General features: G+C 33.5%; 4 protein-coding genes and 2 long non-coding RNA genes across 7 annotated transcripts; 1 reads left to right on the top strand and 5 right to left on the bottom strand.

Moving 5' to 3' along the window:
• Positions 1–36,262: 36,262 nt before the first annotated feature.
• LOC127723060 (tRNA-splicing endonuclease subunit Sen2-like) lies at positions 36,263–63,136 on the bottom strand. Its single transcript, XM_052229498.1, has 10 exons — positions 63,055–63,136; positions 60,771–60,978; positions 52,728–52,849; positions 52,185–52,303; positions 50,460–51,274; positions 49,778–49,831; positions 41,224–41,362; positions 38,496–38,656; positions 37,328–37,417; positions 36,263–36,387 (listed from the first exon to the last, which is right to left on the bottom strand). Exons 2-10 carry the CDS (start codon positions 60,954–60,956, stop codon positions 36,322–36,324), a joined length of 1,752 nt encoding a protein of 583 aa, XP_052085458.1. The 5' UTR covers positions 60,957–60,978; positions 63,055–63,136; the 3' UTR covers positions 36,263–36,321.
• On the bottom strand, positions 46,904–49,255 carry LOC127723071 (uncharacterized). Its single transcript, XM_052229513.1, has 2 exons — positions 48,474–49,255; positions 46,904–47,896 (listed from the first exon to the last, which is right to left on the bottom strand). Exons 1-2 carry the CDS (start codon positions 48,556–48,558, stop codon positions 47,382–47,384), a joined length of 600 nt encoding a protein of 199 aa, XP_052085473.1. The 5' UTR covers positions 48,559–49,255; the 3' UTR covers positions 46,904–47,381.
• Positions 63,137–63,167: 31 nt separating the features above from the next.
• LOC127723058 (smoothened homolog) lies at positions 63,168–113,403 on the top strand. The gene is made up of 12 exons (XM_052229496.1): positions 63,168–63,196; positions 68,056–68,927; positions 75,007–75,219; positions 86,879–87,051; positions 88,436–88,655; positions 105,818–105,941; positions 107,552–107,644; positions 108,907–109,015; positions 109,541–109,729; positions 110,583–110,719; positions 111,365–111,502; positions 112,223–113,403. The coding sequence occupies exons 2-12, from the start codon at positions 68,493–68,495 to the stop codon at positions 113,230–113,232; spliced, it is 2,841 nt and encodes a 946-aa protein (XP_052085456.1). The 5' UTR covers positions 63,168–63,196; positions 68,056–68,492; the 3' UTR covers positions 113,233–113,403.
• On the bottom strand, positions 76,712–77,689 carry LOC127723081 (uncharacterized). The gene is made up of 2 exons (XR_007991849.1): positions 77,374–77,689; positions 76,712–76,989 (listed from the first exon to the last, which is right to left on the bottom strand). It is a non-coding gene; the product is annotated as an uncharacterized LOC127723081 (long non-coding RNA).
• On the bottom strand, positions 93,086–94,945 carry LOC127723073 (uncharacterized). Its single transcript, XR_007991839.1, has 3 exons — positions 94,204–94,945; positions 93,823–93,991; positions 93,086–93,441 (listed from the first exon to the last, which is right to left on the bottom strand). It is a non-coding gene; the product is annotated as an uncharacterized LOC127723073 (long non-coding RNA).
• A 10,082-nt stretch (positions 113,404–123,485) lies between the features above and the next one.
• On the bottom strand, positions 123,486–141,305 carry LOC127723055 (zinc finger Y-chromosomal protein 1-like). 2 transcript variants are annotated; one of them, XM_052229490.1, is made up of 8 exons: positions 141,283–141,305; positions 135,290–137,626; positions 133,890–134,102; positions 132,538–132,662; positions 130,644–130,732; positions 128,628–128,711; positions 125,662–125,744; positions 123,486–124,268 (listed from the first exon to the last, which is right to left on the bottom strand). In XM_052229490.1, exons 2-8 carry the CDS (start codon positions 137,588–137,590, stop codon positions 123,993–123,995), a joined length of 3,171 nt encoding a protein of 1,056 aa, XP_052085450.1. In that variant the 5' UTR covers positions 137,591–137,626; positions 141,283–141,305; the 3' UTR covers positions 123,486–123,992. The 2 variants fall into 2 exon arrangements, with proteins under 2 accessions (XP_052085450.1, XP_052085449.1); XM_052229489.1 differs by lacking the exon at positions 141,283–141,305 and adding an exon at positions 141,162–141,266.
• Positions 141,306–144,179: the final 2,874 nt, after the last annotated feature.

The following is a 144,179-nucleotide window of genomic DNA, read 5'->3' as shown; positions in this document are numbered from 1 at the left end:
ACCGTTGATTAGCTGGGGCCGTAAACCTGTCATAAATATGTCGCCAGGTAAAATTCTAGATTTATAGAAATTGATCAGAAAAACTTCAAAATTGGTAACCAACAATTTTTTTCGGGTAGATTTTGTGAAAATCGGGATTTTGACTTGTTTTACGATCCCGATATCGGGATTCAGGTTGAGGTATAAGTCAGAATGATACCGCTAAAATCGGGATAGTTGGCAGGTCTGCTGTAGCAATATGATAAAATATCAGTGATATATATAGCTTAATTTATTTTTTTTTATTTCTTAAAATTTTCTGTGATCAGATGAAGTGCACACCATGGCGTGTTAGCGCATATGGAGCTACACCCCTGGAAGCATTTCTATTGTCGCCAAAATTTATGAAATATCATAAAGCAATGCTAATCAATCATTTATTTTTGTGTCCGTCGACTTGCAAATGCATGTCAAATATTTTTTTTCTTTATTTGCATATACAAAACTTCGACATATAATTTTCTTTAAAATTCTCACATGTATTCAGTGTCGGTAGTTTCTGTTTTTTAGTAAACAAACACATCTCTCCCTTCACAGTGTAACACGATGTTACACTGGAAAATTTGCCCAAATCCCTCTTACCTATGCATGTTACACTGTGTTTGGAGAGATGTTGCTATCCAAATAAACAAAATGCAGGATATTATTTACGCTTTATTCGGAGAGCCCTCTCAATTTCCCCCAAGAATTTAGGGAGGGATATACGAGTTTCCTGGAGTGACACAGAGAATTATCGTGCTGTTTGGAGTATGGAAACCCATTCGTTTTAATTTTACTGTATGAAAAAAGCAGTCTTCACCCTCAACAGTAGGCCCACCAGCCTTGGCTTATAAAATTACAATTTGGCAGTAAGAATATCTAGTACAGGCCATTAGAATCTATACAAAATTTTCCAAAAAGTAAGCATAATTTTGGCTTGTTGTTGCAAAATGGTATCGTGAAGACTGAAAAAGCCGGTAAAGTAGGATTGCCGGGTAAAGAATGAAGATGTTCACATAGATATACAAAAACCTTTAATGTATCAACTGACAAACACATCCTTTTGTGTTCTGACATTCTGTTCCGTTATTCAGTTTTCACCAACAAGAGCTGTTGTGGCCTTCTTCCTTAAAAACCCTTCCCATCCGAGTATGTTTTTTCCAGGGGAATATAAGTAAAGAGGTAGGAAAGCAATGTTATATGACCAAGGTTGGACACCATGATGGCTTAAAATAGGGTCCATCACTTTCCCCCAAAATTGAATCGAGTGGCAGGGACGACACCATTTTTCCCTTTTCTTCATTGAAATTTAGTACTTCGGCGGTAAAGCCGAAGTTCACCCTGGGGAAGGCCTCCCTCCACAGTTTGGCTTCCTGCCTCCCACCAGAAAATCAATGAAGGTGAATCTTCTGCCTAGGGCTCACCTTCTCATGAACAGTGGCAAAGCATTGCCGGTGAGCCTCTTGACCATACTGGTCGTTTGGGGCTCCACTTACATGGAGGATAAGGAGAACCTCGGGCCTTACTCTAAATAAGGTGAGGACCCACTTGAGAGTGCCGAGCTGTCTGGAGAGGGGGATCCTTCTGGCTCATGTCCACCCAAACCTCTTCTATGGCAATCAAGCCTGGCATCCTGACCCACATCTCCAGTTGGCCAAAGGTGCTGTCATCCAGTTGCCTAGGCTTTTTGGGGATGAATGCCCACAGCGGTCACCCAGTGGCTCCCACTTGCTAAACGTCCCGCCTCAGCCATGAGAATGGACTTCTGCCTTTTTCTACTCTCTTTCCTCTGTTGCGTCGTCTCCTTGGGCCTAGCCCCCTGTTGTCCCCTGCCTAGTAGAGACGCGCTGTCGGCACTACGACCAGATGGAGTGTCTACAGGAGTGCCCCTTGCCATCGGGACGGCTCATGAGGTGCCCCTGGAAACGGGACCGCGGCCTCTTCCACCACTACGGTCCATATCTAACCCTGGGCTCCCTGGACCTAGGGGGCCAACCCACTGCTCCTAACAACTTCTCTCTGTCTTTCTGAGACCCGGGGGGGGGGGGGGGGTATGGGAGGACTGGAGTTCCTTTTGGTGGGTAATTCCCCCTCCTGAAATTTAGCATCATCCTCAGGGGAAAGCAACCCAAGAACAAAAGAGGCCATTCTACGGTGTCATCCCCTTGGGGGGTACTCACCTCTTTCGGCCTCCTCTGCCCAGTCTCTTTTCGGGCTGGCGTCTCCCTCCTCACTGTCTTGCCCAGGGCTGTCCTGTCTTCCCCCTTCACCTACGGGTACACCACTGGGCAGCCCTGTTTCCTCCACTCTGTGATCGTCCTCTCCACGGCCAAGGCTGCCCTGTTCTTTTCCACCATCTGGTGAACCACTGGGCAGGTTGTGGCCCTCGTCCCCATCACCTGTTGAATCCCTGGGCAGCCCCTCCTCTTGGCCGTCAGTGCTGGGGCTGCCCTCTTCTGTTTTAGGCGCTAATATATTTCTTTCACTGGACATATCTGCAAAACATAGAATTCCGTTAAGAATTAGCTCCAGAAATGTAGCATTCAACCAAAGAACTACTAAGATAAAACACATCTTGTTCCCTGAAGGAGTTCCCTCCCACGTGGAACCCCTAAATTCCTTAACTGTATACTAGTATCCCCCTCCCCCAGACAATTTACTCTATTGGACCCTTTTTTCAGGCTGACCTCCTAAGTGGCACAGGAGCTAGGTTATTTGTCTTTCCCTTACAGCCTGTACAAATGTACTCCTGGTTCTCCCACTCTTCAGCCTCCTGCGGAGAGATTCCCTAACAGCGACCATGAAACCATTCCCTGCACCTGTCACAGGAAATAATAAACTCCCCAGTGTAGGGCCCCGACAAACATGCACAGTATTACACCTCAGTTCCATCACTTAATAAATCTGCCTCTACCCCAACATGTACACATGGGAAGGCGTCTTGGCCATGGTTACTTATTAGGACAGAAACCTCTGCCTCTGATGCATGAACTGGGGCTTGCTGTTCCCCCTGGAGTTCATCCAGGGTACGTGTCACCCATGGTTGTAGTTTCCTGTCTGTACATTGCATATAGACTACACCCCCAACCTTGTACTGACGAGCAACTACCCTAAGGTCATAGGCCTGCTTTGCTCTGAGCTGGGACGTTTTGAGATTTGCCCATGCAATGTCAATGGTAGACATCATGGCCTCTTCCAAGTCGCCTACATACCCTGCAAGTTTTGGGGCCTAAACATTAGTTCTGCAGGGAGATTAACCTCCCTGCCCAACATAAGGCGATTTGGGGTAAACCCAGTAGATCTATTCACTGATGCCCTGATTGCCCCCGCTAATTGAGGAATGTGTCCCAAGCCCAGAGTTCACGAAAATGGTCGGTCCTGTCGGTCAAAATGAGGCTCGGACCAGTATTTTGAAGGCTAGTGCCGGTCCCGATGACCGATGTAAAAACGGCCGTTGTAGTGCATATTTCGGCACTTTTTTACATCGGTTATTAGATGTACCGCAACTGTTTCCAATAGGTGTTTACATCGGTTATCAGATGTACCCGCTGCCAATTTCCGGTACTGGTTTACGGATTTATTATAAACAAACCAAAGCGGCGATCTACACGTGGCCTACTAAATTTGTTCATAGAGCCATCCCTGGCAAACAATCGGCAATTGAACCCTACAATGGAGCAAACAAATACTGTAACAGCCGAGAAAGTGATTCAGATGATGAAATGGATAGTGAAGATGACTTTAAATAAGAACAATCAGAAGACCTGAACTGGTCCTTCATTGTTAATTTGCCTGTGGGTGCGAAGAATAAAACTAATATTAATAAAGTTATTTTTCGATAAAATATGTTAATAATTTTATTTCAGGATAAAATTGACAGATTTTGTAGGACTGGCTAAAGTTTTGTAGGACTGACAAATAATCATGCTTTGTCGGTCCCATGACCGACGGGTCAAAATAAGTTTTCGCGAACTCTGCTGAAGCCTTTTGATTTGTACCCACAATACACCTGATCGAATCCAGGATGGTGCGATTGAATCTCTCCACCTGCCCATTCGCAGAGGGGCGATATGGGGGTAGTACGGGCTTTGTGTATGTGGAGCAGTTCACAAACTGATTGGAAGAGCAGACTTTCGAAATTACGGCCTTCGTCTGTAAATATTTCATAGGGATATCCAAATCTACAGAATAGAATTGAGAATGGAAATGGGGAATGTGTCATAGAAGCAACAACCCGACCATAGAGCAGACAACAGCCGAAGGCCACCAATCGGTCTTCAATGCAGCGAAAAACTCCCGCACCCGAAGGCGTCCTAAGAGCATCCCGCAGCTTGTCAAATGCCTCCTGCTGTGCTTCTCCCCATGTGAACGACCTTTTGCTTGTAACGTCCTAGAGGGGCGCTGTGATATTAGAATACTTTCTATGAAAGACCGGTGATAATTGGCAAACCCCAGAAAACGCTCGACTGTTTTCTTGTTGTTTGAGGTTGGCCATTTCTTGACATCTTCTATGTAGCCTGGGCCGATATTCATACCCTCCCTACTTACTACTCTGTTTAGGAATTCCACCTGTTGTTGAAACAATTCACATTTTTATGGGCTTTAGCTTCAGGCCGTATTCCCTAAAGTAGGACAGCCCTCAGGTTGGCCAAATGACAAGCTACATCCTTCCCAAGGACTAAAATATCATCTAGAAAAGCCAATATTATATCTCAAGTTAAGCCCCTCATAACTAGGTTTATAACCCTCGCATAAGTGGCTGGAGCATTACAGAGCCCAAATGCTATCCTGGCAAACTCAAAAAGGCCATATTTGAAAATAAATGCGGTTTTTGACCTATCCTCCTTATTGATTTTCACCTGCCAATACGCTGAGTTAGCGTCTAGCTTCGAGTACCACTGATTCCCTGACAGGGTGTCGTGGCACTCCTCCACTAAAGGCAAGGGGGAAACATCTTTGACACATGCTGAGTTAAATCAATAAGGAGGATAGGTCAAAACCTGACTCCCCCGTCCCTTTTCCTCACCAACACTGAAGCAGAACACCACTCAGAAAATGTAGGCTGGGTGACCCCTGCCTGCAACATTTTCTTTAAGTGGGCCTCTTCCTCCTGAGCAAACCCGATAGAGGTTTTTCTCATTCGTTGCTTTATGAGAGGGTGTCCCCTGTGTCAATCTGATGCTCAATTGCAGAAAAAATCCACAAATCAAACTCACTGGCTGCAAAAACATCCCCATACTTCCTGAGCAGAGACGCCAAGTTATCTTGCTCTTGGGTTCCAAGTAGTACCTTGGAGCGATCAAAGAGTTCCCTGAGGTGCTATAGGACTCCCTGGTCTGACTCCCGTGGGCCTGTACCATCCCCAGTGCCCACTACTCGTACTCTAGCTGGAACTTCTATTTTGTCAACCTCTACTGCCTGGGCAATTAATTCCTCTTGTCGCACTTGTACATGCCTATCTGAGGTGTTTATTAGGCACACTACTGGATGGCTCCCCCCTGCATGTAACGTGCGGGGAACCAGTAGATCAGAGTAGGTGCCTGCCTCTACAATGTAACTCGGTAGATCACAATTAACATGGCAGCTGATCTTCATCACTGAATTAGGCGGGACTCTGACTTTCTCACGAAGAGTAACATTGGTAACTCTCGGGGCCTGCCCAACTTTGTCCATAGTAATCGATATGACCTCTTCCCCCACCCGCAGCTGTCCCTCAGACATCTGCAAGTCGATGCAATGAGCTCTCAATAGATCGAACCCAAGAAGTATGTTGTCCACTATCGGGGCCACGTACAGATTGGACTGTATCAGCTTGGACCCAAGTTCACTGGCCCGACAACATACTCATTCATTTGCATCCCCTTCCCTGTGGTATTCATCATTACCTCTCTCAGGACGGGTGGGCTGATTTTATGGACAGGTACACCTCTTCCGATATTAAGGTCACCTCTGCTGCAGTGTCCACTACTATGGCAAGCTGTTCTCGTCAAAACTATGTTTAAACAATTTTTCAAAAAATTTACACACTGAGAATTAAAAAAAAACACACTGAGATTAAAAAACCAAAAACACACACTGAGAATTAAAAATTACACACTGAGATTTCATAAAAACGCATTGAGATTACAAATAATAAAAAAACACACTGATAATTGAAAATTACACAATGAGATTTCAAAAAGACACACTGAGATGAAATAAACTGAAAAACACACACTGAGAATTTGAAATTACACACTGAGAATTTATAATTACACACTGAGATTTGTGCGCACTTTTTATGCGCACATATCTAATTAACATACTTAATCTGAATCTATTACAAGCTTGAAACAACTAGGAGACAGAGCTCGTTAGTCCTTCAATTTGGCGCTAAAATTTTTATAATAAAACATTAAAAATACAACGTATAGAAAAAGTACGTTATCAAAGACCAAATGAACAACAAAAATACCCACTTACTTTCATCACAAAATATAAACAAATGGCGAAAAACTTTATTAAAATTATAAGAAAACATTGGAACAATCTGCAAAATTTACAAACAATGCAGGGATTTTTTTTCCCAAGTGCCTATTATAGCATATATACGTAACAAAAATATAAAAGAATACCTTGCGAATTCAGTAACAGTTGAAAGACTTTTGAAAAGGTACCATGCTTAAACAGTTTTAAGCAAAAAATCCCGATATACTGTTAGTAATATTATCTGAATTATAGGCAAAAAACTTATGAATATGAGTTCGCAAAAAAAGTTGTTAATTCTTGAAATTTATTACGAATGTTGGTTGTAGGAACCGCATTTCATTATAATGACAAGAGTTCGGGAGACCAAGATATTAATCTGTTGAATTATTCATCTCATGAATATTCATTAGTAATTTGCATATTAATCTCAGTGTGTATTTTGGAAATCTCATTGTGTGTTTTTCAATTTATTTCATCTCAGTGTGTCTTTTTAAAATCTCAGTGTGTAATTTTAAATTCTCAGTGTGTGCTTTTCATTTTTTTAAATCTCAGTGTGTAATTTTAAAATCTCAGTGTGTAATTTTAAAATCTCAGTGTGTAATTTCGATTTCTCAGTGTGTCATTTTAGGTTCTTAATTCTCAGTGTGTAATTCTTTCGAAAAAATGGTTGAAACATAGTTTTGACGAGAACGGCTTGCCATACACTACAGCAAACAAACTATGCCCATGGACTTTTACCGGTACCCTAAACACAGTCCCAGACTGGAGCTGACATACTGTGACTATTTCACACTCATTGCCCATCATGCTGTCCCCTTAGCCTCTAATGGGCACTCAGGCACTAAGTAACTGACAAAGTCCCATGTCTTGGGTAACCTTTCCTTCTGAATCTGATGATAATGCCTCTTCCCCCCATCCTCTTGTGGATTCATGGACACTACCTCCTTCACCAGGCATCCTGAATTCCCAAAATGATGCCCTAAGGTCACTTCCTCAACGTTTGGTTCCGTATATAGCACCTCCGATGAAAGGCCTAACTCTATTTTCGGGTGCTCGCTCTGGCCTCTGGAGCTGCCCCGATGGAGTTCTGGTCAGCAAAAGTGACGGTCTTCTCCCTTAACCGCAGATCTGGACAAGAAGATGTCCCGGCTTATAAAAGAGGGACGAAAGATACCAGAGGGACAGTCAAACTCATAGATCGAAAACAAACTGACAACGCCATGGCCAAAAATAAAAAGACAAACAGACAAATAATAGTACAGATGACACAACATAGAAAACTAAAGACTAAGCAACACGAACCCCACAAAAAAATGGTGCTCCGGAAGGGTAAGCAGATCCTGCTCCACATGTGGCACCCGTCGTGTTGCTTATGTTATTACAAATCCGGTAAATATTATAACAGTGGTAACATAGTCCTTCCCGCCCAGACCCCCTATAGAGGGAGGGGCTTCTTGATTGGGACCTCCCCTAAACTTTGGACATTCTCTTTTGAAATGACCCCTCTCCCCACAGTGGTAGCAATCTCCTGCTCATGCCCGTCCGCCCGGTGAGGGTCTTCTTGCAACAGGGCGGGTGAGGAGTTTCTTGAGTTGGTCCATTATGCCGTCGAGATTTTCATGGACCTGACCCAGTTTTTGGTCAAACTTCCTATCCGTTTTTTTCCAGCTCTGTCTTCCATGCACTGGCTGGGGCCCTCTCAGGGGCCATGGTAGCTCTTACACGAGGCACCGGATACTCTTTGTAGGCCTCAGGGTGGTCCTCATACCGCACACTCATTACTTGCCTAACCTCGCGCCTATTTCGCTTTCCATATATTGCCTGGGTGTTATGCTGAAATAACCTTATTTTGTCTACTGCCTCCTCTATACTGCGGGGTTGGAAATTAGAGGCTAGCACCCCAAACTCTTTGTTCTCAATGCCCTGGCACAGCCGTGTTACGGCTTGCTCATATATATACTCATCAGGGATGTTCCTAAAGGCCCTGGATGCCAAGGACAACACACGATCAGCCCAATCCTCAAGGGACTCCTCAGGGCCTGTGGTCTGCCTTTTGTCCTCTCCCCTATTGTCTTGTCACTTGCCATACCTACTACGGGGTGTCTCATATTGCCCTCCACATGTGTTCACCGGTTGGTTACCAGGTGACGACCCCTGACTTGTATAATTGTTAGCGTGAACCATGGGATGACCCCTGGGATAAGTAGGTGTGCCCCCTTGGGTCGGGCCACTCTTGTCCAAAGCACTTTCCCCGCTTGGCCAATATGGTTTGTACCCAATACTACTACTACCTCCGGAGTGAGGGGTGTTACCTAGGATTGGCCCCACTCCTTTTGCGGCAACTGTTCCCCGTATCCCCCGCCCCAATTTGCGTGGGTCTTAGGCCTAGCTCCGGCGTCCCCGGGATATGGACAATACTCAAGGAAGGCAGAGTCCATCTGGCTGGGCCCTCCCCAAGCCCCAGGACTTTGCCCCTGGTGCAATCCTTCTTGCTTAAATACAGACTGGCCATGCACTTGGGATGGCGTGCACTGTGGGGCAATGAGTCCCCCGTCTATTAGATTGTTAACTCTGCTTAACATCTCTTCATGCCTGCCTTGGGCCTCAGGTGGTGGCCCGATATTTTGGCCACCCCCATTGGTGCTGAAGTCCAGCCTATATATTAGGACCATAGTGACTCTAAGGTGGGATATAGTGGCTAAATCAGCCTCAGTTACAAAGCCCTTGCCCTCCCTTATGTCCATTATTTGCTCCCAAGTTTTGATACCTATACCTGGGAGCTGGAGCAACTCTTGAAAACTTCAGGTGTTTATGTTTACAATCGACATGTCTGATGTATTTATAAACTATAACGCCATCACGAGTTGGTTGACCGTTATGGAATAACCGTTTCACTAATGAAATCGGATATGTTCCTTATGTCGTAACTACAATACCCTTCCCTTTTCACGAATGTGACCTACCGAATTAGACTATTTACCGGATTTGTAATAACATAAGCAAAACGACGGGTGCCACATGTGGAGCAGGATTTGCTTACCCTTCCGGAGCACCTGAGATCACCCCCAATTTTTGGTGGGGTTCGTGTTGCTGAGTCTTTAGTTTTCTATGTTGTGTCATCTGTACTATTATTTGTCTGTTTGTCTTTTTATTTTTGGCCATGGCGTTGTCAGTTTGTTTTCGATCTATGAGTTTGACTGTCCCTCTGGTATCTTTCGTCCCTCTTTTATAAGAGGGTCTTGGTGGAGGTTCTTCGTTTCTGTATTCTTTTATATTTTAGACCATTTTTCTCTATTCTTTATAAAATTTGCCTGTTATTCTCTTTTCTTTATATTAAGCACTCCGCTATTCTCTTTTCTTTATTTTTTTTTTACTATATTTCTCTATTCTTTACTTTTTGTCCTTTATTCTGAACATTTTGTCCATTATTCTCTATATTTTGTAAACCCAATCCACACCCTCTTACAATCAGCATGACTTCATCAGATGACTAAAATCAAGGCAAAATAAGGCGTAGGTACTTTTATTCAGGCACGGACCCGCGATGTCGCGGGTGTGTTCTAATACTTCTTTAAGTTTCTAGCGATCCCTCATTTATTGGAGATTATTAGCCGGGCGTCGATTATAAATTCGATTCGAATTATTCAAATTACAATAACTTTTTTTTATTTTCGATTGGGTTTTCTTCATGTGTGATGTTTATTAAATTTAGAGATCAATATTTTATTAGAAATCAAATATTTTTAATAAAAAAAACAAATGTTTGATGCCAAAACTCGGACCTAAATGGAGAAATGAAAATACCTGAATGGACCTGAAATTCTACGGCAAGACTTATTCAAAAGTTAATTACTTTTTTATTAATTGATGGATTTCCCTCACGTTTAGATTTTGTGAAATAAAAAGTTCAATTTATTATTAAGATTTTACGAAAGCCTATCATCGCGTAATTACGAGATAAGATTTTTATCTCGTAATTACGAGATAATTATCGCGTAATTACGAGAAAACTATCGTATAATTACGAGATAAGAAGTTGTTGATCTAGTAATTTAGAGATAATTAACTCGTAATTACGAGATAACTATCGCGTAATTAAGAGATAATTATCGCGTAATTGCGAGAAAACTATCGCGTAATTACGAGATAAGAAGTTTTTGATCTCGTAATTACGAGATAACAATTGCGTAATTACGAGATAATTATCGCGTAATTACGAGATAACTATCGCGTAATTACGAGATAAATATCGCGTAATTACGAGAAAACTATCTCGTTATTACGAGATAAAAATTCATTTGGCCAAGTAGATTAAGATTTTTGTATAAAAAAATTTACTTAATTGACAAAATGACTTTAAAGGGCAATAACTCCTTAAGGGGTCAATTGACAATTTTGGTCATTTGACTTATTTGTAGATCTTACCTGGCTAAAATTTTTGCTCCTGAAGTTGATAACCAAAAACTAAAAAATAATCATTAAAATGACTAATTCAGGGGCAGCATCCCAACAACGGGAATACTGATTCGTCTGAAAATTTTTACCCTGTCATATTTGCTCTAAATGCTTTAGTTTCAGAGATATAAACCATAAACTACATTTTACCCACCCCCCCCCCCCCCCCCCCCCCCATGTTCGATTTTTAGCCATGGTGGCTATCTTGGTTGGTGGGCGGGGTCTTTGGATACATTTTTTTAAACTAGAAACCCTAAGGATGATTAAGGCCAAGTTTGGTTCAATTTGGCCAAGTGGTTTCAGAGGAGAAGATTTTTGTAAAAGTTGACGGACGACGGACGCCATGTGATGGGAAAAGATCACTTGACCCTTTGGGTCAGTTGAGTTAATAAAAACGGGCGTTTTATCACGTGCCCCGGAAGGGTAATCATGATCTGTATATCTATATATATATATATATATACAAGTCTAAATTGAAAACAACGTTCAAACCTATGATTGCGTTGGATAAAAACCGCAATTTTTATACGTGTGCATGCAAAACAAATTTGGAGTAGGGCCACGAAGGGTTAAAACCGGCCCTGTCTCAGAAATTGACGAAATTACTGCAGAAGGATTACTAACTAGTGTAGTTCATAAAACGATAACCATTAGACTTGTAACTGTGTTTGTCTAGTTTTCCAGAGCGTCAGAAAAGACCAAGGTACAATGGTATTTTAGCCTTTTGCGCGTAACGTTAAAATTGTTTTCATTAACGTTCTAGTAACTTTATAATCATTTTACCACAAGAATTTTTTTACAAAATATTTCTTCAATCTCGTCCATATATCTTGTTTTTTTTAACTCTATTAACAGAAACTTACTAATATTAAGGTTTAAGCTACACATAAGCGCTTCAATTAAATTTTGTATAGGTGACCCGAATACTCGTGTTCTGTATTGATATTCACCAAATAGAAATTGCAGAGACTATGTAAACAAACATAATTCCATAGCATAGATTAAATTGAAAGTCATAAAGGATTTTAAAACATATGCAATGAATGTCTTCTATTGAGCAGAATGAATTTAGATTGAAAGCTGTAAAATATCTTGGCGAGCGAAGTACAGTCGTAAAAAAGTATGAGGATAGTTGATCACACCACATCATCTTATTTGTATATGGAAAGAAAACCGTGATTCACTTAAACACAGAAAAGTTTATTTTCTAGTAACGAAGTAAAAGATGAAAACACAGTTACAGATAAACATTGTGTATAGACAGTACATAGCATTACATGTACTTCAATAATCATAGAACACATTATAACTGTACAAAAGTCATCAGACACCATAACCACACGTGCACTCATAAACATCATTCTCATTCCGGAGGATTACATGCTTACTCTCAAAGCAACATTCAGAATTAAACACTTGAATGAACAACAGTTTCATATTAATGTCACACATTATTTTTGTACTTAATTTTATATTTCAAACTGTCTAATTATGTTGATTTCTATAACAGTTTATTAACGTGTTCATTTCGTATGCACCAGGCATATTTAATTTATTCAATAGTAATGATCTCGAAATTCATAATGAATTTAAATGTCCGAAATATTTGTTTACACCTGAAACATGTTAGATTATAAATTTATATTTGTCAATACTTATGGTCAAGATTGAACTGAAATCTTACGGTTATTCAATATTTCTATTTGATCAATTATGTTTAATTCAATACACAAGCGTGTAAATAATTTCTCTTTGATAAACGGAATCAATCTGTTATCTAATTTCTGTTGACAAAATGACCGTTACTAACTTTGTTGTTAGCAACGCTATTTGGTATTTAAAGAAAGATAAATTTTTATTAAGGGACTCCGTTTGGATATGCCAACGAGAGCACATGAACTGCGTTCGGATTTTCCATCGCAATCATATATATTGTTTTTGGCTTAAAATAACTAATTTGTAACACTGATATTTTATATTTGGACTTTATTAAATGAATTTGGACTTTACCAATGTGTTTATGTTTATTGTATTGAACTGCCGACTTGTGTGTGAATAAAGAGCTAGTACCCCGCATTGTGAATCGTTCCCATAGACGGAATCCCACTCAAAGCCATTCCGGCAATATTTATTTGGAAACGTATCAAAATACTTTCTCATATTAATACTGCCATTCATACGTCACTGACCACATTACATATTACTGCTATCTCTAATTGTACCTAAAGCGCATTAAATATGTAGTCATCTGTAAAAATTGAAATATAATTCTTTTAAATGGTTCAATGAATCCTATTTATATTTTCCCAGAACTTTTTTACTAGACAAAGTAATAGTTTAAAGGCAGTGGCTATTTTGCCGGCGCCGCCAAAATTGAAAATATTCTATTTTGCCAACTCTCGGTAAGCGGAAGCCAGCATGTCAGTAAAAAAATATTTGATTACAGATATGCAATTCAAAACTGACTATTATTTCAAAACTAAATTTAATTGAAACATTTTTTTATTTTGAAGCTATGTGATTGATTTTTTTAGACTGTATAGCGTTTTTATCAAATCGATATGCTATGAGATTTTGTCTTTCATTTTTTTTACAGCATAGTTCAAAAATTTGAGATTTTATTCTTATGCATACATGTAGCATTAGACTGATTTTAGAAGTAATTTCAACTACATGTTTTGATATGATTTCATTGCAAATGGATGCTCAATAGTTTTTATTTTACTTCCTTTTTACAAATTCTTATATTCACTTGGACTCATAAATATTTTAAACGATTATATGTATCTTAAATATTGTGACATTTATAATATTCAACTATATGACGAATAATAATTTGATTCTTTTATGTTGACAATGCACATTTTCGTAGTCTTTTTCACAGGTAAATATTAAAATTCAGTCTCTACAAAGAACCGGCAAAATAACAAATTCACTATACTGCCGGCGCCGGCAAAATAGTCATTGCTATCGAAATATGCTATTTTGCTTGTTTTAATTAAGATATTTTAATCAAAGACGACAAAATAGCATATTTTCTATTTTGCCGGCGGCGGCAAAATAGCCACTGCCTAGTTTAAAAACCTCAAAAATTTGACAGAATACTCATTCTCAGTTGTCCATTGTGGACGATTTCATTTAGCGATTTAGCTACTAGTATATTCAATTAAATATATCCGACTTTTGCATGTTTCTATCAATTACGTTTTAAAAAAACAAATACTGTTATTATTTTATGATTCGTGTTCTCGTTAAAAGGGCATTAGCTACGAGATATAGAAAAAAAAAGATTTTTTTTTTGTTCAATCATTAATGAAAGTGAAATAGTGAAATAATAATTCGCTTTTAACAGCCAGTTTGGTTGAGTTTTGTCAAAATAAGCAAAGAAACATCGCTAATGAATTATTCACTTGCAAGTAGATAATTCGACCTCATTAAATCTGTATTCATGTGAAGTTCAATTTAACCCCTTAGCTAGAGATGGGTTACGCATGAACTAGGCGGGCGTGTTCAGGTATTAAAAGAAAAAGAATGTCAACAATGGAAGTGAAACAAGTGTAAACCATTTGGTTGACTGATTCGATATACAAAAACCCATTCTTATACACTTCAGGTAAAAACGATTATTAACATATTGATTTAACCTATAATATCAAATCAAACAGACCTAGAAAAATCCAATTGCACGAGTTTGCTATCTATTTATATATTTGTTTATGTTTATATCGGGTAAGATGACCGTCGGCAGTCTTCAGAACGTCGCATCGATGGTTGATTAGATGGCGTCTAGACTAAAATACACACGAAATGCTGATACATACTATCGAGTCTATGCATCATAAATTGTTTATTTTATATTTTTTTTAATTTGGATATACGTTGTAGTATGTTATAAGTCGAATATGAGAATTTGAGTCAAATCGGTAAACACGAATTTGACAGCTAATGTCCCTTTAAGTTTTAAACTGAAATTTTTTTTTAAGGTTTTCACAATTGTCAATTTATTCTTAATTAGCTTTTATCTAGTAATCGTAACTAGTCTTGCTCGTGGTTAAAGTGTTCCGGTATTCTGCATACAACTATCATTCTTATCTCGAAAAAAGCTCGAGTGTACTTTGTTATTATTTTTATTATCATTTGGTCAAATCAAACAGATTCATACCTCAATCCGTATGAAAAAAAGAAGATGTGATATTATTGCAAAGAAGACAACTTTCAACCAGATACTGAATGACGTGCATGGATTCATTTTAAAACTAATAGAAATCCGTGAATATCAGTTTTTTTTTATTTGGCGTTGATTGTAACGCTATAAGTGTATGTAAGCTGCGTCCATTCAAGTAATGTATTATCTATAACTATAATTAACATACAAGATCAATTATTTTCGTCTATATATAATAAGAGATGTGGTATGATTGCCAATGAGACAACTCTCCACAATGTTTGCTTTCTTTAAAGTGAAATGAAATGTGAACTATTTCTCATGGATATGTTATATTAACCTGTGAAAATGTTTTAAGAGTTTTCAAAAAGTTTGCTTAGTTGCAAAAAGTACGATATAAACATATAGGTTTCAAAACGATGAGCAAGAGAAATACTGCAATAAACGTCAATGTGACAGCTACCTAACAATGATGAAATTAGTATTATATTCTTCAACTACACTCTGCTCACTGTCACTTTCGTCCATGGCATGTGGGATAAATGCTGCATCTTCAAGAGAAGCTCCTCAATTCTGGACTCCATGTGTGATGTCCAGATAATGTCTTGTATACCCTAGATACCAGAGTCTATAGGCAATGTGCGCAAATTAACATGTTTTCGTCCGGAATATGCATCTAACTTGCCGCTGGACATTAAACAGTCATCCATCATCATGAGACAAACAACTCGTGTAGTAAAATGTTGTGTTTCTTTGATATTCAATATTCTTTTTTTTTCTTTTTTCCCAAAAAGTGAAATAATAGACGTGTAAATATCTTCTCAAAAGATTTTAATATCTTTGATCATTTATTTGATTATGTTTAAAGTCATTATTGTACTGTAACTTTGGAGCGATATGATTGATAGTTGTTTGACGAACGTCCAGTGGCATATACTTCATGCATTTTTATGACGGAGAGCAATTTAGAGAATCTATTTCAAACAGGAATCAAGAAATTGCATGTGTTGTCATTGAACATAAGAGAAAATTCTCCATAAAGGGGAGGGGGGGGGGGGGGGGGATAAAGAATCATAAGACCAATAAAATCATACAATACCATGAACATATAGAGGCGACAAAAAAAAACCCAGCAATAAAAAAATATAAAAACAGGTAACTACAGATTGAACTTCGGGCTACCACAAGAAACGACAATCAGAAATATAAATATATCTCATAGATAATTTATTCATAGTAAGCAGCCATTTTTGTTGGTCGCTTGTTACATAGTCTCACTTAAATTTAAAAGAGACCACCAAAAAGGGACCAAATAAACAATTGCTCCTTGTATGCATTCTGATCAATTATGCACGCTATCCCGCGTGAATATCAGATATTTATTTGAATGTACCCAAGCTATATGATTGTGTCGGATAGTTTTGTTTCATCTTTATTTCAGTTTTCATTGAAAACAAATATTTTTTCTGGTTGAATGTCACGGACAGTATACACCATGCCCTCTCATGGCGTCGTAATTTTTATTTTAATTAAAGAAATAATAAAGAGCTTATTTAACCACTGTGCAATATGATATCAAAATTCTCACGTGGTTTCTTCTTATGTCCTACGATTTTCTATGTATGTTATTGTTCATAGTTCTGTTACCTATTTACACCATCCGTAGCAATTATTTAAAATGTTAACTTGGCATGCCATATACATGATAGAAAATGCGGACGTGAAAGAAAGCACTTCATCAAAGCGTCAACATGAGATTACATTCCGTATAGGTTACATTTCGACGATTTCGTCTTTAAAAAACAAAATACGTGTATCTAAAAGGAAATTTGTATTAAATTTTTATGTTGACACCTATATCGATCTGCTGGATGTAGAATTTTACGGAAAAAAACTACGGCTCTAATTTGAAACTGTCATAATTTTGTTTGCATAGCACAGACCGGGCGACCGGGCTAATTATTACAAAATAACGTGGAAATGAACTTTAAAATAATTTGCAAATTATTAATTTTTATTTCCAAAAAATTGTCTTGTTTTCTAATAAAAAAACAGTAATGAGGGCGTATCTATCCGTGTTTAAAAACCTCGCCGGATCGGCGGTTAACGATGCTTCGCTAAAAACAAATTTAATGTTTCTTCTTTTTTGTTTTTCATAAATAAGAAATTAATAAATCATAGAAATTATTCTATTTATAGCAACTGTACAAGTTCTTGGTACAGTTATTTCGTCACAGAATCTATCGTACCTCGGAAATGGCGGCGTTGAATCAGGATTTGCTTCTTAGCAAAAGTTAAATTTTCGATGTGGCCACAGGCCTCGACCACGCTAAATATTGTTGCAAACTGAGTCAAAGTGTCAAACAATAAAAATAAGAGTAAAATTACTTTGGTCGAGGCCTGTGGCCAATGCGAAATTTAACCAGGAAGTGTGAAATTCTTTAAGAATTTGGACATTTTGAGCGTTCCGGTTTGATTTCGGGTATTACGTCACATTAATGACGTCACAAAAATATGATTTTATACTATGATAACAAATAACGATATACGTAGATATGTTTTAGCTATAAAGGATCCACCTTATTTCTCTTTCATTTTTTGTCACCCCACAGGGCCAATATCGGCACTTCGTGGCCATACTCCTTTCTTGTTAGAGGGGTCTAAATACAGCACAAACAACATTTTCCAAAAGACCAAAAAAGTGAAAAAGTATATTTTAACAAAACGCATTTGACTAACAGGTCGAACAACAAATGTTCTTAAACCCTGCTGACTGCCATTGGCGATTGCCAAATAAACGGATCACCGATGTAATAAATGGATCTTAATTTTAAATTTAAAACTAAACAGAAAACAATAAACTTGCGGAAAAGATGATATACCGCAAACAAAAGGTACAAAGGTTTTTGTACACCATATCCGGATTTCGACAATTAATGTCTCTTCAGTGATGTTAGGAATCGAAACAGTATTTGGAAAGCCATACAATTTACCTCAATTTAGGATAGACTCATGAATTTTCAGGAGTCAAAATAGAATGAACGGATCATATAAACCCGAAGGCAAATATAATACAAGCCCAAACGAAAAAATATAAACAAGTCTAAATTGAAAACAACGTTCAAACCTATGATTGCGTTGGATAAAAACCGCAATTTTTATACGTGTGCATGCAAAACAAATTTCTTGTTAGAGGGGTCATATATATATATATGTAATTTTATCTCGTAATTACGAGATAGTTTTCTCGTAATTACGCGATAATGATCTCGTAATTACGCGATAGTTTTCTCGTAATTACGAGATAAATATTTTTTTTTTGGGACCCTAATAGGGTTTCGTAAGATTTAATAAGAAATTATGAAAAATATTTTTGGGGCGTCAATACTCGGACCTGAGCAGGTAATCAAACTACTTGCATTGATTCAAGTGCTATAACTTTTTTAGTTTGCAATCAATCTTTTTAATCTTTTATCATAGAAACAGTATAATATTTTATTAAACATGTTAAAATGAGAAAGAATTGTATGAAAACTATTGTTTTTATTCCACTAAAAATCGGACCTGAAGGGGGAAATAAACAGACCTGAAAATATGGGTAGATTTATTTAAACTGACAAAATTATTTTAAATTTTTCAATTGATTTTATTCAGAATTACTTTATATTGAAGAGAAAGACAAGGGCAAAATAAACATTTCATTTTTTATCTTTTAATTGAGGCCATTTAATTAATAAAGGCTTACCTTAACTCGCCCCAAAAAAAATAGAAGTCATACACCACTGAATTAAGACTTGCCAAATCATCCAACGTGCACTAGATTAGAGGAGTTTAATTCCGCTGTATTTACCAACTCGTCCGGCTATTGAAAATAAGTCACATTCCTTTGAATTTAGACCTGCTAACTGACCCCATTAATACTTGTATCAACACTTGGGACGTAAGCGGCCCGGTCAAAGTTCATAGGGGAAAACCCGCTTATCTGTATCTGTATCTGTAATTAATCTTCACCTCCAATATAGGAGATCGAGGAAATACTCATCAATACTGTACATCTAACTTTAAAATATTAACAGTTAAACATAGATGTTGAAATTCATCAGTGTTTCTAGTCCAGTGAAAATTTTGATAAGGACCAGACAGGAGACAGTATTTCAAACTTTACACGACAGAATAGGATGCATAGGACACAAGGACTGACAAACACATGATACATCTCATCGTCTCTGTTTAGATGGGAAAGAGAAAAAATAAAAATAAAAAAAAAACGGTGAAAGAGGAAAATAGGAAAAATGCACCAATTTAAACATGTTAAAGTTAAAACCAGAGTTTTAACCTTATATCATTAAGCATGGCATAATAAACATCGATCGCCAGAATCACTAATTGAGATGAAAATGACTTAAATCATGCCAATAAAATTATTTTAAATAGTTATATATCCATTATGTTAGTAAAATGCAAAATCTTAGCTAGTATATCCTTCAGAGGTACAATACCATACTTTTTTCGTACACAAAATCCTTTGCGGCTGAGGGTCTCATGTATTCAGGTTCATCAAAAGGAATTGAAAAATATGGCCGTGTTTACGCCACAAAATCTACTATGAGTACAGACAAACTGATGCATGATGAGTGTTTTAAGGCATGGCAGGACCTAGATATATAAAAGTTATATGTAGTCTATCTTTCAGAAAATTAAAAACTAACCTGGATTTTGATGTGCATTTTTTTCCAGTCTGCAGAAGATAGCAAAATACACTAACACATGCGTTTCATGTGATACGGTCCACTTAGTAACACAGTTTAAATCACCAATCGTTTGCAGATGTCTATTATCCATCTATTATTTTTCATATGAGGGGAGCTTCTCAAACCTCTTTCCCAACTTAATTTATTTTGACACCTTCTGCAGGAGTGGAAAAAAATGAATACTAGTAGCAAATCCAGTTAAGTTGTTAATATTCTGAAACTTAAACTGATGCATTTAAATTTTATATATCTAGGTCCAGCCATACTCCAAAACTATTCCAGGTGCACAGGTTTGTCTGTACTCAGAACGAAATTTGTGGTGTAAATACGGCCATATTTGCTAAAAGGTTGTGAACCTTAACTGAAACCTTTTAAAAGAGGGACGAAAGATACCAGAGGGACAGTCAAACTCATAGATCACAAACAAACTGACAACGCCATGGCCAAAAATAAAAAGACAAACAGACAAATAATAGTACAGATGACACAACATAGAAAACTAAAACTAAGCAACACGAACCCCACCAAAAACTGGGGGTGATCTCAGGTGCCCCGGAAGGGTAAGCAGATCCTGCTCCACATGTGGCACCCGTCGTGTTGCTTATGTTATTACAAATCCGGTAAATATTCTAATTCGGTAGGTCTAATTTAACTTCTGTGACTTACTTTCGTGTTTATAACATCAGTGAGCCAGGATCCCAGGCTATGAGTCACGCGTTACCAACTGAGAAAGATAGCATAAATTTCTGGGGAAATCTCATTCGGAATTTTCAGATTTTTACCATAGCTTTTAATCATATAAATAGGTATCATTACTAACCAGCAATCTCAGAAAATGAAACTACCCTCTAAAGTACAACGAAAAAAAGATATCAATTTAAGTGTTTATTATAAGTGGTCAACCATCTCGCAAAAATGTCTGTTTTGTCAGATAGAAAAGGTATTTCCTGTTCAGATGTTACTTATGTGTACCAAGTCATAGATATGACAGTTATATTCCTGCATCAACTCAAAAGAAATTCACGCTGATAATAAGTATATAAGTAATGGTTCAAGGCTCGGTACCTTCAAACAACTGTCATAATGCTGACATGGTACAGGCAAATACGTGTCATAAATCTAATTGGAAACAGTTACTGACAAATAAATGTGAATTTTGTTCTTTGTACAGGCAAATAACTGTTTAACTTAACTTGGTACAGATCAGAGTTACTGCAATCATTTACCCGTCATTTTGCTTTTTAATGGTGCTGAATACTGTATCAATGCAAACCAAAACTGAATCAGGACCCCAGGCTAGCCATCATTGTAATTGTTTGTAATGGATAAAGTTATTTCCCTTTCATTTCCAAATTTGACAAAAATGGCTCAAACACTCAAATAACCGGGTCGCAATACCTGTGACCATTCTGCTGAAAAAAATGACTAAGTTTAAAAGTCTGGAAAAATGAGAAAAACAATCTTCAAACGATTCCATAATACCAGGTGCACAAATTCAAGATATGTGCAATCTTCCTGCGAAGTATTAGGGATCTGGGTTGAAAACTGTAGAAGAAGTTGATTACACAAATATGGTACCCACTTTTTCCCCCGCCACTCCGCCTGACATCACCAATTGTATAAGCTGGTCAAAGATACAAAAGTGGCCTTAAACGGCTGCATCTTGTAGAATCTTCCAAGTGTATTACCAAGCATCTCTCTAAAATTCTTATATTCCATGATTCCTCCTAGTAGCAGAAACCAAAAAGCAATCCCAAAATCAGTGTCAAACTTACCCCAAAAGTAACATGCATCAACATCAGAAAACAAAGAATATATATGTGCTGATCGGGTTGTAACAACGTCAACATGATGAAAAGAAGAATTATGTATGCCATTGTTTCAACCGTATTTGTGCACGTTTGTTATAACAATAGGTTGCATCATTAAATTCAACAGCTGTCCGAGTATGTCAGTGTCGATGTTTACTATCGGCGCTTCTATTAAAGAGAACCAAAGTTAGATTATAAAGTAAAAACAAACATGCACGAATAAACACAAATACCGAGGTCAAAGTGAATATGTCTGTAAACATCGACAACGAATAATCAACAGAATCAACAAGCTAAACACCAGGAAAATAACTGTCAGATCTCAGGCTTGATGCAGGCAAATAACTGTCATATTTCTGGCGTGGCACAAGCAAATTACTGTTATATCTATGACTTCGAACAGCAAAATACCACTTCTTTTGGTTGCTCTTACTCGACCGAGTACCAGGATATTCTACCACAGAGTAGGTAATCTGTCGAAACATTTTATAATCCCGAGTCAAAAGTCGGTATTATAAAATAGTCTATTCTCTCAGTTTTTGTTTGTTACCATGATTTGTCTCTAATTTGTGCGATATTTGAATATTGGTAAACTAATGTCGCCTTATTTTATTTGCGTTCATCATATTTAAGTGCTTTTTTAGTTTTAATAACTGTTTAGAAAATTTGTCTCTGCCGTTTTTGATTTTAGCTAAACACTAATAACTTTTAAATATAGTGTCGCCACCAAATCAAGAAGCGCGTTCTGGCCTCAATTCTGTTGTTTGAGATTTTTCTCCCCTGCTAACTTGTTGCTGAACATACCAAATATTGAGACAATTCAGTCTGAAGTCTTCGAAGTTATCTTTATATTAATTCTTCGATATTGTTTTTATAGCTGATAGGTACTTTTTACTTATGTTTGTTATTTTTACAACTGTCTTGTCTCTCTATTGTAACGCCATGCTAATTTCTGATTTCTTCGGAGTTTTTGGGAAACGATTCTTTTTTCTGCCGCCAGAACGGAGCGAATGAAAAAACTGATGCACTGATCAATATGAAGCACATACTATACGTTTTATACGTTGTGAACGATATGATTTTTTTTATATTATTTTCTTTCAGATGTTAAAAAACCCATATTAAAGGAACCCATGCGATTTTGTTCTCTTAATTGTTTTTATGATTCTGTGAAATTACTCGATGAATTTCTTTTTAGAACATGTAGAATGAATGAGAAATGTATGACATTGTAGTGCGACACACCAACAAAGAAGGTAGAATCAATTTTCTCGAAAATAGTTTCTTTTTTCATAAATAATGTAGAATAAAACCAAAAAGAGTAAAAGGTTTTTTTGTTGTTGGAAATGGCATGGTAAAAACATGATACAATATTTCAGAAACACTTTACTCTTATATAAATAAATCCAAAATAAAAAAAAGATATATGTTAATTCAAGCTTATGCTATGACTTGGATGGAGAGTTGTCTCATTGGCACTCCTACCACATCTTATTTATACTAGCTTCATTGGTAGACAGGGCGATTAAGTGTTATTTATGGAGGCATGGGTAAGTAATATGAACAAACAGAAAATAACTTTTGTGTCGTACTTTATCTTAAATGTCCATGTTGTATTGATCAAAGGCGCATACAATTTCGTTTATGTACAAGCCGCTAGAAAAGTCACTGCGAAAGAATTCATTCATCGTTGCCTTGACTGACTTTACAAGATGTGTTTCCCTCAGTTTAAGTTTGTAACCCGGATTTGTTTTTTTTCTCAATCGATTTATGAATTTCGAACAGCGGTATACTACTGTTGCCTTTATCTAAACCATTCGATAAAAGTGTTCAGGCGTTCATTCAAAGTTAAACAGGAGACGTAAAATACAATTACCAGAGATACTATTAGTTATTTTGGTGTAATCCGGTGTATATGTAATTTTAGCCCGGTGTTGAAAATTCATACACCCTGAGGCGCAGCCCAAGGGTTATGCTTTTTCGGCACCGATTGTAAATTCCGTACACCCCTGATACACCAAGTGTTCCTTTACCCATTTTCATACCGGGATGTAAAATTGAAAAATTCTTAAGAACAACTTCCACTACACATTTTGGCAACACCGATGTTGCTGGGCATTGCCAAATATTACCTTTTTATATATTTTTATTAAATGTTTTGAGACTATGAAAAATTATTTTGGGAAACAATTATTTTTAATTTTGTCAAAATTTTATCCACGGAGGATATGAGGTGGGTGTTATTCACACTAGCATAATTGGGTAATTAAGAGTCTTGCTTCATAAGAAATATGTATAAATTGGTATTAGTTAAGCAAAGAAGTACAATTATTGTTATCAAGGTAAATTATTAGAATATACGTACCAGGAACGAAACTATTAAAGTCCAATAAATCTTACTCTAAAATGGCTACACCTAGAAAGGACGCGGAACAATTTGATGATTTATTGACGTGTACCATTTGTTTAGAGTCTTTTAAGTTGCGAAGTATCTACCATGTCTTCACACCTTCTGTGAAACATGTATGAACACTTACATTGTGTCGTCGACGGAAAAGCAAAATACTTCCGAGGGATTTAGATGTCCAGTATGTCGATTGTTTTTGTCATTCGAAGGAACAAAGGAAAAACCAGAGGCTTGGGTTTCAAAGCTTCCACGAAACCGTTTTGTTACGTCGATGTTGGATAAACGAGCGATCCAAAGATCTGTAAAATGTGTAATTCATGTCAGGTGAAAAATAAGACTAGGGAAGCCATTTCTTGGGGTACCACGTGCGAGGAGGTGTTTTGTGTGGACAGTGCGAAGAATACCATAAATCATTCAAGATTACAAACATACAGTAATTGCCGTTCAAGAAATTCAATCAAACCTTTCTGGCTTTCAGGCATCTGAGACATTGAGTTGCGAAGAACATACGGAAAAGATCGTTGAAGTTTTCTGTGTGAATCATATAAAGCCGTGCTGTACCTTGTGCTCTACTCTTATACATCGGAAATGTGAAAACGTAATATCGATTCAAAAAGCTGCAAGTGATATTGAAAAGTCCAAACAAACCAACGAATTGGTTTTGAAGCTTAATGAAAATGGTAAGGGGATCAATGTAATAGTTAAAAATCGAAAACAGACCTTGGACAATATTCAAACAGAGTTTGAAAATATTTTCCAAGAAATATCAAAATTAAAAAATCAAGCCATTGACCATCTAAATAAAATAGAAGATCAGATAAATTCTCAGATGTCTTCATCAAAAGAGCAAGTCGATATGAAACTGAATGGTGAAATTACGAAATTCTCTACTTATAAAAGTGCGGTAGATAATTGGGAAAGAATGCTTATTGGCACTATGAAACATGGATCAGACCAACAATGTCTGATGGAAGTCAATAAAATCTGTCCAAAATTAACCGCACTGGAAGAAGAAATTAAAGAAGTTGTCAAAAGCATAAACAATGTTTCAATTCGATTCGTACCTTCTGATCATGGGAAAAGATTTTCAACCAGTACAGAGCCATTAGGAAGTTTTGAAATAAACGGAAATTGTTTTGACAGAAAATGTAGTACGTTAGTGAATGAACTGTCAATTTTCGTACTGGGGTTGTTAAAGTACTACGAACCATTGCTGACAAATTAGGACAGGCTAGCGCAATATTCGTTCGTAATTATGTTGTTCCAACAAGCGGAAATAAGAGGGCAGTTGAAAAATATAGTATCGATGGAAAGTTTCTCGCCTCGCTACTAGTCGGGTATCTACCAACTGATGTTACTCAAGTTGATCAGAGTCAAGTTGCTATTTCATTAAATTCAAGTAATAAAGTCCTGATAGTCGACAGCGTAGACTTGAAGTTATTACGGAAACTTGAATTGCAGGATATATCTGTTTTGGGATTATATCATGTTCAGAATGATGATTTCATCGTATCTTATTCCTCAACATTGACTTGGATAAACTCATCATCGGGACAGAAACTTAAAGAAAGGAAAACCCGTGGCTCTTCGTTTTTTGTATCTACATCAGACAAAAAAGACTATATTTGTGGTGATGGGGAAAATTCAGTGTCACGTGAAGTAGGTAATACAACTAGTTTTACATACACAAGTACGCGGTTATCTGATCCAAGAGGAATTGGAATAGACTTTGAGGGCACTATATACATAGCTGGATATGACTCTAAGAATATCCATCAAATTACAAACGATGGAAAATTAATACGAATGATTCCAAGTGACATTTTGTGAGTTCAATCTCCTTGAAAATACGTTTTGCTCAAAACGGCAATACATTCCTTGTCACATGTAATATGTTTGGAAAAGTTTTACTGTGAAATCGATTAACAGAAATAACGTATTGTCCAGTTTGAATACTAAAACAAGGGCTACTAAGTGTACACGTATCGTTCAGGAACCTTTCTAATGTACCATCGTAATTTGACTGTCACTCCAATGTGTGATCTGTGAAACGTTTATATATGACTTTCAATGTTTCAATAATCTACTCCAAATCACTGCTGCCATGAACTCAAGTTTCGGAATTGTAATGTGTTTCAATGGGGCAACTCTGTTTCTAGACAAAATAAGCGAAGACTGTTTCCCGAACACTACGTTTGCACATGCTCCATACGCCTTTAAACTAGCATCTGTGAATATGTGTAGTTTAATATCTTCGGTTGATCTCGTATTTTTGAAATACGGTCTTGAAATTTCTGTCTAAATGCATTCATATGTATTTATTTTTTCCATTCTATTAAAGTTTCTGGCGATAATTGTTCATCCCAATCCAGTTTTTTTCTCCCAAAGAGTCTGCATGAACATTTCACTCCTGACTGATATCGGACTTATAAATCCTAGAGGATCGTTATTCTTTGAATATTGTCTAAGAATTTCAAGTTCGTAATCGAAGAATCCTCTATTTCACATTGGTGTCAATATTATGGAATTCAATGCGACTGTCAAACAAGTGAGAGGTTTAGCTAGCTATAAAACCAGGTTTAATCCACCATCTTCTACATAAGGAAATGCCTGTACCAAGTTATGACCGTAGTTTTCTATTCGTTTGATATGTTTGAGCTTTTGATTTTGCCATTTGATAAAGGACTTTCCGTTTTGAATTTTCCTTGGTGTTCGGTATTCTTGCTATTTTACTTTTTTTTCATTGTATTCCTGTTTTGCAAAAGTTAGCGTGTCCTTGTCGGTATTCCATCTAAGCTTTAATAATTTGATAAGGTTATCGTTATCAATTACGTTTTCTGACGTTCCGCGATCTTGTAAAGGTTTCGTATTTGATGCCCAAGAGCGTACTAGTATATTGAATCCCGCTTTTGCAAATAAAGTCAGAGAACTGTAATAATTGTTTCTCGGTTGGAAACTTGATATTATGTTATCAACGTAAAAATCTTCCGTATAGCATCAGTCTTTTTACATGCATTTTAACTCAGGTGCTTTTGAACAACTGCATTTAAAATAAATGGGGAACAAGTAGCTCCAAATAAACGGATTGTAATCTGTTAACTGAAAGAGGACTTGTAGAGTCTGTTGGATTGGAAAACCAAAATACTTTAGTTACATCATGGTCTTTTCTCTTTTAATTCAACATTCAAAAACGCCTTTTCTTAACCTGTTGAAACTGTAAATTGATTTAATCGAAATCTGTTAAATCGTTTAGATCTGGTGGTGTGTTCATTAAACAGTCGTTTGCACTTTGGGTTTTTGGTCTTGATTTGCAACTACAGTCAAAAACAATCCGAATAGGTGAAGTTGACGGTGTTTTTTCCACGGGATGATGCGGTATATAGTGTACCCTGCCACTAATCACTGTATCTTCACTTATTTTTTCTATAAATTTTCTTCTTTCTTGTTCGACTATAATTTCCCCTTAACTCTGTAATAATTGCGGCTCCCTTTTAAAATTAGTCGTTTAATAACGTTTTCTGTTCTACGATGTGCATGCAATCTCTTTGTTTATTGGTAATGGTGGATGATCTTCCTTCAAAGGGGAATGAAGCAAAATATCTGTTGTCATGGTAACTTATACATTTCTTCTCATATAATTAATTAACCTTTTTTTTGCCATTATAAATCTTGTTGTTATTTATTATATTCATAGTTAGGTAAAATTGATAGCAACTGTAAAAAGGCACTACGAGTTATATTTACTTGGCCATAGCCTGAAAATGTGTAAGTGGTATCTATCGTCTATAAGTTGAACATCATGACCGTAAGTTAAGACGATCGTACTTTACAGATGTTACAAGTTCGTAAATCGAGTAGGGAGAGAAAAGCAAGGTAACAAACAAAATTGAGGAAATCTCATAAACTTCAAAAGTAGCGAGACCAGGTGCGTCGACAGGGTAAATAAGTGTCTCTTGTTATGAATGTATCACCCGTAATGTGAATTCACACTCAGTAAAAATGCCACAATCGAAAAAATTAAAGATTAGACGATTAAACTGGTATCTTAAGATCTAAGACCTCGAAAACATGTCGCTAGTGAGTTTAGACACTGAGACATCGTATCTGTCAACTTCGCGATGGTGACCGTAAAACTTATATTTTCGATTTCTGTCGTTCTTTTTCATTACTCTGTGTGAGCAGTTTTTGTGTAAGGAGCATAACCCTGTTAACTAAGTCCGTATAGTCTGGGGAATGTTAACGCTATACGATGTAGCATCAGGTACGTTAATGCTGAGAAATGAGAAGTTGACAATTGGAAAGAAACAAAATCGTAATGCCTGATGACTTGATATATCTTATTAACGTATTTTATAGGGGTAACACGACGGGTATCACTTTTGGAGCAGGATCTGCTAACCCTTCCGGAACACCTGAGATCACCCCAGTGTTTGGTGCATAGGGTTTGTGTTGCTCAGTCTTTAGTTTTCTATGTTGTGTTTTGCGTACTGTTGTTGCTTTTTCTTGTTAACCATGGCGTTGTCAGTCTGATTTCGACTTAAGAGTTTGAATGTCCCTTTGGTATCTGTCGCATCTCTTTTATCTGTATCAATATCGAGAAAAGGATCAAGATATGAAGCAGAACATCTACATTCGGTAGTATCCATAATTTTAAGTTCACTGGGATATATGAGAAGTACGACACCCCACCAACAGAAAATCTTTTTCGATACATGCATCACATACAATGTTTCAGAGAACCCCTAGTAGTCATATATAGATTAATCCGTATTCAATAATAACAAATGTTAATCATAGAATAGATGGACTCTTGGTTAACTTGATAACCAGTATAATTATCAAACAGAACTAACGTTTTTGCCCTGCTAGTAAATCACGAGAATATCCCAAGTGCAAGGGAACCTTGGTTGACTTTAATATTTCATGGTTCTGGTTCTGCCTGGAATTAAATGTACATGACATATATAAAATGAAGAAATATATGTAGCTCCATCATGATAACATCTATATGAACTTTTATTATTTCATTTCAATGTAAAAATGTTTCTCTGTTACAAATCACAATGTATTGTTTTGTTTGTATACATGTCATGCTGCCCATCAAGGGCCCTTGATTGGAATAATAAATATTCTTATTCTTATTGTAAAATGTTGATTCAATAAAACTACTCAGGGGTTTAAACACAGTATAATTCAATAACCAGAGAGGACGGATGGACATGAGAAGCACGAAGTTGCTGCATCGTTACGTGACGTCATTGCCTAATATTTTTGAGTGTTACGTCCTGTACGCGATCTAGGAAAATATGAGGCAGTAAGATCAAAGGGAAAATTTACAAATTGCCGATAATTATATTTCTCTAATTCTTTGGCAATTTAACCTTTTCTGAAACTATTGTATAAAAAAATTTAATCAATGCGTGGTTGCATATGATCTCACAATATGATTGGTTGAGTTTAAGGGTCATAACCTTTATCAGCTCACTGGATGAATCGGAATGTGCTAACAGGTGTTAAAGAAATTGACAACTTTGTGGAATGTGGAAGGTAACCAAAGGGGATTTTCGTTTATCAAAATTGAAAATTTATTTGATAATCATTAGAAAAACAGATAAGTACATAGTTACTCGTGGATTATTGGATTTATCCAATCTCGACAGTTAAATTATCAGTTTTAAAGTTCTCATCGAGGTTCGGACTTAAAATTTTGTTAAAAAACTAATCTAAGTTAATATTATTGCCTGCATAGGAATGTAATGCAAAGTTTCGCTTATCAACGACGATGAATACAAGAAACAGAAAAAAGGAATACATTACCGCAAGTTAAAGAAATCAATCGTGTGTCAGACTCTCACTTAGTTCGTAATGATCGTTTGTTTTTTAGAAACTGACGTAGTCTCTTGAAATTAAATAAATGTAGTTGCTAGATATAATCATATGTTTGTTAAATACGTTGTCAGACAGTTTGTAATTGTGTTATATAAATTTGAACATAAACGGCCCTTTCCTGCACTGAATTGATTGAAAAAGGGGGAGTTATAAATAAATGCAATTTTACTAAAAGAACAACAATACGCAAATAAACTTAAAATTGAGCGACACGAACCTTGCAGAAAAACCGGAAAAGGCGGGGGGTGTGTTCCGATGAACAACAAAAGAATTTGAATTGCTTTCACGCTAGTTATATCTTCGTGTTTGCTCATTGATTATATTTTATAGTGTTGTATTTGAAATAAAATCGAATGCGGTGCACCCGATATGATTGAATTTTTTTCTGCAATGTGAATCTGTCTTCAGCTTCATGTGTTTTTCAATTTTGTTTTTATCATTCGCCTAATGAGAAATAAAACCCCAGAAGGAATAATGAATAATAGGAGAGGACTACATTTAAAAATATATAAAACTGTCATTATTAACTAAAAATAAAGTACAGTTGAAGGTAATCTGACAGTTATAGCTATATGTACACGAAAACACAGTGTATGTGTATCATGCTATTTGCGTGCGCTAGACTACATTATTTATTTTTCATGAATTCCTTCACATGTATTTGGTGTCTAAAAATGGATAAAGATGATGAAAGTATATCCTTAATGCAAAATTCTTTCCGACAAGAAGATAGCGATGTCGAATATAATGATTGTGTTGTTTCAATCTTTGGATTAAAATCAAATCTGTGTTCATATATATATATGTTCGATTGCAGTGCGGACAACGAGTCCGCACTGCAATCGAACTTAAGGTGTGTATTTGTTTACTTTTTAAAGTAAGATATAAGCCTCTAGTAATCCATTCTGTAAAATATTTTACAGAATGGACTGTAACCGGCTTATATCCTTTATGGAATAACACAGCTCAAAAGTGAATATGTCTGTCAACACCGACAATAAATGTTCACCATAATCAACAAGAAGAACAACTGACAAATAAATGTCATATTTCTGATTTGACACACAGGCGCTTGGATACATGAATAGTTTTTCCATTGTTTGCACTGAATATTAAATTTCCTATTTTATACCACATATTGAACACTATTTAAAAGCTTGTCTTATCTTGTTTTGAATGAATTATCCACTATGATAAAATCCCTTATTTTACTATTCTTACTAAAAGTGTGTTGTTTAGTATTGATAGTAAAATAAGGTAAATCAAGCTAAGTAGTGTTAAGTAAGTTGCATAAAATGGAAATTTAATATTCAGTACAAACAATGAAAAAAATCCTACATCATGTACCCAAGCACATTTGTTTGGTATGTAGATGTCATATATCTGTTCACATAACTTATAGAAGATAAACTGAATTTTGTTGTAGGGTGCCCTCATTATGATTCACCTAGGACTAATATATTATAGTGTAATAGTGCCAGAGTTCACCAAGATAGGAATTCTAAGCAAATATATTTCAAAAGCTTCTGAACCCAATTAATTATAATTTCGAAAATATTTTTATCTGGATCATGAGAAATTAGGATTTAGATTTTGATATAGAATTTGCTCTATATCTAAACAGCAAAAATTCTAGATGAGACAGAAACAAATGTTAATGTGAACAAATGGAGTTCCCTCCTTGTACTGGTTCCCTCCTCCTTTCTGTAGTTCTTCTTAATCACGTTTCTATATTTGTAAGTCACTTTTGATTATTAAATAATCAGCATGTATGTTAGATTGCATGTGATAGATGTTTATATATTGTATGAACTTTGTGGTTTGTATTGATTAATATGCCCTTAATTGGACCTTCAATTAGGAATAAAGAATCTTGATTTTATTTGATTGATATCTTTGAATTTGTGCATGCAAATATCTGTCACATCTCTAACTTGGCATAGGCAAATAAATGTCATATCTCTGACTTGGAGCAGGCAAATAACTATTAGATCTCCGACTTGGTACAGGCAAATAATTTATATATCTCTGACTTGCTACAAGAAATATCTTTGGCTGGGTACAGGCAAATAGATGTTATACTTCTGACTGGATACAAACAAATTGATTTCATATTTTAGACCTGGAACAGGCAAATAAAAAGTAAAATAACAAAAATGCCTGAGGAAAATTCAAAACGGAAAGTCCATAATCGAATGGCAAAATCAAAAGCTCAAACACATCAAACGAATGGATAACAACTGTCATATTCCTGGCTTAGTACAGGCACACCACTGACTTAATTTTGAAGTGGTACAGGCATATCTATGACTTGGATTTTTAAGACATCAAAAGAACTTCTGGAAAATTTAAAATATCGGTAATTTTCTGCAATAAATTCTATCTAAACCTTTTCACCTTTTACACCACTATAACACATGAATCATTAAAAATCATTCTTAAAGGAATAATCAACAATACTTACCGCCATAAAAATGGTACCATACGCTACAAAGTTATTGTTTTGGGATATATTTCTACATATTTTGTTAAAAATGAGCCCGAAAATAAAACATGCTACACGGAAGAACAAGTTATCAGTATGTGGAGTTTCTCATTGACAACATATATGTTGAATTTTGGAGGTAAAATTTAAAGCAGGATGTCGGCATTCATATGGGAACTAACTGTGCACCACTCCTGGTCGAACTTTTTTTTTCTTCATAAGAGTCGGAGTTCCTACGGACACTTGTAAAAAACAAGAAAATCAAAGGACCTAGATCATTTGATTTCATATATAGGTATATTGATGGTGTTCTTTCCATTAACAATCCAAACTTTTCGGATTGGGTCCTACTAATATATCCTCCTGAACTAGAGACTAAAGAAACCACAGATACAGCTTCCTCCGCATCACTTCTAGACATGTACCTCGAATTTGACAAAAGCGGTCAACTCAGTATCATAATCTATGACAAAAGAGACGATTTCAATTTTTGTAATTATAAATTTTCCTCTCCTTAGCACCAATATACCAGCTACAATCAAGTCAAATTGTGCTGATATAGTTAGTAGACAGTCACTCTTTATAGGAGTGATTACCCGTAAATGAAGAACTTTTTTTAACCTCTTTTGTATTTTGAGCAAAACCTAGAGAAGACAGAGAGAAACTAAACACACAAAACGATCAGCAATACAAGATCTACAAAAAAGAGATGTTTGTCATGAATTTTATTCTTGTCTACAATGTTGGAGAGTGTCCTTTGTTGATTATGCAAATAGATGTCAGAACGACACAGGCTCTTTAGAGCCTCTAGTTCGCTGGCATCTTTGTTAGATTAATTTGTATTTTTGTTTAAACTTTTTATTCAGTTGAATTGTATATGTCTATGTATGTTTACATAGTTTTGGCTGCTGGATCTCAATTATTGTCACATTAACCAATTATGTTTGGGTTGCTTTCCCAATGTTGTCCATTGAGAGGAACAAGAAATAAGAAGATGTGGTATGAGTGCCAATGAGACAACTCTCCATCCAAGTCACAATGTGTAAAAAGTAAACCATTATAGGTAAATGTACACGGAACCTTAGCTCACAACGAACAGCAAGATATAAAGGGCCCCAAAATGACTAGTGTAAATCAATTCAAACAGGAAAACCGACGGTCTAATCTATAAAAAAAACGAGAAACGAGAAACACTTATGAACCACATCAACAAACGACAACCACTGAACAATAGGTTCCTGACTTAGGACAAGTGCAAATAAATGGCATACAAGTGGGAGTTTTAGCTAGCACTAAAACCAGGTTTGAACAGCGGTATACTACTGTTGCCTTTATTTAACCCACCATTTTCTTGGAAAATGCCTTTTCCAAGTCAGGAGTATGGTAGTTGATTTTCACTTGTTCCCGTTGATTGATAGTATTTGATTTTGTCAATTTTTTTGGACTTCCCCTTTTTTGAAATTGCCTTATGAGTTTGGTATTTTTGTTTTATTTTTTATGGTACATGCATACAACTGTCATTATTCTGACATTTAATAGGCAAGTAATTAAGTGGTATAATTCTGAATTGAATCTAACAAAATACTAGTTCTGTTCTTGGTACAAGCAAATAACTGTTGAACTTAACTTGGTACAAGTCAGAGCTTCTGCAATCACTTGTCAGTCATTTTGAGTTTTGATAGTGTTAATACTGCAAATAGCAATACCAATGCAAACCAAAACTGGATCAGGATCACAGGCTAACCATTATTGTAATTGTTTGTAACGGATTCAGTTATCTCCCTTCCATTTCCAATTAAAAAAGGACTCAAAGCCTCAAATGGCCAGGTTGCAATATTTTTACTGTTTTGTTTCAAGGAACTGGGTCAAAAAATGTAGGAGGATTTGATTACACAATTGCCTGCCATCACCATAATATTAGTCAGTTTTGAACTACTTTAATCCAGGTAATAAATACAAAAGCTTTCTTAAAAACAGCTGCATATTATGGAAATTTCCAAGTGTATCACCAAGCTTCTTTCTGAAATACCATGGCAAAAAACAAAACTACAAACAATAGTCTACAAAACACAACATAGAAAACTAAAGACTGAGCAACAACAATCCCACCAAAAACTGGGGGTAATCTCAGACACATTTGTCAAAGGAACATGACAGTTTTGCATAGCAATTCATGGTCCCCTACCAGCTCAAATTTCATTGTACTGGAAGAAAATTCTAAGTTAATTGGTAATTTGTAATATATTTTATATTAAAAAAAGTCCAAATATCTCCTGATGCAAATATTGAAATATTGAATACTTAATTTGTTTATACTAAAATATATCAAAAGTGTTCTTGTGAATAAAGTTTCACTAAAGGAGTTGCATCAACAAGATTTCAATAGACAGATCAACAGACAGTGTGATATCTATTTATTTAAAGGGTTTTTTATGCAAAACATTAAAATATTTATAACTTGTCATGGTAAAAGTATATTCCAAATACCAGATCAATGTCTTTAAGCATGACAAAAAAGTGCAGAAAACTGATTACTTGCGTGAATTTTCTAAGTCTAAGGACCATGACTTTGCACAAAATCATCAGACCAGAACAAAATTTAAACTTGATCTGTAACTGGTCATGATAAAACTATATATCAAATATCAAATCAATATATATTGTAGCATAAAGAAAAATGTGTTGAAAACTGATTTCCTGAACTGAAGGAAAGACAGACGGATTGCAAAACTAAAGTCTCCTTCAGCTTTGCCTGTAGGGGACTAATAAGCTATCTTAACATGCTGGTAGCAAGGAGTTATTTGAATTGATGAAGCTTTGACTTAAATAGTCAAATCTCAACTTCAACAATCTTAACTATTTTTTGTTTGTTAATGTGTTATCTGTATCGAATTAATTGTTTCACAATAAAATACAAAACATCAACACAATTTCCACATGGAAGGCAACAAGTGACCAGAAAACTATCACTTTCATGTAAGAAGGCCAGGGAATATCAAACAAACAAAATCATCATACCATTGTATACTAATAATAAGTGAAAAATCTACCAAGGATAAGCTCTATTTTTCAGTAAATTGTAATAGCTGAGTGAAAAGTATATCAACCATTGCAATTCACATAAATGTTCTGGAACTACGTATGATACAATTGTAAACCAACTATTAGCTCATTATCTGTTATGAGGGCTGACTTTTTGAAAAGATTTGTCATGTTGGTTTTCCATTAGGAACATCAGACCTAAGTATGGAACAGTAATTATCACTGCTGATAAATTTCGTGAAAGATTTATTTTTAAAAGTTTATAGACCTACACAAATGGTGACAGATAATGGAGCCAAATGATAAAAACATGTAACAGTGATCAAATGACCAGATTAAAAGCATTTGGACTACTAGATTTCATAGTTAACTAGATGTGTCAAAACAACACAAATGGCCCTGCTAGCAAAATAAACTTGAAGCCATTTTTTTTGGAGTGGATATTTGAGAATAAAAGTCTGTATAACTGTTATTTTCACAAAATTTTCAAAGTTCAAAGCCTGTATTTCAGCAAAAACCAGCGGAGCAGAACCAAAACCTAAACTCGATCTGTAACTGATCATAGTAGACTCACATACTAGAATTCAGCTCAATATGTGAAGGCGTTTAGAAAAAAAAGTCTGTATAAAAGTGTTCGTTCAGAATGACGGATGACAGATGAGGGGACATTATATTGCCCCGACCACTTAGTGGCTGGACCATAATAACAAAAAAAATCAATTAAAAAAGCCCTTTCTACCTTTGACTTTGAAAGAAATTTACCATACAATGTTTGTTTACTAAAAATTTATTATCTCAGAATAAATGAAATGTTGATAAATGTTTTCTGGTCAAGGTATTTCTTCAGAATGTTTCTCTCTTTCCTGTGATGACACCCATCTTGATAATACCATTTCCTATGAAACAAATATAGTATTTTTACTGTACATATAGAATAATGGCATTTTTGTTTTTGATTTTGACATTATCAGCAACATTATTTAGCTAGGGCAAGCTCATATTTCAGATGATGAATTCAGTATCAAGAAATTAAATAGCATTATTCCTTTTATTGGCAAATTGTATAAACGATTTACTTTTAAAAATATGAAATTACACTAATTTTACGCGTTCAGAGTGTTGTGATTGTTGTTCCTTGTGTGAATGACCTTGCATTCATTTAATTGATAATGATGCAGAATGACCTGAAAATGTGAAGTTGCTGTATTGTTATGTGACGAAAAATGTACAAACTGCAGATACAATATAAATATCAGACAATATCTGCATCTATAAAATCGAAATATGAAGAAGTATACTATTTAACATGTAGGTGTCATTAGTGGAATTAAGAAAATAAACTGACAACACACTGGCTAAAACAGAAAAAGGACCAACAAACACCTGTCGTGTTGCTCCTGTTAGTACTAACCCGCTCATAACTCTTCACAAGCACCTGAATCATTCATGTTTTTTGTTAAGATTCAATTTAATCAACAGTTTCTTTTTAGCATTTTGAGGATGATTGTTTGCCTATTCATCTTTAAGCATAGCGTTGTCTGTTTCTTTGACTTATGATTTTTTTCTCCTTCCCTTTTTTCACATACAGTATAGATACTTGTCTTACATTAAAGAACTTTTCTTGACCTCTCAATGTCTTTTCAATAAAATAAAGGGTATTGAGACTTTTCCAACTTTAAAATTAAGTCTTCATCTTATAATAATTTCTTTCTGTTAGTAAGAAATAATTCCTTGAATTTGTTTTCAATTACATTTTGAATTTGTATTCTCTACATATCTAAATAACTTATAAACACAATATTTAATTTTCATGTCATTATCAATATCAGTACAAACCTTAACTTTGAATTGTGGGATACATTTAGGTGACAATAGATCTTCTTCTGTTAAACTGTTAGGTCTAATCACATGACATATCAAGACTTCCTGTTGAACAAAGATAAATATACAAATGAGAAGGCTTGCTTAATTATTCTGCGGAAAAAAACAAAAAATAGCTATTTTCCTGTTTATCAAGCATAATCCTCAAAAAACAAAAGAGTAAATCATTCAAGCTAAATATAAATCTGCCTTTTGTGGTCACTTACAACATTTTGAATTTTAAGACTATTCTATGCAGGCCTGCTAAAGGTCTTGTCACTTATCAATAGGCATAACACTGGAAAGAAAAAAATGGCATAGGACAAACTTGAACTATATCTGTGTTCAGTGGTCTCAAACAACATTTTCAGTTTCAAATTTGGAGGAGGCATACTGGAGTAATTATGCAGAAACCGAAAATTTTGCTATTTTCCTATATTTTTTTATAAATTATGGGACATGCGTACATTGTAATTCTTAAACCTTAAATCTGTGTTAAGGGGTCTGTAACAACTAACAACATTTTCCAATTTACATACCTACAAACAAGAACAAAACTATATGCTTTTGTGTAATAATAATACCTTTGTTGCCTTTCCCTGGGGTATTAAAAAAACGATGTTTCAATAATTATTTAACTTCTTTGTTCAGTAAGTCTATTGAGTCCTGTCTGATTGGTCCACATAAGGTCTCGTCTGTGGTACTAAAGGCCTATCAACCTTAACCATTTGTTCAGTCATATTATTGAGTCCTACTGAACTGGTCCATATAATGTTTCTATTGTGATAACAGAGGGCTACTTACTTTAGCTACTTGTTCATTAAGTCTGTTTTGCCCTGCATGATTGGGTTCATGTAATGTGTCCCCTAGGTATATAAGGGCTACTTACTTTAGCAATTTGTTCAGTAAGTCTGGTAAGTGATGCCAGATTAGTCCATGTCAGGTCTCTAGTGTGGTATTAAAGGACTACATACCTTAGCTACTTGTTCAGTAAGTCTGTTAAGTCCTGCCAGATTAGTCCATGTCAGGTCTCTAGTGTGGTATTAAAGGACTACATACCTTAGCTACTTGTTCAGTAAGTCTGTTAAGTCCTGCCAGATTAGTCCATGTCAGGTCTCTAGTGTGGTATTAAAGGACTACATACCTTAGCTACTTGTTCAGTAAGTCTGTTAAGTCCTGCCAGATTAGTCCATGTCAGGTCTCTAGTGTGGTATTTAGGGTCTTCCTCTAAAGAATCTTCCAACACCATCTTAACTATCACTGAGTAACTACCATGATAAAAAGCTGGTCCTTCTTTGTATATTACTGAAAAAGATATGCTTCATGATGAAAACTAACTTTTCCTTGTGTCATATCTGATATTACTTCATACCAAAAAAAAAGATTTGCCCTGATTGTTTGTATCATCAAACATGACAATAGTATTACAGTACGATTTAAATGATATTAAATTTATCCCCCTTTTTGATATTTTGATAAGGTGTACTGATGGTACTCCTACATATATAGAAGATACTGGTGGTACTCCTACATATATAGAAGATACTGGTGGTACTCCTACATATATAGAACTACAGATATGGAGAAGCAGGAAACATCAGGAAAAGGCTATCAGAACTAAAATTACAACCCTTACAAGAATAAAGGAAGCAACAATGCCTTGTCATGTTTTACAAGGTGGTTGTGTGACTGATGCCAGCACATCACAGAGCAACTACACAACAGCAATATGAGACAGATCAAAGCAACAACTTTGATGTCAGAAAAAGTAAAACATTGTCAAAAGACAAGAAACAAAATACACAGGATTAATTAACTTCATGTATTCAGTGCTTCACTGAAACAATAATTCTTTGTAAGAACTATAATAGATTTGAATCACATGCATGACATGGAGGATGATACAACATGCATAAAGACTTGGGTTGCTCATTAATGAAGGCTGTACTGTGACCTATAGTTGTTTACTTTTATGTCATTGGTCTCTGATGAAGAGTTGTCTCATTGGAAATTATACCACATCTTCTTATTTTTATATTTAGTTGCAATCACCAAAAGTATATAGTCTTGCTGCTCTCCTTCAAGAGTGAAGAAAACAGTGAACAGTTCCTGCACTGTGTAATCATACAGATATAAAAATGAATCACTTTAAATAAAACCATGACTGTTAAATGCCCTGTCAGTATTTTTTATCAAATAAAAGTTAAAAGTGAAATAAATAACAATGACTTGATTCTTGATTAGAGATAGGAGTAAGTTTGGTTACGGCCATATTTGAACCCAATTATCAAGGTCATTGTCTCAAGAGAAAAAATATTCCATGTAGACGAAAATTCACTTATTAAGTAAGAGAAAATGATCTGTTTCTGTCAAGATTTTCTAACAACACGTTGATATCTACATTCAAAATAGTCCAAAAGTAGAGATTTTGTGACATTTGACCAAATCCTCTGAATTTCAACCAAATTTAGGCGTAGGAAACATAGTGCATAGCCTTCAACAAACTAGATATTCATTATTTTTTTGTCAACTTATGCGCTCTGTGTTTCCAGTCCAAAAAATTAATGGTAATTGACTTGTTTTCATTGATTTTTAGTGGAAAATCTAAATGTGTTCTATTTGTGGCGTCATCAAAAAAGCACTAATGTGTAAATTTTCATCAAAAAGACCTATATCCTATCTAGTCATTGCTTTAGCTATGATTCATTGTGATATTGGTCAATAAAATCTTATTTTATATTTTAGCTAGAAATAGGGGCTTTATAGAACCTACTCCTTCCTTTTTACATAATCATGAACAAATCAGTAAATAAAGGCAATATAGTAAGGATACCGCTGTTCAATAGTCATAAATCGATTTAACTGAAACAAATCCGGGTCACAAACCGAAACTGAGGGAAACACATCAGCTTAAGAGGAAAAAAAAAACAAAAAATCAAAAAAACGGAACAACAGAAACACTGAACTGCAGTAAAATTTTCCTATATTCTAAATTTCAGACATTCCTCTGTCAAGTATGTAAACAGTGGCAGTATGCAGTTATACAAATATCACAATAAGAATTTTTTTCTCAACTGAAATTAGGTCATACTTTTTGTTATTTTACTCATCGTGAATGTGATAAAAGGAAAGGGTTGAGTACTTACAAAACTCATTTTAATCTGGCTGATATTGATGTCTGCCTGTCAGGTACATCATCAGTGGTTGTCACTTATCAACATATCTTTTGTACATCAACTATGATGATAGATCTTTAGTTGACTCTTTTTTCGTTTTCATTTACAACTTAAGTCTTGAATTATGGCAATAAGAAATAAACAACTTTCGAGTTCAATGCATTTCCATCAAAAACTTTGGTTTTAATGAACATCATTCGTGCATTTAGGGGCATCGTCACTCCCGTTCCCATGTTGAGCGAGTAGTTGGAGAAATATGATGCTATATTGCACTAATTGTTCGGCAAATTAAATTCTTATAATTGATAATCAGCACTGCTGTCATTAGGGAATTATGATTAAGTACCTACGGAACAAACTTTATTTCTAGTTTATACTGCACAATGAAGAACACAAAGACCCTTGATGAATGTTAATAATGCAGTGATACAGGCGATCCCCTCTATCTGGTAAATGACGGCATAAAGGCGCGCATAATTGATGACTTTTTTCCAGTGAAGGACATAACTCGAAAGTGGTCTATTGGTTTGTTATTGAAACATGTTCATCATTAAAGATTGTATGCTGACCTTCATTTTCGTTTAATTTCTAAGTTGCTGTCTTATTCATGTATGGAAGACATTTTAACAATATCAAATCAAGTTAAAAGATGTATTGTAAAAAATTTCTTTCCTCAAAAGAGTAAACAAAACTTACTGAAATCTGAACCGAATTTGAGTCCTGTTTTAGGTACCCATCCTTTACTCCTATAATAATGATACGCTATATAATTAGGAATGAAAGTTTGTTGTTTACTGCTGAAAGTCTGCCACATCTCTGTTAAATCTGGAGTTCTCTGAAACACAATAAGTATAACAAGGTAATATTGCTAACATCTAACCTCAATAATTTCTAGTCTGAGGAAGGTTGCAATTTGTATCTTCATGCATTATTTAGTTGATTTGTTTCCTCATGCTTTTAAATTGTGACAACGCCATGGCAAAAAAAATAAGGGCCTTTTCAAAAGACTAACAACAGTATACAAATCAAAGCACGAAAGCGCTGTAAAGGCAGTTAATTACAGGTTGTGTGTATTTTAAGTCCAGTTATATCATTATCTTGCATAAAACAGTGTACTTATCAGAGGTGGCTTTCAGTATTTAAGATTTAGAGTTCTCTAATGATATTGAATAAGTTTTATGAATGTCATATTCTGAGCACTATATGAAGGCGATTGTTCTCACTTGTTTATGAACTAGTGCATTATGTCCAGTTTGTACCTTTTTTATCTATGTTTATAGTCAAATTAGTTATCAAAGGTACCAGGATTATAATTTAATACGCCAGACGTGTGTTTCGTCTACATAAGACTCATCAGTGACGTTCAGATCAAAATACACAATGTAGTAACAAAGCCAAACAAGTACAAAGTTGAAGAGCATTGAGGACCCAAAATTCCAAAAATTTGTGCCAAATACGGCTAAGGTAATCTATTCCTTGGATAAGACAAGAGTGCACACGCTGAAATGTCTCGCCTTCTTTACTAATCATTGATATTATGTTGATAGTCCTAAATATAAAGCTTTACTACAACTATCACATACACTTAACATGATCCAAGAAAATGAGGTCAAGGTCATATAAACCAAACAAGAAATACATGTACACCTGACAATCATTCAATACACTAAATATAGTTGACCTATTGTTTATAGTTTCTAAGATACAGACTTAACCAAGAAAACTAAACATTGACCAATGAACCAAGAAAATGAGGTCAAGGTCAGATGAACAATGCCAGGCAGACATGTACTACAGCTTGCAATCCTTCCATACAACAAATATAGTTGACCTTTTGCTTATAGTATTAGAAAAACAGACCAAAACACAAAAACTTAACACTGAGCAATGAACCTTGAAAATGAGGTCAAGGTCAAATAAAACCTGCAAGACTGACAGGTACATCATAAAATATTTCCATACACCAAATATAGATGACCTATTGCATATAGTATTAGAAAAAAAGACCAAAACTCAAAAACTTAACTTTGACCACTGAACCATGAAAATGAGGTCAAGGTCAGATGACACCTGCCCGCTAGACATGTACACCTTACAATCATTCCATACACCAAATATAGTAGACCTATGGCATACAGTATAAGAAAAACAGACTAAAACACATAAACTTAACTATAACCACTGAACCATGAAAATGAGGTCAAGGTCAGATGACACCTGCCAGTTGGACATATACACCTTACAGTCCTTCCATACACCGAATATACTAGACCTATTGCTTATAGTATCTAAGATATGGACTTGACCACCAAAACTTAACCCTGTTCACTGATCCATGAAATGAGGTCGAGGTCAAGTGAAAACTGTGTGACGGACATGAGGACCTTGCAAGGTACGCACATACCAAATATAGTTGAACTATTGCATATAGTATTAGAAAAAAAGACCAAAACTCAAAAACTTAACTTTGACCACTGAACCATGAAAATGAGGTCAAGGTCAGATGACACCTGCCCGCTAGACATGTACACCTTACAATCATTCCATACACCAAATATAGTAGACCTATGGCATACAGTATAAGAAAAACAGACTTAAACACAAAAACTTAACTATAACCACTGAACCATGAAAATGAGGTCAAGGTCAGATGACACCTGCCAGTTGGACATGTACACCTTACAGTCCTTCCATACACCGAATATACTAGACCTATTGCTTATAGTATCTGAGATATGGACTTGACCACCAAAACTTAACCTTGTTCACTGATCCATGAAATGAGGTAGAGGTCAAGTGAAAACTGTCTGACGGGCATGAGGACCTTGCAAGGTACGCACATACCAAATATAGTTATCCTATTACTTATAATAAGAGAGAATCTAACATTACAAAAAATCTTAACTTTTTTTTCAAGTAGTCACTGAACCATGAAAATGAGGTCAAGGACATTGGACATGTGACTGACGGAAACTTCGTAACATGAGGCATCCATATACAAAGTATGAAGCATCCAGACCTTCCACCTTCTAAGATATAAAGCTTTTAAGAAGTTAGCTAACGCCGCCGCCGCCGGATCACTATCCCTATGTCGAGCTTTCTGCGACAAAAGTCGCAGGCTCGACAAAAATCCTTAGTTTTTTCATTGGCAATCATAACACATCTCCTTATTTATATAATGATCTATATTCAACGACCTCAGGTACAAAAAAAATGTATGTAACTAAACTATGATGGGAAACCTTTGACTTCTTTCTTTATATAAACTTTTGATTTGGTACCATAGAACTATGTAGAGTAAATGTACATTGCAACATGTCAACTCTTTCAACTCCAAGCAAAATTATATTTCCAAGCATAAAGTAATTTATGAATGAAATAAAATGCTCCCCTGGGGCGCAGCTTGATACGACCGCAGAGGTCGAACCCTGAACAGTTGGGGCAAGTATGAACACAACATTCAAGCTTGATTCAGCACTGAATTTGGATTGTAATTAAATATTTGACACAGCATAGGTTTCTGACACAGAATGAAAGTGGTCTAAGATACTTAAAAAAATTTAATTTACCTATTCAAACCATATCATTATTATTTGCTTTTATATATAAATCAGAAATAACCAATTTAAAATGGAAAATTTTAAAGAAAAAAAAGGAAAAAGAATCCCCCACCCCCAATTTTTTGAACCCCCTTATGATTCATCACCCCAAAACTCAATCCCAGCCTTCCCTTTGTGGTATGGTACCTTGCAGTACAATTTCAGAGAGATCCATACACTTGAACACATGTTATTGTCTGGAAACTAGAAAAATGCTTGTTTTTGGCCCCTTTTTGGTCCCAAATTCCTAAACGTTTAGGGCAATTACCCCCAAACTCAAACCCAGCTTTCCCTTTGTGATATGGAACCTTGTAGTACAATTTCATAAAGATCCATACGCTTACACACAAGTTATTGCCATGAAACTAGAAAAATGCTTGTTTTTTGCCCCTTTATGGCCCCTAATTCCTAAAATTTGGAGGCAATTACCCCCAAATTCAATCCCAGCATTCCCTTTGTGATATGGAACCATGTGATACAATGTCAGAGAGATCCATAGACTTACACACAAGTTATTGTCATGAAACTAGAAAAATGCTTGTTTTTTGCCCCTTTTTGGCTCCTAATTCCTAAAATTTGGAGGCAATTACCCCCAAAATCAATCCCAGCATTCCCTTTGTGGTATGGTACCTTGCAGTACAATTTCAGAGAGATCCATACACTTGAACACAAGTTATTGTCTGGAAACTAGAAAAATGCTTATTTTTGGCCCCTTATTCCTAAACTTTTTGGGCAATTACCCCCAAACTCAATTCCAGCTTTCCCTTTGTGATATGGAACCTTGTAGTACAATTTCATAAAGATCCATACACTTACACACAAGTTATTGCCATGAAACTAGAAAAATGCTTGTTTTTTGCCCCTTTTTGGCCCCTAATTCCTAAAATTTGGAGGAAATTACCCCCAAATTCAATCCCAGCATTCCCTTTGTGATATGGAACCTTGTGATACAATGTCAGAGAGATCCATAGACTTGCACACAAGTTATTGTCATGAAACTAGAAAAATGCTTGTTTTTTGCCCCTTTTTGGCCCCTAATTCCTAAAATTTGGAGGCAATTACCCCCAAAAATCAATCCCAGCATTCCCTTTGTGATATGGAACCTTGTGGTACAATGTCAGAGAGATCCATACACTTACACACAAGTTATGTCTGGAAGTTACAAAAATGCTTATTTTTGGCCCCTTTTTGGCCCCTAATTCCTTAACTGTTGGTACCATAACCCCCAAAATCAATCCCCACTTTCCTTTTGTGGTATTGAACCTTATTTTAAAATTTCATTGAGATCCATTCACTTAAACCTAAAGTTAGAGTGCGAAAACTAATGTGTCTTCGGACGATGACGCCGGACGACGACGACGTCATACCAATATACGACCACAAAAATTTTTTTGCGGTCGTATAAAAAGGAGTTCTTAATTAAGAAATAAACTGATTCGCTGAGCGCAGCTGGATACACCCGCAGAGGTACTACCCTGAACAGCTGGGGCAAAAATGGACACAATATTCAAGCTTGATACAGGTCTGAATTTGGATTGTAATTAAATATTTGACATATTATAGTTTCTGAATAAATGTAGTCAATGAACTTGAAATCGGTTATATGAATTGAATTTATATTCAATTAAAGATTTCTTGCTGTTGTGCAATACACTGTGCTGTTGTGCAATACTTAATAAATCTGTTGCCAGTTCAATTTCTTCTCAATGTCATATTTGAAATTTATGAAAATCAATAGGGAGATTACATCAATAGCTATAAATAATTCACCAAAGTTTCATGTGAACTGCTTAAAGCATTTTTGAGTTGTTGTCCAAAAACTGGAAAATCCCCCCTTTTTTAATGAATAAAACCCCATAACTCAGAAATGTAAAATCTAAAATTTATAAAATTCTAAAGGGAGCTTACGGATTGATAATTTAGTCTTAGATGCAAGATTTTTTTATCAGTTGTTAGTGGCTTTGAACTAGCTGTCAGTAACTGCGAGTACTCTCAGATTTGTACTTAGTGTCTTTTTGTTGTTTGGATGTACAACTACCCGACCACGTCCACTTGTATTTGTATTTATCCATCTGATGAGTTTAGCCTCTTTCAACTGATTTTTATAGTTCTTTCTTATATTGTACTGTTACACCACTGTCCCAGGTTAGGGGGAGGGTTAAGATCCCGCTAACATGTTTAAGCCCGCCACATTCTGTATGTACATGTATGTGCCTGTCCCAAGTCAGGAGCCTATAAAAGTGTAATTCAGTGGTTGTCGTTTGTTTATGTGTTGCATATTTGTTATATTTGTTCATTTTTTTACATAAAATAGGCCGTTAGTTTTCTTGTTTGAATTGTTTTACATTGTCATTTCTGGGCCTTTTATAGCTGACTGTGCGGTATGGGCTTTGCTCATTGTTGAAGGCCGTACTGTGACCTTTAGCTGTTAATTTCTGTGTCATTTGGTCTCTTGTGCATGTGTGGAGAGTTGTCTCATTGGCAATCATACCACATCTTCTTTTTTATATTTACATCAACAGATATAAAAAATTCACCAAAGTCAAGGTGAGACAACAAAACTTAGTTGTAAGATCTCTGAAATTTTTTACAGGGTACGAGTTTTTCTCATTGTTGGAGATTGTACGGTGACAGTAACACCTGTAACTGCTTAAACCCATTTCTTATGCACTTTAGTTTGATAAACTCACTGAATATCATACCACATCTCCTTATTTTTATATGCATTACAATTTACATGTGCATGTAATTGTGAATATATATATATCATAACAAAATTCATTGCGTCACTTTTATTTATGCATCCTTTGGCACAATATATATACAAGTTCTAAAATTACACAACATAAAACAACTAAATGTTATTTCAGATGAAAGTTTTGTTTCAGTTCCATTCATAGGATTTATTAGAATTTTGTATGTTTTGCCAAGTCCAATAATTCGCTCTATGTGACATAGAGACATAGTTTACTAAACCACCAGGTGTCGAACATTCAAGAATTTTCAGTGTTTCTGTTTTTATTTGATGAAAAGGTTGCCTGAGCTCTAGGAACTTTAGGTTTTATCACGGGATATTCTGTGCTGTCAATAATAATCCAAGTCGTAGGAAACTTTAATTTGAAGTTGGATGGTGAAAAATACCTGACTAAACCACAAGATGGCCAAGTGTTAGCCTCACACCACTGTTTAGACATAAAAACAATCCATGTATACACAATATTCTTAACACTAGATTCAATCTAGAATCTAGACAGTTCAAAGTTGGTTGTATGATGCCTCAATTTCATCAAAGTCATAAAAAAACTGATTTTCAACTGACACCCTATCAATTTGAAAATATATGTATCTCAAACAATGTGCTGCTGGACCAAGTGTGGTCAAAACAAATAAAAATTTAGTATACAACTCTAAACCGGTATAAAAATGCATGGCTGTGTCACGTGTCTTCATTTCCAAATTCTCTGCTGAAAACATAGGCATTGATGGTGTTTGCGTAATTCCATCTGTGAAGCTCAACATTAGCTCGGCAGTTGGTGGTGGACAGTCATAAATCCTTTCTGCAGTATGAATGACTTCTTCAGGAAAACCAACTTTACAATCAAAACTTTCCTCTAGATTTCTACTACAATCTTCATCAAGTTTAGTTCTTTTGTTTTCACAGGAAACTGCCCTGATTTTTCTTTTTGCGGACGATTCAGTCTCTTGCTTGGTCCAGGAAAATAGGCTGGGAATTGCAGTAGACTTAAGTCTCTGTATGGTGGGTTTGCGCCCTGAAAAAGGTTATAAAACATTAGTTTTTTTATAATTAAATGAACTTCCATTAGCAATGTATACTCTGTACTACCTGGCGAAATATTAACTAGATTTATTCATTACAATCTGGATAAAACTATGTTTGCCTGATTCAATGTATGTTATGTAAATCCAGAGGACAAACAATGAGAGACTTATGCAACAAACGTACATTGTTTGTACCTAAATAACTATAATATAGATGAGAGCATGTCATTGTTTTGTTCCTGTTAACATTGTCATTGATATTTTTCAAGAAAGTCTATGAGGCATAGCTTATGCATTCCTGTCATTAGACATTACTACATTAACATAATTACTGCTAAAATAATTCTCAGTATGATATACCTCTTGTAAGAAATCATTATAATTGTAGCAATCACCAAAAAATCTCAAACAGATCATATTGAATCGTAATCCAAAAAATTATGACGTCTTGAATTACCCACCCCCTTTTATTCTAAAACGATAATTGCGGTTGTAAACAGACTTTGGTTTATTCGCATGGCGATTACATATATAACTATATATTTCACAAAGAAAATAGAGTTTTACCATGAATAGTTTCCTGCACGTAGTCTTTTTCAGTAAAACGTGCCTTGCAAACAACAGCTGATTGAGATGGACTCCACGATATCATCGTGTTCTCGTCCAATCTGCGTATGGGCCATGGCGTTGATCCAACTTTTCCTTCTTTTTAAGTCATTTGGAAATGCATGTCCTCCTCTTAAATGACATCCAGGTACACAACAACAAGTACTTGGCATCGTTAATTAAAAATATAACTGAAATAGTTGCACAGTGCAGAAACCGGAAGTAGAGGAACAGGATCCGCTACCACGGCGCCACCTATTAAGGAACGATAATTTGCTACTTTATATAACTGCGAAAATAACGTTAGACGGGTTCACGTGCATAAACAGAAATGCGCTTTAAATTGTATAATATAATTCATGTTCAGTCGACCTTTAATTATTATATCAACGACTGAAATGATTTATAAACATCTAGATTGCAGATAACACTCGAAATTAACCCGAGCTCTTTCCACACGGAATTCAAATAATTCTAGTTTGTCAATCGGTTGACTGCTTATAATGCAAAATACTAATATATCAAAAGTTTTTAAAACTAACAAAACAAAATGATCGTTTCTCTATTTCCCAATGTAAATGAAATGAAACAAAAAACATTTTATATCGCAATAAGAAGAGGAGAGAATTCAACATTTCCGGATCTACTTGGAGTCTAATGACCCCCCACGTAGATAAGTTGGATATCGCGGAAGGAAGGATTAACCCGGCAACTAGAAAGGCATTAAAGCACTGCCTTTAAAAACAACATAGAAAACTAAAGACTGAGCAACACATACTCCACCAAAAACCTTGGTGTGAACTAAGGTTCTCTGGAATGGTAAGCAGATCCTGCTCCACATGTAACTATGAAAAATTTTAAATAAGTTTTTGACCTTGATTGACCTTCACTGAAGGGTTTTCTTCCTTATACCAGACATACCTTCTAATAGTGGTAAATGATTATGTCAAGTTTCATTACCAACTCTATTAAAGGTGTAAAAAAGTTAGAAAGCGGAGAGGATTTGTGACAGATGGTAGCGCAGATGCACATGCTGATAACGAAAGGCCTTCTGCCAATCAATCTGTGTTGTTGTAATAAATTGTAATAAACAAACCAAAACAACTTGTTTTCAATCTCTGAGGCAATTAAAATGTTGCAAAATAGTTAGGACTTTCAGGACATACACTAATTTCTAAATGAATTTTACTGATTATATGAAATTGTTTGGTTGCTGTCCCATTTACATACTTCATACAATTGATTCTGTTGCAGTACAAACTTACTTCTGTGTCATCTTTTACTACCAGACAACCAAGACCATAGGACAAGAAAAATGCCTGAAATATATAATTAATCAAGAAATTGATGAAATTTTGTAAAGTGGTGTAAGACATTTTTCTATGGTATTAATCTAGCTATGAATGGCTGAAATTGCAAAATTTAATATTAAATCTTAAGCAATGTGGTCATTAATTAGTGCTTTAATTCTTTTTACATATTTTTCCTGAAGAATTTTAATTTAAAAGGATACAGCTAATATAAGATATTTTTTGCATCAATAGTTTTTTTTTTATGGAACATACATGTATAATATAGATATGAAACTATGAGTTTTAATATAATTTTGGATGATTTAAATCAATAAAAATATGTACTTTGGTCATGTTGGTTGGTGTGTATTGCATACAATTCATAACAAATTAATCTTCAAAACATTTCTTTCAAAGGACTAACATGCATGACATGTGTAAACAAAAAATTACTTATTTCCATAAATATTGCTGAAAGATTTTCATGTATTCTGGAAAAAAAATTGCAAGTACAAATAATTTTTCTCCATTCCCTTTTATATATTCTTTTATATTTTTTCAAAGTGGTTTAATCTTTGTTTAATTAATTGAATACATTAAATAAGTTACATGTATAACAATTCAAGGACTATAACTAATATACTGTTAACTTTACCTCCTCAAAAGATAAATGAAGATTTTCTTTTACGAAGAATGGATCCTTTTTCAAAACAGGTCTCCATTTTTTCTTCTTCCTAGATATTTTTCTTCTCTTACAAACCTCTGCTTCACTGTCAGAATCATCAACAATAAATAAATCCCCCTCAGTATCATCTGACTTATAAAGAGAGTCTAAATCACTATCTGAACTTTCTGTATCCGACAGTTTAGATTTTTCAGTTTTAAACTCAATAACATTATCCAACATATTTGTTTGGGAAATTTGGAAATCACTTTGTTTGCTGTCAATTTCAACGTCCATTTCTATTTCAGAATTGTCAAATGAAATAGCATCTCTTTGATCAAAATTTGTTTCTTTGGCCAAATTATAAATATCTCCATGATTTTCATGTTCTAAATTAGATTCTTTCTGAGAATTTTGCGACTTTTCCACCTGAGGTAAAATGTTTGTTCTTTTTGAAGAATCAGTGTCTTTTACCTCAGTAACGTCTATAAATTCAGAGTTCTTTTTAGAATCATCATTCCAAATATCACCAGATTTATGTATTTCAACGTTTTGAGTTTTGTTTATTCCAGGTATTGTTGCAGATAAAGTCTCATCTCCCCAGAATTCAGCATCCTCTTCCCATAAGTCCTCTTTACTTCCTGTGTTACTGGTTTCCCATTGGCTTGCTGGTTCTGCCCATAAGTCTTTAGGCATTGCACTGAAAGGTTTTGTTTGTGAATGAAATAATTTACTGCCATCATCAATACTTGGATTTGAAGTGTTTTCCTTGTCTTCTGTTACAGAAAGTTTTGATTCAGAATTCCCTGCAAAAAAGCATCGTTGGATGTGATCTATCAATTATTGTAATAATTTCTATAATATTTAAGGGGGAAAAAAGTTTCCACATTTATTGCAAAGGAAATAAAACCTTTCCCCACAATCAGTTGGTGTTTACCTTGCTTTCTAAATTTTTGCAAAGTGAGCTGTCCTCTTTGGATTGACAAAAATAATATGTGGTATGATTGCCAATGAGACAACTTTTCACCAGAGACCAAATGTCTTTGAAGTTAACAACTATAGGTCACTGTATGGTCTTCAACAATGAGCAAAACCGATACCACATGGACTTAATTTAATGAAGGCTGTACAGTGACCTATAGTTGTTAACTTCTATTTAGTTCAAAGCCAGAGTACCTAGACAAAACCAGACCAAAGACTCAGTATGGGCCTGGCTAGGGTAATGTTAAAAAAAAAGAGGCGAGAGATACAAATGGATAATCACACCCATAAGTCGAAAACAAACTTACAATGCCATTGGCAAAAACACAAAAAAGACAAACAACTTAAGATAAAACACAACATAGAAAACTAAAGACTGTGCAACACAAACACTATCAAAAACTGGGGGTGATCTCAGTTCTCCAGAAGGGTAAGCAGATACTGCTCCACATGTGTCACCCTGTTGCTCATTCAAGTACAAACCTGGTGATAAGTCTAATTTGGTAGGTCACATACAAGGAAAAAAAATTTGGATCGATAAAAAATTTCAAGTTTATAAGACTTCAATAAATTTCTAAGCTGGCAACTACAAAATAGTGAAATAGGATTTCATGATCAAAAGAAAGTTCACTCAGCCGTACAAACTCAATGAAGAAAATATATATGGTCTGTCATAAGTAAATTGATAAACGGTTTACGCATGTTAAGAATAACACCTAAAATATATCTACATACCATCCTTAGATATTTCTGAATCTGGGTCCTCCTTGAATTCTTCAGAACTATCATACTCTAAATGGTGTGGTGATGTCCCCTCTATTTGTTCTAAGCACCAGTTTAGTCTGTGAACATAACTGAAAAGAGAAATAAGAAATCAGCTTTCTCCGTTAACAGAGTCTTCATGGGAGACAATTTATTCAAATTCACTCAAAAGTTCATTCCTTAAAAATAACAAAATTATTCATAACTACCTTCCTAAGCAAATATCAACAATTTTGGAACTATAAGGAACTTCAATAAATGGGTTAGATTTTGATATCTATTTATCCATTACACTGAATACGCATAAAATCTTTGCCACTAGACAGTAAGCAAACAGTCAAAAAGTTGAACTGAGTAAGCCAAATGATGAACAGCAACCGAAAGCAGAGTGCAGATCATTTTTGGTTCATATTAGTTATGGGAGATAGCAAACATCTAAAACTATTCTAATTTTCAATTCTGAAGTCTACAATTCTATCCTTCACTGATGTTCCCAAATAATTTAGACTTACTCACCTTCTCCTACTCATAATTCTGGCATTGATTGTCTCCCCTTTTCCGTTTGGAATGGCCACTGTCTTGAAGCGCTGATTAAACTCTGGCTTACTTCTGGATAAAGTACCTTTTCCAAAAAATCCCTTAAAGTAAAGGTTCAAAACTTTTGAACAAAACTTGTACAATTTTTTAAAATATATTTTAGTGCATATATCAATTGCATGTTAACAGAAATGGAGATAATAGACTATTTTCATATTACCGACTTTTGGTTCCGGGTTATTTAATTTTTCAACATTTAGTTGTTTTCTTTTTATTTTAACACCATACATTGTAGTATGTGGCTGCGTTTTATTATCTTATTAGATAGTCCTGTGTAATATTTGTTTAATTTTATTTTATTTCCTTGTTCAAGTAACCATTTTTAAAGGTAATGTTATCTCCCTTAGTCATCTAAAATTATTTATTCATATCTTTCATACATTCTTCTATTCTTCATTCCAGAACTCATGACATCATTGTTCAAGTGGAGTGTTTAATTGTCTTTAATAGAACTTTGTCCTTACTATCCATAAAAGTATGATTTCATGGACAATGAAAATCTCATTTGTCCGTTACATGTACTTTTAAAATTACTACCAGTACCTATCATTTACAAGCCACCAGAGTACAATTTTTAAAAGCCTTGCACAATCATTTAACATCTGTGTGTAGTAGAGTTAATAATTCAGTTCTTAAGATAAGTTTATATGTCAATTAAACGGTATTAAAAAAGAAGGAACGAAAGATACCAGAGGGACAGTCAAACTCATAGATCGAAAACAAACTGACAACGCCATGGCCAAAAATAAAAAGACACACAGACAAATAATAGTATATATGACACAACATAGAAAACTAAAGACTAAGTAACACGAACCCCACCAAAAACTGGGGGTGATCTCAGGTGCTCCGGAAGGGTAAGCAGATCCTGCTCCACACATTAAAATGTGAATTCAGAAAAAAAATTCAGTCATCATTTACTTCACAAAACATGAGAATTGAAATTTCTGTGGTAGTAAAAAAAGTACTGGCATATTAAAGATATGTAACTTTTTGTAGAAGAATAATTGGAGAAATTGAAAACATTTAAAATTAAATTTAAATCCTACAAATAAACTTTTAAACATATTACTTACATTGTCAAGCATTAACAAATTTACTTGAACAATTATTGCTCCTGATTGTTAGAAGTATTTATACACTTTGTTAGTCAGTTGGTCAAGTTAAATTTTATAAAAGAGCTGTACATGATCAATTAAGGGAATTTTTAAATAAACTTATTTTATCATCTTCTTTCAGCATTTAGATCAGGTTTTGTTTGCCAAAATAATAGAAGACTGGAAAAAAGCTCTGGACGACAACAAATTTATTGTTGCAATTCTGATGGATCTATCTAAAGCATTTGATTGTTTACCTCACGATTCACTTCTACTAAAATTGGAAGAATATAGTCTGTTAAAAAATTCTCTAAAATTATTACAAAGTTATTTAGAAAGCAGAAAAACAATGTATTAAAATTGGAAGTTCTTACAGTGAATGGGATCGTATGTTTTAAGGTGTACCACAAGGGTCAATTTTTGGTCCAGTTCTTTTCAATGTCTTCATAAATGACATATTTCATTTTGTACAAAATAGCACCATTTATAATTATGCTGATGATAACACTGTATCATATAGTGATCATGATATAGATAAAGTTGTTAAAATTTTAGAAACTGATAGTTTAAATCTAATAATCTGGTTTTCGATAAATTTAATGAAGGCTAATCCTGACAAACTCCAGGCTATAGGTGTAATACCACCAAATCATAGTATGTCACATCCAGTTACATACAAAAAAGGGTTGAAAAAAATATTCCCTTGAATTTGACAGTTGTAGGAAATTAATCCTACATTTCATTGCAGTAAAAAATTTCTGAGTCATAAACATATATCTTTGGTGTTTCAAAGCACCATTATTTTTTTATTTGGTGTTTCTATAGAAAATTTGGAAACTTGAGGTTACATGGTTACTAAAGCTTGTACACAGGAAAATAAGGGGTGGATTTGATTGGTTAACTTCCAGTGATGGTTATTTTCTTATATGCAATGAAATGTTATGTGAAATTTTGTCTATAGTACTGGACAGGATAAAACTTTACTCATTCCAAGTATTTCTTTATTTGAAACAAAAATAAATTCTTCACATTTTTTTGAAAAGTGCAAATTTAACAAAGACTAATAGGGGAAATCAATGGTGGTATTACACCTATAGCCATTGAAAAAAAAACAAATAAACATAATTTCACATTCAATTTAAATGGAAACAAAATTTCTTGTGAAGAAACATTGTAAACTTCTTGGAATAATTATAGATTCTGACTTTAACTTTAACAATCACATATCTGAAATATGTAAAAGGCATCAAGACAATTAAATATTCTAAAACAAATGGGCAAATATTTAAACAGGCTAGGTAGATTAACACCATACTACTCATTCATTCTTTCAAATTTTTACTATTGTCCAGTAATTTGGCACTACTGTAGTGAAAAAAATTCTTTTAAAATGGAAACTAGAGGATCTCAAGAGCCTGTTTCGCTCACCTGTATTTACTGATGCTTTGGAAATCATGTAAAATAAGGTTAAAATCATAATTAATAGTATTAGATATTAGATATTACATGTATTATAATGATATAAGATAATAACAAAAAACTGCAAATTTTTGTAAAATTACTAACTCAGGGGCAGCAACCCAACAACGGGTTGTCGGATTCGTCTGAAAATTTCAGGGCAGATAAATCTAAATCTGATGAACATTTTTGCCACCTGTCAAATTTGCTCTAAATGCTTTAGTTTCAGAGATATAAACCAAAAACTACATTTTACCCCTATGTTCTTTTTTTAACCAAGTCGGCCATGATGGTTGGAAGGCGGGGTCATCGGACAAATTTTTTAAACTAGATACCCTAATAATGATTATGGACAAGTATGGTTAAATTTGTCTCAGTAGTTTCAGAGAAAAAGATTTTTGTAAAAGATTACAAAAATTTACAAAAAATTGTTAAAAATTGACTATTAAGGGCAATAACTCCTAAAGGGGTCGACTGACAATTTTGGTCATGACAACTTATTTGTAGATCTTACTTTGCTGAACATTATTGCTGTTTACAGTTTATCTCTATCTATAATAATATTCAAGATAATAACCAAAAACTGCAAAATTTCCTTAAAATTACCAATTCAGGGGCAGCAACCCAACAACAGGTTGTCAGATTTGTCTGAAAATTTCAGGGCAGATAGATCTTGACCTGATAATCAGTTTTACCCTGTGTCAGATTTACTCTAAATGCTTTGGTTTCAGAGATATAAGCCAAAATCTACATTTTACCTCTATGTTCTATTTTTAGCCATGGCGGCCATCTTGGTTGGTTGGCGGGGTCATCGGACACATTTTTTAAACTAGTTACCCTAATGATGATTGTGGCCAAGTTTGGTTAAATTTGGCTCAGTGGTTTCAGAGGAGAAGATTTTTGTTAAAAGCTAACGACGACGGACGACGACGACGACGACGACCGACGGACGCCAAGTGATGAGAAAAGCTCACTTGGCCCTTCAGGCCAGGTGAGCTAAAAATTCAAGAAAGAGATCTTAGATTCATCTATGAAGATTATGATGGTTCATACGAAAAACTGCTAGAAAAGTCAAAATTACCTTCTTTAAAAATAAGAAGAATAAAAACTATTGCAACAGAAACTTTTAAAAAAATTTAAAAAAAAAGTCCAAGCTATTTTCATGATTTAATTGATATAAAAATTCATCAGCACAATTTAAGATCACAGGAAACAGCTGTACTCCGAGAGTCAGAACTACCAGGTATGGTTTAAGATTGTTTCGCTATAATGCTGCACAAATCTGGCAAGAGCTGCCTAACCATTGTCGAACGGAATCATCTTTTGACCAATTCAAAAAATTGGTAGAGACATGGGATCCATATAACAGCTCATGCCAGTGCAGTGCATGCATATAGTATTTTTATGCCTGTGCTTTTTTATTTTTTGTGTGACTATTTGATTTGTTTAGCTTTTTTAGTTGCTATTATCTGCTAATCATTCTAACGTATGCTATGTTTTAAGATATACTTTATTTTGCATACTATACTTTTAACTTTTATATGTCATCAATGGTATCTTACTGGTGCAGGATTTTCTCGCTGTGTTGCAGACCCATTAGTGGCCATCGGCTGTTTTCTGCTCTTTGGGCGGGTTGTTGTCTCTCTGACACATTCCCCATTTCCATTTTCAATTTTATATTGTATGTTTAAAATTGTGTTCTTTTCATGACTTTTGTAGTAAATACAGGTAAATTGTATGTGTAATACAATTGATGACAGTAGTGTTGTATCAGCCATCTGTGATGATATCGATATCAGCCACGGTTGCAAAGGCTTTATCAAACCCCTTATATGTATGATGTCACGTAATCGGTATCAGTCATGGTTACAAAAGCTTTATCAAACCCCTAATCTGTATGATGTCACGTAATCGGTATCAGTCACAGTTACAAAGGCTTTATCAAACCCCTAATATGTATGATGTCACGTAATCGGTATCAGTCACGGTTACAAAGGCTTTATCAAACCCCTAATCTGTATGATGACACGTAATCGGTATCAGTCACAGTTACAAAGGCTTTATCAAACCCCTAATATGTATGATGTCACGTAATCGGTATCAGTCATGGTTACAAAGGCTTTATCAAACCCCTAATCTGTATGATGTCACGTAATCGGTAACAGTCACGGTTACAAAGGCTTTATCAAACCCCTAATATGTATGATGTCATGTTATCGGTATCAGTCACGGTTACAAAGGCTTTATCAAACCCCTAATCTGTATGATGACACGTAATCGGTATCAGTCACAGTTACAAAGGCTTTATCAAACCCCTAATATGTATGATGTCACGTAATCGGTATCAGTCACGGTTACAAAGGCTTTATCAAACCCCTAATCTGTATGATGTCACGTAATCGGTATCAGTCACGGTTACAAAGGCTTTATCAAACCCCTTATATGTATGATGTCACGTAATCGGTATCAGTCATGGTTACAAAGGCTTTATCAAACCCCTAATCTGTATGATGACACGTAATCGGTATCAGTCACAGTTACAAATGCTTTATCAAACCCCTAATATGTATGATGTCACGTAATCGGTATCAGTCATGGTAGTACGTAATCGGTATCAGTCATGGTTACAATGGCTTTATCAAACCCCTTATCTGTATGATGTCACGTAATCGGTATCAGTCACGGTTACAAAGGCTTTATCAAAACCCTAATCTGTATGATGTCACGTAATCGGTATCAGTCAGGGTTACAAAGGCTTTATCAAACCCCCAATCTGTATGATGTCACGTAATCGGTATCAGTCAGGGTTACAAAAGCTTTATCAAACCCCTAATCTGTATGATGTCACGTAATCGGTATCAGTCAGGGTTACAAAAGCTTTATCAAACCCCTAATCTGTATGATGTCACGTAATCGGTATCAGTCATGGTTACAAAGGCTTTATCAAAACCCTAATCTGTATGATGTCACGTAATCGGTATCAGTCACGGTTACAAAGGCTTTATCAAAACCCTAATCTGTATGATGTCAGGTAATCGGTATCAGTCAGGGTTACAAAAGCTTTATCAAACCCCTAATCTGTATGATGTCAAGTAATCGGTATCAGTCAGGGTTACAAAAGCTTTATCAAACCCTAATATGTATTATGTCATGTCTTGTGAAAAACATCTAAGAGAGATCATTTGTACTTGTGGTACATGTATATGATAAAATGTATGTGGTATGGCTTTTTCAATATCACTCACTGTATCAACCCTCAACCAATACAATCCCTCGAGCAGAGCTCTTGAGATTATATTGGTGTCTCAGGTTGATACAGGTGTGATATTGAAAAAGCCATATGATACCATATAGCAGGTTATTTTCGCGGGTGTAAAATTTCGCGATTTAGGGGCAACAAAGTATACGAAAAATTTTGGCGGTTTTTATTTTGGTGGATTCTTAAATCCAAATTAAATATTTTGGTGGATACTGAAATTGTTGCAGTTAAAAAGCTGGAATGACCTCTTATTTATTGATTAGATTCTGATACAGTTAATCATTTAATTTAGAATACCGCTCATTTAGATATTTGTTACAAGTATTCAAACGTCTTGTAAATTTTACGATTGACTATTTAAGAAATTAACCAGACCTTTGATGTACTAATTAGGTTACAAAATTATCATGAATGTTTAAAACTCTTATATGGCTTCACACTAATTAATAAGGGTAATTACCTGATAAGAGTACCTTGCACTCTTATTCTAATTGACACTTATTTATAAAGTATACACACCTGACAGTCATTTTATAAAATACATTTATGTACAATGCCCTTTGGTATTTATCTTGTTAAAACTAACATACTTTTATTGACCTGCCGACATGAAAAATAGATTGTTTACAAAATCCTTTAGCCATGTTAACTTCGAAAAATCCTTTAACCATGTTAACTTTGAAACTACCCAACGTATGCATAAATTTTCGCCGAATTTATTTTCGCGATTTTCATTATCCGCCAAAATAAGTGAAAATTAACACCCCCCGAAAATGAGTGTTTATATGAATTATAAAAATTAGGCTGTAAGTTTTCTCATTTGAATTGTTTCACATTTGTCATGTTGGAGCCTTTAATAGCGGTCAATAGGGTATGGGTTTGTCTCAGTTGATGGCTGTGCACTTGTAGGATTAAATATTGTCCGCCATGAAATTATGTCCACCAGACACTTTTTCACAGTAAATTGTGTCCACGGACATAATGTTATTATGAAATATAGCCCGGACGATATTTACCTATGAAATCATGTCCACTGATGTGAAAAAGTGTCCTTCAAAGAAAGGACAGTATTTCATGTGAAAAAGTGTCCACTCTCAATACCAACAAAATGTATACATAGCTTCAGTTCTTTATCTAAATTGAAGTTTTAAAATTGGCATAAATTTTTTTTCTCTATTTAAACATGGCATGTATACTGGAGTATTGAATTCATACAAAATGTGATCATCACCATGTGTAGTTATACATATAAAACATGGACTATGCACATAAAAACAGTAATACATTTAATAGAATGTAATATAAACTGTGTGAATAATAATATATGTAATTCATTTCACAAAACAAAATGTTTTAATTTACAAAATCATGTAATATTTATGAATAGTACTCCTAAATACTGTTCTTTCTACATTTGGCCTTTCTTGTACTTTTAACAGGGGTTGTGACAGGAATATGTGCCTGTAGAACATCTTTATAACTAAGATAATTGAAAATGCTTTGGTATTCAACACCATCCAATTTTGTTTATATCAAAATATAACTGGTTCTTTATTGGTTTGTTTTGGTAATAGAAAATTAAATATAGCTTAAACATTTCATGGACTTTTTTATTATCTCCCTTTAAAGGACAACTTTTACTGTGAAAAGGTGTCCTCTTATTGAAAACTAGTCCAAATAATTATGATGTCTAAAAGGCTATTTTATTTTTTTGCTTAGACAACTTACTTCGCAGTAAGGCGTCAAAGCAAAAAAATAAAATAGCACTTCAAGAAGTCATAATTATTTGGACTAATTGAAAACCAACCTTTACAGGACAGAATTTATTAGTATTTTATCATGAAATTATGTTCGATTGAATGGACACTTTTTCACAGCTTCGAACACATTTAAATATACCTTTTCTAAGAAAAAGTGTCCGGGTGGACACTTTTTCACAGGACATTTTTATGGCTCACACAGTGGCCAATAATTGCTTATATCCACTTCAAATGAACTCTGGTGAATAGTTGTCATATTTGCAATCATACCACATCTCCTTATTTGAATATCACCATCTTTCAGGGACCTTTCAGGGAAAACAAATCTTGTACAATGTAAAGCACCTTGAAAACACAATAAGTGTAAAACTTATATTGAAAATCTTACCATTTTGTACAGTCTGTCAATGTCTCCACTATGTTTGATTTCTATGTGGTTGCCATGAAGATAGCCTGTATAATAGAACCATGTGTTTTCATACTGTTCTGTTGCTATAGGAACAGGAAATGGTGACTCTTTGACTGCATGTACTCTTTTCTTCTTTTTTGGATTAACCAGCTTAGAAAATGCCATACCAACAAAAAGAAAGCTTCACCTGAATAGAAAGAAATAGTAGCTATGCATGTAAAATCATTTTTTGTCTTTTTTTCAGTATATTTTACATTTATATCATGAAACTACAGAAAACATTGCAACTTGTGTTCAGATGATAAATTAATATAAAATCGAAGGAAACACTTTCATTTGACCAACCCCTACCTGGTGAATTGAAAATACACAGGATAGCAGAGATGCAGATTTTTTTTTTTTCATGTCCGACATTGTGTCTTGCATGTATAAAGACTTTAGCTAGTCCTATCAACTGTTTGCCAGACCTACTTTTAAAAAAAAAAAAATAGTTCCCAGTTGGATTAAGATACGCCTTAAAGCCTTGACACAGACAATGACTAGAACAACCAGATTAAGGACATAACCATGGGGTGGTTGTAATGACTGAGACTACATTCAATTTAAATTATCCACCAGCACCAAATACATACTTCATATTATGATAATGATTTTATTCTTCTGTGGAGCATTGTGAAAGCAATAATTTAATCATGTTAATCATTGAAAAAATGTTTATTGCACTGACAATTTTTGTAAATGGTCCTTTTCGACCATAGAAATACATACATGTGATGGACTGTGAAACTCAGATCAAGAGATTGGGAATTTTTGGTCAGGAGATTAGGACTCAGATCAGGAGGTTTTTTATCGACATAAATTTTGTCGTAAATGTAACCGTGTAATGTACTAAATTGTCTTTTAAAGTGTTATTTCTTCAACTTTCAATCCAAAGGTAATATGTTTATAGTACCCTTGTACTATTAAATTTTCTTTTTCTTTATTCAACCTCTCATTCTTTTTTTTTTTGGGGGGGGGGGGGGGGGGGGGATTTTTTAATTTCATTTCTTTATTTTTGTTTGATATTTATTTAATAAAACATTCACTGCAAAAAGATTATTTTTTTATATCTTGATAATTTGCAAATAGATTATTTTTTTTTTATCTTGATAATTTGCAAATAGATTATTCTTTCATGCAAATGAAACAATGAAAAATTTCAGTAGAGGTTATACTTATTATATAAATTTCAGTTTAAGCCTTGAAAAGAAGTATAGAACCCTCTAATAATTTCCAAATTATTATTTTTTTTATTTGTCCTAAGACATTTAAAATCATTTAATTATCATCCTTTTATGATTATTTGTTCAATTTATATTTCATTTATATTCTTTTAACAATTTACATTATTTAAAGGAAAATAATTTGAACAGCATAAAACAAGGGAAGTAACCCAAAATTTATATCAATTATTTTAAAATACACAAAGTTTTTATTACACAACTGCAGTTAGCCTGAGGTAAAAATTGTTGATTACCAGTATGTTTGACACCCAAGCTGGCAAGTGAAGCCATATAATGACGCATGTTCTTTGATTTACAGGTAAAATTTAACTTCAGGTAATGTCAGTTACACCGGATATGGCGGCTGAAAGTTTTCATTCATGAAATATTTCATACACAGGATTTTTTTCTCTTCAACGGGAGGATGGGAGGAGACCCCTGAAAATGGGATTATTGTACTCCCGTTAGGAGGTTCACATGTATGGAAATATTTTTCAGGAACGTTTTTCCAGCAAAAGGATTATTGTACATGTTGTAGGTAGGTTTCACCGTGACCAAGACCCTGGGCTTTATCTAGTTTATTCAACCATGTGTAGTCAAATACCAGTCGATTTACATGCAACAGTGTGCCCTTTTCTCATTGTCAAATCTAATTCAATGTCAAAAGAGATCTATGTGAAGGTGTTTTAGTTGGATTTTGTTCGGCATTATGCAGGTATAAGACAACCAAGAACAACTCTTCATCACTTGTTGTTGAAACAACTATCGGGTCACCGTCTTGTATATTGTCAATCCTCATGTTTGTCATCAGGTAACATTGCAGATTTTCTTTCAAATGTTTTCTTTACCTAGCATTTTTTTTAGCAATCATATTCATAGAACCCTATAAAATTCATAGAATAAATATGAACATAGCCCCCTCCCCCTTTTATTATTAAACAATATTTGTTTGTAATATGTACTAATAATCATAATTATATTGAATAATATGTGTCTATTACTTGATTGATATGCTTGTAATGATTTAGAACGCTTTCTTTAGCCATATGATCATCAAACCAAACTTCTCATTGCACATGTAGAGGTTAAAATTCAGAACGGAAGTAAGCATAGTCACGTGATCTATGGATTAATTTAGGTCAGGTAAGAACACAGGTTGTTGGCTACTTATCAACATTTTATTGACATATTTACATAGTCAAAGTGTTTAACAGATTATCGATTACAATCAATATTATCTTATGTTAGTAAATGGCGGGTAGTTTGATTTGAAAGCGAGTACAAAGTAGAGAAACTGACCAAAAATGTATGGTTGACCTCACCTTCGTCTTTGTTGATTTCCACACAACTTCAAAAATCTAGAAGCTATGACTACTATTGTGTATTGTTTGATGCAAATGTCAGCGTGTTGAAGAGACATTTAAAAACTCAAAAAAAAAACTGAGAGTACTTTATATTAGTAGGGTGTTGTCTCAAGAAATTAATCGATTTAAAAAAAATGAATAAAAGATATTTAAACTACATGGAACTCTTCTTAGTCTTAGTCTCTACCGAACTACTGTATCTGCATGTGTATCACAAGTCCATTGTAGTCTGTCAATATTGAGGTTACAGTTCTGCCAACTTTTAATAATGCAAATGCGTGAGATTTGGCCAAAATCGTAAAGATCAAAGAGAAAAAACAATAGATCAAAGGAAAATGCCGCCCAAATAAGCGTGAAAATGCGTGAGTCTCACGCTAAATGCATGATTCTTGGCAGCCCTGAGGTTATGAATTGACTCCAATTTTGATTGACTATAGCTAGGATCTATAGTCATTTTTCCTACCTAAGTCCCTGCACTCTGGCTTTCTCCACTGATGAAAACTTACAGCAACAAAATAGCAAAATAGTGCTTAAAGAGGTGTAAAACACAAATCAATCAATCAAATTGATTACAGTTGAATATGAAAATACCTGTAGGTGATAATTGGATCTGACATAGTCTAAATAATTATGACATTTTGAGAGGCTATTTTAATTTTTTGCTGCGAGGCCCTTCTACACATGTACGACATCATAATGTTAACGCTATTTTTTCGGATGGACTTAAAAAAGAGAAAATGGTGTTCTCAATTTTACAATGAAATCATCACTTCTAGAAATATTGGAATATTTAAAAATTCTTACCTCTTGTGTGCTTGTTGGTGCAAAATATTTCCAGAAATATCCAAAAGTAATGATAAAACAAGTTAGGATTCCATTTGAGAGGACAATGGCCTACTTCTTTTTTCAAATGGTTACCCAGATTTTCCAAGTTCCTTCACTTAGGGAGAGTATAAATTAAATTTACAAACCGAACTCCGTAAAAAATTTTGGACCAAAATTTCATTCAAACCTTTGGATTTATATTATACGGGAATTGAGGTTCGTCAAATTTAATGGAGTTCAGCTTGTAGATTTATTTTTAGGATACTAAAAGTTAATGGACAAAATGATGGAGAGAATCTTTGAAAAGAAAAATGTTCAACAAAATGTCATCTGCAAAATTTAATAAGTCAACATGGACGAATTGTCAATTGACTCCTTATGAGTTATAGGAGTTATTGCCCTTGAAAGACTAATTCTACTAATTTTTTGCAGAAACTATAATATATACTAAGAAAGTAACAATATCTAACAAATATGTTTAGCAAAATAAGATTTATAAGTAAGTAAACATGCTACCCCTGAGAGGAGTTATTGCCCTTGAAAGATGATTTTTGTTTCCCATCTATGAAGTTTGCACAAGTAAACTCTAATAGATAGAGACAAACACTAAAAAAGTAAAAAATCTTCTGTGCAATGTAAGATAGATCTACAAATCAGTCATCACGACTGAAATTGTCAACTGACTCCTCATAGAAGTTTTTTCGCCTGAATGATGATTTGTATCCATTTTTGTCAGAAACTATAGGAGTTAGAGAAAAACTTTAAAAAATTAAAAAAAATTAAGATAAATAAGATCTACAAGTAAGTCAACATGGCCAAATTTTCACGCTAGAGGGTTTATTGCTATAAATGATCTAAACTTTCATAATTATAAACTGTAATCGGTAAAAATGTTTATCAATACAAAACCAACTAAAATGCCACTAAATAAGATCTACCAATAAGCAAACAATTACAATGAAAGAAAAATATATATATATCGAAATGGCATATTTTCACCAGGTGATCTATTATATGAAAGTCTGGATAGGGTTTACAGAATAGAATAAAATGGGCAAAAAAAATTAAAGAATTGAGAGAAAAAAAAGGGCAGAAAAATAAGAATAGAGAATAATGGGGTGCTAAAATAGAAAGAATAGAGAATAATGGGGTGCTTAAATAAAAAGAATAGAGAATAATGGGCAAACACTATAAAGAATAGAGAAAAATGACCTAAAAATATGGAGAATACAGAAAAGTAGACCCATCCAGACCCAATTATATGTATGCTTTCACTTCTCATATATTCAGCTTGAAGACTTTGAAGTCTCAGTTATGTCTCTTTTCTTAAACAATTAGAACAATTTAAATTGACGTAATGATGACAATTTTTTTTTAAGTGCACAAAAAGGTCATAACACAGAGGCACCAAGTATTTGGCAATCAGTCAATTAGTAATTATATCTATTTAAGTGTCATATTGAAAGGTCAAAGGTTAAAGAGAAGTTCATTCATAAAATCTGTCAAATTTTGCATTATAGACATGATAGTTGATTAAAGCCTGCTTTTGGATGAACGACTTGTCAATTTTTTGGCCTCTTTAGAAAAGTTCTTATGATTTTGAAATTTGATATTTTAGTGGGTGTAATAGCATTTAAAATTGTTTAAATATGTTCCTCTCTTTGTTGCAACAATTCCGACAGATACATTTGAATTAGACTTATTGAAAATTAACCAGATTTTATTTGCTTTGTAATTTAATATGATAGCACAGTTATATTGTACAAATATAGTTTAAAAGAATATCACATGACCTTTCTGTGGATTTATAAATTTAAAATCCTTTTTTATATACTAAAATTGCAGGTAAGAAAATTATAATAAAGAAAAGATGATACCATTAGATGATCTAGTAATTTAATTACATCAATAACCATGATAACATTGACTTCAATTGATGAGCTGCATTTTATAAATTTGTAAATTTATTCAAATTAAAATTGTTGGGTTTTGCAACTTCTGAAATAAAGTTGACCGTTGATGGTTTTCATAATTTTTTTCGGTTACTAACTTACTAATGGCTCTCTCCATATTTATCAATCTTGGTTCCTTCTGACAAATATGTCATGTATGTGTTTTACTTTGTTTTCCAATTATTATTTTAACTTCCATTTGTTTTTGAGTCAAGGAACCAATTTGAAAACTTTTAGCGAGTTTCATCTTTGAAACAATTTTCAATGCCATTATCATAAAGTAAAACAATTATTTTATTGTTATTTGTCACGTAGTATTTTTTGTGCTGTATTTCCCAGCTTAGAATCTTAATAACATGAAGGATAGGCATCTGCATCTAATTTGATATACATACATATATATTACGAATTACAAATGTGTCCAGTTTTGTGATTGGATAACAACACAGAGATGTCATTATATATTCAGGAAACTGCCAGGGTATATACAACGTTTTTTACCCCAATTGGAACCTCACTACTTCATCATCATGGACGTACAATGTAACTACATGTATGTGACGTTATCTTAAGCTACATTTATCCCCGGCTTAGTATATTTCTAGGATTTTGATTGGTTAACGCACGTCGTTACAAAACCCATAGCCCCTGGGTGTTGCTAACCCATATCCCCGGACGTTGCTACCCATTACATCGGGGAATTTCACGCGCGTTTTCCTTAGTTCCATGGTTGTTCCTTATGAAATATCGAATTCTGTAGATTTTCCATGATGTCTGTATAATTAAATACTTAATCCACTAACGATTTTATCTTATTATATCGATTATTTGCACTCATTTTAGTAAATGCATCACTATGCAGCCACATTGTCAATGAATGGAAGTACTGACCTAGCTATGCAAATGACCCACGTTGACGTCACACCGTTTATGATGTAACTCTCACAACATTGCGCGCCAAATTCGACCCATTTCAGTTTCTCTGTCTCTAGTTTAAAAACGTCTTATATTTGTCTACATGTAGGGTTCTACCAAAGGTAGTACCCTACACCCCGTTAAAAAAATGGCAAATTCCGAAATTTCAATAAAAGATATTTAAAAAATGAAAAAAACGTTGCTTTCACGTTAAACTTTGTGGTCGAATTTCTCTAAAAATCGCCAGATTTAGACTAAGACCGGGGATAAATTCGTTATCTACGTTCATATCCGTAGATATGGATATGAACGTAGATAACTTATAGTATACAGAGCACTTAAAGAACGTAAGAGGATCACAGAGGGAAAATAATGACATGTATCTGTCAATAATACGTTTTTAATTTAAAATCACACGATTTACACATCAAATACTTAATTAATGTCCTAAATTGTTATTACAAATTATTGCATACACGATAGAATTTTTTTCACAGCAAAATAAAAAATCCTTTGTGTATGCGGAAAATATATGTACTGCATGGTGAATGTTTGACAACTATGTGGTACTGGAAAAAAACATTAAGGCAGGGGTAATCCGTAATATATATGTGTAATTCAGGTTTCAGACAGGGTATATAATGTGACATTCCCTGTCTGAGACCTGAATAACATATAACATGTATGAACAAGGAGATGTTTTATGATTGCTACAAGAGACCAAAGGATGAGAATTTAAACAACTAAACGCTATACAGCCTTCAACAATGAGCAACACAATAGAACCCATTCCATATAGTAAGCTATAAAAGTCCCTGGCATGTCAAAATGTAAAACAATTCATAGAGAAAACCAACACCTAGATTTGTGCTAAAAACGTGGTAATGTTTACCTGTAAAATTTAGATCTTGCAGTATCTTATAGTAATAACAAATTTCTATTACAGGTACCGTAGAGAATCTCTGGAGGATGGGAGAATGGTGCCTGCTTTCATCCCAACGTGTGTTTACTTGTAACAATCATACAGAGAAACAGCTGGGTCCAATACTGTTCATCTTGCATTGACTCGTCACAGTGTTCAGATGAAGAACTACAATAATAATTTTGCAATATTATATGGAACAGATCAAACACATGTTCCATGATCATTTGTATGAACACATTATCCAATCGGAATCAATGATAGTCTTGTTAGTATGGAAACGAAGCACAAAGATTAATATTCTTGGATACTCAAATTATCTCTAGATACACTCTATGAAATGCCAGTTTTTAAAGATTTTATGGTGTTGATGACAATTTTTTAGTAAAAGTAATTCTTCTAAACATGTTAAAGCTTTAATGTATTGTTTCATATTGTTGTGTCTTTGAATTTTCACTTCAATGCTTTCCAAAATGGTGTTCCGAGAGGCAGCATTATTATTACTTTTAATAGTAGATATTTCATCTGGTCAGACTTGTTACAAAAATACAACATCCTATACTTGCGAGTCGCTTGGAAATACAACTTCATGTCTTGGTGCTACCTTAACCTTCACTCAAACATCGCTGGAATTTGCAGATTCTTCAACATTAAGTTCAGTAAATGAGAAATTAAAACTGTGGGAAGGTTTAAAATATGTTCCTGAATGCTGGTCATTGGTGCAACCCTTTCTTTGTTCAGTGTATTTACCTAAATGTGAAGTCGGGAAGGTAGAGTTGCCCAGTAAAGAATTATGTAAGAAGATAAAATCACCATGTAAAATTGTTGAAATTTACCATGGAGCCTGGCCTGATTTCTTAGACTGTGATGAAAGTCATTTTGTGACAGGTTGTCCGGTAAGTTTATATGTTGTATGTCATGTACATTGTATGTATAGAAATCTTTTACATTTAAGCAATAACTTCTTGCATGGCAAGGCTTTTTGTAGTTGTTTTTTTTTTTAGATTTTAGCATTGTTTGTCCATATTTTTGCACAAATTTTACTGTGTGGTGAGCTTAGAAAAGCATGGGATTCTGTTTCCAAAAAATATTAGAAAATAAATCAAAGAATTGTGTGATGAATTATAATACATGTTGTAATACATGTAGTAAAATGTTATTGCACAAAAATCACCTAAATTAATGAGGTACTAAATCATACCATTTCTAAATTTATGATGTTTTATGTTTAAACATGGAAGTATTATATTGACAGGAACTCCAACAAGCGGACTTCAAACGTTTATAGTGCGATGCCGCAAAATCGTTAAGTATTTGTTAATTTACTCGACATGTCATATGGATGCATGGGTTCCGATCAAATTTTTGGAACCTCGTGATTGATCGTAATTACAGAACATACCGAAATAACAGGATGTGTACTTAATTGTCAAGGAAACGACATTAACCGGCCATGTCAGTTTTTCCGGTTTTGCTGCGTAAAAACAAATACAAAGAAACGAAATCCCCGTGACTGTTTTCACAACAACAACAAAAAAACAACAAAAAAACCAAATTTCTTTAAATGCCGATCCAGAATTAATAAATGCCATTCGTAAAAAAAATCTGTCAGACGTCAGAGTAATCTCGGACTAGGTTGAATGTTTAAGGTTTGTTTACAACTTTGGACTTTTTATAAAAGGTGTAACAATTTATCTGTCTCGTAACCTGATATTGCTATGTAGATGTCATCACGTGCGTGTAATTATAAAGCTCTTTTAGTCTTTAAAACATATTTGTTTAATACGTACGTTAATAACATTTTTCAAATTGAGACGATAGAGAAAACAATAAATTTTTTTGTAACATTCGATAAAAATTAACAACCTTAAAACTTAAATTTAAGCTATCCGGCAGCATCCGGCACACTACACGTGCATCACATTGTTTTCCGCAAACACCCGACTTTAAGTACATGTAATTTTTGATATCGGATATTTCCCGATTTCCAAGTTTCAATGATTAAAACATATTAAACAAAACTAAAAATAAGCTTGCCCTCTTTCAGAATGCAGTTAATTTTCTTATGTCATTCTGTTAAATATGGACCGATTTTTTCGATCTTTCCAGCTTTTGTCTTTATTTATTGAACGGAAACAGGTGTCGTTATTACTTTGGCGATTCGCAAATAATCACGGGAGTTTCCGTGTTTATTTACATTGGTAGGTAGATAAGACACTCGATACCAAATCACGTGATAAGACCAGCTTCAGTTAACAGAACAGGCGAAGGCGGCATCGCAGATACCCCACAAAGGAGTTATCACGTACTTGACAAACTGAGTCGGAACCTTTTATTTTCTTCAAGAAATCAGTGGGATGGGAATGTGCTAATTTTTCGTTGGAGTTCCTGTCAATATAATACTTCCATGGTTTAAACAAGTGACTACACCATTCATGCCATTATCTGCTGTCATTGTTTACTGAATAAAAATGTATATAAAAATGGAAAATATATCAAAATAATTCATTATGATTTGCATATCTGCAAATACTTAAATGTGATTGGTTTGTTAAAATTTTTATGCCCCCGCCGTAGCAGAGGGGGCATTAAGTTTTACCCTTGTACGTATGTATGTATGTACATCCCAAAATTGGTTTCCATTCTCTAACTTGAATTTGCCTCAACCAAATGTTATGAAACTTATACACAATGCTAATTATCACAAAACACAGATCAAGTTCGAATTTTGGTGACGTCACTTTGACCGTTCTAGAGTTATGCCCCTTTATAAATGGAAAAATTGCAACATTTTTAGGTTCCATTCTCTAACTTAAGTTTGCCTCAACCAAATGTTATGAAACTTATACACAATGCTTATTACCACCAAATACAGATCAAGTTTGAATTTTGGTAGGATCACTCTAACCATTCTAGAGTAATGCCCCTTTATAAATGGAAAAATTAAAAAAATTTTAGTTTCCGTTCTCTAACTTAAGTTTGCCTCAACCAAATGTTATGAAACTTATACACAATGCTTATTAATACCAAATACAGATCAAGTTTGAATTTTGGTAGGGTCACTCTAACCGTTCTAGAGTTATGCTCCTTTATAAATGGAAAAATTTTTAAAAATTTAGTTTCCGTTCTCTAACTTAAGTTTGCCTCAACCAAATGTTATGAAACTTATACACAATGCTTATTACCACAAAACACAGATCAATTTAGAATTTTGGTGGCGTCACTTTAACCGTTCTAGAGTTATGCCCCTTTATAAATGGAAAAATTGCAAAATTTTTAGTTTCTTCTAAATATCAAGTAATTTTAAAAATTGGAGTTATCTTCCTTTGTCCATGATTATAGTTGAATCAACTACAATCAATGCTTTATACAATGCAATGTTTAATTTTGACTTCCACTGATAAAACACAGATCAAGTTGAATTTGGGTAGTGTCACTTTAACCATTATTGATAACCTTTATAAATCGAAAGATTGCAAAATTTTTAGTTTCCATTCTGTAATTTAAGTTTGCCCCAACCAAACATTATGAAACCTATACACAATATTCATTACCACAAAACTAAGATCAAGTAAAAATTTTTTGTTTCCGTTTTCTAACTTTAGTTTGCCTCAACCAAATGTTATGAAACTTATACACAATGTTTATTACTACATAATACAGATTAAGTACGAAATTTGGTGGCGACACTTTTACCATTCTTGAGTTATGTCCCTTTATAAACATAAAAATTGCTGAATTTTTCGTTTTTGTTCTTTAACTTAAGTTTGTCTGAACCAAATGTTATAAAACTTATACACAACCGTTCTAGAGTTATGCGTGTTTACAAATAGAAAAATTGCTGAATTTTTAGTTTCTGTTCTCTACTTAAGTTAGCCTCAACCAAATGTTATGAGACTTACACACAATGCTTATTACCACAAAACTCAGATCAAGTTCAAATTTGGGTAGCGTCACTTTTACTGTTCTTCAGTTATTTCCCTTTATAACTATATGATATGCAAGCCGGGGCATCATCTGTGTCCACATGTGGACACTATCCACATTTATTTTTTTTTTTTTTACATTTCCATAGACCATGTTGCAGAAACTACTTTCGTAACCTATACAAACGCTACATGCTGCGATGATGCATGTCAATATCACAGATATTCATGCCTGCATATGCATGGGAAAAAAAATCAAATATGATTATAATACATTTTTTGTTGTGGAAAAATGAAATATTAATATTCAGAATTATTTAAAAATTTGAAATTGATTGTGAAACACTAAAATTAAAACCTGTGTATCATTTTCTTATTATAAAATGTAATCAGTCACACATTCAGTAGCTAAGAACTTTTCAAAACACACCTGTCAAACCTATCCTATCTTACTGAACATTTATTTCATAAACCATGTGGTTATAATTTTGCCATCAGCTGAATTTTTACATTGTATTACATTCATTGTACACTTGTATATTGAAGAATTCAAAGTATAGGAAAGAACAAAATCACACATGGTTTTAATAAATTCTGAGTAACTTTTGATGTAACATGTTTAATTTATACTTAGTGTTTTGATTATAAGCATAGTTTAAAGGTTGAGAAAATTCTTAACACAAAGAAAAAATGGAAAAGTCCTTGTAAAGTATCATTATGTTTTCAAGTGCATTTTAAAATGTCTTTTTCCAAAGATTTAAATGCCAGTTACAATGTTTGGGAAGATGACTCATATTTTTACAATGGTGTGTTTGGTTCAGCGCTTCATATACACATTATAGTAACATGGCTATTTTTAAATACAATAATGCCAGTATTTTGTGATCTTAAAAGACATTTAAATAAAAAATTTATAATAGGTAAAATATTATATTTGAAATTTACCTGTAAATATAGATTCAGATTGAAAAGATATTAATGAAAATTGAATTTTTATCACACTCACAACAGAAACCAAAATTTGCATAAATAAAGTTCTCTTTTTGTGAAGGTCTATTATTTAGCAGTATCAACTACATGTAGTAAATCTTTGAAAGTCTCTTATAAATTTTATTTTTACAACTTTTTAGATTAAAATTTAGAGCTTGATACATCTATTTATATTTTATGAACCATTGCTTTTACTTGAGGACTGCATGAGGGTCTGGATGGGGTATACTAAATAGAGAATAATGAACACAAAGTGCAGAGTAAAGGGCATAAAGAATAGAGAAAAATAGGCCAAAAAAATAAATGACACAGAAAAATAGGCCAAAAAAAATAATAATAGAGAAAAATAGGCAAAAAAAATAAAGAATAGAGAAAAATAGGCAAAAATGATAAAGAATAGAGAATAACGGGGTGCTAAATTATATAGAATAGAGAATATTTTGCAAAATTAATCAAGAAAAAGAGAAAATTGGTCTAGAAAATTAAAGATAGAAAATGTAGGAACCCCTGCCCCAATCCACACCCTCAGGTATATTGACCTTTAGATGTCTATATATATATAGCTAGATGTTAATAATACATAAAAAGGATAATGGTCTAAGGAATTACCAAAAATTTATAATAGACTTCACCAACATTCAACACCCAACTCCTTCCAAATAAAAAGATAAACAACGCATTGTCAAGATAGACTGACTTGGTACAATATAAAAATGAGAAGATGTGGTACGATTGCCAATGAGACAACTCGCCACCAGAGACCAAATGATGTAATAATAATAATAATAATAAATTCTTTATTTAAAGAGGGTAAACTCAGTTAGTTACAATAAACTAATCTTCCCTGAGGCCCTCACATACAAATTACAATACAATCAAAAAACAGATATTTACACATAGTTAATTTACAGTCAATTAGTTCAATGTAATATTACTAACATGATAAGATATAAGGCTGTTCATGCTGTTCAAGATGTACATGTAGTCAAAAAATCAAATACAAATATAAATAAAAGAATATACAAATACATTGTAGAAAACATAATCTTATCAGGACTGTGTTAAGTACTTCTTGATACTTTGTTTAAAAGTATAAGTGTTTTGAGCTTTACACATTTTGTTTGGTAGTCCATTCCATAACACTGATCCAGAATAAACAAAAGATTTCTTAAATAGCTCAGCTTTTGGCTTAGGAACTATCAGATTACCTTGAGTGACGCCTCTCAGGGAGTAAGGATTATTATCTGATTTCAGTTTAAACTTTTGAACTAGGTACATTGGTGCTTCCATACGCATACATTTATATAGAAGTAAATATTTGTGGTATTTTATTCTATTGTCAACTGTCATCCACCCAAGTTCTTTAAATAAGGGGGCTGAGGGGGATAAAGGAACTGCATCTAGAATTAATCTTGCTGCCCTTTTTTGGAGTTTTAAAATTCTTGCTATCCCTTCATTTTTACATTCACCCCAAATAATACAGCAGTAGTCAATCAGGGGCAGAATATACCCATTGTAATATGTTTTCCTTGCATTTATGTCTAAAAATTTCTTTATTTTAGAAAGGAGGTATATTCTGGATGATATATTAGCACAAACTTGGTCAATTTGATTTCTCCAGTTAAGTGTGCTGTCAATTTTAACACCTAATAATTTTTCACATGAAGAATTTTGTAATACTTTTGAATCTATTATTAAGTTTGGTTGATAAGTCTGAATTGATAGTTTCTGCTTTGTTCCAGTAACCAAACATTTTGTTTTATTTGCATTAATGAACATGTTATTCATTTTGCACCACTATTCAACCCTGTATAAATCTTCTTGAACATCATCATGTATATTTTCTATGTTTTTCCCTGATTAATGAAGAGTGGTGTCATCAGCATATAGGTCTGTTTCACAATTTTCAATGCATAAGGGAAGGTAGTTTATAAATAGCACAAACAATAGAGGACCAATGTAGAAGTAATACAAGCACACATTGATTGGGGTAAAATCATCAAGATTTTATTTTTATTTGTCATCATTTATTAAGTCTAACTATTTTATTCCATTTCAGTCACAAGCATATGATTCATTAGAGTTCAACACAGATGGATCCTGTATATCTCCTTTGGTCAGAACCGAGGACTCTGAGAGCTGGTATGACTATGCAGAGGGATGTGGCGTCCAGTGTCAGAATCCACTATACACAGACAAGGAACATGATCAAGTCCATGCTATCATTGCTGTGTTTGGTTCTATATGTTTAGTGTGTACACTGTTTACTGTGGTAGGTTAAATTAAAGAAAAATTATTTTGGCAAAGAAAGACACATTATTTACAAATTGTCAGGTTGACACAATTGAACCAGTGATTTTAAAGAGTTATCTCCCTTACATCATGGTTGACACAAATGAACCAGTGATTTTAAATAGTTATCTCCCTTACTCTACATCTTTTTCAGTATGTTTTCTTCTGTAGCGTACATTTATGGTGATAAAGTTAAAAATTCGTAAGGGTTCCGCGGAACCCAGTGTCTCGCCTACTTTTTGCTGTTAATCACAGGCTCAACAAAAATGAGGAAAAAAATTAATAAAAATATTCCTCTCTATACTATCTTTTGATTGTAAGTAGCTTCTGTCCAAGTTTGGTAAAAATCCAGGATAGTTTATGAATCTAATAAATGTTTTAAAAACTTAAACTGCAGACTGTATGTAATGTTAATTGGAAGAAAAACTAAGTCCATTTATAAGTAAAATATGGAAAAAATGGAACAAAATTTCCTTCTAGATACTAGCTTTTAATCATAAACAAGCTTCTGTCCAAGTTTGGTACAAATCCAGGATAGTTTAAGAAAGTTGTTAAAATTTTAAAAACTTTAACCACAGAGTGAATGTAATGTTAACTGGCAGAAAAACTAAGTCCATTTATAAGTAAAATACGGAAAAAATGGATTTTTTTTTACAAAATTTACTTCTGGATACTATCTTACGATCATAAACAAGCTTCTTTCCAAGTTTGGTAGAAATCCAGGATAGTTTAAGAAAGTTATGAAAATTTCAAGAACTTTAACCACAGAGTGAATGTAATGTTTCCTGGCAGAAAAACTAAGTCCATTTATAAGTAAAATACGGAAAAAATGGATTTTTTTTTTAACAAAGTTTACTTTTGAATATTATCTTATGATCATAAACAAGCTTCTGTCCAAGTTTGGTAGAAATCCAGGATAGTTTAAGAAAGTTATTAAAATTTCAAAAACTTTAACCACAGAGTGAATGTAATGTTTCCTGGCAGAAAAACTAAGTCCATTTATAAGTAAAATACTGAAAAAATGGAATTTTTTTTTTACAAAATTTACTTTTGAATATTATCTTATGATCATAAACAAGCTTCTCGAGATTAAACTTCATCAGGACGCTCAAAGTGAAAAATCTGAAAGCCAAAAATGTATAAGTATTGGCAAACATGAGGAACTCAACGACCAAGAGAGATTTAAAAAGAAAAGACAAATAAGGTTAACTTTGAGGGAATTGGAACGTTAATTTTTTAATAATATTTAAGGTGGTACCCAACACCTTGACTAATATTAATTTGGCTCGTTTAATTTTCATAAAATTTTGACCAAATGTTTACTTTGAACCTTTGACAAAAATATAAAAATTTCAAAAAATTTGAACCAACCACTTTATCAGAAAAATTTCATTGGTTATATAGCAGTTTGACAAACACCAATTTTGATCATTGAGAAGCTTAATATTTCCTTAACAATACAACGTAATTAAAACGTTTAGCTGATTTTTACAGAGTTATCTCCCTGTAGTGTTAGGTACCACCTTAAATTCATCAATGGATAAGATAATGTCCGTACCGAAGCAATGACTACTAAGCTTGGGATACCCTTAAGGACTAATAAACCACAGTAACGTCCGTACCGAAGCAATGGCTACTAAGCTTGGGATACCCTTAAGGACTAATAAACTACAGTAACGTCTGTACCGAAGCAATGACTACTAAGCTTGGGATACCCTTAAGGACTAATAAACTACAGTAACGTCCGTACCTAAGCAATGGCTACTAAGCTTGGGATACCCTTAAGGACTAATAAACTACAGTAACGTCCGTACCGAAGCAATGACTACTAAGCTTGGGATATCCTAAAGGACTAATAAACTACAGTAACGTCTGTACCGAAGCAATGACTACTGAGCTTGGGATAACCTTAAGGACTAATAAACTACAGTAACGTCCGTACCGAAGCAATGGCTACTGAGCTTGGGATACCCTTAAGGACTAATAAACTACAGTAATGTCCGTACCGAAGCAATGACTACTGAGCTTGGGAGATCCTTAAGGACTAATAAACTACAGTAACGTCCGTACCGAAGCAATGACTACTAAGCTTGGGATATCCTTAAGGACTAATAAACTACAGTAACGTCTGTACCGAAGCAATGACTACTAAGCTTGGGATACCCTTAAGGACTAATAAACTACAGTAACGTCCGTACCGAATCAATGACTACTAAGCTTGGGATACCCTTAAGGACTAATAAACTACAGTAACGTCCGTACCGAAGCAATGACTACTAAGCTTGGGATACCCTTAAGGACTAATAAACTACAGTAACGTCCGTACCGAAGTAATGGCTACTAAGCTTGGGATACCCTTAAGGACTAATAAACTACAGTAACGTCCGTACCGAAGCAATGACTACTAAGCTTGGGATATCCTTAAGGACTAATAAACTACAGTAACGTCCGTACCGAAGCAATGACCCTTAAGGACTAATAAACTACAGTAACGTCCGTACCGAAGCAATGACTACTAAGCTTGGGATACCCTTAAGGACTAATAAACTACAGTAACACTTTATTTATTTGTTGCATATTCTGGATGTACCTTCATTTGTTGCTTTTGAATCACTTCTGGATGTAACTACATCAGAAACGTTCAAACACAGTAATTAAGTCTTTGATTCTTTTTTATAACTAAGTGATATTATATCTATAAGTCATAGCGAGAGATATGTCAGAGTGAATCACTCACAATCACTAGCAGTCAAAGAGAAAAATCCCTACTAAGAGTGTTTAACTGAATCACATTATTTAAACACAAGTGAGCCAACGCCTGGTAGTAGATTCCATAAAGTGGATACCTCGGGTATGCAGGGTCGTTACGAATCACATTATGTATACTGTTTTTAAAAGTAGGTTGTGTATGAGTTCATAGTTGTAGTGATTTATTGTAAAGTTGTCCCAAATACAATGAAGAAAAAATACATTGTATTTACTATACTGTAAATTCAAAAATTTGTGCATGCATTCATTATCGTGATTTTTGAAGAACATGAAGAATGAACAACAATGTGAGGTTTATTATTGCAATTTCAGGAAATGTTGCATACAAAAAATGGTATCAAAATTTGAATTAAAGTTCTTATTTTTGCAATTCCTGTTCCGTCGCAATATTTACAATAATTAAAACATTGCAAAATTTCTGAATTTACAGTAACATATATAAGATGCTTTAGAATCATATATTTTTATATCTTTGCCATGCACACAGGATAATTGAAGCAGGTATGTACTTCACATATCCCATCTTGTTTCTATCACCTTGTAAACTTGAAGGTTTTCAGACCCTTTTACAGCTACTGTACATTTTAATAGTTATTCAAGTTAAAAATGCATGAACAGAATATTTCTGAAGTTTTAGAATATAATAACTATATTGTATTTTAAAATAGTTTTAAAGATGACTGCAATAACACTGTTCCTTTTCTTTGGGTATTTTGAATATAAAAAAAAACCTGTTTAATTTAAACTCCTGTACTGAGACAAACATTTAATATTCTTTAGCAATTTTTATACGACCGCAAAAAAAATTTTGCGGTCGTATATTTGTATGACGTTGGCATCGTCGTCATCGTCGTCGTCCGAAGACACATTGGTTTTCGCACTCTAACTTTAGTTTAAGTGAATGGATCTCTATGAAATTTACCATAAGGTTCAATACCACAAAAGGAAGGTTGGGATTGATTTTGGGGGTCATGGTACCAACAGTTAAGGAATTAGGGGCCAAAAATAAGCATTTTTGTAACTTCCAGACATAACTTGTGTGTTAGTGTATGGATCTCTCTGACATTGTACCACAAGGTTCCATATCACAAAGGGAATGCTGGGATTGATTTTGGAGGTAATTGCCTTCAAATTTTAGGAATTAGGGGCAAAAAAGGGGCAAAAAACAAGCATTTTCTAGTTTCATGACAATAACTTGTGTGTAAGTGTATGTATCTCTCTGACATTGTACCACAAGGTTCCATATCACAAAGGGAATTCTGGGATTGATTTTTGGGGTAATTTCCTCCAAATTTTAGGAATAAGGGGCCAAAAAGGGGCAAAAAACAAGCATTTTTCTAATTTCATGACACTAACTTGTGTGTAAGTGTATGGATCTTTATGAAATTGTACTGCAAGGTTCCATATCACAAAGGGAAAGCTGGAATTGAGTTTGGGGGTAATTGCCCAAAACGTTTAGGAATAAGGGGCCAAAAATAAGCATTTTTCTAGTTTCCAGACAATAGCTTGTGTTCAACCCAAGAGAAAATAAATCTGGAATCCCACTGAAATCCCAGCTGGAATTTTGATGGGATTCCAAGTGGGATCCCACCTAATTCCACCGGGATAAAATTTCGGGAATCCCGCCAAAAGTCCGGGAATTCCGATGTAAATCCCGGTTGAAATATACTGGGATCCCACTGGGATATTGTGGGATTTTGATTGGAATATACTGGGATTCTGATTGGGATCCCGCTCTTTTAGCGGGAATCCCGTACATCGGGAATCCCGGACTTTTGGCGGGATTCCCGAAATTTTATCCCAGTGGAAATATACTGGGATCCCAGTATATTTCCACTGGGATTTACATCGGGAATCCCGGACTTTTGGCGGGATTCCCGAAATGCTACGATTTTGCATTTTCTGAGGGAATATACACATTTATTACTCATTATAAGGTAGATGAATATTGCCCTTGTATCAAATCTGTCACGTATATATAAACATTGCGGCATGAATTACATTGTATTGGCCATGTTTAATATCTTATTTCAATGGCTGTCAAGTTCCCATTCAAAAAAAATGTACTTGTATTTAATGTCCTGAGATCCTTAAACTTCCATCAAAATTATAGATACTAGTACTACTAGCAAACTTGTTTGCCATTTTTAATGGCTGCTTATATTGTTAAATTACCCATTAATTAAATATGGTACTCACCCCACCCCTCCTCCCCATGTTCACTAACACCTTCAAGCATTTCATTGTCTTAATTGTATTTAGATACGCAGTTTTCACCATGGCTTAATGATGCTCGCTGTTCAGTTTCAAATATTATAATATTAAAAATGTGTGTCAGATATAAAGGATACATGTGAAGTTCTCCTCTCCTCCTTTCTGTAATTAAATTTGCTGTCTCTGTACTTCCAACTAGTATTGCTGAGTAAAGGTAACTGGAATCTGCATGCAATCCGTTTACTTTCAAAATTGGCAGCTCCATTTAATCATTTAATCCCCTAAAAGTATCAAAAAAATCCACAAAGAATCAATTGTTCTAGACATTTTGAAGCAATAAATTCAATAGAAATATTATTGCATGTTTATACAGTATACATTGGAAGCCAGTTGGAATCAAATTAATTACCCTCCCTCTTTTTTTATCCCCTGAAGATAAATAAAATGCTTCGCTGGGGCGCAGCTTGATACGACCGCAGAGGTCGAACCCTGAACAGTTGGGGCAAGTATGGACACAACATTCAAGCTTGATACAGCTCTGAATTTGGATTGTTATTAAATATTTGACACAGCATAGGTTTCTGACACAGAAAGAATGTGGTCTAAGAACTTGAATTTTTTTAATTTACCTATTATGGTCCAATGTCCAAAATCAAAATACATGGTTAGATTCAGCATATCAAAGAACCCCATATATTCAATTTTTGTTAAAATCAAACAAAGTTTAATTTTGGACCCCAACTTGGACAAACTTGAAAACTGGGCCCATAATCAAAAATCTAAACACATGTTTAGATTCAGCATATCAAAGAACCCCAAGAATTCAATTTTTGCTAAAATCAAACTAAGTTTAATTTTGGACCCTTTGGACCTTAATGTAGACCAATTTAAAAAACGGGACTTAAAATTAAAAATCTAAATACACGGTTAGATTTGGAATATCAAAGAACCCCAATAATTCAATTTTTGATGAAATCAAACAAAGTTTAATTTTGGACCCTTTTGACCTCAATATGAACAAATTTGATAGGGGGGCCCACAAATAAAAATTCTAAATGCATGGTTAGATTCAGCATATCAAAGAACCCCATATATTCAATTTTTGTTGAAATCAAAAAAAGTTTAATTTTGGACCCCAACTTGGACCAACTTGAAAACTGGGCCCATAATCAAAAATCTAAACACATGTTTAGATTCAGCATATCAAAGAACCCCAAGAATTCAATTTTTGTTAAAATCAAACTAAGTTTAATTTTGGACCATTTGGACCTCAATGAAGACCAATTTAAAAAACGGGACCCAAATTAAAAATCTAAAAACACGGTTAGATTTGGCATATCAAAGAACCCCAATAATTCAATTTTCGATGAAATCAAACAAAGTTTAATTTTGGACCCTTTTGACCTCAATATGAACCAATTTGATAGCGGGGCCTACAAATAAAAAATCTAAATACATGGTTAGATTCAGCATATCAAAGAACCTCATATATTCAATTTTTGTTGAAATCAAACAAAGTTTAATTTTGGACCCCAATTTGGACCAACTTGAAAACTGGGCCCATAATCAAAAATCTAAATACATGTTTAGATTCAGCATATCAAAGAACCCCATATATTCAATTTTTGTTGAAATCAAACAAAGTTTAAATACTGGACCCTATCTTGGACCAACTTGAAAACTGGGCCCATAATCAAAAATCTAAACACATGTTTAGATTCAGCAAATCAAAGAACCCCAAGAATTCAATTTTTGTTAAAATCAAACTAAGTTTAATTTTGGACCCTTTGGACCTCAATGTAGACCAATTTAAAAAACAGGACCCAAAATTAAAAACCTAAATACACGGTTAGATTTGGAATATCAAAGAACCCCAATAATTCAATTTTAGATGAAATCAAACAAAGTTTAATTTGGGACCCTTTTGACCTCAATATGAACCAATTAGATAACGGGGTCCACAAATAAAAAATCTAAATACATGGTTAGATTCAGCATATCAAAGAACCCCATATATTCAATTTTTGTTGAAATCAAACAAAGTTTAATTTTGGACCCCAATTTGGACCAACTTGAAAACTGGGCCAAAAATCAAAAATCTAAATACATGTTTAGATTCAGCATATCAAAGAACCTCATATATTCCATTTTTTGCTAAAATCAAACAAAGTTTAATTTTGGACCCTTTGGACATTAATGTAGACCAATTTGAAAACTGGACCCAAAATTAAAAATCTAAATACACAGTTAGATTCGGCATAACAAATAAATAAATGTGATCAAAGATTTTACAAATCTAATGCGCCATACTGTGCAATTAAAGATTACTTCTTGAAATTTTTCAATATTTGAAATTTGAAAAAAAATAATATTTGAAGAATAATTCTTTTTAATTTCTGAAATCTGAAATGAGAAAAAATTGGCCCCCCACAATTTCTTTTTATTCCCCCCCCCCCTTTTTCCCCCCAAAAAATTCTTCTCCTCAAGATATGGTCATAATCTCAATTCAAATTTCCAATGGAGTTGGCAACCATAATTACCCATTTAAATTTACCATAGTGCTAACTTAATCTATTTTATAATAGAATTAATAAAAATATAGTGTCAAATCTTTCATATGGATTTTTTTGTAAAAAAAAAAAGATGAAAACATTTGCAGATATTTTTACTGGTCTTCCTTTATAAATATGCATTTCTTTAAACATAATTTAATAGCAGTGTAAGGGAAGTAACCAAAACGTTGTATTTGGATTACCTCCCTTACACTGTTTTAGATTATCTTTATTGTTCATTAACCATTACTTTATACATAATTTAAAAGCAGTGTAAGGGAGATAATTTCAATGATGTATTTGATTTATCTCCCTTACACTGCTTTAAATTATGTTTTGTACTAAAGTATTTGTCCATTAACCAGGACAACCTTGTTTTTCCCCCTTTTTTGCCCCTAATTCCTAAACGGTTTGAGCCATAACCCCCCAAAGCAAATCCTAACCATCCCTTTGTGGTATGGAAACTAGTAGTATAATTTCAGAGAGATCCATACACCGTTCCACAGTTATTGTCTGGAAACTAGAAAATGCTCATTTTTGGCCCCTTTTTGGCCCCTAATTCCTTAACTGTTGGTACCATAACCCCCAAAATCAATCCCAACCTTCCTTTTGTGGTATTTAACCTTATGGTCAAATTTCAAAAAGATCCATTCACTTAAACTAAAGTTAGAGTGCGAAAACCAATATGTATTCGGACGACGACGCTGGACGACGACGACGACGCCGGACGACGACGACGACGACGACGACGACGACGCCAACGTCATACCAATATACGACCACAAAATTTTTTTGCGGTCGTATAAAAACTAGCGACTTATTATTTTCACCAAATAACCATTCACACAATTCAATTAAATTTTTACATATCTACCAGTTATGCCTGTTATGTGACAACAAGATTATTCAATGTTGTTAAAAATAAATATATTTTTCAGTTTATGCAGGAACATATATATATTAGATATATCTGCATGTTCCCAGGTTTATGCTTTCAGATTTTCTGATGTTGATTTGCTAAAAAAAAAACCATAAAAAAATCATAGTTCCTCAATAAATTATATTTTATAATCTCATTATATACACATGTTAAATTAAATTTTTAATGCACTTATCTGAAAACATCTTCACCATCACATGGAATCTTCTATTTTGCTACAGCGTAATCACATTTTGATGACGTTTTTATTGAGTACTCTAACGTCGAGGTGACAATCTCGCCCCATATTATATCGGCCAGAAGTTGATCCGTCCCCGTAACGGTATTATAAAAATAAATCAAGGGTGTCGTATAAAAGTATTTATTACTGGCCAGTTTTTAAAAATAGGAAAAAAAAACCTTTAATTTAATCGGCACAGGGTGCATGCGGATGAACTAGTGGCCGCATTATCTAGGACGGTATTTTCTAGGGTCGGACTGTTCAGTACAATTACTAAAAACCACGTGGTCATGACTTGTTTACATAAGTTGAGAACCAAGGTTTTACGATGTCGATCGTTGGCCTATCGTTGATCTGATAATTTTTCTATGTTATTTAAATGCCGGACAACAGGTAGAAAATCAGAAACGATCCAGCTTGTCTGGCAAAACAGCCGTTGGCGTTTCTCGGGCGCCCTTTCGTTTTTATCGCGAAAATCTCGGCATTTTTCTGACTTTGAAATACTGTCAAACTAAAATTTGTAATTCTTCCATCAACAGAAGTTCAGCTAGCTGTGTAAACTGTCAAATTAAGTGACCCATTAAGTGCAGGGCTTCACCTGACAGCTTTGGTGTCAAACACATTGTTAATTAACACAAATAACCTTTGCTTTATGTCATAAATAATTTGTGTATTTCAAAAATGTTTCAGTTACTTCCCCTTTTTTATCACCTTTTCACAATATATTCCTTAAATTTATTGGTTTTTTTTCTAAAAAAAAAAAAATAAAACAAATTGAATGCAAATGCATATCAGAATATTACTTTTAATTATTTTTAACCTGAAAACACTTCAAATATAAATATTTTGAAAATTATTTTTTTCATCTTTACTTCCATTAATTGATCTATCAAGTGCATTCAAATAATAATTCAAATTTTCATTGAAAGAGGACAACTTTTATTTTTAGAAGCAATTAGTGGGGGAGAGGCATTTAAAAAAGGGCATCCAAATTTTCAAAGCACCAGTTTTAAGTGGGGTCATTCAAAATATATTGATTTAAAAAGGAAAATTTACAAAATTTAGGTTTTTCACAGAAATCTATAACCAGGATATATTTTACATTTCCAGGATAATTTTTTTTAAATTCCACACAAAATTCTGGTTTATGTTTCCCTGTTTAAAGTAAGATGGGATCCCGGTTTCAGACAGTTATCCCAATGGGATCCCAGTTTCGTATATTTATCTTGCTTCAACTGGGATTGGATCCCAGCTTGAGACAGATATCCCAATGGGATCCCAGTTTCAGACATATATCCCGAATGGGATCCCAGTTTCAGATATTTATCCCGAATGGAATCCCGACTTCTGAGGCCCATCCCGGCTTATCCCGCTAATTTTACCGGGATTTGACTGGGATCCCGATAGATCCCGTTTTCATTTTCTCTTGGGAAGTGTATGGATCTCTCTGAAATTGTACTGCAAGGTACCATACCATAAAGGGAAGGCTGGGATTGATTTTGGGGGTAATTCCCTCAAAATTTTAGGAATTAGGGGCCATAAAGGGGCAAAAAAACAAGCATTTTTCTAGTTTCAGGACAATAACTTGTGTGTAAGTGTATGGATCTTTATGAAATTGTACTGCAAGGTTCCATATCACAAAGGGAAAGCTGGGTTTGAGTTTGGGGGTAATTGCCCTAAACGTGTAGGAATTTGGGGCCAAAAAGGGGCCAAAAACAAGCATTTTCTAGTTTCCAGACAATAACTTGTGTTCAAGTGTATGGATCTCTCTGAAATTGTACTGCAAGGTACCAGGGGTTCAAAAATTTGGGGAGGGGGATTTTTTTTCCTTTTTTTTCTTTAAAATTTTCCATTTTAAATTGGTTATTTCTGATTTATATATAAAAGCAAATAATAATGATATGGTTTGAATAGGTAAATTAATTAAAAAATTTTAAGTTCTTAGACCACATTCATTCTGTGTCAGAAACCTATGCTGTGTCAAATATTTAATTACAATCCAAATTCAGTGCTGTATCAAGCTTGAATGTTGTGTCCATACTTGCCCCAACTGTTCAGGGTTCGACCTCTGCAGTCGTATCAAGCTGCGCCCCAGCGGAGCATTTTATTATTTTTTCCAAACCTCTGTAACAAAATCTTAATCACAAAGGGTTTAGCTTAGACCAGTTGCTTTGTATGTAAATGAAAAGTATTTATAAGTGATTAGACAGTTTTACTGTACATGATCAGTTCATTATATCTCACAATACAATATAGTTTTTATTTCTAACTTTATAAGAATCTAGCTGACTTTAATTCTCACTTTTTTTTTGATGTTTTATGCACAATTCCATGACATTACTTTGTTGTTGACCTTTTGCACATTTATCAAGATACACATTATCTGGTGTATTTTATTTTAGAATAGTGAACTACAGCGGACGGGTCTGGCGGCTGCCAACAGTTTCTGTGAAATATCTTATGAACCTTTCAACCAATGCTTTTCAATGTTTATAGGATGTTAATGATGACAAAATGGAGGTCAAGTTCTATATCGACCAATTTTTCTTTTATTGTTCAGGACTTATGGTCTTTGATTTATTTGAAAAAGGCCCTTTCAGTTTATGTTGCTTCCATGCAAAAACTTGTGAACAATAGAAATCCACTATTGCTTTTCAAATTTAAATATGTTATTATTGTTAACAAAATGGATCTCAAGTTTGATATTGATGATTTTAAACTTTTACTGATCAAGAGTTATGGTCCTGGATAGATTTGAAAATAGGCACAGAACGTAGCAGGTCAAACAAGCATGAAAGTTCCTTCAAAATACAGAAAATCCTGTTACTATATTTACTTTTTTTTGACAGAGAAAGAACAAGGCAAAAATACAACACGAAACATGCAATGAAATAATAATATAATAACGTTTGCTTTATTGTGGCATTGTCTATATATATTTCAGTTAACTTTTTTGATTGATTGGAAAAATTCGAAGAAGTATCCAGCTCTGATCCTATTTTTCATCAACATATGTTTCTTCCTGTCCAGTATTGGTTGGATGGCCCAGTTCTCTGGTGGTGCTAGAACAGATATTGTCTGTAAGAGTGATGGGACCATTCGTGAAGGTGGACCATTGTAAGTAGTGTTTACCAATTTGTTCATTGTTGAAGGCTGTACAGTGACCTATAGTTTTAGACTTCTAATGTCATTTGGTCTCTGGTAGAGAGTTGTCTCATTGGCAATCATACCAGATTTTCTTGTTATACGCCCATCAAAATTTTGATGGGACGTATTATGGTATACAAATGTCGTCTGTCTGTCCGGTGTAAACATGTCGCACCGTAACTTGAGAACGACTTATCCAAATTTCATGAAACTTAACATAGTTGTTTCTTATGATGGTCAAACGATCTGTATACTTTTTGGTGAAAATAAGATTAAAATTTTTTGAGTTACGGTACTTAGTAACTAAAACAGGTGTGTGTTTTTTTTCACATGTCGCGCCGTATCTCAAAAACAATTTATGATTATTGCTTAAAACTTTACACACTTCTTAGTTATGTTAATCTTAAGATCTGTATACTTTTTGGTGATGATTCTAAATTTTATTTTTGAGTTATTGAATATTTTGTAAAAAAAGGGGGAGGGGTTTTTCACATGTCGCGCAGTATCTCAAAAACGATTTATGATTATTGCTTAAAATTTTACACACTTCTTGGTTATATTAATCTAAAGATCTGTATACTTTTTGGTTTTGATTCAAAATTTTATTTTAGAGGTATTGATTTTTTATATTTTTTTAAAAAGGGGGGTTTTCACATGTCGCGCCGTATCTCAAAAACGATTTATGATTATTGCTTAAAATTTTACACACTTCTTAGTTATATTAATCTAAAGATCTGTATACTCTTTGGTTTTGATTCAAAATTTTATTTTAGATATATTGAGTTTTTTAAAAATAGGTGGGGTTTTCGCATGTCGTGCCGTATGTCAGAAACTATTTATGATTATTGCATAAAAATTCACACACAAGACGACGGGCGTATCATGCGCTCATGGCGCAGCTGTTTATTTTTTTATTTACCAATATACTTGGGACACTACACCCGTAACAATAAATATTGAGGATTGAACCGCATGTGAATATAGAAAAATGGGTAAAAATATAGAAAAACTAGCTTAAACATGTTAAAGAATGTAAAATACAGAAATGAAAGCACCTATCAGAATCTCATTTTTATTAAAGATGCACAAAAGTCAGGAACACATTTGCCGATTTCTTGCAGTAAGCAAGGTACAAAATTATCTTTATGATATAAATAAAAATAAATGTTGGGTAAATATATATGTTAATGAGATCAAAGATTAGACACATTAACCTAAATACTTCTAGAGGTCAACATACTTGTGTTATGTCCTTTGTTTTACCTAGTGACCAACTTTTCTCTTCATTTTAGGAAATGAGCCACTGTATTATGCCCCTTTGATTTCCTTTAACCAACCTTTTCTTCATTTTCAGGACAGGAGAAACAGCATCCTGTACATTTGTTTTTATACTTGTCTACTATTTCTTCATGGCTGGTGCTGTTTGGTTTGTCATGTTAGCCTATGCCTGGCATCTGACATTCAAAGCTCTGGGTACTCCACGTGATGATCTCTCCAATAAAACGTCCTACTTCCATCTTGCCAGCTGGAGCATACCGCTAGTCTTAACTATTGTTAGTTTAGCTGTCTCTGAGGTAAGGCCACCAGCTTGAGCATACTGCTAGTCTTAACTATTTTTAGTTTAGCTGTCTAAGAGGTAAGGCCACCAGCTTGAGCATACCGCTAGTCTTAACTATTGTTAGTTTAGCTGTCTCAGAGGTAAGGCCACCAGCTGTAGCATATCACTAGTCTTAACTATTGTTAGTTTAGCTGTCTCAGAGGTAAGGCCACCAGCTGTAGCATACCGCTAGTCTTAACTATTGTCAGTTTAGCTGTCTCTGAGGTAAGGCCACCAGCTGTAGCATACCGCTAGTCTTAACTATTGTCAGTTTAGCTGTCTCTGAGGTAAGGCCAAACCTAATTGATTTTTTTTAAGAAAATTGATTTTACTGCATCCACCAGAAAAATACCAATAATCTGCACGTAGTTTAAAATAACATCACAGATATATTCCAAATACATGAAAAAAAACCAAAGCAAAATAGAACAAAAATAGGTACCGGTATTTACATAGACAATCACTAAACACTAATTTCTGGCTCTGGATTGTAATGAAAAAGAAGAAAAATGGGGTATTTACTCAGGACACTAAAGATTTAAAGGGTCGACTGACATTCTTATATTTAAAAAAAAATGAAGTACCGTAATAAGATGGCATACCTTGTGAAGTGTCAAAAATTTAGTACCATATCAGGAATTCGTCACCAAAGAGTTTGTTTTTATATCTGAGTATGATTTAGTGGGATTGGTAGCCATAAAAATTATGACTTTTACGGATAAGGAGTTCTTGGCAGTTGAGAAACTTTTAATAGCGAAAAACAATCAACAAGATTTACAAAGTCATTAGTCAGTCCAGTATAACATAACACATAATTTGTAGTGTCAAGTTTAATTATTGGTTCATCTTTGGCTGAAGGTCCATGTGTGCTGTAGAAAAGAGTGGACATTTCTCATCATGAATGATTGATTGTTGTTTGCTTAAATATCAGTGGTATCCCTCATCATAAACTTTTTTAAAAAATCTTCCCCATAATATAAGTTTTTGGCTATTTTCTCAAATCTTATAACAGGTAGAGACAACAAATTGTCACCTCAATACGATCAGCTTGTAATGATCTACCTTTCTGTATATATTGCTATTGCTCAACTCCTTATACGAATGGTTGCCCCTGAATGACCATTTTGACAAGTTTTTATGCCCCCGCCGTAGCGGAGGGGGCATTAAGTTTTACCCTTGTCCGTCAGTACGTCTGTCCGTACGTACATCCCAAAATTGGTTTCCGTTCCCTAACTTTAGTTTGCCTCAACCAAATGTTATGAAACTTATACACAATGCTTATTACCACAAAACACAGATCAAGTTTGAATTTTGGAGGTGTCACTTTAACCATTCTAGAGTTATGCCCCTTTATAAATGGAAAAATTGCTTAATTTTTTGTTTCTGTTCTCTTACTTTAGTTTGCCTCATCCAAATGTTATGAAACTTATGCACAATGCTAATTACCACAAAACCCAGATCAAGTTTGAATTTTGGTGGTGTCACTTTTACTGTTTCAGAGTTGTGCCCCTATACAAATGGAAAAATTGCTGGATTTTTCGATTCTGTTCTCAAACTTAAGTTTGCCTAAACTAAATGTTATGAAACGTATACACAATGCTTACTGTAAACAGGGAAATTTTCGCAGCAGTTTTATTTTTGCTATTTTTGCGGTAAGAGTTGAAACACGAAATATAAAACAGCTGCGAATATTTCAAGGAAAGCCGATTAATAAGATAAAGACCATACATGAACGTATATGAATAGGATATTTACAAGATTACTGCAGAACACCGGTTATACACACCACAGATCTATTCCGAATATCATAACTTTAAATTATTTCTAAATGAAAGGCAATGTAAGTAAAGAAATCACAATTTAACTCATGCTAGCCTAATTAACATGGAAGAAATATCAAGCAAGCTGATATTACGGATATTGTTATATAAACAATTATTTCAAATATGTAAAGAGCTGTCAATCAGTTTTACAAGGATTACCTCATTGTATGATATGCTACGCAGACTAATCAGATCAAACAATCGATTAATTAATTAGCAGTAATCCTGACAACATTTAAATCATTCTTGATATGATTCGAATGTGTCATTCTTCTTTGTTTATTTTGTATTTATTTTTAGAAGCAAACATGACTATTAACTTTAAACTACTTTCACATATTAAATGAACCGACAAAAAGGATTTCTATTTGATTTTATCACTTGATTTACGACGCATGTAAAATTGTTTACTTTCCAAATCATTTATTAAGAAATACTTAATTAGGACACTGGGATATCGCGAATTCAAAACTGCACGAATTTAGATTTGGTTGGAGAATCGCGAAAAAAAGACGGCGCGAAAATTTCCCGGTTTACAGTATTACCACAAAACTCAGATCAAGTACAAAATTTGGTAGCATCACTTTTACAGTTCTTGAGTTATGTCCCTTTATAACATTATATGCAAACGGGGGCATCATCTGTGTCCAATGGACACATTCCCCATTTATTGTGTTAATAAAATACAAATATTTTATCAAAAAATAAATGTGTCTAGACTCAGGTTGATATAGAGCTTGACACATTGTATTGACAAGTAATTAATGGAAATTTTAAAGGAATTTGTTCTGGACAACATAAGACAGGTTAATTTTGATTTTTTCGTCGTTTTCACTTTTACTCTTCCAGAGTTATGGTAGTTGCGTGTTTTGTTATGATTATTGGAAAAATTCAATTTTTTTTTATTTCTATATGATAAATTGAGAACTCCTTGAAACTGATTCAATCAAAATTATATAATGGAATGTTTTGGACCACTAAACTAAATCATGATCTCTCAGTTGCTGCGAGCGGGGGTATCTGTGATCACCTCTCTATTTTTGTTTTGTTTGATTACTGTTACTTGGCGTATACCCTTTATCTTCTTTTATTCATGCTTTACAACTCTTCCATCTAATACCCTCCATTAGACTTGTCTCCATACTCTCTTTATTTTACTTATAAAAATAAGAGGTTGTGGAATGATTGCCAATGAGACAACTCTCCACAAGAGACCAAACGACACAGAAATTAATAACTTTACATGTAGGTCACCATACAGCCTTCAACAATGAGCAAAACTTGTTTTCCCCAAAATTTTTTATTTTGTTGCTTACTACATTACAAGTCAGATGGATTTTGTCATTTTAACTCTGTTCCACTAAAATTTAACCTCCCATATATACATATCACCTATGGTCATTACTTATATATATGGTAAAAAAAATCATCTTTTATCAAACAAATTTTTATTTTTATATTTTAACATTCTCAAATTATTATGATATAGCAAATGACAAAAGAATAAGAACAGTAGTTACAAATAATGCTGAAAAAGCTCTTTTTTAAATTTTCACACCACTCCCCTCCCCTCCCCTCCCCACACCCCAAAAAATGAAGCAAAAAATAACATGACAAGGAGTCCCTCTTCCTTTAATCATGTTAATGTTTCCAAAAGGTATGAAATGGTTAGGTTAGAAAAAGATTGCACATATTAGAAGATAATAAAGTGAAAAAATGTTGGAAATTCAAAAGTGACGACAACCAACAACATCTTTGAATTGTACGTAAGTAAGTTGTCAGATTACGTCAGATATGAAAATTCTAAATTCACCTCTTATATAAATACACTTATGGTCAAGTGTTTGGTACAATGCTATTTCCTTTTCCTATAATGAGGTTTATCAAGTGACTTCTGTGTGGAAATCCATTGTCAGTGTTTCTCTTGATTTTAATAATGTAATAGTGAAGAAGTACTGTAAATTCAAAAAATATTCTGTGGGGATTTATTTTTTGCTATTGTTGGAACAATGGACTAAAATGGGACTGATAAGAGTTCAGGAAGTGTCACATACAAATTACTTAAAGCAGGGTTGTGTGTAGGAGTATATAAGTATTCGGTAAACAGGAATAAAATTGAGAATGGAAACGGGGAATGTGTCAAAGAGACAACAACCTGACTAAAGAGCAGAAAACAGCCCAAGGCCACCAATGGGTCTTCAACACAGTGGGAAAATCCTGCAACTTCAGCGGCCCCTAAATAAAAATGTATACTAGTTCAGCGAAAGATTGTCATCACACTAAACTCTGAAACATATAAATGAACCAAAATTAGATAAACATACAAGACTAACAAAGGCCAGAGGCTCCTGACTTGGGACAGGCACAAAAATGCAGCGGGGTTAAACATGTTCATATCTTTTTATTCAAATGTTCAGATCTAAAAAAAAAAAAAACACACTGTATCATATTTTTTATTTTTTTTGCATTTCATAGAATTATTATTTTTATACCCCACACAACGAGTTGCGGAGGGTATAATGTTTTTGACCCGTCCGTCAGTCCGTCAGTCCTGTTTCTTGTCATCGCAACTCCTCTCAAACCACACAACAGATTTCACAAAACCTTTTTAGATAATAAGGACATACTATGTAGTTGTGCATATCGACCGGAAATTGCGATTCAATTTTTTTTCTAGGAGTTACGCCCCTTTGAACTTATTAACTTTAATGTACTACTGCAACAGTTTGTCATCGCAACTCCTCTGATACCACACAACAGAACTTCATGAAACCTTTTTAGATAATAAGGACATACTATGTAGATGTGCATATCGACAGGAAATTACGGTTCAATTTTTTTCTAGGAGTTACGCACCTTTGAACTTATTTGCTTCAATGTACTATGCAACAGTTTGTCATCACAACTCCTCTGATACCACACAACAGAATTTCATGAAACCTTTTTAGATAATAAGGACATACTATGTAGATGTGCATATCGACAGGAAATTACGGTTCAATTTTTTTTCTAGGAGTTACGCCCCTTTGAACTTATTGACTTTAATGTACTACTGCAACAGTTTGTCATCGCAACTCCTCTGATACCACACAACAGAATTTCATGAAACCTTTTTAGATAATAAGGACATACTATGTAGATGTGCATATTGACAGGAAATTACAGTTCAATTTTTTTTGTAGTTGTGCATATCAACAGGAAATTGCGATTCAATTTTTTTTCTAGGAGTTACGCCCCTTTGAACTTATTTGCTTCAATGTACTACTGCAACAGTTTGTCATCGCAACTCCTCTGATACCACACAACAGAATTTCATGAAACCTTTTTAGATAATAAGGACATACTATGTAGATGTGCATATCGACAGGAAATTACGGTTCAATTTTTTTTCTAGGAGTTACGCCCCTTTGAACTTATTTACTTTAATGTACTACTGCAACAGTTTGTCATCGCAACTCCTCTGATACCACACAACAGAATTTCATGAAACCTTTTTAGATAATAAGGACATACTATGTAGATGTGCATATTGACAGGAAATTACAGTTCAATTTTTTTTGTAGTTGTGCATATCGACAGGAAATTGCGATTCAATTTTTTTTCTAGGAGTTACGCCCCTTTGAACTTATTTGCTTCAATGTACTACTGCAACAGTTTGTCATCGCAACTCCTCTGATACCACACAACAGAATTTCATGAAACCTTTTTAGATAATAAGGACATACTATGTAGATGTGCATATCGACAGGAAATTACGGTTCAATTTTTTTTCTAGGAGTTACGCCCCTTTGAACTTATTTACTTTAATGTACTACTGCAACAGTTTGTCATCGCAACTCCTCTGATACCACACAACAGAATTTCATGAAACCTTTTTAGATAATAAGGACATACTATGTAGATATGCATATCGACAGGAAATTACGGTTCAATTTTTTTTTTAGGAGTTACGCCCCTTTGAACTTATTTGCTTCAATGTACTATGCAACAGTTTATCATCACAACTCCTCTGATACCACACAACAGAATTTCATGAAACCTTTTTAGATAATAAGGACATACTATGTAGATGTGCATATCGACAGGAAATTACGGTTCAATTTTTTTTCTAGGAGTTACACCCCTTTGAACTTAATTGCTTCAATGTACTATGCAACAGTTTGTCATCACAACTCCTCTGATACCACACAACAGAATTTCATGAAACCTTTTTAGATAATAAGGACATACTATGTAGATGTGCATATCGACAGGAAATTATGGTTCAATTTTTTTTCTAGGAGTTACACCCCTTTGAACTTATTTGCTTCAATGTACTACTGCAACAGTTTGTCATCACAACTCCTCTGAAACCACACAACAGAATTTCATGAAACCTTGTAGATAATAAGGACATACTATGTAGATGTGCATATTGACAGGAAATTATGATTCAATTTTTTTTTCTTACACCTATTTTATTTCTCCAATGACAATGTGAGGACGTGGGTTTGTGAGCGCGCTCACTAAGGTTCTTTAATTATTATTTAAAAAGACATAATTCATGAAAATGTTGTTAATTTTGATTTCAGAAGTAAACATTCTAACCTCATGCTTATCTTGTAAGCTGAAATTAAATCATGATTATTATCTATAAATGTATATAACCAACCTCATATTGAGTGCACCACTTCCTCTAGAAATTGTAATTGAACTCCTTTGAAAAAACACCTCTGATCCTCTTCTTCTTTATATATGTAATGAATGTATTTTTGCCCTTTTGAAGGAATTATGTATAAATAGCGTCATTAATTTTCCCCCAGAAAATGGCATTACCCATTTGATTGTATGGGTATTGAATATATGATTGTTTCTGAATATGTTCATACAAATCCAATGGTAACTCTTTAGGCGACAGTTTCTCATAGAAGACCAGGAGAAGGACGTTTTTTCCATTCCTTGAATGCATACTTTCCATTCTTGCCATATTAAACTCAAACATACAAAACTCAGACTTGAGAAAAGATTTAGTTATTATACAGATTGTTTTCCGACTGTTTTGGATAGCAGTGATCATGTTGTTCATTATGTCATGACCGTGAATGAAATCTCTTTCGTGAATACACAGTTTCAAGTTTCTGTCTAGTTCTAGATTTTGTATGCAGGTGTCAGTTACGAATAATCGATTTTCATCTGCATAAGAAATAAATGCATCATAACTGTATTCACTTGCATCTTCTTTGCTCTTGTTGGAAATATATTTCATCTTAGCTGTATAATAGAGATAGCGAAGTTTCCATCTTTGTCTATATATAGCTACTGCTACTAAAAGTATCAAAGCTGCTATAACGCCAAAAGCAGTCAATAACAAGCGTAAACTCAAAGTAGGATCACCCTGTGTTTTTATACAGTCTTGTTCTAGATAAAGTATTACTTTTGCAAATGAATATGCTTTTGAAATGGTTCCATCTTCATAAGTGCATTGATATTGAGAAAATTTGATAAAATTTTGGCCAATTTGCCTCATCCACTTTAAAAATGGAAGTGTATAGCAGTTGCAACGAAGTGGGTTGTTACGAAGATCAATTTTTGTATCGGTGTTTTTGTTGAGCAGTCTATCAATTTCTTTCCTCGACTTTTTATTTAAGAATTTTATCCTGTTGTATGAGAGATTCAAAATTTTTAATTGTTTTAAATGAAAAAGTTCAAAACTGATGTTGGAAAGAAAATTATAACTTAAGTCAATGATTTTTAGGTAAGGTTGACCTTTAAACATTTCTGTATTAAGTTTATATATTGAATTATGTGAAAGACATATGTTTTCAAGGTTACTTGTTTGTGTAGCTGTTGTTTAATTTGCTAGGTAATTTCCAAGACGATTATGTTTTAAAATAAGTGAAACGACCGAATTTATATTGAGAGCTGTCCAAGAAAAATCATTCCCAGTCAAATTTAGAATTTGTAGACTAGGTGGTGCATTAATAACTGTCTGTGAATGAACACATTTTTGATGTAGGTCTTTAATGTTTGTTAAGTGTAATTGGTGAATAGATGTGCTGTTTAAATTTTCATTTATTGATTCCCAGATGCAGCCATTATCAGAAGTATCATAAAAAACCACATTTTGTATTATTAGAATTTCAATTTGCGTTAATGACAATTCAAAAATTATTTCTGAAATATATGTTGTGTGTTTCATAAGGGAGGCAGAAAAATCAATTTGTAAAAACTTTAACTTTTTGAGTGTTGCAAATGCTAAATGCTTAAAATTAAAGGATCGAATGTAAAGGATGTATAAATGTGTTAAGTTAGGTACATATTGGAATGTGATGTTGCAAACACTGAAACAGATATCTTGACAATTAATATGGACAGAATAAAGATTAGAGAGTTTAGAATAATCTTTCCCAAAAAGTGATGTGTCGTCATAATAACAAAAATAAACATCCAACTCTAAAATTTCTAGCTTTTTTTAAAAATCCAAATTTGTTATCTGAAAAAACAGTCCAATCCGTGTTGTTTTGAACTAAAAGCACTTTAAGTGATTCCAGTGGCTTAAAAGTTCTTGTTGGAAATCTTGCTTTTGTATTGTAATCCAGTGGAAATCTTGCTTTTGTATTGTAATCCAGTTTGTTATTGTTGAGTTTAAGTTGTACCAGGTTCGTAAGTCCATTAGATGAACGCTTTCTTATTGAATATAGATGATTGAAGGATAAATCTAACACAGTAAGATTTGTCATAAGTCCATTAAATGAACGCTTTCTTATTGAACATAGATGACTGAAGGATAAATCTAACACGGTAAGATTTGTCATAAGTCCATTAAATGAACGCTTTCTTATTGAACATAGACGACTGAAGGAAATATCTAACACGGTAAGATTTGTCATAAGTCCATTAAATGAACGCTTTCTTATTGAACATAGATGACTGAAGGATAAATCTGACACGGTAAGATTTGTCATAAGTCCATTAAATGAACGCTTTCTTATTGAACATAGATGACTGAAGGATAAATCTAACACGGTAAGATTTGTCATAAGTCCATTAAATGAACGCTTTCTTATTGAACATAGATGACTGAAGGATAAATCCGACACGGTAAGATTTGTCATAAGTCCATTAAATGAACGCTTTCTTATTGAACATAGATGACTGAAGGATAAATCTGACACGGTAAGATTTGTCATAAGTCCATTAAATGAACGCTTTCTTATTGAACATAGATGACTGAAGGATACATTTAAATGAACGCTTTCTTATTGAACATAGATGATTGAAGGATAAATCTAACATGGTAAGATTTGTCATAAGTCCATTAAATGAACGCTTTCTTATTGAACATAGATGACTGAAGGATAAATCTAACAAGGTAAGATTTGTCATAAGTCCATTAAATGAACGCTTTCTTATTGAACATAGATGACTGAAGGATAAATCTAACACGGTAAGATTTGTCATAAGTCCATTAAATGAACGCTTTCTTATTGAACATAGATGACTGAAGGATAAATCTAACACGGTAAGATTTGTCATAAGTCCATTAAATGAACGCTTTCTTATTGAACATAGATGACTGAAGGATAAATCTAACACGGTAAGATTTGTCATAAGTCCATTAAATGAACGCTTTCTTATTAAATATAGATGACTGAAGGATAGATCTAACACGGTAAGATTTGTCATAAGTCCATTAAATGAACGCTTTCTTATTGAACATAGATGATTGAAGGATAAATCTAACACGGTAAGATTTGTCATAAGTCCATTAAATGAACGCTTTCTTATTGAACATAGATGACTGAAGGATAAATCTAACACGGTAAGATTTGTCATAAGTCCATTAAATGAACGCTTTCTTATTGAACATAGATGACTGAAGGATAAATCTAACACGGTAAGATTTGTCATAAGTCCATTAAATGAACGCTTTCTTATTGAACATAGATGACTGAAGGATAAATCTAACAAGGTAAGATTTGTCATAAGTCCATTAAATGAACGCTTTCTTATTGAATATAGATGACTGAAGGATAAATCTAACACGGTAAGATTTGTCATAAGTCCATTAAATGAACGCTTTCTTATTGAATATAGATGACTGAAGGATAGATCTAACACGGTAAGATTTGTCATAAGTCCATTAAATGAACGCTTTCTTATTGAATATAGATGACTGAAGGATAGATCTAACACGGTAAGATTTGTCATAAGTCCATTAAATGAACGCTTTCTTATTGAATATAGATGACTGAAGGATAGATCTAACAAGGTAAGATTTGTCATAAGTCCATTAAATGAACGCTTTCTTATTGAATATAGATGACTGAAGGATAAATCTAACAAGGTAAGATTTGACATAAGTCCATTAAATGAACGCTTTCTTATCGAACATAGATGACTGAAGGATAAATCTAACACGGTAAGATTTGTCATAAGTCCATTAAATGAACGCTTTCTTATTGAACATAGATGACTGAAGGATAAATCTAACACGGTAAGATTTGTCATAAGTCCATTAAATGAACGCTTTCTTATTGAAGATAGATGACTGAAGGATAAATCTAACAAGGTAAGATTTGTCATAAGTCCATTAAATGAACGCTTTCTTATTGAATATAGATGACTGAAGGATAGATCTAACACGGTAAGATTTGTCATAAGTCCATTAAATGAACGCTTTCTTATTGAACATAGATGACTGAAGGATAAATCTAACACGGTAAGATTTGTCATAAGTCCATTAAATGAACGCTTTCTTATTGAACATAGATGACTGAAGGATAAATCTAACACAGTAAGATTTGTCATATTTTTAAACACGTTATTTGGTATGTACTCGATCCAGTTGTGTTGTAGAATGAGATGAACAGTGTTTTCTGGTTATTGTGGAATTTGAGTTAAGTTCTTGTGTGAACAATCTACATGTAGCTCTCCACTTTGATAATGTTTTGCACAAGGAAATTTACTCCATTCAGCCCTGTTAACATGAAAACAGTAACTTCCATACAACAGTACGAGGATGAAGTTGTAATATAGACTGTTTACCATGATGTTCTGCCAAACACTTATCTGTAAGAGATACAAGTAACATAGAGTCTGTACAATGATACTTTGGTGTGTATAATAAACTAAACTATCCTGCAATTGACCTTTTACTTTACAACTAGTCCGGTTTACAGATAACATGAAACAATAAACATATAGTATACGCCTCCGGGTGCGGGATTTCCTCGCTGTGTTGAAGACCCATTGGTGGCCTTGGGCTGTTTTCTGCTCTTTGGTCGGGTTGTTGTCTCTTTGACAAATTCCTCATTTCCATTCTCAATTTTATTATTGTTTATATAGTCTCCTGGTATCCTACTTCTGATGTGAGAAAATGGTTGTATTCAAGTTACTGTTTACATTACAGTTCACTTTGAGTTTCTCAACATGGTCTGAGTTGAAGTCATGTAGAGTTCATTTAAAAGCAAATTCAACAGTTGGGAAGTAAAAAATAACCTATACTTTCAAGCGTAGATGTTAAATTGCAGGATAAAAACAATATTCTTACAATGTAGGAAAATATAAAATTTATTTGACCTCGCTATGAAACTGGAGAAAAGCTCTATGAACCTCATTTTTCTCTCTGTCTCTAAAGCTGATACAAATAAATTTTATATTTTTTTACAATTGTACGAATATCGTATATTTTACCGAATGGAATCTTTTTGCAGTATATGATAATCATGATATGATTAACTGAAAATAAATAGGTTATTTTATAAGGGGTCTCATTAAGGAGGGGGGTTCTGATCCCGGATCCAACTTATGACTGTTATAATGACGCTTGTAATTTCACGTGTCCCGCCAGACTTTGTTTCCCATTTTTACGCACAATAATTTGACTTTCACACTTACAAAAAATTGGCCAATCCTGTGTCACGCTTATGAATACAAATGAACTCTCGCTACTTATCCATCGTCAATGATTTTCATTAAATGAGATTTGTATATTGCTGTGATGTTTGACAGGAATGCATGCACTTCCATGTTGTATTAAGAGGGGAAATGGGATCTTTAGCATTTAAAGTTTTATTAACTCTTAGACAATTCAGAGCTTGACATATTGTTAAGACACGTGTTTACTGTAGTTTCAATACTATTTGTTGTATACAAATTTTCGAGGATTTCATGGTTACAGTGGAACCACGAATTTAAATGGTAAACGAATTACAAATTCTCTATAGAAATGTATGCAGACATTGACAAGTGCAGAAAATCATATATCCACAAAAATGCAAGTTTTCCTCAATCCACGAAAATTGGTACCTACGAAAATAAACGACTAGTTGGTGCTCTCTAGACTTCTTTTTGGTATTTTTTGTTTTATGTCTCACTAACACAAAACCAACATATATTTATGGGGAAGCATTCAAGCTTGTAACTCATTGTGGCTTAAATCTTGCATGCAAAATCATCTTTGCTTTCTCCACTCTGCAAAAACATTTTGCCAATGTTAGAAGTTCTTTTCATAACAATTTTGATTGTTCAGATCCATTTAAATCTGATGTAAATAAAATATGCAAGGTTATATCAATGAGCTATTTCCTTATTGCAGTTATGTCATAGTTGTATTTATATGTAAATTTATTTATAAGTTAATAAACAATCTTACCGTTAATTGATGTTTACCTCATATAGTATCAGATGAGAAAATGTGGTATAATTGCCAATGAAACAACTATCTAACAAAGACATGAACAGCAAAGTGTGGTTTAGTAACCACAAGTAGTGGTATCAAGAAAACAATTCACTGGTACAATATAGAATTCATTTATTGAAGTGATTTAGGAAGCAAGACATTTGTAAATGTATAATAATCTGTCTTTTTTTGGTTCATTTAAAACAAGCATACCTAAACTTGAGTCACTTTAGTATAAGTGGAAAATTGATTGATGGTTTTTTCCCCCAAAAAAATGACCTACATTTTTTTTCACAAAGAGGTCATACTTCCCTTGTATATGTGTCATTTAAGGGCATACGATACAGTTACAGGGGAGGTAATGACGTTGCTAATGTAAAATGTTATTTTTCGTGACGTCAAACTGCGACATATATCGAGAAAAGATACATTTTTCGATTGATTTTAATCAATAGCTTGAAAACGAGTACATGTACCCCTCTTTTTTAAAATGACATTTGAGTTGATACTGTATGAAGATTATTTATTCCAATTTTTATGAAGAAATCACTGATTAAATTAGATAAATATACAGCAAAAAATGCCTTTTTTCTAAAATCTTGAAAATTTAATAAAAATGAATTATTTTCAAAGAATTGTTACACAAATTAAGAGGATACTTTTGTAAAGAAGATATTCTAAATCGTTTTATAAAAATCTGCATGTGTTTATCTTTTGAAACAGAATAGTATATAAATAACACATGGCTGAGAGGGTGATAGAGCAGATTGTTACCCAGAGAAAACATTGTCAACTGAGGCGAAGCCAAGGTTGACAATGTCTTTTCCAGGGGTAACAATCTGCTCTATCACCCTCTCAGATATGTGCTATCTTATTTATTATACTGAATGTATTGTTATTACTGTCTATTAAATTTCAAATTCAAAGTAATAAACTACTACGTCTTGTACATAATAATCATCCGTATTTATTAAACCGCACACTTGAGCAAGCGTCTCCGTGAAGGGTAATAGAGTATTTGCCATATGATAGAGTAAATTGTCTCACTCGTATTAACCAATCAAAATCAATAGTATTTTGACATGAAGTATAATAATTTAATATGTCTATCCAAAGGATAGAAATGTCCAAGAAACTGAAATTTTAGGTAAATGTCTAAAATTTCGACCCCATTTGAATCTAAATTTAGAACATGAAGGTATATTTTTTATTACATATTTGAATTGACCAGGTGAAAAAAAGCTTGTATGCAAATTTGCGTAAAAAAATCACTGTGGGATCGAAACTGTATTGTATTCCCTTAAAGAGTCAAAATCTGAATGATTGATACCTCGTGCAATATTAATATTAAAAACGTTTTTAATGGACTGACATGTATCTACAGAATCAAAATCTCATTAAGCAATATGGTATATCCCACTCTAAAAGTGGAGACTATATTGCAATTACCTTAGATTTCCATCAGTCCATCTGTCCAACCAACAAATATTTTCATCACATATTTATGAGAAAATACTAAACAGAATGACTTCATATTTGGTCAGTAGCTTGACAGTGATGAGTTGTAATGTGTGTATGCTTTTAGGATCTGTAAGATACATACTTCCTGTTGCTGATACTTTGAATTTTTCAATATATTGAATGAACTTAAAAAAATATTGTCGCACTTCTCTCAGAAACTATTGGTAAGCAGTCAGGGAACTTATTGAAATAAGTGATTTTTAAATCACTTATTTAAGTAGCAAATTCGAAGTTTTGTCACAAATTGTGATTTTGTAGTTTTACCAAAATTTTAAACACAATAGGTTTAGATAATATCTTTTCATTAGTAAAATTGAAAAAAATGAACTTTTTGCTTCTTTTAAGCAGCAAGGTTTATGCCTTAGTTTGATGCAATTATTTAGCTGCAAATTCTATTTTAGTTGAAAAAATGCTATAAAAATGGCTTTACATAATGAACTGATACTTTCTTAACAGATTTTTTCCAGCAGTGGGAGTATTTTTCCTGTAAAATTCAAGGTTTCATCTTATAGATTATGTAATAAAATTCTACTGTTCGCGATCAAAATTTCACTGTTCGGGGGTGTTGAAATAAGTGGGTGGTTATTAAAATAATAATACTTAAAGAAGTGATATTTTGGAAGAAAATAGAGGTATGATACTTAAACAAGTGATTTTTATGTCATTATCCTAGATTTAGTACAAGGTCATCACCTGACATGACCCTGTCATCCTATCAACACAGATGTTGGTTCTTATAATTTTAGCAACATAATTAGTCCCTGGATCATTAGTATTCTATATTTAAAGCTACAATAAAATTAAATCACTTAGTCTAGTGATTTATTTGTACTACATTTTGTACTTAAATAGGTGATTATTAAAGAAAGACAACTCTTACTTCCAACCTTTATGGACATAATGTTACTTGATTTAGAAAATCACTGATTTAAGTAAGTCCCCTGACTGGTAAGTTGTATTGGGTGTGCATTTTCAGGATATATCAGACACCTACTTCCTATTTTTTTGATACCTTAAATTGCAATTGAGGGTATGCTTAGCACGACAGCATGTGCATTATATTCTTGTGTCTGTTGACGACATTTCTACAAATTTGACAAGTTTATGTAAAATTTTGTATCAAAGGACAAATTAAATAATATGTATCTATATTAGACAAAACATAGCTTTCAATCAAATAGAATATTTATTTTCGTTTGGAAAGTTTCTCTTATTTATTTTTCTAATTAAATACAGAAAATTCAAATGAGTTCCAGTTTTAGTCATTTTTATATTCCTTATAGATAGCAATTTTTACACAAAGATGGGGTTCATGTTGCTTTGTCTTTAGTTTTCTATGTTGTGTTTTGTATACTGTTGTTTGTTTTTTGGTCTTTTTTTGTTTTTTGCCATGGCATTGTCAGTTTATTTTCGACTTATGAGTTTGAATGGCCTTTTGGTATCATTGGCCTCTCTTTTACACAACTCTTGCAGTTTTAGATATAATCTTGAAAACTATACTAGATAGAAACTGTAAACAGAAAAGTGATCAGCAATACAAAATCTACCAAAAGGCCAATATTATTATTATTAAACTGAAATTAGAAAATGACACCTCATAAGAGTTATTGCCCTCAAATGATAAAGGAGCAGGGGCAATAAGGCCCTTATTTGGCCCAAATATTACTGCAAATTTAAAAGTTATCACAAATATTCTTAAATTTGTCCTAACTAGACTAAGGTACAAGTTTTTCAGAAAATAAAAACAAATTTCACATTGAACAAGCTACCATGGCAACAAACCATGACGAAATTTGTATATTTTATAAAATTTCTTGAATTTCCTTGTTTTTCATCAAATTCTAAGTATATTTAGGATTGGCAAAGTATGTGCGCACCAAGAAACAACTTTATATTTGGTGAGATTATTTCAATAGTTATAATAAAGCTTCTTCTAAATTATTTTGTTGTTTCTTGGCTGCGCATGATGTTTCCGTAATGGAAAAAACGATGGAAAATTGCACAAATTCTGCATTTTTCATCGTTTTCATGAAAACGGTACATATTATGACATAATTGTGACGTCATCAGATAAACAATCTTATGTTTTTCATTTATATTTCTTCACTCTATGCATTTCCAAATATTATGTGCCAATTTGAAATAGTTGTCAAACATTTTATTTTCTTGGGCCAAAACTGGGCCTTAATGCCCCTACTCCTTTGAGCATTTCTTATAATAATAGTTTGATAGAATAGACTGAAACTATCAGCAAAGATAATCAGCAATACAACTTCCACCAAAAGATCAATATGACTGAAAACGTTTATTAACATCTTGTAGGAGTTATTGCCCTAAAATTATGTTTTTGACACATTTAAATGTTTTTGCCTTCTATCTTTAAAACTGCAATTGATAGACAGAAACTGTTTAGAATGATCAGCGATTCAAGATTACAAAATTGCCAATATGACTGACACAACCACATTGACTCTTTGAGGAAATTAAATATTTTTAGTTTTTTGCACATTTTAGCGTTTTTTCCTTTTAACTTGAAACTACAGATGATAGACAGGCAGAAACTGTTGACAGCATAAATAAATCAGCACTACTTAAGATCTTCAGTTAAGCTAAATTGACTAAAAATATTTATGGAATTCTTATAGGAGTTATAACCCTTAAAAGACAAACTCTAGCATTTTTTTCCATTTACATCTTGAAAACTGAAACGGTAAACAGCAATTATGATCTACAAAATGCTGTTTTTAATGATACGATGAATGCTTAATAAAACGATGTATGCTAACCAAGCGTTTATGGCATCGTTTATCATATGATGTATATACTGTAGTACCTACAATGTTTGTTAGTGTTCGTACAATTTCGGGAAGCATTAGTTTGAGTTGGTACATCAATTGTTGGCACATGATTCGGGCATCATTCATTTTGTTAACTTTTATGTTACACGGACTGTAGTATATGGAAAAAGTATGTACTATGAAACTTAAAGGGGAAAATTCAAGCAATTTGACTGGACAAGGATTTGTATATATATGCATAACTTATTCATTGTCACTCCTCCATGTAAAATCACTTAATGATGATAAAAATCAATTCCTACCTCTAAATTTCAATGTTTTTTATTTTCTTCAGATTGATGGTGATTCAGTCAGTGGTATTTGTATGATTGGTTATCAAAATAAAGGATATAGAGCTGGTTTCCTGTTAGTTCCTATTATACTGGTTCTCATATTAGGCATGATATTTCTTGTTAAAGGTAAGATTTTATTTGACCTTCTTTAGATATATATAATACGATGGATAGGTAAGGGACCAGTTTGAATTCATTGTGGAGTAAGTATTATGCTTGGTCTGTCTAAAGGTAGAAATGGACCAGGCTACTGTTTTAATTTAGATAATATTGCGAGGTTTTTATTAATTCGAATAATGAACTGGGCGAGTATCTCAAAAATAAGAACTCACATTCTGATATCTGAGACATATATTTGTAGGCAGAATTTCTTGAAATTGCAATAATATATAATCTCGCATTTTTGTCCATTCTTCAAATTCCCAATAATAAATGCACGCCATAATTTCTGAATTTACAGTATTCCTTATTTAAGGTCACTTCTAATTTGAATGAAGAGGAAGATGATTTTTACAATGGAATAAATACATTTCTCTAATTCTTCATCAATTTATCCCTTTCTGCACCCATTGTATAAAAAAAATTTAATCAACGTGTGGTTCGTTTGATCTCAGTTCTTCATTGGATAAAATCCGATTATGACATCGAATTTTCTTGCTTTCCTCTGAATTTCCTATTGTGACGGCATGAAAAAAGGCGACCATGCCTGATGACGTCACATAGAAAGAACACATCTTTTTGCAGATCATTCAAAAAGAAGGAATAAGTTTGCCTGCATATTGTTTGAAAATCATTAGAGAAACAGATTCCACCACCAAATCTCGTGTAATACGATATTTATCCACTCTCGACAGTTAAATTTTAAACATTTAAAACGCTCGGCAAGCCTCGCGTTTTAAATTTGAAAATTTAACAGTCTTGAGTGGATAAATATCGTATCACACTCGATGCAGTGGTAGAATCTATATTTATATACTGTGTGTTCATTATCATCAATGGGGTACTTATTTTCAGAAATTTTGTGTTTTTTTGTGAACCAAATTTATGTGTTCAACAAAATAAAAATGTCCAATTGGCTTTTGTACAAAATGGATCAAAACCAGAAAATCAAATATCCATAAAAATATAGGTTTTTCTCAATTCACTAAAATTGGTACCCTTGAAAATGAATCATTAATAAGAAGTTGTGTTAATTTTCTTTTATAAAGACAAAAATGAGTGCATTCTATATAAGTTTAGATAAATTGAGGTTCCTTTGAGGAGACTTCAGTAGAAAGATTGGATTGTGATCGATTGTTTATTATACCCCTGCTTTAAAAAAGTGGGGGTATACTGTTTTACCTCTGTCTGTCTGTCCGTCCGTCAGTCCGTCCGTCCGTCCCATGAATATCTTTCTCAAGAACTACATCATAAGGATTTCTGAAATTTGGTTTCAGGGTTTATATAATTCAGCTATACTGTGTGATGCGTTTTCAGATTCATCACTCAACAACTTATTGTTTCCAAACATTTTTATCATTTTACACGATAGCCAAGTTGAAAATTTTCGTCACATTTTTCTCAGGAACTACAATACAAGGATTTCTGAAATTTGGTTTCAGGGTTTATATAAGTCAGCTATACCTTGTGATGTGTTTTCAGATTCATCACTTAACAACTTCCTGTTTACCGTACACTTTAAGAGGGCGGGGGTATCATTAGTGAGCAGTAGCTGACAGATTCATTTGTTATTTCAGCATTTAAGACATTATGGGCACTGAAGGTAGATACACCAGATTTTATCAGTGACAAAGCCAAGGCCAAAATTAAGGAAACTATCATCAGATTAGGTAAGTAAATATGCAGATGTTATGCTTGTAAATATCATCAGAATATACATGTATATCAATGTCATATAGTGCCTGTAAAGGTGTCACATGTGTGACAGGATCTGCTAATCCTTCTGGAGAACCTGAGGTCACCCTCTGGTTTTTGTTTGGGTTCTTGTTTTCAGTTTCTCTTCATAATGGGTTTTGAATGTCCCCTTGGTATTTTCCGCCTCTTTTTTGTAATGTTTAAATGATTTATTATAAAATTTATCTCCTCCGTCAGTTTAAGTTTACAGTGACCCTTTATCAAATTTGACCAAACATCAACTCATCCATTTGTTTCTCCATATGTGACTGCTGCATTTTACTCAGCTACTACTGACAAAAGCTTCAAGTCTTTTGGGGTTTGCTTTTTTTAAACAATGGAAATCTATTTACATTAACATTCTAGCATGTCATGAAAGCAAACAAAATGTATAAGCATGTTCATTTCTACAAGTTGAAAATTCTTCTGTCATGAATTTTGTAAAATGAGGGGCCTGATGGGGGGGTCTCATCACGATTCACGAGTTGATTTTTTTGTCAATCACGATTCACAGAAAATAAATTTCCATGATCACGGATCACGAAAATATAAAAAAAAAAAAATCTGTAGAAAAACGGATCACGATAGCGAAAATGCGCCGATCAAGAAGAATGAAAATAACCCATCAGGCCCCTCTAAAGTTATAGTCTTTTTCATTTGATAGAAAGTACACTATACCTTTTCAATCATTTCTGTGGTTGCAAAGTTTGAATTTAAAAAGAAACTAATATACATTGTCAATAAAGCAAAGTAAGAGTAGTATTTGACATGACTGGTATATTGATTGCATGTATTATTGGAACAAAGAAGAAAACAAACTCTATATTTTGTTGGCTGCCTCAGAGGCTTGCATTGAGTGTGATAGGCCATGGGTTCTATCCTAGTTGTGGAAGGTTGTGAGTTCTATGCGAGGTCAAACCAAAGACTTTAAAATTGGGGTTTATTGCTTCTCCACTAAGCACCTGGCACAAAGGAGTAAAAGCAAAGAGTAGTCAGCTTGGAGTCAGAATAGTGTGTCTATGTCGAGGGTAACATGTCATCCCATGGACTTTTCACAGTGAATACCAGTAAATGTTATATCTTTGAACTTTACCTGTAATCGTCCTGTTATACACTGTCTTTATATTGAATTCATGGTATTCAAAGGAAAAGTTATTGAAAGACATACATGTAATTATACTTGAAATTGTATTTGCAGCCATCTTTACAGCATTAGCATGTGTGTTTGTGGTGATAACATTTAGTGTACATCTGTATACTTTCACAAATGAGACTGAATGGGAAAAGCATTTAAAAGACTACATATTGTAAGTATAGTACTCTATAATCCGCACCCCTGCCTGGCAATCTTAATTTTAGATAGAAAAAACACGGATAATATACGACTGACCGCCAGTGACATTGTCATATATTCTAACTCTAATGAATAACATGCATACACTGCCTATATATAGATATTGATGTTCTTTAGGACTACCTCTTATGTATTGAAAATATCTACAACATTAAAAAAGGAAAACTCTGGGATAAGTAATTAATTACTCTCCAGGTATTGAGTGATTTTGCAGTTTATGAAGGTATATATTGAAATGCAACTGAAATTCTTCTATTGCAGTCTGCACCAAAATCAAAGACTAATATTCTGACATTTTATGTGTCTAAGCAAAAATTTGCAAATACTTACTAGTCTCAATAAAATTTTTCTAGTCTAGAGCATCAGACTAGTGCCTAACAGTGCAGACTGCTATTGACAATTATTTTAGTTCATTATGATTATAAACCTCTTGATATGAGTTCTCAGTGCTAGACGATAGACATTGTTTTTGTTTCAGTTGCCAAGCTAATGTTACCGTGACCACCAGTGTATACAATACATCCAATAGAGTATGTTCCCTTGGAGACAGACCCAGTGTGGCTGCTGTTAATTTTCACATCCTGGCATTTTTTGGTGCAGGTATCTTGATGAGCAGTTGGTCATGGACCAAAGCATCTCTGTTGTCATGGGAACGGTTCGTCAGGAAGTAAGTTTAACTTTTAAAAGATTGAGTTTTAACAAAGTTAACTGCAAAGTGTTACTGATTACTGTAAATCAACTTATTTTCATGGATACTTTATTTCACGTTCAGCCCTTTTTAGCCCACTTCACTGCAATTTAATTTTGTGATTTTCAAATTAACTTGATGTTAAATAAGAAAAAATCCCAAGTTTTTCATTTTTGCGAAGATTTATATTTGCGTTATTTTTTTATACTAGTGAAAGTCATGAAAATAAATCGCTGCGGAAAATTATTTGGTTTACAGTATTAAAATTTATTTTGTATGTGTAACATATTGTTATGCACGAATTCTGTATAAAAAATTTAGGAAAATCATGAAAGAATCTGATGCCTAAAGTGTAAATTTTACTAATAATTATAGTTGACAGGTAGTAATTAACTAATATAGACCACAACCAGTGTTATGCATTTATTTGTATTTTGAAGCGACCTTGGTGAAAAAAATCAAATACCACTACTATTAGTGCAAGCCACAAAAAATCCAAGAAATGTTTGGGTAACTTTTTACCAGGCATGTGATATGTGAAATATAATTCTTTGATGAATAAGATTTTACATCTTTCATGATTGCAATTGTTCTATTATCATAATTCTTAGTAAATATAAAACAGACGACATCATCTACATCAGAGGTATTGCTTGATCATGTTGATATTTAGTGATATCAGGTAAAGATATGAAAATAAAAGGAGCATTTTAATGAGTAACAAATTAATATATTAACTGGTGAAGTTTTAGTATATATACTGAGTTGTCTAACAGTTAGTACAATTATTTAAACTGAAGTCATGACTTAAAATTTGACTTTTATTTTTCAGAATTTTCAACAGGCCTTCTAGCAAGCCAGTAAAATTAAAGAAACACAAGATGATAGCGAGGGCTTTTGAAAGGAGGAAAGACATAAACAATGGTCGATTGTCTATAAGTTTTGGGAGTACACATGATGATCCATTAGGTAAGGGTTTACTGTGGAGTCTATTCACAAGGTCAAAATTATCATGGCTTTTGTAGATATATGTGGACCAAGAATTTAAATATTTAACAAAATTTTGATTTGTGGAAGGAATGCATGTAGAAATTGTTGAAATCTGGTATCCAAGAAATCACAAATTTTTCTCAGTCAATAAAAATTGGTACCCATTGAAGTATATGAATCCACATTATTCTTATCAAATAAGTTTTTAAGTTTTAAAGCTAATTGCCTAATGCTTGTAGATTAAGACTTTAGTTGGCTTGCTTGCTTTGTTTGCATTTAAGTTTGCTCAAGCGTTCTAATTAAGATTGACATCTGCAAAAAATATAAAATAGGCGGAGTTAAACATGTATACATTATACTTAAAATTGATTGGATGTTATCCTGGAGGTTAGGAACACCCAATTGTACTTGTAAACATAACAAGACAATGTTAGTAAGGTCTAACTCCACCCAATCTATATTGTTTGCAGATGTCAATCTTATTTACAATGCTTGAGCAAACGTTTATACAAACAAAGCAAGTAAGCCAACCAAAGTCTTAATCTACAAGCATTAGGAAATTATCTCTAAGGTATTTTGACTAACTGTATCATGTGTTTAACTTTGCATGTGATATTTTTCTAGGCATGAAGTTTGACTTGAACAGTGTAAGTTCACATGAGATGTCCTCAACATTTGCTAATGCCATGCCTAAGTTGGTTAGAAGGAGAGGAGGCATGTTTGCTCCAACAGCAGGAACTAACCGTAGATACTCAGACTCCGGTAAGTTGGTTAGAAGGAGAGGAGGCATGTTTGCTCCAACAGCAGGAACTAAACCTTAGATACTCAGACTCAGGTAAGAAGGTTAGAAAGAGAGGAGGCATGTTTGCTCCAACAGCAGGAACTAAATATAGATACTCTGACCACTGTAAGTTGGTCAGAAGTAGAGGAGGCAATTTTGCTCCAACAGCAGGAACTAACCGTAGATATGCAGACTCAGGTAAGTTGGTCAGAAGGAGAGGAGGCATGTTTGCCCCAACAGCAGGAACTAATCGTATATATGCAGACCCAGGTAAGGCCTTCTTATTTGTCATAGACAGAAAAAACAGTACAAGTTTTATAAAACCTTGACTAAACACAGAGTTCATGACAGAATGCAATTTTTCATGGTCCTACAAAAAAATTGGTGTTCCAACGATTTTGTCATTGTAGTAAGATATGCTTGAAATTCTGAAAAAATTTTTTTTTACTGAAAATATAAAAGACTGAACAAATCTGACATGCAATGGTTTTATTGGCTTTGCATCCTTGAAAACCAAGTCTTCCATGCTGCCATTGAAATAACTTTAACTGGTTCCAAAATTAGGATTTACCATAACAAATATCACAGGTAACACTGGAATCCAGTTCCTTATGATTTAACCAACTAACTATATATTTAATACTACTGTATAAAATACAAGAAAAAGGTAACTAATACATGATACTATTGACTTATTGTAGATGTTGGATCTATTGCTTCAAAGATGGCTTCCAGACGTCAGTCCTTAGATTCACAACTGAGTGAAGCACAAGGACAGTTCCAGTACAGTGATGACGAGGATGCTGATCAGGAGTACGTAGATCTACCAAACATGATCGGTGGTGGTGGTGGTGGAGCAGGAGTCAGTGATGGTAGGGGTAAGCGGAGAAGAAAGCGAAAGAAGAAACGTAAAAGTCACAAAAATAGAGTTCTACCTGTTTTAGCACCTGTTACTAGGGAAATGGCTGCAGCAGCTTATGGTGGGAGGAGACGTGGAAAGAGGCGGAGTAGTAAAAGTTCGCTTGGGAGTCGTGCTTCTGCTCAAGGTGTTGATATAAACCTTGAGAAAAACAGCATGGAGGCTGTTTCCATAGCATCCTATTCTCACCAAGAGAGCTGTGACAATGCAACCATGCCTTTACCTCCAAAAAGTCTCACCACAAATTTTGCTATTTTTACTGCTAGTGCTTATGCTGGAGAATTAAAAACAAAGATTAATGATGATAGTGATAATAATTCAGTCCGACATAATGGCAGCATGAGAAACCATAGCAGTAGCAGACGGACTAGAAATAATAGTGGAACTGCGCAAGCAGGCGGGAGAAAAAGAGTCCACAGTAATAGCATGAATTCTAGGCAGGGCAGCGCTTCTAGCATGCAGCGTAGAAACCCTTCCATTGATATGCGTTCCATTAATTCAAGACATGCAAGTGCTTCTAGTTTCAGACAAAGAAATGTGTCATTAGAAATGAACAGGAATCAACGTCAAGGCATCGCATCAAGTTCTCATCATATGAATAACACATTTGAAATGAAAGACTCAAGGACAAACAGAAAAGCAAATTCTGCAAGTAGTCGTTCAAGCAGAGGCACCAGACAGTCATCTGCTACATCAAATCGATCCAACTTGTCAGCCAGCAGACAGCTACCAGGGGAAACAACTGTGGTTCAGATAGATGAAGATTACATTTCTCAAGGGTCATTAGATTAAATGTTTAAGTGCACACTGATTGACTCTAAGGAAATCTTTTGCCCCGCCTTTGATAGTAGGGGCTTTTTTTTTCCAAAATGTGCGTTTATTTGTCATTTAGTCAATTCATCCTGTATCAGGTTAAAGTTTGGGTTATGGTAGTTTACCATGAACTTGTGGAATCGGGGGGGGGGGGGGGGGGGTTCCCAACCCAGGATAAAGGGGGTTCCAACTATATGTCCCCATTCAAATGCATTGATTGTCAAAAAAAAAAGGGGGGTTCCAACCCCCAGAACCCCCCCCTGTCTCCGCCACTGTTACTTGTAGTACAAGTTTTCATCAAATGTTCTTCCTCATGATGTGAACCTTTTAGGATATATACCATATTAAGGTTTGATTCAGATTCTGCAGTTCACTGAGCATGGAAACGTTAAAGTGCAAGCTGGGCAGGGTGTTAGAAAGGTGTCCTATGGAAGTATGGATGTATATTTGTCTCGCCTTGACGTAGTCAAAAAGCGAGACAAAGGTATGCTGTTTCCCGTGTCGGCAGCGTCAACAATGTATTAGTTTGTGATTATGTCTAGTTCATGGTGAACCACTAGTTGTAGGTCAATGATATTTGGTATGCAGTTGTATTAGCATTGGCACATCTCATTACCATGGAGATTATTTGGCCCCACCCCCTCAGTCAAGTTCTATTGACTTTGAAACTTTTCATAGTTTACATGTATTAGTTTGTGATTAGGTCAATTTATGGGGAACCACTAGTGGTAGGTCAATGATATTTGGTATGCAGTTGTATAAGCATTGGCATATCTATTTTCCATGGAGATTATTTGGCTCCGCCCCCTTAGACATGGTCTATAGACTTTGAAAATTTTGCTAAGTTAACATGTATTAGTTTGTGATTGGTCAGTTCAAGGGGAACCATTAGTGGTAGGCCAATGTTAATTGGTGTTCCGTTGTATAAGCATTAGCACATCTCATTTCCATGGAGCATATTTAGCCCCACCCCCTCAGTCATGGTCTATTTACTTTGAAACTTTTGCTTAGTTTACATGTATTAGTTTGTGATTAGATCAGTTTAAGATGAACTGCTAATGTTAAGTCAATGATATTTGGTATGCAAATTTATTGACATTTGCAAGTATCGTTTCCATGGAGATTATATAGCCCCACCCCTGATCATGGTTCATTGACTTTGAAACTTTTACATAGTTTACAAGTTAATGTTTGTGTTTAGGTTTGTTTAAAGGGAACGACTTATGATAAGTCAATGGTATTTGGTATGCAGTTGTATTAGCATTGGCACATCTCATTCCATGGAGATTGTTTAGCCATATACCTTCAGTCATGGTTCATCGACTTTGAATATTTGCATAACTTACATGTTAAAGTATTTCTATTTTAATTTCAACATTTGCATTATCAAAATTACAAAAAGGCGAGACATATCTCTGTGATAACAGCTTATGTTTTTGATTAGTGATTTAAATTTTTGAAATAAAGATAAGCACATGTTTTTAGGTATATTATGTTAAACTGAACTCTATTTATAATCAACATTTCAGTTATAAAAAAGTCGTTTTGGGGACTTCTTTTCTCTTGAAAATTGTAAATCTTGTTCAACTGTCTTTGATGTAACTTATCTGAATTTAACAATTAATATAGTTAATGATTTACAAACATAATGTATTGCTCGTTGTTGAAGGCTATACGTTGACCTTCAGTTGTTAACTTCTTTGTCATTTGTTCTCTGGTGGAGAGTTGTCTCATTGGCAATCAAACCACATCTTATTTTTATATAAACATCTAAAATATAGGGGAAAACCTGTTAATATAGAATTAATACAATTTGTGCCAGTAAATTATTACAAACTATCAAGCTATAGAGTGTATGGTATGCTCTTTTTAAATCCTTTTCAGGAAAGAAATAGATTTTTAATTATGGATCTCTAAACCTGATTTTAACCTAGTTTTCCGTAGAGAATTGTTTTAAATATCCAGTTAAGATTGCATTTTACCTACATGATTTTTTTTAAATCTGTTATATGATATTAAGTCGCATTTTTTATAAAGCATAATTGATGTAAGAATCTCATTTATTTTTTTCCTGCCTACAATAGTAGGGGCATTTTGTTTTCTATTAATTTTAATGTAGACATTACACATTATTGTTTAGCTGTACAAATATTGTTGGGTATTTGTATTGTATAGTGCTGTATGATAAAGTGCTGATATTTTTAATGTGCTTGAATATTTGTATTATTTTTGAATGTTAGAGTCTTTCCATAAGAGTTTTTTTGGTCATGAAAAATACAAAACATTTTTTCATTCTTTTTTTGTTTAAGTTGTTATTGATTTTTATTAATTTTTACAAGTTTGATATTTTGTATATCATGAGATTTTTGTATTTCCTAACTCAATAAAGGGGTTGCAAATTGTAAAAGATTTTACCTCAAAATCATTACAAGAAGGATTTTTGTATATAAAGCTTATTTTTTTAGCAATGCATTAAAAATGTTAATTTTAGATAGTTCAGACAATAGTGTAAATAAAATGTGATAATCCAAACAAAATGTTCTGATTTTTATTGTAAATGGATTAATACGAAAGTATGAAATTCAAGATTACCTGCTTAAGTATTCCTGATGGAAGTAGATATTGCTCTTATTATATCTCTGCCAAATTATGTCTAATATAAGCTGTGCAGAATCATATTGAATAAATTTTTAGATATTATGTATGGAAAAGTGTTTGCTATAATTAATGCATAATATGAACTTTTTTTAACAACAATGAAAGTGCTGTCTTTTCTTCTTTTTTTCCATGTGGGCAAAGTAATTTCGTGTCATAAACTGAGATACACCTCTTCACTTCTTTTCCATTCGTATCTGATCAATTATTTAGCTCTTCAATAAAGAGAATTTCGTCATATCAATAATATTAGTTTAGTTGTGTACCTACATTATGGTAAAGTGCTACCTCAAAATGTTTTATTATGTTTACAATCTGTATTTCTATATTATAGAGCTAATTTTGAAGCAATAATTAATGCATAATATGCAATGAGATTTGAGCTTTCTTAAAGCATTATTATGAAATTATATGCATATCAAGTTTTTACTTGCATGAAATTTTACTTAAATTTTGTTCATTATTTGTGCCATTATTTTACATATGGTGCTAAGTATTTACTGTATGTGTAAGTCTGTATATATATTTTCAGGAAGATAATCTCCATCAAACACACTATTTCATTTTATGTTAGTTTTATATCATATTGGTTGTAAATTTTTTTTAGAATTTAGGTACAATTTTTATTATTTTATTTTACTTGTTCATGTCTAAATGCGAATTTTTACCCATTTTCTGTTATTTAAATCTTCTGTTTTCTTCTTAGTTTTTAGCATATATGTCTAAGTCTGTATACTGTATACACCTATCTCATCACAATTTTTGCAATGATAAAAAACATCGCGAACATTTGAATTTCAAATTGTCAATTCTGAATTTACAGTATATATTTCAGGAAGATAATCTCCATCAAACACACTTTTTCATTTCTAGTTAGTTTTATATCATATTGGTTGTTTTATTTTTAGAATTTAAGGATTATCATTTTATTTTATTTTTTCATGTCTAAATGTGAATTTTTACCCATTTTCTGTTATTAAAGTCTTTTCTTTCTCTTCTGAGTCATTATAACATGTATATGTCTAGGTCTGTATACTGTATATATATTTTCAAATTCTTGATAAGACATACAAAAATACATTTTACATTAGTTTTATATTGTATTGGTTGTAATTTTTTAAGAACTTGTGGATTATTATTTTATTTTAGTTTCAGGTAAAAGTGCCAGTTATTACCCATTTTCTGTTATTTAAGTCTTCTTATTTACAAACATATGAAACAATAAGTAGATGGATTTAGTGAATATTGTAATCATGTATATGTTTCAACAAAAACAATGCATCTAGGCACTAAACAAGCAACCATCAATTAACAACAAATCAGATTCAAAACTTTCTTCTGGTCTGCAGTGCAATCATTTTTTCCAAGTGAGTTCTGTTATATACTGTTAATTTCAGGACAATTTGAACAAAATATGTTAATTGCTGCTTTTACTGGCAATAACTTTATCATGCGCTATAACCAGCTATCACTATGGCAGATACAATAGGACCTGTGTTACCAATTGCCATTCAGAACAATTCTTTTTGCTATGGTGCACAACTTATTTTTGTAGGCTTTTCCTGATTTCCTGACACCTGTCGTAACCAATACCTGGTAATTATAGGGTGTGTTTATGAAAATGGAAGAAGCAAAAATATATTTTTGGGGAAAAAATATGGTTTGTAGATATGTGAAATGTATTGTGATTTACAATAGTGATGCTTACTTTAATACTGTACAGAAAAACTGAATTGGTAGGGAACTGTATTTATACAATATACTTCATGCTTTGTCATTATTATTTCTACTTTGTCTAAACTTGTTTACATATGATATATGTTAGTTTTAGTTGTGTGTCTTTTTTCCTCAGTCTACATGTATTTTTCCTCAGTCTACATGTATTTTTCCGCAGTCTACATGTATTTTTTGTCACATATCATTTTATTTAAACTGTGGATTCATTATCATTGATGGGGATTTTGTAGATTTTCTGGATAACACTGAACTATAAAGGTGGTACCAAACACCTTGACTAAAATTAATTTGGCTAGTTTAATTTTCATTAAGTTTTGACAAAATATTTACTTTGACCCTTTTGACAAAAATATTTAAAAAAACTTGAACCACACACTTTATTGGAAAAATTTCATTGGATATATAGCAGTTTGACAAAACACTAATTTTGATCATTGAGGAGCTTAATATTTCCTTAACAATTGAACGTTATTAAAAACGTTCAGCTGATTTTTACAGAGTTATCTCCCTGTAGTGTTATGAACCACCTTAAAGTATTCATCAAACTTCTTATTTGCTTGTACCCGAGTTTTTCATTAAAACCAATGAAATTAAATACTGTAAATTCAGAAATTATTGCGAGGTTTTTATTAATGCGAATAATGCAACTGAGTGAGTATCCCAATAATAAGACCTAAAATCCGATATCTGATACATATATCTGTATGCAGCTTTTTCTGAAATTGCAATAATTAAGGATGTTCGCTACTCTTGCTTTTGACTTTTTGTCAGATATTCGGAATCCTCTAGTTTTATCCATGTAGTGCCAATAAAAAATTTTGCCAGCTAACTCCTACTTTTCTTTTTATCATGTTTATAATCTTATAACATATTGTTTAAAAAGCAATTTTTGAAAATCTTATATAATCCTTGTTATTTTTTCATAGTTTTTGGAAGAAAAAAGGTGCCAATGTTAAATATATGAAAAATCTAGAGAGAATCAGTTCCCGCCAAATTTTCAGTGGCTTATATCTTGAAAACAAGCACACTGACCCTTCATTTTTTTCTGCTTTTTTAGTTCCTGTATTTATGTACTATCAATTTATAATAGTCTTTTAAACAGCTTGTTATTTTGAAACAGTGTAGTGAACATCCTTAATCTCTCATTTTTGTTAATTCTCCATAAATTGCAATAATAAATGCACACAAGTAATTTCTGAATTAACAGTATTCACAAAATGGTATACATGAAAATAAATGAATCTGGGGTGCTTCAAGGAAATGTTTGACAGCTGTTTCTTCTGTCAGAAATGAAAACTATAACTGATTATTATTGTTGTTGAGGTGATGTCTAATTAACACAAATTTTTTGGGGAAAAGAAGTACAAATATCATATTTGTTTTTCGTTCAATATTTTCTACATAAATTAGGTCGTTAATTTTTCTCATTTGAATTGTTTTACATTTGTCATTTCGGGCTTTTTATAGCTGACTATGCGGTATGTGTTTTACTCATTATTGAAGGCCATAAGGTGACCTATAGTTGTTAATTTCTGTGTCATTTGTCCTCTTGTGGAGAGGTGTCTCATTGACAATCATACCACATCTCCTTATTTTTACATGACAAAGAACAACCCATGATTCAGATAACCTGCCCTGGTACAGACACAAGTGATTGGGTTAAACCTTCACCTTTGCCTTTCTAGAAGTAAAATAAAACACAATAGATTACTTACTCAGTCCCATCACAACAGGATGACCACTTATTTTATAAAAGAAAAACAAGATGACACAGAACTTGGAAAGCAGGGTCAAAATGTTCTTGCTTTATCAAAGTATATTTTATCAGTCCATTTTTTTATCTGTCAGTTCTGAGCTCAGGTTTGAGATATAATTTTCTGGTGGTATGGTGCTTCAACAGATAGTTTTCAATTGACTTAATTTGAAAAGAGTTATTTCCCTTTTCCATTTTAGACAACAAATATTTTCTGGATTAATTTTATTTGTTTCATCACTACAACCTAGTAAGGATCTTTTTATCCAACTTGCTTGTAACACATATTTAATTTGTCTAGTCAAATGAGAAAATAAACCAGTTTGCTCTCAAACATGGCAACCAAGGGAAATAACTCCAGTTATGTTAATTGATAGCTACTGTAGAAACATTAATTTTCGTGGGGTTAAAATTTCGTGGTTTTGTCTCTATATAAAATTTCATGGGGATTTAATTTCGTGGTTTCCATGAAATGGTAGTGATATTGTATGTAGGTTACATTTTCGTGGGGGTTTTAATTTCGTGGATATATTCTTTCCACGAAATAAACGAAATTAAATCCTCCACGAAAATTTCTGCTTTTACAGTATGTCTATTTCAGGAAACACTAGTCAACTAGTGTAAATTCAGAAAATTGTTGTGTGTATTGATGAACAAGGGACAGAAAATAATGCTTTCAAAATTCAAAATGTGATTTTACAACTATTCCATTGCAATGTTAAGGCATGATATAAACATTGTAACTTTTAATGAATTTACAGTATAAAATGATTACCACTGTCCACATATTTATGTTTCATTAATTGCAATTATTGAATACTATGGTTGTATAATTTAGTTTATTCGTTTATGTAGATTATTTTTGTAAGCATGATATAGATTTTAAAAATGAAACTATGCAAAAACAGATTTAAAATAAAATAAAATTTGAATAAACTTTTTTCTTCTATTTTTATATTCCAAGTGTTTTATCTGCCAATAGTAACCATTTTGTGGTATAGAAATAGTTATTGTGTAGAGGGAAGGAGATCTATTGTGTGTCTGTTTTTGGTGGAAGAAGACTTTGAAGTCTTCTGAACTCTTATACTGCCGGCTGTAAAATCATTGAACCGTCACCAGGAGTGTTGCCGTATCCCTTTCTGTGCTTTACAATTTCATAACTTCCGTGCTATATCTTGACACCGATGTTTACACATGATTGGTTTTAAGTTTGTAAAAGAGCATCTGCATCATTTTATAAAACAAATGTACAGCTAGGCCTGAAAAAATAATCACTATCATTAGTATTACAATTTCTCATGTTTAAATGTTTTAATATCTACCTTTTTATTTATTTTAATTATTAGATTTCATCTCATCTTACATGCGTTATTTATTTACTTGTAACTGGATGTTTTTAAAGTAGATTTGGTAGTACGCATGTGTTAATTTAATTATAATCCGAAACTAACTTGAATGTTCTGTACAGGTATTTTCCTCCTGTTATATACCGGAGCACTCCCACTTGGGATACAGGTTTAACACTTAGCAGATATTTACATTTCGTTATTGGGTGCTAAATTTAAAAATTTTTTAAAAGATTCAGCGCCCTCCATCCACTGCCATTTCTCGTTGGAGTAATCGGAATAAAACAACTGAATTGTTCGGGTTAATCCAAACCACGTTGGTTACGTATCTTCGCATGTGCACCAAAAGTTTCAAAATAATTATAAACAGATTTTTCATTAATTGAACAATGCATTTTATGTTATTTCGAGTATCTTCGCGGAGAGTACGACTGCAACTCAATGAAGTTTGACAAAAATACACGGATTTAGTTGTTCCACCTGTGTTCAGGTCTTAAAGTTTAAGGCAATCAAGTCATATTACGGTTTTAGAAAACAAGCGTTTTTTAAAACGAAAGTTAGAATACTTCAGTATGTTATTGCGATTAAAGAGTCAAGCACACACGTAAATCTGCTGCTGCTTTACACTTCAAACGATGCACCGTCAGTTGACAGAAATATTAATGTACGAACTAATGTCAGTTGGCGGAATCCATGTTGAAAGTACCTAGTTTTCCTGTCGGTCATTGTCTGAATGTCCCAATGATTACCTTTATTGCCTTACCTTTTAAGGTTTTAAGTGATCAAAATTGGATTTAACAAATAAATAGTCCATTTACCGTTATTCGTCATGAAGGTAACCCCATTACGACCCCTGAGTATGGAACCAGTAATTCGTTGCTGTCAATCATATTATTTTTCATGAAACATTTCAGAAAATGACAGTTTGACGCCAGACGGAAAAGGGCATTCTTACCATCATACTTTTGTGTTAAAATTTTAGATGAAAAACAAATATGATTAACAGCCACAAATTAGTGGTTCCAGATTTGGGTCAAGCACATACAGAAAATGAACGGATTTGAAATGTTAACAAGTGCTCAAAAGACCTGAGACATATCTACATTGGATATATTTAGCATTTTTCAGTAATATATGTTTATAATGAAAAAAAAACAACTGTTAACAACTATAACAATTCATGATTAACTGATTGATTTGGTAAACCCTACTTTAAGCGCACTTATGCTGGCCAGTTTTTCATAGGAAGGATATGCTTTTTATAGCTGACTATGCGGTATGAGCTTTGCTCTTTGTTGAAGTCCGTACAGTGACCTATAGTTAATTTCTGTGTCATTTTGTCTCTCTTGCGAAGGATTGTCTCATTGGCAATCATACCATATTTTCTTTTTTTTTATATCTACCTGTGACAGAAAAACTTTCAAGTGAAACCTAATCAATTACTGCTATAATCATGATAATTGCTTGCATCAAGTAGACCATGCTGAGACGAATGTATGGAATTATAGAAAAATTTAATTTGAATCAACAGTATTTGTAGATTTTTATGTTTAGTATAGTCAGTTTTGGTTGAAACATGAGTATTATTTAAGAATATTATTTTTGAAGGAAAAAAATACGTCTTCTTCTTATGGTATCCAGTTATCCATCAGATTTTTTATGATTACTAACTGCTGCACATGCGTAGGATAATTATAAATAAATATTTACAAAACAAAAGAATAGTGCCAAAAATAAATACTAACATGACATCTGGTTAAAACTATTTACATAACTACTAAGGTTTACTGTTCTATATTGTAGAGAACAGTAGGTGTCAACTGTTCTTTAAAAATATTTAGTGATGGGGGGAAAGTACTACATTTGGAGGTAGTAAATTCCATTGTCTAATTGTAATAGGAAAAAATGAATATTTGTAACAGTCTTTAGATGTAAGAAGTTGTCTGTAAGTTTGTGGATGAATTTGTCGGGTTTCAATGTCTGTTGGTATAAGTAATTCTGATGGTACTGCGACAATATGGTGAACAATTTTACAGAACATTATGAGTCTAGTTTTAAGTCTGCGTTGTTGTAAGGTAGGCCAGTTTAGAGTATTGAGCATGTCTGTAAAGTTACTGGTGGTATGATAACAATTACAGGCATACCTAGCAGTCCAACGCTGAACCATCTCAAGTTTATTGCATTGTTCAGCAGTATGAGGGTTCCGAAACGAGCAAGCATACTCTAGTTAAAGCAATAATGGGACACAGCAGGTTGGGTTGATGCGGGCTGCTTTCATGGTAATTAAAGTTACCTTTTATGCATCTTCTTCCACCTCAGAGCTATCAGCTCTTTGATTAAATACATTGATTGATTGATTGGTGTTTATCACTACTTTTAGCACTATTGGCTATTTCGCAGCAGGCAGTTTTTATTGGTGGAGGAAGCCAGAGTGCCAGGACAGAACCATGAGCTTCAGCAGGAAAACTAACAATCCTAGTCAATAACGATTGGAGTCTAATGCACCTGCCACCTGCAGGATTCAAACTCACCTTAGGTTGACAGGCTAGTGATACAGTAGTTCAACTACTTAAGACTACACAGCCACAGAGGTTCCCGTTTTATAATACATGTATTATATGTATTGTTAAAGGCTGTAAGTTGATAGGTGCTTACATACATATCATTTGGTCTCTGTTGGATAGTTGTCTCATTGGCAATCATACCACACATATTATTGAAAGTATAAAGTAAGTTATCAATTTTAAGAATTATATTAAAGTATTTCTTTATTCTAATTTTATTAACTGGTTTCACTCTCCCTTGGCACTAGAATCATTTTTGATATTCTGGTTACCAATGGAATTAACATCTCCATAGTTACAATTGTTTGCTACTGTTCCCTTGTCAATGTCTTTACTTCTGAAATATCTCTATATTGCCAATTTTAAAACCGTTTTCACTTTCCATCACATCACTTAAATCATTTTTGATGTTCTGGTTACCAAGTGCATTTACTTTCCCATGGTAACAATTGTTTTTACTGTATCCCTATCAATGTATATTCTGTGTACCTTCTGTGTCCAAGCTAAGTTATTCTGGTGGTTACCCTTAGTTTCAAGTGCTGCCACGCTTTTTTCCTTTAAGTTTCCATTATCAACAGAGGTGCTCCATTTTTGTGTTCTTCTCTATATTGCTAATTTTTAAACTGGTTTCACTTTCCATGTCACTTTTTCCCATGGTAACAATTGTTTTTGACTGTATCCCTGTCAATATTCTGTACCTTCTGTGTCCAAGTTATCCTGGTTACCCTTAGTTTCTAGTGCTTCCATGCTATTTCCTTCAGGTTCCATTATCAACAGAGGTGCTCCATTTTTGTCTATTTCCTGAACCTGATCAAAACCCTTGCCAGTTTTGATCATGTTATTAAACATTGACGCTCTAGTCACAACTTTCAGTTTGTGAACATGTTTCAAGTGTGAATGCACATTCTCTCTTATTTTACATCTGTAGGAACATAAATGGCAACCAAATGGTCTTTCATCCTGTAAAATAAAAAGTAATTACAATAACAGTAATTAACATTTAATTCACTCAACTGTGAAATTCAGGTTATTTTTATTTTATTTAAATATGTGATGCTATTTGGTTGTAGGAATTGCATACATGGAAAATAAGTTCGACCCTCCTAGTACAGTTTCTGAGATATATGAGGTTAACACATTAATTTTCTTATACATAGGCATACTTTTACCAAGGGGGGCTATGGGTGTTGGGTGGTTCTCACAATAAGATTATGGCTGCTGCTTGGATATACAAATAGTGAGGTTTTTTGAAAATAAACACCCATATATTTTTCAATGCAAAATCATAACCAATTCATATATTTCTCAGTTATCGTGTATATAATCTATGACAACTAAAATAGAATTTGAAAAAGATAATTTCATTAGTGTTTATATCCCAATTTCGAGTTGTTTTTTTATAAATTAGTTACACCAGTTGACCCAAGGTAAATCTGTTTAAAGAATCTCACTGAAAAAAATGGTTCTTATTGTGATATAATATCATAAGCATTGTAACAAAGGAAATTTCCAGGAAACTGCATGAATTGGAAAGTCATCTATAAAACTTTGATTAATGACTTGCAATCATTCATATCAACTAAATTTTAGTACAGTTATCTAATCAGAAGATGAAATTTATGATCAATTCAAAGGTTACCTTGGTGAAAATATCATCCCATTGATATATTACTTTAGTGAAAATATATCACCCCTTGACATATTACCTTGGTGAAAATATCACCCCATTGACATATTACCTTGGTGAAAATATATCACCCCTTGACATACTACCTTGGTGAAAATATCACCCCATTGACATATTACCTTGGTGAAAATATATCAACCCTTGACATATTACCTTGGTGAAAATATCACCCCATTGACATATAACCTGGGTGAAAATATCACCCCATTGACATATTACCTTGGTGATCCTGTATGTGCCTGTCCCAAGTCAGGAGCCTGTGATTCAGTGGTTGTAGTTTGTTGATGTGTTACATGTTAGTTTTTTATTCATTATTTAGTACATAAATATGGCCGTTTTAATTGTTCTACATTTGTCATTTTGGGACCTTTTATTGCCATCTGTGCGGTATGGGTTTTGCTCATTGTTGAAGGCTGTGGGGTGAACAATAGTTGTTAATTTCTGTGTCATTTGTTCTCTTGTGAAGAGTTGTCTTATTGGCAATCATACCACATCTTCTTATATTTTTTTTATCATAAGAATTAATCTCACAATAAGAAATGCTACAGAATTTTTAATATTTGTACAAATATTCTGAATGGACATAAGTATGATTGTCACGATTATAAAGATGGACAGGTGGAAAAATCAAAATCTATACAAGCTGACATGCAGATAATTACTTACAGAATGTCTGTTGGTCATGTGTCTTTTTAAAGCTATCTTGGTTTTCCCTTCATAGTCACAAAGTGTGCATTTATATCTTTCAGCTGCAAACAAATAAAAACCATTCTGTGTTCAAAACATGTAAAAGTAAGATTTCAACATTTCTATTTGGTATGGATTCATTTATATTCATGGATACCAATTTTTCCAGATTTAGGTAAAATTGTATTTCTGTGGATATTTGATTTTGTGGTTTTGCCTTGTCTTACATATTAGCCTATAGAAATTAACTCCTCATTGAGCATTTAGACTTGTGGTTTACCTTCAACCACGAAATCCACGAATAATAATGATCCACAGTATGACACAAATCTCAACACAAACACAACAGTACTTTTATTGCTGTTCTTCATCTAAATATCAGTGAATATAAAAATAAGAAGTTGTGGTATGATTGCCAATGAGACAACTCTTCACAAGAGACAAAATGACTAAAAATTTAACAACTATAGGTCACCGTAGGGCCTTCAACAATGAATAAAACCCATACCATATTGTCAGCTATAAAAGGTTCAAAAATGACAGAGGTAAAACAATTCAAACAAGAAAACTAATGGTCTGATTTAGTACAAAATAATGAAAGAAAAACAAATATGATATACAGCAACAAATGACAACCACTGAAGAGGCCTTCAACACAGAGCAAAAGCTCACAACTCAATGCTAATTTGAAACTATTAGTTTTCTCTGCTGAAAAAGAATTCAGCGTTAAGTACTGGTTTATTGTTGAAGACTGTATGCTGCTCTCTAGATGTCTATTTATGCCCCCACCTTATCAGAGGGGGCTTTAAGTGTTACCCTTGTCCGTCTGTAGTAACATACTTCAGTATGTCCCAAAATAAGTTTCAATTCTCTAACCTAATGTTATGAAACTTATCTACAATACTTATTACCACAAAACACAGATCAAGTTTGAATTTGGATTGCGTCACTTTTACCGTCCTTAAGTTATGTTCTTTTATAACTTAATATGCAAGCAGGGGCATCACCTATGTCCCATGGACACATTCTCCATTTTTTTCATTGCTATCTCATTAAGGTACACTGCAATCTCCTTGTAGGAAAATTAAAAGAACAATTAACCAACTTGGCATGGCCTAGGATGACAAATTTTATCGTAAAAATGCTATCAATTCCAATATCATCCAGTGAATATCATCAGTGAGTACTGTGTATTCATTATTATTTGTTGGATACCAATTTTTGTGGATTTTGTGGTCATAGGTGAACCACGAATTTAAGATTTCAAAGACGTACACATTTTCTATATGCTTGTATACAGACTTATACAAAATCAAATGTCCATGAAAAATACAATGTTTTATTAATCCACGATAATTGTTACCCACAAAAATAAATGAATCCACAGTATTAAAATTTGATGGATGTACATCACGTTCATTAGAACTTTAAATTTTAGATCATGATCACATTATCTTTACTAAGCACTTTCTGGTTTGCATTATCTGGGGTTTTTTGTACATTGACTAACAATCACACTAAAAAATTGCACACACATGATTAACTGTGCAAAACCCTCATGGGCAGTCAAGGTCGTTAAAAAAAAACATCATCACATGTGTCTGTCCCTTGTCAGGAACCTGTTCAGTTGCTGGTTTTTTTGTCATTTAGGGAATGGATTGTTGATGACAGATCTTTATTCTGTAAAGTAGGACATTTTATCAAGGGGTCTATTTTCTTTTAATCTCATGATTAAAATTAAAACACAAAAAAATATCCCTTGCTTAAATTTGTTTTTCCAAAATAAAGGACAAGAAATGTGAAAATAAAACCTTGGAAACATGTTTGGCTGTTAAAATAAAAAAAAATAAAACACTTTACAATATTTCAAGTTTGTGTGGCAAGTGAAAGCCATGAAGACTTATGTCTATTGTTGACAATTAGTTTTTGTGACAAGTGAAAGCCAAGAAGACATCTGTCTATTGTTGAAGATTAGTTTTTGTGGCAAGTGAAAGCCAGGAAGACATTTGTCTATTGTTGACAATTAGTTATTTTGGCAAGTGAAAGCCAAGAAGACATCTGTCTACTGTTGAAGATATGTTTTTGTGGCAAGTGAAAGCCATGAAGACAACTGTCTATTGTTGAAGATACGTTTTTTTGTAACAAGTGAAAGTCATGAAGACATGTCTACTGATGAAGATAAGTTTTTGTGGCAAATGAAAAGACATTTGTCTACTGTTGTAGATTAGTTTTTGTGGCAAGTGAAAGCCATGAAGACATTGTCGGAAGTGAAAGCCATGAAGACATCTGTCTATTGATGGAGATCAGTCTTTGTGGCAAGTGAAAGCCATGAAGACATCTGTCCATTGATGGAGATCAGTCTTTGTGGCAAGTGAAAGCCATGAAGACATCTGTCTATTGTTGAAAGACCTCTGAGGTCGAATTCTGAACAGTTGGGGCAAATTTGGACACAATGTTCAAGCTTGATACGGTCTGAATTTGGATTGTGATCAAATTTTTGACATTATATAGGTTTCTGACACAAAATAAATGTGGTCAAAGATCTTACAAATCTATTGCACAATACTGTGCAATTGAAGGTTTCTTCTTTCTTTTTGAAACTTTTCAAAAATTTGAAATTTGAAAAATTTTGATAAAAAAATATGAACCCCATAAATAAAATCCACCCCTCCCTAAACTTTTTGAATCCCTCCTTAGAGCAATTACCCCCAAACTCAATCCCAGCCTTTCCTTTGTAGTATGAAACCTTGTAGTACAATTTCAGAGAGATCCATTCACTTAAACACAAGTTGTTGTCTGGAAACTAGAAAAATGTTTGTTTTTGGCCCTTTTTTTACCCCTTAGTCCTGCATGTTTGGGGCAATTACCCCCAATATAAAAATTGTAAATTGTCAGTACTTTCAATATTTTATCTTTCTTTTAAAGTCATACATCTAAATACTCACATGAATGCACATTACGTATGTGTTGACGCAAACTTACACTACTTTTACATGTCTTCTTACATTTTGAGCATTTATACTGTTCCACTGTAAAAAAAATAAAGATGTAATCAATTTCTAGTAATCATTTTCCCAAAAGAATATGTTTAATTCAGAAGATTTCAAAACTTTTTCATGCAACTTGACGTTTTTAATGTTCTACTTTACCCAGCTGCAGGCCATCAGAAAGAATGAAGTTTCAATGATTTGTCAAATGAACATGATTAATGTTGTCAAAATAAATAAATATCTTGCTCTCATTCTGTCTGTGTTATAGCTGGTCCTGACCAGTTTGATAAATTTTGATAAACCATATGACGACTTAAGGATGTACTTAGGTGAGGTTTAGGAATTTGTGTCAGATGTTCGGACTCCTTGGTTTTTTTCCCTTCAATACAGGGTAAAATATTTTGCCCCATAACACCCATTTTTCTTTTCATATAAGACTTACATAGCTCATAAAAGGTCATTTATAAAAATTTGAGCAGTTTCTAGAGTTCTTTTCTTTCGGTTTGAGACCCAAATAATACCAATGCAAATATAAGGTAAAAGTCCAAATCAGCCTTTTCTTGCTATTTTTAAAAAATCAAATATCTCGAAAAGGAGCTCCAAAACCTATCAACATTTTTAGCTTATTTTGTTCCATAACTTATGCTCTTCCGACTTATAGTATCAATTTTAAATTATAGATTTTTTTAATTTCACCTAAGTACATCCTTATTTTGTCTTATATAATATCCAGCCATATTCATCCGCCAAATTGCATTCAGCATTTTTTTTATTTCTACATAAAATATCAAAATCAAAGCCAGGGATATTTTCATGTATTAACAAAACTAAATTGATCCTGTATACATGTGTTTGTGTGCCAATGGTGTCATAATAAGCATTGCAGTAGTATTGTGCTGAATAATTTGAAACATTTTTATATGCTAAAATCTTGATTTGTATATTTGAAAAATCCAAAAAAATTAACCTTTTTGCTTTTTTGAAACTTTGATAGTATAATTATGAAGACATACAGTATATCTAAAGGTAAAATTTTCAATAATATACATGTTAATGTATTGGTAGTGTGGATCAATAACATATATGTTAATGTACTGTTTGTGTGTAGATCAATTTCCTACATTTTGAAAACAGTTTCGTAAATGATGAAAATGAGGAGCACTAGAAAAATCACTGATACATGTTGCTCTACTGTTAGTGTGGATCAATTACATACATGTTAATGTACTGGTAGTGTGGATCAATTATATACATGTTGCTCTACTGTTAGTGTGGATCAATTATATACATGTTAATGTACTGGTAGTGTGGATCAATTACGTACATGTTATTGTACTGTTAGTGTGGATCAATTACATACATGTTAATGTACTGGTAGTGTGATCAATTATATACATGTCAATGTACTGGTTGTGTGGATCAATTATATATATGTCAATGTAATGGTTGTGTGGATCAATTACAAACATGTTATTGTACTGTTAGTGTGGATCAATTACATACATGTTAATGTACTGGTAGTGTGGATCAATTACATACATGTTAATGTACTAGTTGTGTTGATCAATTACACACATGTTAATGTACTGGTTGTGTAGATCAATTAAATACGTGTAAAAGAACTTGTAGTGTGTATCAATTACATACATGCTAATGTACTTGTAGTGTGGATCAATTATGTACATGTTAATGTACTAGTTGTGTTGATCAATTACACACATGTTTATGTACTGTTGGTATGTATCAATTGCATACATGTAAAAGAACTTGTAGTGTGTATCAATTACATATGTGTAAAAGAACTTGTAATGTGTATCAATTACATATGTGTAAAAGAACTTGTATTGTGTATCAATTACACACATGTAAAAGAAATTGTAGTGTGTATCAATTACAAACATGTAAAAGAACTTGTAGTGTATATCAATTACATATGTGTAAAAGAACTTGTAGTGTGTATCAATTACATACATGCTAATGTACTGGTAGTGTGGATCAATTTGTGTTGATTTAGCTGAATTATTCTGAAGCAATAAAAATCACATTGGTCACAAACAAACCTAAAAAAGAAAATATGAAATCAACTTAAACTGGCTTAACTAAAACAGACAACTTTATATCAATTTAAACTGGCTTAACTAAAACAGACAACATTATGATATCAATTTAAACTGGCTTAACTAAAACAGACAACATTATGATATCAATTTAAACTTGCTTAACTAAAACAGACAACATTATATCATTTCAAACTGGCTTAACTAAAACAGACAACATTATATCATTTTAAACTGGCTTAACTAAAACAGACAACATTTTATCAATTTAAACTGGCTTAACTAAAACTGACAACATTATGATATCAATTTAAACTGGCTTAACTAAAACAGACAACATTATGATATCAATTTAAACTGGCTTAACTAAAACAGACAACATTATGATATCAATTTAAACTGGCTTAACTAAAACAGACAACATTATATCATTTCAAACTGACTAAACTTAAACAGACAACAATTTGATATCAATTTAAATGGACTTAACTTAAACAGACAACATAATATCAATTTAAACTGACTTAACTAAAACAGACAAAAACATGCTATCAATTTTAACTGACTCCCCTAATGAAGTCGTGTGCATTTCATTGATAATTTGATGCAAATAAACCTGAACACACAACGTTCCTACACTGATACATGACATCATTGCCTAATATTTCCAGTATCAAGTCCTTATCATGATCTAAACAAATATTAGCAGTAGGATCAAAGGAAAGCTGTACAAATTGCCAATTATACTTTAAGGTGGTACATAACACTACAGGGAGATAACTCTATAAAAATCATCTGAACCTTATAATCACATTCTATTGTTAATGGGGCACTAGCTACGAGATATATAAAAAATCTAAACCATGATTTTTTTTTGTTCTATCATTAATAAAAGTGAAATAGTGAAATAATAATTCGCTTTTAGCAGCCAGTATGGTTCGATTTTGTCAAAATAAGCTCAGAAACATCGATGATGAATTATTCACTAGCATGTGAATAATTCGACCTCATTAAATCTGTATTCATGTGAACTTCAATTTGACCCCTTAGCTAGAAATGGATAACGCATGAATTGTGCGTTTTAAGTTTTTTAAAGGAAAAGAATGTCAACATTGAAAGTGAAACAAAGGTAAATCATTTGATTGACTGATTCGATCCACAAAAAATTATTCTATTTTTAATCTATAATATGAAATTAAACAGACCTAGAAAAATCCAATTGCACGAGTTCCTTATCTTTATATATATATTTATGTTTATATCACTTATATGACCATCGGAGGTCAACTCAATAGGTAATTAGATGGCGTCTAGACTAAAAATACACACGAAACGAAGCTACCCTGTAACTTGTTTATTTTAGACTTTTTATAATTTGGATAAATGTTTTACATTGTTATAAATCAAATATGAGAATTTGAGTCAAATCGGTGAACATGAATTTGACAGCTAGTGCCCTTTTAAGGAAATATTAAGCTTCTCAATGATCAAAATTAGTGTTTGTCAAACTGCTATATATCCAACCAAATTTTCTGATAAAGTGTGTGGTTCAAGTTTTTGAAATTTTCATATTTTTGTCAAAGGGTCAAAGTAAATATTCTGTCAAAATTTTATGAAAATTGAACATGCCAAATTAATTTAAGTCAAGGTGTTGGGTACCCCCTTAACATCCAGAGGCAAGCTAAATGCATATTCATGACATTTTACAGTTAATGGAGAAAGTTTTGCACGACATAGAGGCGCTCTTATGTCAAAATTCACAATATTTCTGCAAGTATTTTTCTGTTATCTTTAAAAATTAAACTTACTTTTTATATTTCATTTCAATTCCATGTTTCTTGTGTAGATGTAAATCCAAATTGTAAGATGCAGTTGCTTTGTATGGACATAAGTGGCAAACAAAAGGACTTCCATGTGTAGATATCATATGTTTCTGAAATAAATTTCCATGGATATAATTAGTGATAAACATTAATTAGGTCATTACTTTCTTCGTTTGAATTGTTTTACATTTGTCATTTCGAGGCCTTTTATAGCTTACTTTTCCGTATTTGCTTTTCTCATTGCTGAAGGCCATATGGTGACCTATAGTTGTTAATTACTGTGTCATTGGTCTGTTTTGGAGAGTTGTCTCATTGGCAATCATACCACTTCTTCTCACTTTTAAATTAATGTACATCATTCTCTAGAAATACATTTGTATGGATTTAAATGCTAAACATATGGGCTTCTGTGCGGACTCAGGAAATTATCATATGTGTCTTAAATCTCAAACAAACAAATATACCTTAAAGTCATCAAGAATCAACAACCAGTTTTCACCAACAGACAGGTGTCTAAACAACAGTGATGTTTTAGAACAGATAATAGCTTCATACACCATGCACAATTAATGCAATTTCAATGCGGATTTATAAAAGTTTTTCCAAACTTATTTCTGAATCCCATACTTAAATTTCATGTAACATTGTAATACTCTATTGTTGTAATTTTTCATTAATAAATACTGTTTAAACTAATACAATTTCTTGAAAAGTATGGTTATACACATGATTTTGTAACTTGAATATCCTCAAGTATATATTTCATTGAAAAATCTCATTGATAGGATGTAGAGTATGGTCTGAACTGTGAAAAAAAAAATGTATCAAAGATACCAGGCTTTTAATGATGCATGCAAGATGCAAATGAACAATGCACTATGTTTTGTTTACATAATCTCAATAGTAGTGATAAAGTCTGAAAAACTATCAAGCCAGCCTCAACTAATTGATTTTCACATTAAAATTATTTTAACCAATGGAAAGAATTTAACAGGAAGGTAATCCAAAATAATTATTGAAGATAATTTTGAATCGAACTTAAAATAAGTAGTTCCCCTGACTGAAACAATTTTTAAATCTGTATTTCATGCATTAGACCGTTGGTTTTCCTGTTTGATTGTTTTACACTAGTCATTTTGGGGTCCTTAATAGCTTGCTGTTTGGTGTGAACCATTAGGCTCTGTGTTGAAGGCCGTACCTTGACCTATAATTGTTAACTTTTTATACATTGTGAGTTGGATGGAGAGTTGTCTCATTGGCACTCATACCACATCTTATTTATATTCAGTCTGCTATGGGATCTTTATGGTTTCCATGGTAACATAAGATGCACTTACCTTTAAATCCATTTTGCATTCAAATTTCTTAGCACAAATGATGCATGCTTTGACTTTAGAACCTGAATGTTGTAATTTGATGTGTCTTTGTAATGAAGCCTCGCAGCCCAATGTTGCTGCACAAATTTCACACATTCTTTTTGTCTGTTTCTTTTTAACATGCCCTTTGACATGAATATGCATAAATAATGAAAGAGTTGTATAATTGCAGCCCTGTTAAAAAAACAAAATAATTTTCACACAAAAATTCAATTTACATAATATTCATGTACTGTTTATACATTGTAATAACTGTTATCAACACTCAGGATAATGAGGGCTGTTCCAGAAAATACTATGCCCCCCCCCCCCCCCCACCCAAGGGATGGCACTTTTTTTAGCCCCCACTGCCCACAGAAATAAAAATAAATTAGAACAACACTCCTTTTGCATTTTGGTATTTCAAATACATAAAATTTTTAAAAAATGCCTTCCCTGGGCCGACATAGTATTTTCTGGAACAGCCCTGAGAGTAAAGATATATTCTTTAAATTCAGAAATTATTGTGTGTATTTATCATTGTAATTGTAAGAAAATGGGCAAAATAGTTAAGGGAAGGGTTGGTGCCTTCAAACCAGTTAAACCCAGCTACATTCTACATGTTCTATATGTGCCTGTCCCAAGTCAGGAGCCTGTAGTTTAGTGGTTGTCAGTTCATGTCTGTCATATTTGTTTTTAGTAATCTTTTTGTTACAAATTTGGCCACTAGTTTTCTCAATTGATTTGTTTCAAATTTTTCAAGTCAGAGACTTTTACAGACGAATATATGGTATGGTTTTTTTCTTGTTAAAGGCTGTACGGTTGCCTATAATTGCTAACATCCACTTTATTTGAACTTTGGTGGATAGTTGTCTCATTGGCAATCAAACCACATCTCCTTTTTTTAAACCAACCTCAGCACAGTCGAAGCTGGAGTGCCTGGAGAGAACAACTGACATTTGGGTGGAAAACTGACAATCCTAGTCAAATAAGATTGGAGTCGATCACACCTGACATGTGTGGGATTCGAACTCACAACCTTAGTGTTGACAGGCTAGTCATACAGTTGTTCGACTACTTAGACCACTCTGCCACCGACTTAATGATTACTGTAAATTATTGCGAAAAATGCGACAGGGTTATAATCGCAATAATTTTAACTCGCATTTTGAAATTTTTATATGAATTAAACAGGATTTTTCTCAATATCGCAAAAATTAAAATCGCATTTTAGTCTAAAAAACAAAATCGCAATAATAAATGCATGCAATAATTTCTGAATCTACAGTAGCTAAACAGAAAATAGAACCATGTGTTGTCAGATCCTGGAAACAAAACCTGGACATATAAGGTTATTTTAATGAAAACTTAACACATTATACCTGAAATGTACATTTCTTCAATGGATATCTCTCAGGACATGCTACGGTTTCATTATGTTTTCTGTACATGTGTTTAGCCAGATCCCGTTTCCATGGTCCAACCCAATCACAATCTTGACATTGATATTGGTTTTGGTGGTTTTCTAGCCAATGTTGTCTATAAGATTGGTCTCCTGAAGTGTAACGATAGTCACATTTTCTACATTTCTGTTTCCTTATCTTTATCTGACGTGCTAGCTCTATATTATCAATGTTTTCAGAATGATCTGTTAACTCCAGGGAGACCTTACTTGTATCATCCATTTTCATAGCTGATTCAGTAGGGTTACAGAGAGCTTTTTCTACTTTGTTTTTAGTTTTTCTTCTAACAGATTTGTCTTTTTTACCATTAGTGGTCTTTCTGGTATTTTTTCTTTTCCTTATGAAGTTTTTCTGTATATTTTCTGTATATTTTAATTTTTTACTGTACTCTTCGAGTTTTGTGTAATTTTTTCTATCTTTTGTGTTCATAACACTTATGTTATTGTTTGACACAGAAGCTAAATTACCATCAACAATATACATGTTTTGATTTTGAATAACTTGAGCCTCCTCTTTATGATTTGAACTATATGGATTTTCAATAATCTGGGCTTGATCCTGATTAGAATTTGAAGTATTTAAAGCATCATTGACTGGTATCTGGTCAAAGATGTGACTTGATTCATACCAGTTGTCTGTAACGTTTACTGTCATTTGCTCCTTCCGATTTGATATAAACTGGTTTTCAACAATTTGAAATTGTTCATCAATAAGACTAGAATTAGTCTGATTAAGTATAGATTGTGCCTGTTTTTGAATTTCATTTTTCTGTAGCATAATTGCGTTCATAGTAAAATCATTTACTAAGCAGTTATCTCCCTTTGTGTGTACTAATGGTAAATTTGAAGAGTACCCTGAACAATATGCTTGCTCTGTTTTCACAAATGGTTCTTCTTCTTCACATTGTAGTTGTAACAAGGGTTTATTTGGCAAATCTAAGGTTGATTGAGAGCTTAATTGTTCTGTACAAATTGGTTCTACCACAAGAATTTTTGTATCTGAAAGTATATTAGATTGTTCCCGATCGTGACAAACTGTTTGTATCTGAGAAACATCTGTAAATAAATTTGTATCACTGAGGCTGTACTTTACTTGATTGTTTGTACTGAGACGGGTACCATCTTTCTCCAGTACTGATCGTAACAGAAGATTACCTGAAGGTTTACCATACTGATCCATAGTCTCATGATTTCCGTTAACTGACGGTAAACCATCCTTCAGACGAAGGGACCATTCCTGAGGAAACTTTGTTGACAAAGTTCCATCATTAGACACTTGGTTTGTAAAGGAAGAGACATTTGGTTTTATATATGTGAAGGATCCGGATCCTTTGTCCACCATTGTTTCATTGGAAGTTAAATGTTGACTGTTTGTGGTCTGCAGCTGAGTAGTTCCATTTGTTGATCGTACTAGTCTTGGGACAGTCAAATTTGGTTTTACGCCTAGTGATGCAGAAACATTACTATTGATTCCTGATTGGCTGTTTGTAGATGGCTGATTGGTTGAATCATATGGCATGGATAGATTCATACAATTGACTCCTGATTGGCTGTTTGTAGACGGCTGATTGGTTGAATCATATGGCATAGATAGATTCATACTATTGACTCCTGATTGGCTGTTTGTAGATGGCTGATTGGTTGAATCATATGGCATAGATAGATTCAAACTATTGACTCTTGATTGGCTGTTTATAGACAGCTGATTGGTTGAATCATATGGCATAGATAGATTCATACAATTGACTCCTGATTGGCTGTTTGTAGATGGCTGATTGGTTGAATCATATTGCATAGATAGATTCATACAATTGACAGCTTCGTTTATATTCCTGCAGTTTTGCTTCAAATAATATTCTATCATTGAAGCAGCCAATTGAAGTTGCCATGCTGAACATAAAGCTAGAAAGCCTTCAACATGTTCTGTGTCGATGTTAATTACACCAAGGTAAAGAAATTGTAATACAGAATTTACGTCACGTCTTGTGAACTGAGGGCAGTTAATATAGATGATAGAATTCATACCATTGTTTCTTTGAGTGAATACTTGATTGCATAATACTGCACTTGCACAAGATGCCAGAATTACTGAGTGCCCTTTAACCTGTCCATCTTTTGTTTGAATATTGACATCACAAAGAGTTTCTTTCTGTTGGAAGGTGTGTAGTGTTATTAAAACTGTATCTCTATGTCCACCTACTTGTATATTTATTCTGGACATTATCAAAGATTCACTTGTAAGAGAATTACATTCTACCTGAAATGAATAAATATAAATTACTGTGGATTCATTTATTTTCGTGGGTACCAATTTTCGTGGATTCAGGAAAACTTGCATGTTCATGGATATTTAATTTCATGGTTTTGCTGAAGTCTGCATACAAGCCTAATGGAAATTTGTTATTCGTTGAACATTAGATTCCGTGGTTCACCTTTACCCACGAAAATTGGTATCCAACGAATAATAATGAATCCACAGTAATTAAAAAAAAACAGTGCCAAATAACAGGGATCAAGTAGCATCTTATAGTATACCACAGCACTATTTGGTATACCAAGTTTTTTTTCTTTTTATATACATTTATGACATGTACATGATGTAATTTCATCAATTTTATATGTTAAAACTTAACTATCTTTAGATTTATAAGGATGCCTGTTCATAGCATTGACTTTTGGTAATTCATAAATGGTTGAGTAAATTTGAATTACATATGAATTAGGGAAAAAAACATCTTCAGATGCTAATGGAAATTATCAACTTAGTTTATCTTCTGATAAAGGGATATAACATCTGAAGCCTATCACCTGTATCATGGTCTGAATGAGGTTTACAGAATAGAGAAAAATAAATTATAATTAAATGAATGGGTTATAGATCCTCATATGCCTTAAAGATTTCCATGTGCACATGTTTGTCTGTACTCAGAGTAAAATATGTGATGTAAATAGGGTCATATTAGTAATATTAGCCAAAAGGTTATGATGAACCTTATTCCTAAGGTTCAATGGACAAAAATGGCTGTATTTACACCTCAAATACTACTCTGAGTCCTTAACCTGTGCAGTTGGAAAAGTTTTAAGGGCTGGCATCCTATAGATATTTAAAAGTTAAATGCATTTTGTGTTTCAGAAAGATGAAATCATTTTTGGATTTTGATGGGCATTTTTTTCTGTTCCTGCAGAAGGTGTAAAAATAAATTAAGTTGGTTTGAACAGGTTGGGGACAACCCGCCAAATGGGGAAATATTCCCAAAATGAGTAACAATCCCTCATTTGACATGTTTGAGTAATCATTTAATAGTGATAAAAACAAAATTTCCTTAAAATGTGTCTTTTTACATAAAATGGCACAAATTTATAGAAAATGAAACAACTTCTTCCAAAGAACAATATTTTTATTATGGGTTTTTAAAAAGTTAGAGGCCTTGAAAATTGTAAATTTTTCGAAGTTTTCATAGGCTTGTAACTTCTCAGTAAGTCAAGATACAAAATGTAGGTCTATTCATCTTTTGGAAAATTTGCTGCATTTTTTATGAATATGTGCCATTTTAAGAAAAAAAGACTCATTTTAGAAAATTTTATTTTTTAGCACTATTAAATGATTACTCAAATGAGGAATTGTTACTCATTTGGGGAATAGTTCCCTATTTGGCAGGTTGTCCCCAACCTATTGAATCTTTGAGATGCTCCCTCTCACTCTCAGGTTACAACGGTATTGTATTGATTGACCTTGATTGAATTGGACAATAGAAGGATAATAGATATCTACACAACAATAGGTGAGTAAAGGGTGTAACTGAGTGGACAGTATCAAATGTAATTCAGAAAAAAATGCCAATCAAAATCCAAAAAAGATTTTATCTTTTTGAATCACAAAATACTCTTAAATTTTATATATCTAGTGGATGCCAGGCCTAAAAACTTTTCAAAATGCACAGGTAAGTCTGTACTCAGAGCAGTTTTAATTTTGAGGTGTAAATACATCCTTTTTTGTCCATTTGTTATGATGAACCTTAAATTAAGTTTTTAACTTTCTAAAACATAAAATGCATTTGAATTTTATTTATCTTGGGCATGTTATGCCTTTAGACTTTTTCAGATACACAGGTTTGTCTGTACTCCATGTACTCAGAATATATTTTGAGGTGAAAACAAAAGCCATTTTAGCAATTTAGGCATGTTAGGGGTTCACAGGAACCCTAAAAATAAAAAATGAGTTCACAGCATTTCACTGTCAACTTTATGTACAGTATTTGTGGAAAGTTTTTTTTTTTTTTTTTTCACTTTTAGTTGTTGATAAGTGTTGGTGATATTAAGGTTCATGTGGACCCTTTGGCTAAAATGGCTGCGTTTTCACCTCAAAATTTACTCAGGAGTACAGACAAACATGTGCATCTGGAAAAGTTTTAAGGCATAGCATGCCCTAGATAAATAAAATTCAAATGCATTGTATGTTTTAGAAAATTTAAAACTTAACTGGTTTTGCAGTGCACCTTTTTCATCCCTGCAGAAGATGATGAAATTAACAAACAGTTGAGTTTCACTTGATGTGGTCCACAGTTTAAATCACCAATTATAGTCAGGTATCTATTGTCCATGTCCAGCCAAGGGTCTAACTTAAATAAGTTATTAGAGAAAAATAACATACATTTGTTATTGAGGGCTAAAAAATCAAAAATCTGTAATAACATATGTATGTTACGTTTCAAAGGGGCATTATACATCCTTAATTTTGTTAAATTGTGTACTAGCTCTATTGATATTATAATTGTCTTTATGTATATTAAACTTTAGAAAGATATAACAGCCCCTAGTTTGCCAATCATGCATAACACACCCATGTTATCACAGAAAAAATATGCCTGTAATAACTAAAGGGTGTTATTACAGCTTCTCTACATCTCTTCAAAGCCTTTTCTCCTACATATATCACAATGTATTTTAATTTATTGTAATAAATAATGATAAGAGCATGTAATGAGGTTCTGCGCAAGCTTCCTAGTCATTCCCAAGTGTCTCATGTAATAAGTTACAATTGTAAATGCCTGTAATAACTAAGCCTTGTTATTACAGCTAAGTTATCACTTAAAAGCCTTGTCTCATTGATTTACCATGGTTGATCAAAAATGTATTAATTGAATTGGAAAATTAGTTTTCAAGGTTATGTATTAAGGTACTGCGCAAGTTTCAAGAATTCCCAAGTGCCCACTGAAAATAAAAAAATTTATGGTACATTTAGCTGATAACAAACATATGTTACTACAGATTAAGAGAAAGTATCCGTAATAACACATGTATGTTATTTTTCTCTAATAACTTATTCAAGTTACACCCTTGACTGATGTCAATCAATGCAGTTCACTTCAATTATTACCTGTCATCAGTGGCGGATCCAGGGGGGTTCCCGGGGTTGGACGACCCCCTTTTTTTGACGATAAATGCATTTGAATGGGGACATAGTTGGAACCTCCCCTTTATCTTGGGTTGGGAACCCCCCTTTTAAAAATGGCTGGATCTGCCCCTGTGTCATGTCTGTGGGGAAGTTCTCAAACCTCTTTCACAACTTATTTTGGCACCTTCTCATCCTTCTGGCGGAATGAAAAAAAGTGCACTGCAAAATCCTGTTAAGTTTTTATTTTCTAAAACATAAAATATATTGAATTTTATCTATCTTGGGCATGCTATGCCTTAATACTTTTCAAGATACACAGGTTTGCATGTTTGTCTGTACTGAAGAGTAAATTTTGAGGTGAAAATGCAGCCATTTTAGCCAAAAGGTCCACATGAACCTTAAATTTTCTCTAGCCTGTGCCAGCGGTCTTCAGAGTGTTTACTTAGGGGGGTTTTTAACGACCTTGACTGGCTATAAAGCCATCGCACGGTCGGCTTATTTACTCTGCTTTTTTTCACCTTTTAATAACACGGAAGTTAATGCAGCATTGTAATTCATTACAAATGACGGTTTGGTATGCAGATCCGAAATATGTCGAGTTTTTTTTTAAATAACTTACTATGGGTGCACTTTATTCAATTTATCTTCCTTGAAATTTGGTGAACAATGATTGTTTTTTTTTTATTATTATTTTAATATAGAATCAAATATGGGAGTTGCAGAATAGGTAAACATGTAAAAAGCTAAACACTCATATAGATGAGAGAGTATAAATATACGCCGTTTGAAAAAAGAATGTTTTGGTTTGGTCAGAGACATATATACATATGTGTATATATGTCTCTGGTTTATAGAAAATTCGGATTGCATATGAATGAATGAAATGGAAATCATGTCACTTTTATTTGTAATTAATCTATATTGTATGAGGGTGGTGATGGTCTTTAATTTTTGTATTCTTTATTAAATTTGAGGTCGTTTATCTCAAGCAGAGACATATAAATATTATAATTGGTTGTATTATATATGTCTCTGTCCGGCTCAAGTTATCTTTAAAAACTACCCTTATTCTGTAAAATTCTCATTAAAATGGCTCGATGATGATTACTATTTATTTTTGCTCTAACTAGAGGATTTCATTATTCTGTATTCAGTATTGTCAGAGACATATATACACAGAGATTGGCAACTCCGTGAAATCCCGTTAAAAACGCGGCCCGGAATGAGATGCTCGTCGATAATTATTCTACAACATGAAGACAAGTCAGGGATGAATAACCTCGATAGCTAATCAAGAAAAGTAATAGGAAAACTTATTTCAGATCAAATAAATTCTTTCTCTAAAAAACTACTTGAAATAGTTGTATTTTTTTTTAATGTATTTGATTGAGAAAGGTGTTTTCTTTTTTTCGGCATTTCTTTTAATTTAAAAAGTAAAATCTGGTAATGATCATGATATTACAAGAAACATTTCTTTGCTAAAGTTTGCTTCTAAATTACACAGTAAAATTATGTGTGTCCGATTTTCCGGTCATTATTTCCTTAGAGTTGTGACTGTGGATTCACAGGTGTGCGATTGCGCAATTTATCTCTGGTATTGTATTGCCTAATTCTTTAATTACTTATAGTTACTTATAGTTGATTTCCAGTACAGGATCCCTCAAGGTTCCTCTTCACCAGACTCATAATTTAATGTTTTTCTATTACTGTTTTGTCCGTGACTTCCGGATATTTCTGCTCTGTAGTCATTATAGTATATCTCTTCGTCTGACCAAAATTTGTCTAATCGGTTTTTAAATGCATTTATTGATGGTGACTTTGTTATTTTATCTGGTAATTTGTTCCAGGTTTTAGCAATTCTAACAGAGAAAGAGTGTTTACGGATATTGGTTTTGAATCTTTGATGAATGACTTTATTACTGTTGGTCCTGCTACTGAATCGTTTTTGAGAATCGTCTGCCGTTCTTAATGTTCCCAGAGACATATAATACATTATATGTCTCTGATGTTCCACAGTTATTCTTTATACTTTTGAACATCATTGTTCTCCATCCCTGGGAACAGTATATCTAACATACATAGGTTCCTGTCCATTCTTATCTTTTTTTCTTCTCATTTTTCTCTTTTCATTACTTTTTTGCTCATTTTCCTCTTTTCATTAGTTATTCTCTATTCTATCTAAACACTTCCTGTTGGAATTTTAATGGTCAAATATACAGTATTCCGAACTTTTGTCATCATGTTTCATTAAAATAAGATTAAGTTATAGTAATCTTAATATTGAACAGGGTAAACACCGTAAATTACCACTGGAAAAAAAGATTTTGTCCTTTCTGTAAAAAGGGGGTTTAAGATGAATATCATTTTGCTTTAAAATGTCAAATTTTAGAAAAAACCAGAGACATATCTAACGTATGTATATAAATGTCTCTAAAAACGTAGGCACATACTTTTTCGGGAACTAGAGAGTATAGTTCCAACTTTCAACAAAATGTCTGATGAGGAAATATACATTCATGTTTACATTTAATGGTTATGACATAACTAAAATTATCGTTATATAGGGGATTAATGATATATATGTACTAAGAAATAGCTTAGCTGACAAGAAAAATTAATTATGTATAAAACATATTTGTGATTATTTTCTATTTTTCTTATATTTTTGTTATGTTATAGTTTATAACAATAGCATTAAGAATATTTAACTTTTACTTTCAAATGTCAGTGTCAAGGACATACGCTGATGATTCATCCTGGGTTTCTTTAATGACCAGCACCAAAGAAGGATATCGTGCTGAAAAAAATGCTTAAATTTGGTCGCAGAAAAAAGAAGGACAGCAAATACAAGCACACGCTACATTGAACGTCATGGGACATATGATTCATCAACAACTTTAACAAACTCACGAGGTTCTGATCCAGTGTGTATTCTCATGAGGTTCTGATTCAGTGTGCCTTCTCATGATGTTCTGATCCAGTGTGCATTCTCATGAGGTTCTGATCCAGTGTGCCTCTTGAGGTTCTGATCCACTGTGCAATATAATGAGGCTCTGATCTAGTATGCATTCTCATGCGGTTCTGATTCAGTGTTCCTTCTCATGAGGTTCTGATCAAATGTGCATTCTCATGAGGTTCTGATCCAGTGTGCATTCTAATGAGGTTATGATCTAGTATGCATTCTAATGAGCTTCTGATCCAGTGTGCCTCTCATGAGGTTCCGATCCAGTGTGCCACCCGAGGTTCTGATCCATTGTGCCTTCTCATGAGGTTCTGATTCAGTGAGCCTTCTCATGAGGTCCTGATCAAATGTGCATTTTCAAGAGGTTCTGATCCAGTGTGCATTCTAATGAGGTTATGATCTGGTATGCATTCTAATAAGCTTCTGATCCAGTGTGCCTCTCATGAGGTTCTA

The sequence above is a fragment of the Mytilus californianus genome, unplaced genomic scaffold, assembly GCF_021869535.1.
Source record: "Mytilus californianus isolate M0D057914Y unplaced genomic scaffold, xbMytCali1.0.p SCAF_13, whole genome shotgun sequence".
In the NCBI taxonomy this organism is placed as follows: Eukaryota; Metazoa; Mollusca; class Bivalvia; order Mytilida; family Mytilidae; genus Mytilus; species Mytilus californianus.
Note: the sequence above shows the minus strand (reverse complement) of the source record. Positions and strands in the feature narration are given on the sequence as shown.

What these genes read in the sequence shown, in the direction of transcription:
- LOC127723071 (XM_052229513.1), bottom strand. Translation starts at nt 48,558, where the DNA reads ATGATATCGTGGAGTCCATCTCAATCAGCTGTTGTTTGCAAGGCACGT. An exon ending in CGTGCAGGAAACTATTCATG is followed by an intron (nt 47,897 to 48,473) that starts GTAAAACTCTAT and finishes AACCTTTTTCAG; the next exon opens with GGCGCAAACCCACCATACAG.
- LOC127723060 (XM_052229498.1), bottom strand. Translation starts at nt 60,956, where the DNA reads ATGGCATTTTCTAAGCTGGTTAATCCAAAAAAGAAGAAAAGAGTACAT. An exon ending in TTCATTTATCTTTTGAGGAG is followed by an intron (nt 49,832 to 50,459) that starts GTAAAGTTAACA and finishes TATATATTTCAG; the next exon opens with GCATTTTTCTTGTCCTATGG. An exon ending in CAAATTCGGTTCAGATTTCA is followed by an intron (nt 38,657 to 41,223) that starts GTAAGTTTTGTT and finishes TATCTTTTTCAG; the next exon opens with TAATATACAAAGAAGGACCA.
- LOC127723058 (XM_052229496.1), top strand. Translation starts at nt 68,493, where the DNA reads ATGCTTTCCAAAATGGTGTTCCGAGAGGCAGCATTATTATTACTTTTA. An exon ending in CATTTAAAAGACTACATATT is followed by an intron (nt 109,016 to 109,540) that starts GTAAGTATAGTA and finishes TTTTTGTTTCAG; the next exon opens with TTGCCAAGCTAATGTTACCG. An exon ending in TGGGAACGGTTCGTCAGGAA is followed by an intron (nt 109,730 to 110,582) that starts GTAAGTTTAACT and finishes TTTATTTTTCAG; the next exon opens with AATTTTCAACAGGCCTTCTA.
- LOC127723055 (XM_052229490.1), bottom strand. Translation starts at nt 137,590, where the DNA reads ATGTCCAGAATAAATATACAAGTAGGTGGACATAGAGATACAGTTTTA. An exon ending in AATGCAAAATGGATTTAAAG is followed by an intron (nt 132,663 to 133,889) that starts GTAAGTGCATCT and finishes AATTTATTTCAG; the next exon opens with AAACATATGATATCTACACA. An exon ending in CATACGTAATGTGCATTCAT is followed by an intron (nt 125,745 to 128,627) that starts GTGAGTATTTAG and finishes ATTTGTTTGCAG; the next exon opens with CTGAAAGATATAAATGCACA.